Source organism: Malus sylvestris, chromosome 12 (genome assembly GCF_916048215.2).
Source record: "Malus sylvestris chromosome 12, drMalSylv7.2, whole genome shotgun sequence".
NCBI lineage: Eukaryota > Viridiplantae > Streptophyta > Magnoliopsida > Rosales > Rosaceae > Malus > Malus sylvestris.
The window spans coordinates 8723573-8867751 of NC_062271.1; the positions used below are offsets into that span (position 1 = coordinate 8723573).

General features: G+C 39.3%; 4 protein-coding genes and 7 pseudogenes across 4 annotated transcripts; 6 read left to right on the top strand and 5 right to left on the bottom strand.

Annotated features, from left to right (window-relative positions):
- Positions 1-10860: 10860 nt before the first annotated feature.
- Positions 10861-13449, bottom strand: LOC126592119 (uncharacterized; annotated as a pseudogene).
- Positions 13450-29917: 16468 nt separating this feature from the next.
- LOC126592534 (short integuments 2, mitochondrial-like) lies at positions 29918-34590 on the top strand (annotated as a pseudogene).
- Positions 34591-36231: 1641 nt separating this feature from the next.
- On the top strand, positions 36232-41935 carry LOC126592525 (ABC transporter G family member 12-like). Its single transcript, XM_050258232.1, has 9 exons — positions 36232-36642; positions 38405-38484; positions 38606-39067; positions 39673-39798; positions 39881-40012; positions 40177-40461; positions 40655-40927; positions 41057-41164; positions 41326-41935. The coding sequence occupies exons 1-9, from the start codon at positions 36411-36413 to the stop codon at positions 41683-41685; spliced, it is 2058 nt and encodes a 685-aa protein (XP_050114189.1). The 5' UTR covers positions 36232-36410; the 3' UTR covers positions 41686-41935.
- A 328-nt stretch (positions 41936-42263) lies between these two features.
- On the bottom strand, positions 42264-44353 carry LOC126592530 (NADPH-dependent thioredoxin reductase 3-like; annotated as a pseudogene).
- A 20438-nt stretch (positions 44354-64791) lies between these two features.
- On the top strand, positions 64792-83377 carry LOC126592532 (short integuments 2, mitochondrial-like; annotated as a pseudogene).
- LOC126592529 (uncharacterized) lies at positions 69850-73926 on the bottom strand. Its single transcript, XM_050258234.1, has 2 exons — positions 72498-73926; positions 69850-71583 (listed from the first exon to the last, which is right to left on the bottom strand). The coding sequence occupies exon 2, from the start codon at positions 70615-70617 to the stop codon at positions 69943-69945; it is 675 nt and encodes a 224-aa protein (XP_050114191.1). The 5' UTR covers positions 70618-71583; positions 72498-73926; the 3' UTR covers positions 69850-69942.
- Positions 83378-85032: 1655 nt separating the features above from the next.
- Positions 85033-100671, top strand: LOC126592527 (ABC transporter G family member 15-like; annotated as a pseudogene).
- Positions 100672-102740: 2069 nt separating this feature from the next.
- On the bottom strand, positions 102741-105127 carry LOC126592120 (thioredoxin reductase NTRC-like). Its single transcript, XM_050257875.1, has 7 exons — positions 105072-105127; positions 104761-104968; positions 104218-104325; positions 103694-103780; positions 103439-103543; positions 103157-103287; positions 102741-102777 (listed from the first exon to the last, which is right to left on the bottom strand). Exons 1-7 carry the CDS (start codon positions 105125-105127, stop codon positions 102741-102743), a joined length of 732 nt encoding a protein of 243 aa, XP_050113832.1.
- A 1453-nt stretch (positions 105128-106580) lies between these two features.
- On the top strand, positions 106581-108064 carry LOC126592121 (uncharacterized; annotated as a pseudogene).
- Positions 108065-125297: 17233 nt separating this feature from the next.
- On the top strand, positions 125298-130246 carry LOC126592531 (ABC transporter G family member 15-like; annotated as a pseudogene).
- Positions 130247-130350: 104 nt separating this feature from the next.
- On the bottom strand, positions 130351-136296 carry LOC126592528 (NADPH-dependent thioredoxin reductase 3). The gene is made up of 10 exons (XM_050258233.1): positions 136037-136296; positions 135698-135899; positions 135441-135546; positions 134185-134450; positions 132937-133216; positions 132130-132237; positions 131607-131693; positions 131374-131478; positions 131092-131222; positions 130351-130711 (listed from the first exon to the last, which is right to left on the bottom strand). Exons 1-10 carry the CDS (start codon positions 136248-136250, stop codon positions 130651-130653), a joined length of 1560 nt encoding a protein of 519 aa, XP_050114190.1. The 5' UTR covers positions 136251-136296; the 3' UTR covers positions 130351-130650.
- Positions 136297-144179: the final 7883 nt, after the last annotated feature.

The following is a 144179-nucleotide window of genomic DNA, read 5'->3' on the forward strand; positions in this document are numbered from 1 at the left end:
GGGAGTGTTGGAGAGTTGACTTTTTGCAATTCGTTTAGTTACCTATTTGAGTCCTTGTAATCAGATTGTAATTAGGTTATTTGATGTTTCTTTCCTTGTAAATCACTCTTGTACATTATATATTTTCCTCCTCGGTGAGAAGAATGATATCAGGAAATTAAACCCCAAAATAAGTCCTAATTAGCAGTCCATTGTAAGGCTAAGTCCACTCCTCATTATTAGTGTAGATAATATCGTTTTTTAAAAAAAAAAAGGTCTCCAAATCTTCATGACTCCCTTTAGATGAGAACAACTGCCAGTATTTGGACATGAATAAAAGATAAGACATCTTATATCAAGTTTCCCCTATTCTTTTCATTTGTTTCAAAATATATATTGATCGATTCTTTCCTTTTTGTGTGTGTCAATGGATACTCGATTCTTTTTTTTTTTTTTTTTAAATTTCATATAAAGCGATTAAAATTTTGAAGTTTCAACTTAAAATCAATTAACAATGGTGCAATAGAGAAAAATTTACCATTTTATAAGCATATACAAGATCTCAAACTTCTGACGTGGAACAACACTAAATATCCTAACAACAACCCAAATTTGATACTGGAATTGGAGAGCTGTTTACAATCTTTTCTTGGTCGAATTCGATGATTTCATGGTCATCATATATATTACATTTCATGGTTTTATGCTTATATGTTTACTGATTAGATTAAAATTATGAAGAATAAGTGGTTAAGATATGATTAGTTTCTTAAAATAAAGATAAAAAGTGGTTAAGTGATGGAACATTATCTAAACTTATCGAGTTAATTCCTTTATTTCTTTTAACGAAGTGGTAGTGGCCCAGGTTCATGGGACAGTCCTTAAACCACAAAAGTTTATTATGCATTTAAGTGTCATTTGGTATAGGTCACTTTTCATTTTGAGGGGATTAGACAAATGAAAGAAACTTTTTTCTTCTTATCTTTATAATTTTTGGCATATGGTTCAATATCTTAGTGGATAGAGTGTTGAGTTTCTACTCATGTATCCCAAGTTCGAAACTCTCCATTTTTTAAATTATTGTAATAATTTTGAACTCTTTTCCCTTAATAATAAAAAAATTAAACAGAAAATCTTACAGTTTTAGGAAGGACAAGAATAAATAAGTTTTCTTCAAGTTAGAAACAATATTTTCATTTCTTCCTTTAACAATGTCTTACTCATTCCAATATAATCTTCTACACACCAAACAAAACCTTATTCTTTGTAAAAATATAAGTAGGAATGGTAGAGTATATGTATTAATGATCCTCAACTTACAACTAAAAGAAGAGAAATTTTTAGTTATGACGGGAACACAAGTGCTACACCACGTGTTTTAATAGGAATGGTGGGAAATTTTATATTTTAAGTTATTAACTCTAGCACATATATTCTATTATTTGTATAGTGACACGTAATGTACCACTTCGTATATCGATCACACTGAAAAATCTCTGCTAAAAGAGGATTCGTGTAGTAAAAAGCATTGGGGATGAGTGAGTCAACCAAGCATTGTGAAGAACGTGGAGGTCTGGAGGTGATTCTACGCTATTGAGTTTTAGGTGGTTGCAGAGATGCCGGTGTGTTGAGTATAATTATGTTATTTTATTTTTACTTAGGTCCTTAGTTTAAATGAATAGTAATTTTTTTCATTAACATTTTTACTAACTGTTCTAATTAACTGAAGGCGATAATATTAGAAAAACTCTTCAACCAAAAAACAAAAAACCAACTCTTTAACCTAAAAGTATCTGGTTACCTAACGATTTCGCACTCTTAATTATCACTTCTATTTACTAAAAAAAAAAATGAGATTATATCATCTTCCATTTCACCTCCCATTTGAATATAAAAACAAAAATAAAGAAAAGACGAAAACTTTTACCAAATCAGAGTACTAAAATATGGACAAGGATTATTTGCTCTCCACTTCCGATGCCCTGCTCGTGCCCTTTTGTTTGTGTGGTCACGATTAAGCCAAGTCAACATTTTATATTACTATTTATTTTTATCTTATTATATCTATAAAAAATAATATAAAATATTAATGTAATTTAACCGTGATCACACAAAACAAAAAGGTACAAAAAAACACCGAAAGTGGAGGGCAGACAATCTTGTTCTTAAAATATAAACATGCATGGGCGTCGAACGACGTAAACACCCTAACCACCATTTCAGCATGCACTAGAATCAATAAAAGCAATCGGTTTCAGCAAAAGTTCGAAAAGAACAGAGAACCACCCTCTAAAAATAATGTAAACAACTAAAAAAAGAAAGTTATCTTCTATATGCCAAAAGAATAAAATGAATGTTAACGAAACTCTTTCAAAGTAGTATTCTCTCGACTTTTCATTATCTTATATTTTTTTGTAAAATATTTTCATATGTTGGTACAAAATTGTACAAAAAATATGAGGTGGTAGAAAGTTCATGAAGAGTTCAACTTTTTAGATATTCTCGTTAGCATTTCTCAAAGAATAATGTGCGTGTGTTTTTTTTCTTTTTTTTTTTGCTTTTTAAATAAACAATATTATCCACACTAAAAGTATAGGGGAGTAAGCTAAGTCTCACAATGAGCTACAATAATGTGGTTCAAATTCATTTTTAATGAAAATCGAACCTATGACTTTTCACTTACAAATAAAGAGAAATATCACTAAACCATAATAATGTTAAGTACACTAACTTTTTTAGACTATATTTTACAAATGAGGGATTATCTATAAGAAATAAACGAGTTAATCAAAATTTAAATAATAATTCAATCATAAAAAATCACGTCATATAATTAAATAGATGTTTTCTATAGTATTACCTATGCTGAAAACCTCCATTTCTTTTCCTCTTATGTAAACTCCAGTTTTCAGGACCATGATACATATGATAAGCATTACAAAAGGGTGTGGATGAGACGGTATTTTTTACTGCAAGAAAGTGACCGACCTGAGGGTGACGAGCATGATGAAAGTCGAATCCAAATTATATATGTTGTGTGAGAGGCCATAATGTCCCCATCAATTTGGAAGCCAAACAATACTTCATATCAAGTATTTCTCCCTCAATACATGCGTTTTTTTCAATTATCATCATTACTATAATTAATTATATTGACCAATTAAAATATGTATGACGGTTCCAAACTGGCAATGGTTGCCCCATGACTCATGACCTATTTATTGGTAGCCTAACAATTTTTTAGAGCTGGAAGTTCGTCACAAAGAGTTCAATGTCTACATAATCAGCGTCAGAAGAAGACATAACTTGTCCAATTCACTTTTATATGTATAATATGTCATTACATTCATAGCAGGCATAAAGTAAAGCATGTTCCGGGGCTAATTTAGTTTTATACTCAAATTCATGCGACACAGTGATACTGGCCCATCAACTTCAAAGCCAAACTTAGGCTAACTGAGGATGGAATGGCACTATGTCGGAACTGCTCAAGGGCTTGGACTCGATCTTTCCCGAAGCACATTTGTCACGTGGACAACCAGACCCGAAAATATCTTGTCTTCTTAAAAGACAATAAACTCGTTACCATATACGAGGACGTCATCGCATGAACATGCGAGCGCTGTGTATTTCAAAACAAGGCCACCAACCATGAATTGTAGTTATTGTCAACATCAAAAGACCGACCTACTCTTACTCCAACTCAGCAATATGATTGAGGATGCTCCTCCCCAGTTCCTTATAAATAGACCTTGAGGCCTTCAGGCTAGGGACCTTCTTCAAATCCAATCTCTACCACTATACAAACCTTGAGTGATTTTTCAAACCCAACTGCTCTTTAGTAGAAACCAATTGCTCTTCAACAAATCTCTTAGCTCTTCAACTACAAACACAAGCTTTCCTCAAAGCAAACTCAGCCTATGACCCAAGTTTTCCTCAAAGCAAACTCAACCTACGATCCCATATTGGACTGAATAGAAAGTGTTTGTACCATACTTGACTAATCCCGAAACTACTGAGCACCGGTCAACGTTATACCGTCAAGGACCCAGAAGAGTTTCCCTTCAACCAGAAGGCCAATCACAATGCGACACGTGTCGACATCAGAAGCCAATCACAGCGCGACACGTGTCAACATCAGAAGCCAATCACAACACGACACGTGTCAATATTAGAACAAAACTAGAAACTCTATTCTATAAATAGGGATCATTCTCCCACAATAATCTCTAATGTCATTTTGTACTAAACTATTCACTAGAACTCACTAAACCAGAGCTTGAACCTATGTATTTGTGTAAACCCTTCACAATTAATGAGAACTCCTCTACTCCGTGGACGTAGCCAATCTGGGTGAACCACGTACATCCTGTGTTTGCTTCTCTGTCTCTATTCATTTACGTACTTATCCTCACTAGTGACTGAAGCAACCAAGCGAAGGTCACAAAACCTGACACTTTCTGTTGTACCAAAGTCCTCGCTGATTTTGTGCATCAACATTTGGCGCCGTCTGTAGGAACGACACTTATTCCCACTCTCTTCAGCTTTGTCAAGCTGGTTTCCACCGCTCGTACACTCTCTTTTGGCCAAGCATCTCTCTCCGATATGGGGAGCGAAAGAAGCCACACACACAGAATGACACCCTCGCTGGACCTAGTATGAAGCAACGAAAGCAGGAAGGAAATAGAGTTACTCTTCAAGCTAAAGTCGATGAGCTAGAGGTTCAGAACAACAAGATAGCGATGAAGAATGAAGTCCTCCAGGAACAATATGAAAAACTTTTCGAGATGCTTCACGAGGCTAGGTAGGCTCAAACACATAAGCTCGTCGCCCCTGTTGAGGTCAACAATCAACTGAATGCCCCCCAACACGGAGGGTCGCCGATATCCGACACTGACATCCCTGATAGGGATCGAGCTACACATCAATGTGATAATCAACATGAGACTTCTCTCAACCCAGCTGCTTCAACCCGAAGCAGGAGAAGTAGAGGAAAACACCTCCTCACAGAGGGTGTGGAAGGATCAAAAGCTGTCTATCGCGATTGTCGAGACTTCCTAAAGCAACGTCAAGAGAATCCCATCCACATAAGCTCGAAGATCAATGACCCAAGGGTTTCTGAAAGACTCGATCCTCTTCCACGACCCAGGCCAGCCGCCAATCTAGAGAATGGGCAACAAGTCCCAGAAGAATATGAAGATACTAGGGACTCGGAAACATTCCGACATACTCACTTTAGAAGTCAGTATGGCGAGTCCAGAGAAAGATCACGCTATCTTGATCAAACTTTCCTACTTCCAAGAGGCGATGGGGACTTAAAGAAGAAAACTTCGGTGGTGCACGACTCCGCTCAGGACCCCCTTGTCCTGCAGCTCCTTGAGGAAGTAAACAAGCTGAAGGCTGAACGTCAAGCCGAGATACCTGACTGGAACCAACCCAGGCCTGGCCCTCTCACAAGAAGGATCCTCAACACTCCCCTCCAAGCGAAGACAAAGCAGAAGTTTGACTTACAGCTCTATACTGGAAGGGAAGACCCGATTGAACACCTTAACCTCTTTGAGTCCACCATGGTATACCGGGGACACACCGACGAAGAACGGTGCCTTCTCTTCCCCTTTACCCTCTCTGGCGGAGCTTTAAACTGGTATTGCCGTCTTCCACCTGAGACAGTAGACTCATTTGAAGAGTTGAGAAAGCTGTTTGTCTCTCAACACATCTTCCAGACCGATCGCTTGCATTCCGCAGATGACTTGTACACTATTCGCCAGAAGCCGGACGAGTCATTACGAAAGTACGCTGGCCGCTTCAACCATGAGTATTCTCGCTGCGCTAAGGCAGATGACAAGACCGCCCTCAAGGCTTTCACTGCAGGCTTACGTGACTGTTTCTTCAAGTACATGATCAATGCCAACACTTGGAAGACTTACTCTGAGGTGATGACACAAGCTTACAACCATGCCTCCGCCGAGGCAAGGACATATCAAGGGAAACCCCCTACAGTCACCCCTTATCAGCAAGTAGGGAGTGGAGGCCAGATCCAACCGAATGAAAAGACCTCAACCTTCCAAATGGTAGCAGCACACCCCCCTACCTCATTTAATGCTTCGCCAAGTCAGCAGACATATCAATCTCAGGGCAAAAGGAAAGACTTCCATCCTCACCAATCTCATTTTAATAAAAAGAATAAAGGGCACTATTGCGATAACTCAGGATATCGTCACAATAATGCCCGCCCCCAGGCAGTCAACGCAGTGGGCCAATCACGTGTCAAGACAGGCCCTACCCCGAGGTATGAGACATACACCTCTTTGAATGCTACATGTGCTGCCATCTACCCCAGTATAGCTCACCTGATACCAAAGCCAAAGCCAAGACAGCCAGATTACAAGTCCACGAAGAACACGGGCATGTTTTGCTGCTACCACGAGTATAATGGCCATGATAGTGAGAAGTGCATTATCCTCCGTGACCATATTGAAGCTTTGGCACGTGAAGGAAAAATTGATCAGTTCATCCTTCACCCTCCAAGGGATAACCGTAACCAACGCCAGGTGAATGTGATATATTCCATAAGCGGCGGCACACCCATGTCTGAATCTTCCAATAGGGCCATGAAAAGCAGTGAACGAACTTTGAGACCTGGCCATCAAGTGTTTCACGTGGAAGACATCAGAGGAGGCAAGTATCAAAAGCCTAACTGGGATCCAATATGTTTCTACCCTGAGGAAGAAAGAGGTATCATCTACCCTCACAATGACCCGCTGATCGTGGAAGCTCACATAGCAAATTTTGATGTGAAACGAATCCTGATAGACACATGTGCTTCAGTCAATATCATGTTTGCTGAAGCTTTCAAGGCACTTAATGTAGCTGAACACTTGCTCGATCGCTTGATTTCTCCTCTGATAAGCTTCTCTGGCGATATCGTGCAACCTTTAGGGAGTATACACTTACCCTTCACCATTGGTACAGGCCCCTACACAGCTACTATTACCACTAACTTCCTAGTGGTCAACTGCCCGACGGCATACAATGTCATCTTTGGGCGCACAGGCATCAATGATCTCAAGGCCATGGTATCCACACATATGTTGTTGATGAAGTTTCCAACCCCTTTCGGCAATGGGTACATCAGGGGAGATCAACTTAGTGCTCGATCATGTTATAACACTTCAGTCAAACAACAACACCTGCCTGTCCCCAAGGAGACTCTCTTTATACATAACCAAGTCGTAAAGACCAGTCCAGATGAATCCAACTCGGGTCTTCAGGATGGCAACAGTCAACCCGACGACCCTCGAGATGACTCCTTCACCCAGCAAGCACAACCCGCTGAAGAGTTAGAGAAGGTCTCTATCTCCAAAGACCATCCAGATCGCATGGTGAAGATTGGCACCACTTTGTCACCACCCCTTCGGTTGTCGCTGATCTCCTTTTTGCAAGAGAACGCCGAGGTCTTCGCTTGGTCATATAAAGATATGCCGGGCATCTCTCCCGATATCATCTGTCACCACTTGAGTATTGATCCCAAGACCAAACCAGTAAAACAGAAGCGAAGATCTTATGATGTTGAGCGATACGAGGCGATGAAAGCAGAAGTTGAAAAACTCAAGGACATAGGCTTCGTCCGTGAAGTCAATTACCCAACATGGGTAGCAAATGTTGTCCTTGTTAAGAAAAATCCGACCAAGGAAAGTCTCCTGCTTCAAAAGGTCTTGTGGAGAATGTGTGTCGACTACACCGACCTAAACAAAGGATGCCCGAAGGATAGTTTCCCTCTTCCTCTCATTGATAGACTTATAGACTCTACGGCAGGGTGTGAGCTCTTGAGCTTCATGGACGCTTATTCGGGATACAACCAAATCCTCATGAACCCCTCAGACCAAGAACACACAGCCTTCACTACTGACAGGGGACTATATTGCTACAAAGTCATGCCCTTCGGTCTAAAGAATGCAGGAGCAACTTATCAGAGACTGGTCAATTCAATGTTCGTCGAACAGATTGGGAAGAGCATGGAAGTTTACGTTGATGATATGTTAGTCAAGAGCAAACATGCTGACCAACACATCACCAACCTATCTGAAACTTTCACCATTCTAAAGAGGTATCGAATGAGGTTGAACCCCAACAAATGTGACTTCGGCGTGGGCTCTGGCAAATTCTTAGGCTTCATGATTAGCCAACGAGGCATTGAAGCTAACCCTGAAAAGATCAAAGCAATCCTCGACATGAAAGAGCCAATAACTTCAAAAGACATCCAAAGCCTTACTGGCAAGGTGGCAGCCTTAACCAGATTCATCTCTAAAGCCACAGACAGATGTGCTCCTTTCTTCAAAGCACTCAAGGGAAATAAGAAGTACATTACATGGACGGAGGAATGTGCCAAGGCATTCAGGAACCTCAAAGAGTACATGAGTAAAGCCCCTCTGCTCTCCAAACCAGAAGTTGGTGACACTCTCATTATCTATCTATCGGTTTCGGCTTCAGCAGTTAGTTCTGTTCTTATTCGAAATGACAGTGGGGTCGAAAGGCCCGTCTACTACGCTAGCAAGGCCCTACAAGATGCGGAGACACGATACTCCAACATTGAGAAATTAGCTTTAGCATTGGTCATGTCTGCTCGAAAACTTCGCCCTTATTTCCAAGCACACGCCATCATCGTGCTTACCAATCACCCTCTTCGACAGATACTCCAGAGTCCTGACACGTTTGGGCGAATGATCAAATGGGCGATAGCATTGGGTGAGTTTGACATCTCCTACCAACCAAAACCAGCCGAAAAAGGTCAGGCTGTAGCAGATTTCATAGCCGACTTCACATATCCTGTTGACATTGCTTCTACACCTGAAGCAGTAGCTTCATTACCATCGGAAGCTCAGAAGATAGAATCAACAACCCCAGCATGGAGTCTTTATGTTGATGGCTCATCCAACCAACAGGGCTGCGGAGCAGGATTAGTCCTCATTACCCCCGACAAAGTGGCGATGGAATACGCTCTTCGTTTCAAATTCAAGGCATCGAACAATGAGGCCGAATACGAAGCCCTTCCAGCAGGCTTACGTTTGGCCAAGCACCTCGGGGTTAAACGAATTGATATCTTCAGTGACTCCCAATTAGTGGTCAACCAAGTCACGAACAACTTTGATGCTAAGGATAGCTCCATGGCAGCATATCTTGCGCAAACGCGACTTTTGCTCAAGCACTTCCACTACCAGATCACCCAAGTTCCTCGAGCGGCAAACAGTCATGCAGACGCTTTGGCTCGCCTCGCCTCGGCAGTGGAAGACAAGATTGGGAGAAAATTTCATGTCGAATTGTTGGCAGCACCAAGCACCATGGTCATGGAAGTGTGCAATTTACAACAAGGAGATAGTTGGATCACCCCAATTTATAAATTCCTTGCTTATGGCACCCTCCCAATTGACAAAGTCCAAGCTAAGCAGATTCGATACAAGTCTGCCCGCTACCTGATCATTAATGACCAACTCTACAAGCGCGGTTGTACCCTGCCATACCTAAGATGCCTTACACCTGCGGAGGCGGAAATTGTCCTTCGGGAAATACATGAAAGAGTCTGCGGAGATCATGCTGGGTCTCGATCCCTAGCACACAAGACTTTTCGCCAAGGATACTATTGGCCAACACTCCACCAAGATGCCATCAGAATATCTCGCTCATGTGATAAGTGTCAACGCTACGCAACTATCCCTCACTCCCCTCCCGAGCCGCTCACTCCTATGATCAGCCCTTGGCCCTTCGCCCAATGGGGACTTGATTTGATCGGCCCAATGCCTGCAGGGAAAGGCAAGGTCCGCTATGCAATCGTTGCAGTTGACTACTTCACAAAGTGGGCTGAAGTAGAACCCTTGGCAACCATTACTGAGGGAAAAATAGAAGACTTCGTATGGAAGAACATCCTCTGCAGATTCGGCATTCCCAATGCGATAGTCACGGACAATGGACGGCAGTTCGACAACAAGAAGTTCAAGATGTTCTGCTCCAAGTTCAACATCAACTTATGTTTTGCCTCTCCAGCCCATCCCCAGTCTAACTGACAAGTCGAGGCCGTTAACAAAATAATCAAGCGCACTCTGAAAACTAGCTTGGACAAAGCTAAAGGTTGTTGGCCAGAATTCGTACCCCAAGTTCTTTGGTCATACCGCACTTCATATCGGACTTCCACAGGAGAAACTCCGTTCTCACTTGCTTTTGGTACAGAAGCAGTTGTCCCAGTTGAGCTTGAGCAAGCAACATACCGAATCCAGAATTACATACAGAGTGAGAACGACAAGCAACTCACCCTCAACCTGGATCTAGTCGAGGAACACAGAAATCAGGCTCACCTGAGGAATGTCGCCTACAAGCAGCGCATCTCCAACTACTACGACTCAAGGGTCAAACCTCGCTCTTTCAAAGTGGGAGACTGGGTACTGAAGAAAAGATTACTCTGTGATAGAGTCCCGAGTGAAGGAACACTCAGTCCTAATTGGGACGGACCGTTCGAGATCGTCGGCATCAGCCGCCCTGGCTCCTACAAGCTCAGAAGCTCCGACGACAAGACCCTTGGCCATCCATGGAATGCTGACCACTTGAAGTATATTACAAATAGACTCACATTGTACAAGTGTTAAGCTACAGCCGTTCGGCATCCTATGTAACAAAGACCATTTGGTATGAATTCAATAAAGAGGTGATTTAGCCAACTCGGCCCTAAACTCTTTTACATTCTGAGCAATGAAACACTCAAGTGTTGAAGCTTCAACGCACATGTTTCCAATACAAAATAAAATCTAAGTATATGTCAACAAGACTATACAAAGGATCTATGCAAACATAGCCAAACATTCATCAATGATAGGGCAAACACTTGAAACTTGATAATACGAACACTTGAAGCTTGATAATACAAACACTTGCTTGATAATGCAAACACTCATAAACATACAAAAAAAAAAAAAAAAAAAACCCTCAAGCTTATAACATGGCACATGCCATACAAACAACAAACTAGTGCAGGTAGAGTACATGCAGAAAATGAAAGCACGTCTAGTCATCCTCATCTGAGGTTGAACCCCTGATCATATCACTCTGAGTCCTACCACCATTTTCTGCATCTCCAAACTCGTCATCACCCTGATGACTCTGCTCATCAGCACTAGCCTCATCGCCAGACTCATCTGCACTGCTATAATAAACTGCAAGGTCGAAGGTTTCACCTTTTCGATGATGTTCATCTATTTCTTCACGGTATTTTCGAAGAACGCTTCCATCATCATAACGATCAAGGACAGCCATCCACTTTCTTTTTTCAAAATGAACTTCCCGGATACAGCGAGGTCTAAGGACATGGAGAAAGGCCTGGGAACCCAAGAACTCCTTCACATCAGCTTCATTCTCAGTCGGGATCCTATTCTTCAGCTCAGAAACTTCAACCAAGGCACTATCCAACTCCCCTTTAACCTTGGAAACCTCGAGCATAGTTGTCTCCAACTGTTTCTTAGTCTCCTCCAACTGTACCTTGAGTCTCAAGTTCTCACCATTCCGCCTCTTCAAACTCTCAAAATGTTGATCCTTGACTTGGATGGCCTCAGCTAAAGCTTTGCTCGTCTTCCTGGCATCACTCACAAGCTGCTTATTCTCTTTCAATTTCACCTTGCACCGTTCAGCCTCTCGCAGTCTGTCGTGATACTCAGCCATGACCTGCATGACAAGACGATCATCACTACTAAAATAATGCTAATAAAGAGGAGAAAACAAGGGAATGATAAAGTAACACTCACATATGAAGACAGCTTCAACATCCGGTCGCAATCCGATTCATCTTTAGCTAAGGGCTCTCCGAGCTCATTGAAAGTGAATCGACGCCCTGCCAGGTAATTGTTGATATACCCAAAGTCCTTTGGCCGCATGGCAACCTTCAAATCCTTCCAAGGGACACTGCCAACCTCTTCTTTATCTTTACCCTTGCTGCTAGAACTAGGATCACCTTCCTGCCCAATGTGTTCCCTAACTGGGGGAAAGATGGGATTAATAGTAGGAAGAGGAGGCAGCAATCGCCTATCTTCCCCGGCAACTATGGCAGCAGCACATCCAATGGCCTCAGTTTCAGCTTTCTTCGAGGCAGCAACCTTGAGGACTTCTTCTCGAGACTTAGTTTTAATGATTGGTCTCACCCGGTGCTTGCGAGCTTCCTTGTGAAACAGGATGTCTTCTGAAGGAACTAACATGGGCACTCTCCTTTTCTTGGTGCTAGTCTCCACTTTCTTGCCTACCTTCTCCACTGAACAAGGAAAATCAAAGTAAGGAATACCACATTATATATCTATATAAAAAAAAAAAAAAAAAAAAGGAAGAACAAGGATCAAGTGAGGATACAACTTACTCGCTCGTCTCTGGCACTCGGAAACTAAGGGTTGGAAACCGTACTTTCGAAACAAGGGTCGTAGCTTACCCAAGTGTCTATCTTCTTTAGGCACCCTCATCACTTTCTCTACATCAGCTAGCTCCTGTCCGGAGAGTTTGATGGTGCCTCGTGTCACTGCATGAAGAAAAATCTTAGAAGCAAGAGAAAATCACAACAATAGCAAATAATGAGAAAATTGATACATTACAACCTACAGTCTGGAAATGAGTAGGAACACGTCGCTCAGGCGTGACACCCTTAGCATGCTCCCAATCATTATAAAGAAAGCACCAACGTTTCTTCCATGTGCAGTACGACTTTCTCTTATCAAAGACAACACGCTATCTCTCACTCTGACATGCACATTCAGCATAACCCGTACATGCTTTCACCGGGGGCATCTTATAACAGTAGCGCCACTGATGGAAGGAAGGTTCACCTAATCCACACTCCATCCATATAATATAAAACCCGATCAAGGTATCCCAGAAACCAGGGTTGAGTTGCCCCGGTGCATAACCAATAAAAGACAGCATCCGTTGCAACCACGGATGCAAAGGTAAATTTACCCCCAATGTCACTAATGTCTGGGTATAGAACATAACATGACCCGTGGGCGGCTCAGAAGGCAATTCTTCACAACGCACCAAACGTATTCCTACACTACGGGGGATACTACATGATTGCCTTAGGGCCTCAAGCTGCTTTTCGCTATCTAACAAGTTATTTTCTAAATGGTCCGCTGTGAACTCAGAGCGAAATATGGGTATTGCATCACAAACAACCCCTTCACCCACTCGTATGGAGGAAGAACCAATCTCGGCTAAGGTTTGACAATTGTGAGGATCAGAACGACATATGGGTATGGCGTCACAAACAACCCCCTCACCCACTAACATGGAGGAAGAACCAATATTGGCTAAGGTTTGACAATTGTGAGGATCATCCAACGTTTCTTTTGTACAAGACTCTAACAAAGGCCATGAAGACCCCGACATTGCAGGCTTAAACCTAGAGCCCGAGCTAGGGGAGCCCTCATCACTTAGACTTCCAGACTCCGACATCTACAACAAACAGAAACAAACTCTATCACTACATGAAGGATCAAAACATAAGGAAGCTCACAGGGCATGAAGAACAGCTCATCCAGTTCATTATGTTCTTCACAAAATACATGAACATTCCAACAATTCAACAAAAAGGAAAACATCCAATGTAGTGGAGAAGACTACCAACCTGAAGATGGTGCAGCAAAGCAATGCTAGAATCCCTCTCAAGGAAAAAGCACTCTGTCTTCAAAAATCACTACAAGATGAGCAAATGAAGGTAAGGTAAAGAATGGAAACTTATCCTTTTTATATATAGTTCAACATGGCTATTAATATTCAAAATTCAAATTCAAACCATGAGAAAGCCCCACATGGAAAATCTTCAAACTTCTAACATTAGGGAGTTTCAAATTTCAAATGTTTCAGTTCCCCCCTCCAACCAAAAAACAAAAAAACAAAAAACAAAAAAACAAAAAAAACAAAAAAAACAAAAAAAACAAAAAAACAAAAAAACAAAAAAACAAAAAAACAAAAAAACAAAAAAAACAAAAAAAAACCAAAAACAAAAAACAAAAAAAAACAAAACAAAAAAACAAAAACAAAAAACAAAAACAAAAAAAACAAAAAAAAAAAAAAAAAAACAAAAAAAAAAAAAAGGGGAAGGGGAACACAGCAGCTTCATCAATGGGATTCAACTCCCAATCTCAAAAGCTTCGCACTATGTTCATCAAGATAGTGCGAAGCACAATCAATTTATGGTGCCCACAAAAGCTTCATCAATGGAGGACAAATATCAATCTCAAAAGCTTCGCACTATGTTCATCAAGATAGTGCGAAGCACAATCAATTTATGGTGCCAACAAAAGCTTCATCAATGGAGGACAAGTATCAATCTCAAAAGCTTCGCACTATGTTCATCAAGATAGTGCGAAGCACAATCAATTTATGGTGCCAACAAAAGCTTCACCTATAAAGCTTCAACACTAAAGCTTCACCTATAAAGCTTCAACCCCAAAGCTTCACCTATAAAGCTTCAACACAAAGCTTCACCTATAAAGCTTCAACACAAAGCTTCACCTATAAAGTTTCAACCACAAAGCTTCACCTATAAAGCTTCAACACAAAGCTTCACCTATAAAGCTTCAACACCAAAGCTTCACCTATAAAGCTTCAAACACAAAGCTTCACCTATAAAGCTTCAACACAAAGCTTCACCTATAAAGCTTCAACACCAAAGCTTCACCTATAAAGCTTCAAACACAAAGCTTCACCTATCAAGCTTCAACCCCAAAGCTTCACCTATAAAGCTTCAAACACAAAGCTTCACCTATAAAGCTTCAACACCAAAGCTTCACCTTTAAAGCTTCACCTATCAAGCTTCAACCCCAATGCTTCACCTACAATACAAAATTTCAACACCAAAACATATAAAAGCTTCGCACACTCTTCATCAAGATAGTGCGAAACTAATTCAAGTTTTGTATCCTAAAAATAGCTTCAACTAGTCACGCTATATACCCAAGCAAAAATCTATAGTCAATAAACCTTATGACAAATAAACAAAACCTTGTGACAAATAAACAAATTTTGTTCACAAAACCAAGATTCCCTTGAACCTGTACAAAAACATGGGTCAACACAAACATTTGTTTTGTTCTACACCCACAACATCCCTGTCATAACCAAGGAAGAAAAAATCGATAATATCGGCGAAATATCGCCGATATTATCGTTTTTTCGGAGAACCGATATTTTTTTAACTATTCAAATGATTTTCGTCAAAATATCACGATATTATTGATATTATCACAATATAATATTCAAAAATACTTTAAAATGTTGAGAAATCTCAACACATACTACACTTGATCAAAGCCCAAAGGCCAACCAAGACATGCTTTTCTCAGCATGTGAATGTGCCTTTTATAGGCGTTCTTGGCTTGCTCACTGCCCTCGCTGGGCGATGTGGGACTCGACCAAGGAAGAAAATTGGAATTTCGGCCGAAAATCCACACCCACTTTAAACGGCCATAACTTTGTCAAAACTCAACAACATCAAGCAAGACAAAAACGAAAGTTGTAGCCCTCGAAGAGAAGAAGAGAATGGTACCTCACACGATGTCTGAATCGTCGTGGTTTGGCCGGAAAATACCTCGAAAGTCACTGAGGTCGCCGGAAACTGGGTAAGATTCAAATGAGTATAACCTTTTCAATACTCAACGAAATTGAGTGAAACAAAAAGGAAAGTTGTACTACTCGACGAGACGAAGAGATTGATACCTTGAACGCCGGCCAACTCGCCGTGGTTTGGCCGGAAATTGGCTCGAAAGGCACTGAAGTTGCCGGAAACTGGGTAAGATTCAAATGAGTATAACTTTTTCAATACGCAACGAAATTGAGTGAAACAAAAAGGAAAGTTGTAGCCCTCGAAGAGACGAAGAGAATGGTACCTCACACGACGTCTGACTCATTGTGGTTTGGCCGGAAATTTCCTCGAAAGCCACTGAGGTCGCCGGAAACTGGGTAAGATTCAAATGAGTATAACTTTTTCAATACTCAACGAAATTGAGTGAAACAAAAAGGAAAGTTGTACTACTCGACGAGACGAAGAGATTGATACCTTGCACGCCGGCCAACTCGCCGTGGTTTGGCCGGAAAACCAAAACGTTTTGTCTCAAGGGCTGGTACATGTGAACTTGTGACTCCAACTAGGTAAGAGCCAGATCTAATTTGGGGCCTTCTATCCTATATTTGTGGACAACCATCAAATGCTAAAGATTAAACAAACATAATATGTTCTACTGCTTAGCAAAAAAAGCTACAAACCCTTTGCTTATCAACAAAAAAAGACAAGTCCTTGCACTAGATATACTTTCAAATTACGTTGAGTAGCAACCTGATATATGTATTCGGACGAATTATAAAACAATTGACACACTCCTGACTTCCAAAATTCAATTCTTTTACTTTATATAAACTTGAAAAAACATAATCGGCATCCAAATTAAAGTTTAGTCTTATTCAATATATTGATTTTCAATCGTTAATTGATATACTATAATTTGGAACTTCAACGCCTAGACGCATGCTTATCGGTAAGAAATTTAAAGTGTCAAATTCGGCACATTATTCTTCATCATTTTATTCACTTCCCTTTTTTTTTTTTTAATATCCTAAATAAAACCTCCTAATATTGTACCAATTCATTATATATAAATGATTATGGTGTGTTTAGACTTCTTTCATTAATTACTACATATTTTATACACTCACAATGTTTGTCAGCTCGCTATATAATCAACTTGATAATGTTAAATCCATCATGCAATGCATTTCTTTCCAATTTTTTGTAATAAACTAATAGATAATTGACTAAATAAACATCCTACAAAGTTTCAATAAAAATTTCCAAGTTTTTCTTACAATTTCCGTGGTTTCCATGTAATTTTTATCGATATCGATATTTTACCGATATTTCCATCGATATTTCCGTGTTTTCGGACTACCGATATTTCCGATATTACCGATATTTTCTTCCTTGGTCATAACCAAACAAGCAATTATGTATATGTTTCCAAACATATTATAATAAATCAAACAACAAGCCAAAATCCCAAGTTTAACTACAAAACCAACCCAAGCAACCTCCTTCCCTCTTTTCCTCTTCCGCCTCCTTTCATCTATCAAATTTCTGCAACCTTTTCTCTTCTCCAGTGGAGCTGAATTTTGGACACCCTATAGTTCTTGAGCATATGAACAACTTTCAAGAAGGAATCGTTTCTGTTTGAGCGACGGAAATTAAAGTGTTGAGGCTCCAAACACGACAGTCGGATTCCCGCAAATTTAAAGACTGCTGTGATGTTTCGAAGATCTGGAAATATTTAACCGTTAGTTCATTCTGAAATTTTGATATGTCATGAAAGAGATGATAAGGAACAACTTCGATGAAGAAAGTATGTTGATCTGAACACGAGAAAATGGAGTTTCGAAGCTCACAACAAGTCTGACAGGTTGACAGAAAAATGATGAACAGTCACTCATCATACCTGCATTTCTGGATTTGTACTGCTCCGATGGATCTAAAATTTGGATATGTTGTAGCTGCCAAGGTGAGGAACAACTTCGATGAAGAAAGTATGTTGATCTGAACAAGATACAATGGAGTTTCGAAGCTCACAACAAGTCTGACAGGTTGACAGAAAAATGATGAACAGTCACTCATCATACCTGAATTTCTGGATTTGTACTACTCCGATGGATCTCAAATTTGGATATGTTGTAGTTCACAAGATAAGGAACAACTTTCATGAAGACGACTTTGCGATCTGAGCTATAGAGAATGGTGTTATCTTGCTTCCACTCAGGCTGATTAGTGAAAACGAAAAGCAATTCCACCAAAGAAAAGATGAAAAAGAGAGAAAAGCTACTAATTGCACTTGATCTTGTCTAGTCAATAGCATGCAGCATCAAACACACAAAAGTTGGAAATATTTTTAGATAAGGCATATATGAAGGTGTGACATCAAAACACGGCTTCGTTACTTTGACAAATTAGTAGCAAGCAAGACACCTCATTCGACAACTCTCCTCGCCTGAAGACTTGGGGGACTCCCACCATATGCTACTGCACCTTGATACTCGGAAGTCTCACAACCACTCAGTGACTTGGATTTTTCAAGTCTCCAACCGAGAAGTTTTCCTCACTCAGGAAATTAAGGGAACACTACCTCAAACTACATGCTTCACTCATAAAGCTCCAACAATACAAGTTTCAACAAAAGAAAAAATTCAAAGAACTTTCTGAAGAAGGCTTTGGTGTATTTAACACAATATGTTGAAATGAAGCAAAGCTTATTTATTAATACTTCCGATAAGCTACAAATATGTACATGTACATGAGTCAAAATAAACAAACAAGAGGGAGCCTTCATAAAAATTGCTTAGGGGAAGTGTCAGCAGTCGGTAGAGCCCCAGAAAGAGAAAGCACCGGAGGGTGGTTATCCGGAGCCTCGGTACTTGACAAAACCCCAGAAGGAGGAGGCATTGGAGGCTCATCATTTGAAGCTTCATTACCAGGTACAGCCCCAGAAGACGAAGGCAATAAATGTCTTTGGAACAAACCCACAAACCGCTGATGATCAAGTAAAACCTTACCATCAGATTCCTTCATCTGGTCAAGCTTCCTCTTCATGTTTGTAGCATAGTCATGGGCGAGCCGGTGCAACTGTTTATTCTCATGCTTGAGCCCTCTAATCTCCTGTTTGAGACTCATCACTTCAGCAGCCAATGATTCAACTTGGCGGGTTCTAGCAAATAGGCGTTGGGCCATATTAGACACAGAACCTGCACACTGAACACTAAGAGCTAGAGAGTCCTTAACAGCCAACTCATCAGATCGTTTGGAAAGTAGTCTGTTATCTTTGGGAGTAAAAAGGTTCCTGGCCACCACCGCAGCGGTCATATCATTCTTCATCACAGAATCCCCAACGGTAAGAGGACCAGTAGGGGATATGAAGGATGGGCGCCATATGTTGTCTGGAGAAGGCGTGGCTGTCTCTTTTCCAAGGTTCAAGTCAAAACGATGGTCGGAGGGGCCAGACATTTTCAAGGGTGTTGAAGAAGGAAGAGGTCAGACAAATCAAGATTTTAGAAGTGCAAGAAGGGAGCTTCTACTGGTGGAGATTCAAGTGTGCTGTGGAACTTAATGCCAGCCTCTATAAATATCTGCAATCGACGGAGCTTCAGAAATCGAAGAGGCGTTTGCTTTTTCAAAAGCTGGGCTGCTCAGAGGGCACGAGGGCCGATCTCAGAAATCAAAGAAGCACCTGCTTTTTCAGCCTCGTCAGCACCTGTCACATGCACACTCAGCTTTGCGGAAATTACGGGCAATCTATCGAAGATTTCTGGTGAAGTAGAAAGCACGTGAATCTTACTGTTCAATCACCACTCTCCACATGCACTATCAACTCCTCGGGTACCACATATAACTTTGCCAAAGATCTCTGACAAAGTTTAGGCACGAGAATTTCGAAGTTCCAGCTACCCTACTATTACCCACAAGGGTAAAGGAACAGCACCACTGCTTGACAATTGGAAAGTCCCTATGTGTGTCGACCTCCGTGTTCTGTGGTAAGACAGACTGGCAAGAACGTCCAACCTTTACTCACGTTCGAGAAAAGACTCCCAACATAATTACTCTCTTAAAAGCCGAAGCGGCACTGCTTTCCGAATCTCGAGAGCCAGATCCCCGACGGGATTGCTTGTTCAGAACTTTGAGAGCCAGATTTCCTTAGATAAAGCTTGTCTGTAATCTTCACACGCAACATCAGCTTTCCAGATACCACATACATCTTTTTCAAAGTGCTCTGACAAAGTTAAAACACGTGAAGCTGACAGCTCCCACTACATTACTGTGACCGAGAATGGTAAAGGAATAGCATTACTACTTGCTATTGAGAAATTCTTATATATGTCGACCTCCCTCCTCCACGGACAGACAAACCTGCAAAAATGCTCAACCATTTCTCGCGTTCGAGAAGGCACCCTCAACATAACCTCTCGAAATACTCAGCTTTATTTCCCCCCGATAATACCTCAGCAAATAAGCCACACCAAGAACAAGAGTATTTCATATCATCAGGGTCGAAAGCAAGAGTATCCCATATCATGCTTTCTCCCTGTCTTTGTCTTTGTCCTTGTCCACACCTGCAGGACAAAGAGAAAGAGAGCAGTCAGTCGGAACCTGAAATCAAACCTCCAATCTGGAACTGACTGCCTGGAACCTTTGCCTGGTTGCTTACTTAGCATTGCTCTCGAGTACTCATCCTCAACTGCTATCAAAGTCACGAATTCCACCGGCAAATACCTCATGACAGTTGATCAGATATTGGCTCTTTACACTGAAGCTGCCAAGCGTGGATGAGTCACTATGAAGGAATGTTCTGAAGGACCATTTACATGCAAAGGTTGCACACCACTTCTGCCATGCAAAAGATTGAAGCAGAAGGGTCAACGATGAGCTGAAACAGATCACTACATCACGACACCTTTCCATACCACATTCACTATTCCGTCAACAGCAAAAGTATCCTATATCATCAAGGTCGAACGTACTCTAGATTTGATGGACTTGTTTTGACCCTCAAATTCTTGAGTCGGCCTTATACTCTGGAGGGAACCAGAAAACCCTCCAGCACAGTTCAAGAATAAGCCTGTGGAAAGTTACTTCTTCAAAAGCAAAAGTATCTCATATCATCTCTTATCCATTTGCTTCTCCTTATCCTGGCAGTTGAATGAGAGACAAGGAGAAGGAGAACAATCAACCGGAAGCCGAAGTCAAACCTCTGATCTTGGGTTGCTTGCTTGGAAGTTTGACTGCTTACCTTGTCTGTCACCTCTTTCGGCAGATCTCCTAGCTCGGCGACTTGGGGGACTCCTACTATAGGGTTTGTATCGCACTTGACCAAGCCCGAAACTACAAGTAAGCTTCAAGTGAAATTGATACATTACCTTGTGCATTTTCATCGGTTAAAGATACCACCCCTGGATGGAGGAAGCGTACTTCCAGAGAAGATGCCACATCTACCTATGAGAAAGATAAGGCAAGTGAAGACGGTACCACACCTCGGTACTTAGAAGTTTCGTGATTACTCAGCGGCTTGGATCTTGCAAGTCCCCAACCGAGGAGCTTCCCTCACTCGGGAACTTAGGGGAGCACTGTTTGTACCATACTTGACTAATCCCGAAACTACTGAGCACCGGTCAACGTTATACCGTCAAGGACCCAGAAGAGTTTCCCTTCAACCAGAAGGCCAATCACAATGCGACACGTGTCGACATCAGAAGCCAATCACAGCGCGACACGTGTCAACATCAGAAGCCAATCACAACACGACACGTGTCAATATTAGAACAAAACTAGAAACTCTATTCTATAAATAGGGATCATTCTCCCACAATAATCTCTAATGTCATTTTGTACTAAACTATTCACTAGAACTCACTAAACCAGAGCTTGAACCTATGTATTTGTGTAAACCCTTCACAATTAATGAGAACTTTTCTACTCCGTGGACGTAGCCAATCTGGGTGAACCACTTACATCCTGTGTTTGCTTCTCTGTCTCTATTCATTTACGTACTTATCCTCACTAGTGACTGAAGCAACCAAGCAAAGGTCACAAAACCTGACACTTTCTGTTGTACCAAAGTCCTCGCTGATTTTGTACATCAACAGAAAGCATTGGCTTAAAAAGGTTATCTGGGTTGGTTGGAATGTTCGTCAATCGAATCATAGTACATGGTAGCAGAGAATAAAAGTTTTAGGTCAAAAGATATCAATGATATTGATGGACTCTTCTTGCATTATTCTGCCTTTCACGGTTTCCTTGTTGGAGTAAACTGTTTTATTTACATTTTAAAGTCTATTTACTTTCCAGTTCTCTTTTGTAAAACATTTGTAATCGTGATTCCATCATGAAATGATTACATTCAGTTTCTTATGTTTAGTTCTATTTCATTTTCTTACAACTTAGGCAAACACTTATTTCGCACTGGATGTCAAGTCCTTGTTTGCTCGAGGCATAAAAAAGAACTTAATTAAACTAGCATCTCATTCAATGCATAATCATTTGGTTAAGAAGTTAGATTTACACGCAAACCTAAGACAAATCCGAATACACTCTACATGTTGGCAACCTCTAATATTGGTAGGCCTATTCTCTCTTTCTCTCAAGCCATTATGTGGCACCAGGATCGAAAGCAACACTCAAGGCAAATATGCGTTGAACCTAGTCGGGCTCTATCTAAGTTTTGACACCAACAACATTAGCACAAACTTAATTATGTATGTTTGAGAATCATTTTCTTGAAAGAGGTATATGCAAAAATTGGGGTACATTGCTTTGTTATATCAACATATCAGCACTAGAAAATGTCACACTTGCTATGCATATGTTCTTAAGAAGTTATTGCAATAGATTTAAGAAGAAAATGTAAGGAGTAGAAGGGAAAACTTGTGTGTAAATTTGAAATTGAATTAGTGAAATGCCCTTTGTTTTTAGGTTTAAAACCTTTTTCATGAATGTGTGTAAATATATAATTTATTTTGGTCACTCTGTTTCAAAAAGTTACCTAATTTTGATTTTAAGCATTGATACTCCCTATGAGAGACTTAAAGGACTTTTGAGACATGTTTTAGACGTTGGAAATAAATTCAAGTGATTAGATATGACTTCACGAAGTGATACCTCAATTGAATAAGTGAAGATATATGAATTTGAATGGTTGCTAAACCAATCTAGAAAAGGGATACCTAAAACACTTTGTATATTGACTTAACTTTCCTACAAATCCTATATAAGGCTATATAAAAAGCCTACATGTTGGCGAGCAAATGGCCTTGCGATAGTCGGTCTCTTAGATTTTCCAAAGTGCCACTTGAGGCGGCAAGGAGGCCTCAGGATCTTTTGATGAGTTGTTGATGTTGTAGGCTTGCTACAATTGGCCCTGGCAATAGAAGAGTTGTTCCTTAGCTAGATTTGATATTTAAAACTTGCACCACAAGTAAAATGACTTCTAATGAAGAGCCATGAATGAGATATTGGTGTTAAATATATGCCATAAAAGCAATCAAATGTTGATAAACTGATTGTTGGTTTGGTATTGTTGTACTTTGAAAAAAAAAACTGCTTTTGTTATGCTGTGAGAATAAGTAGATGTGAAATAAAGCAGCAGAGTGTTTGGTAAACTTTTTTGTAAAAGTGTTTTTGAAAAAAAAAAAGCAGTATGATAGTGCTTGGTAAACTTTTATGTAAAACAGCTGTGACTATGTGAAATGACCAAAAAATGTATAATACTATAATTTTCTTAACAAATAAAGATGAATTACTAAATATACTTTATTTTTTGAACATCGCTCACTGCTTGAGTCTTAATATTGTTAATTAACTTGACCGTTGGAGATTCTTTGGCCAATATCATGCTGATATATTGAGCTCGTAATAGATAACTACCAATACAATTTGCTATTTTCTTATGAGTGGTGGATCACACACCTTATTTTTGTTTGTGCTGAATACAAAAGTGTCGGAATGATAATTAGATTAATCAAAGGAGGAAATAATTAATTAAATAGTTTAATTAATTATAACGGAATTTTAAGGTCCAAATTGGGGCTCGAATTAGGTTCTGGTTCAACAGGACCCATTGGGCTCAAGCCCACTTGGTCTAGATTACATCACTTAATGACTTACGTGGAAAGGAAGCCTAAAAGGCCCAACCCTATAGCCGGTTTTTCCTTCGGTTAATGGAGTAGATTTTTTATTTTATCTTCCAAAATAAAATTAGAAAACTGTTATTAACGCTTCCAAAATCTCAATTTGCATTCTTTTTACATATTTTATTTATCTATTCTCATTTTCTTAGTGTAGTTTTCAATTTTAACCTTCCATTGCTTTTAATGTCCCTATAATCTTTAAAACCTCATTAAACATAATTTTTTGACATACATATAAATTGGTGGGATTGTTTGATTTAGAATCAGGATTTATTTTGCTAAACAAAGAAAAAAATGTCAGGATTTTAGTTAAATTTTATTTTTTTTCATATTTGCTATGAGACAATAGCAAAGCAAAGATCATCAATGAGCATTGTAAATCTGACATAGTATCAAAGAAATTCAATCATACAATAAATAATATGACATTTCTTCCATGTTAGCATTGTAAATTTCATCAAAATTCTTCAGCTAAAAAAATAAGATCATGAAGTTCGTGTCATCAAAATTATATTTAATTAGGTTTGTCAAGATTCTAGGGCAATAAAAGCAATACGGGCTAAAATTGGAAATCACATTAAGAAACTGAGATAAGATTGAGAAAATGAGAAAAGATAATCTAAGACTTAAAAGTGTAGAGGTTGAGATTTTGAGAGCGCTAATAACAGCTTCTTAAAAGTAAAAATCAAGTGCTCCAAGTGATGGTGTCAGTGAAGTGTATAAGAAAATATTAAAAGCACTACTTCTCTTGCCACTTAGTACTACGGTCTGGTGGATTTCATCTTCACTTGAAAGTGAGTGGTCTTAGGTTCGAATCTCGTGGATGACAAATTCGATACCAAATTAGGTTGCCTATTGTGTGGCTTAGCCGAACTCCCTCTCCCACTAGTATAAAAATATCGATGTACTAAAAAAAAAAGAAAAAAAAAAGGGCACTACTTCTCTTGGAAGGCTTGTGATACTTCTCATTCACTCATCTTTCACTCTAGGTTCTTTCTAACTCTTTCTCCCTCACACATTCATCCACACAAAATAAAGTTTTCCAAAAACACTTAGAGAGAAAGAAAGAAAAATGAGAGAACCATCACCACCATTAAACCGTCCACCACACTTCCTCCTCTCTAAACTAGAGCTAGTATGTACTAGCACATCCCGCTTGCTCTCTTCCACACTCACCACTACAAGGAGATGTCGAAATATTACAGGGCTTCAGTTTGGAGCCTAAGAGGAGAAACTACACAAGGTGGAGTGAGGAGGAAAAAGTTGGTGTAGTTGTTCACTTGGCTTCAAGGCTAGAGCCAAAGGTATTATCTCTAAACTCTTTAGTTTTAAAACAAATTGATATATCAACCATAGGACAAAAGATTTTGAAGAAGGATTTGTTGCACGTTGTTTACATTGCTTCTGCCTGTAATTTTATTTGCATGCATGTTAATCTACTTGTAATTGTTCTTATGCATGCTTGTTAATTTGTGAGAATTTTAAACAATAATCATAAGCTTATAAGAGTAAAACATATATGCAATAATTGATCATGAATCACAATTAAATAAGACACAAAACCATTATCCATAATTCATAACCAAAGATGAAAACTAACTTGTAGAAGCAGCAACACTCGAAGCCATGAAACCAAAACTTCAGTGAACCTTTTCCTCTCTTGCAGAAAACAAAATGCTCGACTCACAATAGGTTTAAGTTGAAGAATGAGCAGAATATATGTGAGTGCAGAAACCATATATAAAAATACAACCGTTGCCAAAACATATAAGTTCCCTATTAAAATCCATATAAGAAACTAGATGTGTTTCCTTGTTTAGTGAGAATTCAATTTCAATGCTATAACATAATCAATTTCAACGATGACTAGCTTTCCTCTTTCAATACGACTTTTGTATACAAATTGAATTAACACAACAGACCTAAAACTCTTTAATCTCGTACTCATATTCTTACAAAATTGAGTAAAAACTGGTGTTTATCAGTTTACAAGCTTTATACAAGCTTTGGACTTGAGACTGAAATATAAACTTGCAAGAAGGTGAACAAGTAGAAAGTAAATGGCTTTAAATACTTAGTAAAAATGGAAATAATAAGGCCTTACGAAGTTATAAAATTTCACTTCTCTCCCGTTTGGTGAGACTTTCTCTCTTCTTGAGAGTTTTCTGACTAGTGTGTAAGTGTACATCTGCTTCCATCCTCATTGTAGTCGTTGATCCTAGCTATGGCTAAGGTTGGCAGCAGTTTCTTGCTCCTCCTCTTTTTTTTTTTCATCCTCTTACAACTTGCTTACTGTTTTTTGTCGGATTGACCATATCCACCACCTTCTCTTGCCTTTAACTTCACAGCCCATCGGCCTCAATTCCGATCTACCTTTCCCTCCACCTCCTTGATTCCATATCCTTTCCAATTGGTGCGTAGAGCTTTTGGTTTTCTCATGGCTTAGGTGTTCACACCACTGCCTTCCCTCTGTTTTCCCTCGTTGGCACTATAGTTTGCAAGTTGTTTCCTACGAGCTTCTTTCAGTTTTATGGTGCTGATCTATGTGGTTCTTTTATGGAGGATGTCAAAGTCTTCTTTTCATCCACTTCGAGGCTCTATTTGGCTAGATTGAGGGGATTGTTGGTGCCATTGGTTCAGGTTGATTAGTAGGTGTCCTTCCAATGGTAGCAGCGATCGCAAGTTGTTAGGGTTTTTCCCTTTTTTCTTTTGTTTTGGGCTTATAACTTTCTTTTGGGTAAAAAATTCAACGGTAAAAATACCAAAAATAAAAAAATAAAAACTCAAATTTTATTACTATTTTTTATAAATACCCAACAATCTTCTTCACTCCTCACACCACAACTCAATATTTATTTTTGCTACAATCTCATATATTTTCAGTTTTTTATGAGATTCTACTTACAAAGTTCACTCTTAAACAAACTTACGAAATTCGCACTTATGGAAACTTACAAATCTAAGGCAATATTGGCATGTGGAGGACAATGCCAAGAAACATAAATAAAAATATATATTTGTGAATAGTAATCACCATTGCTCTTCCTATTGCCAAACGAGTGGACTTGCACTAAGACAATTACTATTTAGTGTGAATAGTGAAAGCAATTTCATTGCTTTGCCCTTGCCTTCCCAAAACGGGTGGACTTGCTCTTAAAAGCTAGTTGGGCAAGTCTTAGACAAGGTTTTTCCAAATTTAGAAAAGTTAAATAAACCCAATACTACTAACCTATTGTAGGGAACCAAAACCCCGACCCCTATCGCCATTCTCACAAAGCCATACATAGACATTACCTCTCATACAACCCCCATCTAGCAAGTAATTAGCCTTCCTATACAAATAATGGAAATGTGGATGAATCGACATCAACTAAAGGAATTTAGCTTTTCTTTTCAGTAAGAACATGATAAGAACATCCCTGAGACAAACATCGTTATAAGTAGCCCTCGTTCGAAGTCTTCATTCTCACGCTTTTTACTAGGTTAACACCTCTGCCTATAGTTCTTTGTGTTTAGTAAATACATTCCTTTCAAAGCGTGATAAAATCATTGATTTAAAAGTAGTTTACTTGCTTAGTGCTTGTGCTAAGGTCCTCTTTTCTGGAGCTTCTAAGGATCAACTTGATGTTATGAAGGATTGTCTTGATTCTTTTTGCCTGTCAGAAAGTTAACATAGCCCATATCCGCTTCATTACGATGATTCCAAATTTAAGATCAATGAATTGATGGAGCTCTTAGCATTGCTTTGTTTTTCTCTCATTTCATATCAACGAGTTCTAATCAAACCATGAAAGCCAGTTGCTAAGGAAAAGGCAGAACCATAAATACTGTCCGAAATAGTGAAAGGCGCTTGATAATATTCTCTCTATTGTATTGCCTATTATGCCTTTCAAATATCTGTATGGAAAGCTATTCTTGATTTTAGCATGTAATTCTTTGTGATTGTGCCAATTAGTTTTATATCTGCAATTCACATTTATACTATATTTTCTTCCTTTTTTAGTGGTTTTCTTCAATGCAGGCAGCAGAAGACCCTCTTCTTTCTCTTGCCTTCTATATATACTAAATGAATCATATGCATTCCTAACATCAAACAATGTTCATTAGCCCTCTGTATACACAAATTTCATGTGACAAATAACACAAGAACACATGTGCAAAATAATGTTTTGTATTAATGTAAATGTTGGGCTACAATCTATGTTTACAATTTTGAATCCTCTGATTCGATCTTCGGAATGCAAAGTGTGTGTGTAGGGTGGTTGTTGATCCAATGGTCATGATGACTTGATCTCAGATAAACGGATGTTGCAAGGATTTGGCTTGTGGCAATAAAAAATCGACACGTGTAGTATGCTTAATGATTCTTCACTGGTTTGATGATGAACGCAGAGAGTTTTCTAAGTCTCCTAAGTGTTTGAGAATTAGGGAGTTTGGGGGGCTTGAGAGCTTCAGCGTCTGGGTGTGATAATGATTTTCTGGACTATTTCTTTGCCTTAGAGCCTAGTATTTACAAACTCTCTAAGCCTTGACTATGGATGGATTTGGGCTTGATTGTGGGCTTGATTAATTGACAAAATAACCATGACTCGATTTGTGGCTTGTTCGTGATTTGACTCCACCAATTAATATTTAATTTAGTTAAAAATAATTCTTTCCGCCAAGTGTTGACACGTGTCCTTCTTGATAACTCATCTAATTTGATAAGTTACATCCATGTTTACGATTTGTGAGAAACATGGCGTATGCCACGTAAGTCCTGACATGTCGAAAGTTTAATGCGTTGGTGAACAAGTACTTCACCAAAATTTTGATGTTTACAAATGCTCCCATTTTAAGGTGTGACGTATACATGTGCTTGTCATGTTTAGAATGCGCATTTTGAAGTCCCTCCACATAATGGATGTACTTTGACCACTGTGCTTTGAAGTCCATCAACATAGATGTCGATTCAAGGGTCATTGAGGCTGAGTCTTAAACGAATTAGGACCACGAGGAGTTTCACGTGGTTGGTGATCTTCAGCTTTGGTGGTGGATGAATCGGCATGTGTTTATTGCACTTGTTGATCGTTCACGAGCTTGATGAAGAACATGAGTGTTTGCTTTAGCTAGAGAGTTTTCTGGTTTTCCTCCAAAGGTTTAGATTTACTTCATTTCTATGGAGTCGACTTTGATTCAAGGGTGGTGGACACTTGATCTTGAATCAGACTTGTCATTTCTTCGAGGGCCATCAAGGTTTTGATCTTGAATGAAATGGGACCACGAGTTTCACGTGGTGTGTGGTATTCGACTTTGTTAGGGATGATTCAACATTTGTTTCTTGTGCTTGTTGATCCTTAACTAGCTTGATGAAGAACACAAGTGTGAGTCTTGAAACATGGTTTATGGACTTGTGATTTGAAGTTACCCTTAAAGTGAGCGATTTCGTGCTTACTTAGGGTACACTGTTAACGTGACATGAATGTAAAGGCATGTGAGGACCCTCTGGAGACATACTTGTAATTTAATTTGAAGCCTTTCCTCTTTTTTCGAACTTGTGATTTGAAGCCTCATATTTTCCTTTGGCTGTTACTCATTTGGCACCACATGGCCTTACTTTAATACATTTAGCTTTTCCCTCGTGAATTTGGTGAATGACAAACTGTGTAATAACTCAAAACTACCCCGGGAACGTAGGGGAGCCTTAGGGAATGTAATGGGAGTGAATCAGACGAAAAACGAGAAGCCCAAAAAAATTTCAGAACTTTAAAACGCAATTTTAAGGGTCTAAAAGACTCGGACTTGAAATAGAAATATTCACTTCGGTTTGAAATTTTCATCCAACTTGTACTTCACTTGGGCAATAGGGGCTTTTCCTTTCAAGAATGAGTAGTTTCAATTATGTGTATTATCCATAGAATAATGCTAGAGTGACCAAATTTTGTAAACCAAATCATGTGCATATTGATAAGAACGAGACTTGGCTGCTGAAGATTCAGCAACACCTCCTGCTGCCAACCAATCACGGCTAGACACGTGTCCAAGTTGTGAATTTTTTAATACAACTTGGACATGTGTCCAGCCGTGATTGGTTGGCAGCAGGAGGTGTTGCTGAATCTTTCACCAGCCAAGTCTTTTCCTATTAATAATAGAATTATTAACCAAATTTAGTTTAAGAAATTGATCTCCCTAAAAAATATTTCAAAAATAGAATGAAGAAGAAACAAAACCTTTGGGTTTATAAACCTAGGCTTAAACCCCTCTCTGAAACTCCCACTAAACCCTCGGCAGAATCAGAGACCGTCAACATTTCAGCAAAAGGTTCCTCAATTCCGGGCTTTTAGAAACCACAAAGAGAGATTGAGAAATGGGGTCACAGTCAAAAGGGTTGGTGAAGAAGGGGATGATGGGGTTGGGAGACATGGGTTTCAACACCGGAGGCGAAGCCATCAATTGGTTCCCCGGCCACATAGCTGCCGCCACATGCGCCATCCGCGACCGCCTCAAGTTCTCCGACTTCGTCATCGAGGTCCGCGACGCTCGTATTCCACTATCCTCCGCCAACCAAGACCTCCAGCCCCAGCTCCGCGCCAAACGCTCCCTCATTGTCCTCAACAAGAAGGACCTCGCCAATCCTAACATCATGCAAGTAATGTTAATATAAAATTCTGGTTTTTGGGTTGTTATTGTTATAATTTGTTGATGAATTTTGTGTTTTTCTTGGTTTGATTGTTGTAGAAATGGACTTGATTTTTCGAATCCTCCAAGCAAGATTGCCTTCCCATCAATGCACATAGCAGGAGTTCGGTTACCAAGGTATATTCAATGTTAACATCACCAGCAAGTTTTGGCTTGCAATTTATTGATTTTTGGGTTCAAAATCCTGAAATAAGCACTGGGTTATTGAAGCTTCTTGAGCTGGTGGAGTATAAGCTGAAGGAAGCGATTTCTAGGGAACCTACTCTGCTTGTTATGGTTGTTGGTGTTCCTAATGTTGGGAAATCAGCTCTAATCAATAATATTCATCGGATTGCATCCTCTTGCCTTCCCGGTAAGAGGTAGTTGTTTTGAATACTATATTGGCGGTGGAACCTTGGAATGTCTTTAAGTTTTTAATAACCCTGGAGTTCAGGCAATCCACATTGAAGAATGACAGTGGTCGTGTTTCTTTCGTAGTTCAGGGGAAGATGAAGCACGCCACGGTGGGTCCATTGCCTGGTGTTGCTCAGGACATTGCTGGATTCAAGGTGAAGTCCTTTTTGCTCTTGATTTAGTTTTTCCTTTTCATTTTACGCCGAATTGAAAATGCAGCCTAGCCGATGGGTAAATTCTCTTTTTCAGTGTTTCAGAAACGCAAAACTCGTTTGACCAAGAACAAAACAGACTAACAATGAATAATACCCATTCCTTTCTTATACTAAGTCTCCTTGCTGATTATACACTTTTCGATCCATCTCATTTGTTAAGCAAAATAATAAACTATCTATCTTGTTCTAATTTTTTGTTTCTTTTGTCTACTAATGCTTTCCTTCTGATTCTTTCTTTCTATATTTCCTTTATCTTGTTGATTTGAAAATGGAAAATTCTCATCTGTTTCCCCTTTGTTTAATTGCTCCTATACAGATTGCTCATTAGCCTAGCATATATGTTCTCAATACTCCAGGGTGTGTTGGTTCCAAGTATCCCAGACATAGAGACGGGGTTAGAGCTAGCTCTTGCAGGTTTGACCTTTCTCAACTTTGTTGGCAATCACCTTAACATTCTCTCTTTTGAAGTTTCATCTTGTATCTTCGGTTCAGAGTCCTTCATGTATAGCCTTAGGTGTACCCTGCTCATTGAAAATATAAAATGAACTTGTACTTCGATAACTTAGTTGGTTTTTTGATTGTTGGCAGATGGAGAGAGGATCAAATGTTTGAATATTCTATGCCTATTTATGTAGTTGAAGATCCATATTGAATGAAATTCTGATTAGGTAAATATAAGATTTTGATGGGGTTCCAACTTCCATGTGTTGAAAGAAGAATGATGATGTCATGTTAATCTTGAATTGGGTTGAATAAATTTGTTGATAATTTTTTTAGGAACCCAGGGCAGGGAGTAGTTTGCTACTTCTGTCCACCTCAGTGAACCTCATAATTCAAGTGTACATGCAGGATCTATTAAGGACTTAGTGGTAGGGGAGGATCGAATTGCTCAATATTTACTTGCAGTTCTAAATTCACGAGGGACACCTTTTTCACTGGAAGAACTCTAACAATAGGAGAATGGAAGGGATTCAATATGAAGCCAAAGACAAAATTGATTACAGTCTTAAGAACCTTCGACCTAATAGAAGGAAGGTGCCAAATAAGTCTGATGTGATGTACATTAAGGTAACGGAGATTACTGTAGTCTTGTCTATCCTTCCATAAAGCAAGTTTTAATGGGGATAATGTCAATCTTCCTATGCTTAGTCACTTTGTTTGAACACTAACAGAAGAACATACTTTCTGGAAACAAACAGAGATTTTTTTTATTATTTATATTTCATAAACCTGGTACTAGTTTTCTGACTTGGAGAAACCACATTGTAAATTAAGTACTAAAGCAAAGGCGTCTCACATCACATCATGAATGTCATTGCTGTAATTTGTTTAAAAGTAGGCATTATAGGAGCACGACAATACTCTATTTGGTAGTTTTACCTGGATTAAAGTGCTGAGGTAAAGGATTCTCACATCCATGTATGATACCATCTTTACTTGTTGGAGTCGTCACCAATGCTAGCACAATAGAGATTTTTTTTTTCTTTTTGGTTTCTGGTTATGTCTTTTGTAAAGGTACGATCAATTTCGGATGCTGGTATTACAAGTCGAAGCTACATGGTGGTTGATGTCATGCCATTTGGGATTTGCAGCTTACGTTCAGATTGCTTAGTAGAAGGTAGACATTTATTAGAGAATCAAGGGCAAGTTTACTTCCAACATGCTTAACGCAATGGTGATATTTGGGTGGTGGATTTTTTGTTTGCCTTTTATCTGCATGGTATTTCTTATAATAGATTGGGTAATCATGAATGTGGAAAAGAGATGACTGACTTAATAAGGATAACATAGTACACGATATAACTATGGTTGATATGATGTCATGGTAAGTAAGGGGCAAGAAAGGTGTCCATTCAAGAAGCTTGGTGGTGAATCCACATTCTCCATAGGTTTGTCTGTACTGTGTTCCTTAACTTGTTACTTAGATGAGTAACTCATTCATGACCTTTCAAGCCGGAAGTGACAGACTAAATTTTTCGTATTAAAGACGTCTGACTGTCATTCGTTTTGTAAGTAATTAACAAGGTGCAGTATTTCTGTTTTTCTTTATTATAATTAGCATTCTTTTTTCCCGCTTAAAACTCAAATTTGTAATTTGTAGGTACTGTCAGGAGTGTATATGAGTGTTAAGCTATCTTTTAGTTTCTTTGGTCGCTAACCTGCTGATACTCTTACGGTAGCCATTTTATATTTCTTCGCGCTGTGTGACTCATCACTTTGCACTTTATTTTTGACACTTTTCAGTGTAGCTTAGATAAGAATCGTCGGTGTGATCGGCTAATATATTGTTATGTTTTTATGTCTTTTAAAATTCTAGTATTGTTCATGTTGATTTTTAGGATATGGTAACGGAAGTGCAAATTGCACTGTATTCGACACTGTCAGAATTCAATGGCAACCCAGAAGATGAGGGTGACTTGGAGATGCTTAGGCCATCTCCAACCGAAGGGTCAAGAGGGCCAAAGGGCCGAAAATAGCTCGAAAACCGTCCCTAACCGAGGGCTAGGCCATAGGGCTGTAGAATCTGATAGGGCACTACGGAATCGAAAAGGGTTGGAGGGCTGGAGGGCTGGCTACATCCAGCTAGCCAGCTGGGGGCTGGCTAGAAAAAATGGAGGAATGCATTGAATTTTTTTTTTAACAGTTTTATTATTATTTTTTATTTACAAAATTTTTCCTATAACTTCTATTTTTCATTTTTTTTAAATTCTATTTTCTTCCTATAACTTTTATTTTACAAAATTTGTTTCATATTTTTTTTTAAAATTCCATTTTTTTCCTATAACTTCTATTTCACAAAATTTGTTTCATTTTATTTTAAATTCTATTTTTTCCTATAACTTCTATTTCACAAAATTTTTTTCATATATTTTTTTAATTCTATTTTTTTCCTATAACTTCCTAAGCCATTATACAACATCAAATTAAATTATGTAACATGAAACAACATTAAACAATATGAAACAACATTAAATAACATTAACCAACATAAAGATTATACAACATAAAAAAATATTTAACAACATGAAACTTAAACAACATTTAAGTTATAGTTTTTAAATAATAAATTATGTTTGGCCCTATAGCCCTTTGACCCTCAGTTAGAGACGGTTTTTTATGATAGGGTTAAAATGAACTCTCTGGCCCTTTGGCCCTCGGTTGGAGACGGAGGCAAATATGGTCATGTAATGTTCATTAAAATATTAATATCTTGGAGGACCAAAGGGCTAAAATGAGCCCTCTAACCTGCCCTTGGTTGGAGATGGTCTTATAGAGTAGCAGTTTGAAGCACTGCAGACGGCCTTAAAGATACCTAATAAGGGGTCTGAAGCTCGTTTGATGGTATCAAAGAAATTTCTTACCTTATTTAGGTTAGGTAAGTTGTGTACTTTTATCCTTGATGATGTCCCCGATGATAATCCGCCCTCATGAAACATTTTATTTTTAGGAAAACTAATGAAAAATATTTGAAAACTTTGAGTTTTAATGATAAGGACAAAATAAAGGGTAAAGTGAATAGTACCATGATTGATTTTTTAGTGTAAAAATATGGTTTTTCGTTAAAGTGAACAGTACCGGGAGCTTTTCGTTAAAATTCCCAATTATTCTCTTCTTTAACTTGACATAGATAGACTTGTACATGTGGTCCATTTTTGTCTTCTTAAACTTTAACATTTTATGTTTCTCTTCTTTCAATCGCAATCGCAATCGCAATCGACGTCCCTATGACAGCTGGTGAGACGTTGTCATAAATATCATCACCAGCACCGATGCTTGTATTTACACACCGATGCGTTGAAATAAAAATTGAGAAGTCAGCATACACATTTGAATTCATGAATGACACAGACAGTTTGCCAAACAAGAGTATTACTGGGACTTCAAATCTCATATTTCATATATCATCACCAGCACCGATATTTTAAATTACTAATTTGAAGTCCCAGTAAAACTTATATTTCATATTTCATATGAGTTTTACTGGAACTCTACTTCAAATTACATAATTATTTATCTTGTGTGCACTTGTTGAGAGTATGAATCTAATGTTGAGGAAGTAAATCATTGCATGAGAGAATGCTCGAATGATTTTACTTAGTAACTCCTCTCGATATTTTTTCAATTGGTTTTCTGTTGAATGTTGACGTTGTAAGTTGATTAGTATGGGACTTGAGAGCAGCTTGCAGTTGGATTTTATTTATGAGAGAGACTAATGAAATAGACATGGGCCCTCCATTTTGTATGAAAAGTACCCGCGACTACCCAACGTAAGCCCTATAACGCCATGAAGGGAACGTTTCATGATCATTTTATTTTTAGTTTTTTTTTCTTTTATTTTTATTTATAAATCTGTTTTGAAAACTGAATGATAAATTTTGAAAACACAAGAAAATAGTCTTTATTTTTTGGTTTTCAATTTAAATTGTTTCTGAAAACTAAAAGTAGTTACAAACAGGTGTTTTTTTTTTCAATTTTATAATAATAATAATAATAAAAAGTAAAAATGAAATGATTGTCAAACAACCGACATTTACTTGAAGAGAATAGAAAATTGAAATTAATTTGATTCCTAACTTTCATGTGTTTACTAAAATATGCAGTATTGAAATCATTCTATTTTATAACTTTCTCAGTGTTCCTTACCACATGGAAAAATCGAGAGTGGTGTGGGTCCCACCTTAAAATATGTAACCTAATATCCCATTTCCTTATTTCTCTTCCTCAATTCATGACTATTTTAGCAATTTTATTTAGTACAACGATATATGTTACATTAAGAGAATAGGGAGTTCGGCTAAGCCACACAATAGGCAACCTAATTTGGTATCGAATTCGCCATCTACGAAATTCGACCCAAATACCTCTCAAATACAAGTGAAGAGGAATACCACCGGACCGTAGTACTGAGTAGCCTAGTCATTTCATGTAAATGAAAGATGTATCATAAGTTTACCAAATTTTGTAAGGGCTACTACAAATTTTGTAAGGGCCACTACAAATTTCTAGACCAAAAATGCTACCATTACCACATATTTGCATCATCATTTGTACCACCCCTCTAATAGATATGAGACTCACGTATTTTGCTGGGCCCTAACTCTATTAGAGAAAAGATACAAATAATGGTACAAATATGTGATAAGTGTACCATTATTCTTTATGGACTGATCTCCATATATATTGCCTATTAATAAACTTATGATGAAACCTTAACTATTTGAGTAAATTAAAGATATGATCAAGATAAAAGAAAACATAAGCTAAAATACCGTATACCATCCATACCCATGTTCTGAAGCATCCTACTTTATGAGAGAACGTGTTTAGGTTGTTGCTAGGGCTAGGGTAGCGCTTATAAATGTGAGAAGAGTATTTCTAGAGTTTGCAGTGAGCATTGAGCACAACTGTGTAAAAATGGCAGAGAGGTCGACAGAGAATGATAATAATAGATCAGCTGGAGGTGCAGGTGCAGGGAAGTATTTGGTGTGGGAGGAAATAACGGTGGCGGTGGTGGCGAACTTGAAAAATGGTGCAACGTCGAGAAAGTTGCTAAATGGGATTAGTGGCTACGCTGAACCTGACCGGATGATGGCACTCATGGGTCCTTCTGGCTCTGGAAAATCAACCGTACTTGATGCCTTGGCTGGTATATATATTCATACGTCTCCTCTCTCTCTCTCTCTCTCGATGACAGAATCCGAAGATATTGTTTTTTTCGTAAAAAAAAAAAGAAATGTTATTATTTGGCTACACATGCACATACGTTATGGTGTTTCGCTTGTCTAGTCGTTCCCTTCAAAACACCCTCGTCTTATAGGTTAAAATGCTTGTTTGAGCTTCTTCTTCAGGGAAAAAAAAAGAAAAAAAAAAAGGGAACTAAGAAATTATTATTAATTCCACATCAATCAGTTGGGTTAAACAAAGATAATACTAAACCATGGTCATTTATGATCTTCATGAGTAATCTAAATATCGTGAGTAATCGATGTTTTTGCATGGAATCCAAACTAATGATGTTTATATTGATATGGTTTTCATTTATACATAGTGAAATATAACATAAACAAACCTTTGTATCAAAATCATTACTAGTTTTTTTAACATGTGCTACATTAGTTGACTAATGCAATGTGTCCGGCTATCTCTGCATCCAATTCTGAATTTTCTTCCTTGTATCATAAATTAAACTAAAAAATCACTTGAATAAAAAAAAAAATTATTACAAGTTTTCCTGACATGTGCTACACAAGTTAACTAAGGCAATGTGCCCCTCTTAGCAGTCAAGTTTGAATTTTCTTCTTTATAACTCAAATTAGATTAAAATCATGTAAATAAGATCATCATTGGAGAGACTTTTTCATATGATCGAAATATGAATCAATACACCATTTACATTATATCACATAGTGTACCACTTTGTGTTATGACGTACACATAAAAAATTTCACTTTGTGTTATGTGCGATATTTTGTGGATCCTCTTAAAGCATGCATCGACATGTGCAAACTGCGTGAACAAATATTAATTACAGTAATTGGACTGTAAATGTCTGCCGACATCAGAAATCATTAGAGGATGGTTTGGGATAGACAGTTGAGGAACCGGATAAATTTAATCTTAGACAAATATTCTGCCCTTTCTTAATATTGCTATATTAATGGTCCAATAGATCATCCCTCATTCCTACTATGATGCATCATCTTTTACGTTGAGACCAGATCATCTTCTTTTGTGCAATTCCCGAAGAATCATGGGAAATTATATTTTTACATTTTTCTCTTTTTTGTGCATCTTTATTTTTAATTTATTCTATTTCAAATTCTAAAAATCATTAATAAACAAAAAGTGTTAATGGAGGGGTGCGAAATCAATTTTGAACAATTTCCATTTGATATTTACTATAAGCACACAACTAAACCAAATAAACATTAACTAATTAATCAACTAGAAAATGTAATACATATAATATTTAAATTATGGGGATTTTAAAAAACATAATTTGAGACGTATTATATTTTATACTTCACTAATTTACTCTAAAATATATTCTGCTAAAATAATTGGTTTGTTCGTGTCATGTTAGCAATAATTAAAATTGAGCAACGTTAATTAAGAGACATTTTAATGAATAAGCTAAAACAAAACTTGGTGGATCATCATTGGTGACCCAGTCTAACCCAATTTGTTAGTTCACTAGGCTGACTCAACTCTATTAACTGGGCGTCAAGCACAATTTTTAAGCCCAATCATGTCTGCTCTTAATCCTTACAGATAATTAATTATGCCCAGAAGTTTGAATTGATTGTAATCTTCTGTATAAATTTCCTCATATGCCAAGTTTGAATTGATTGTAATATTCTGTATAAATTTCCTCATATGCCAGTAATGTTTTTCTTGGATATTATCAGGGAGGCTTCCTGCAAATGTCAAAATGTCTGGAGATGTTGTACTGAATGGGAACAAAAGAAGCAGAAACTGCACAGATATTGTAAGTGTAACTTAGGACATCCTTCAAATGAACATATGACCCGCAAGTTTTGTTCTCATAATTATATGAATTAAAGACCCAAATAATGTGTGTTAATTTTTGTATGCCTGCAATATTTCAGTCATATGTAACTCAAGAGGACTTTTTCTTGGGATCACTCACAGTCAGAGAAACTCTAACATATTCAGCTCATATAAGGCTCCCTTGTAAAATGACCAAAGAGGAGAAGAATGAGGTGGTAGAAAACACTATCACAAAAATGGGGCTTCAAGATATCGCTGGAAGTAACATCGGAAACTGGCACTTGAGAGGCATAAGTAAGGGAGAAAAGAGGAGACTCAGCATATGTATTGAAGTACTTACACAACCTCATGTGTTGCTGCTTGATGAACCCACCAGCGGCCTCGACAGTGCTTCCTCTTTCTTTGTGATATGGACACTTAGAAACATTGCTCGTGATGGAAGAATAGTCATTTGCTCCATTCACCAACCTAGTATCGATGTCTTCAATCTCTTCGACGACCTGCTCCTCTTAGCAGGAGGTGAAACTGTTTATTTTGGAGAAGCAAAGATTGCTGTAAAGGTAAATTTCATTGTTCTAAAAATTCCCGCCTAAGCGCTACGCAGATGATCACTGCCCCGATTAATGCTTAGACGTTTGAAAATTAAGAAAGAGCGCCTAAACCAACTGAGGCACCCACCTAGACCGCCTAGGCACCCGCCTAGCCTGCCCAGACCCGCCTAGCCACCCGCCTAGGTTGCGACTCACTTAGACAGAAAATAGATAACTTTTATTTTGCATTTTTTTTCTCAATAAATTGTAAGAGACTTGTTGAATACTTAAATGAATACATATTACATGCATGTTCTTCCAATATCTCATAATATATATGTCATTCTATTTTGTAGTTTATAATGAAATTATATATATTTTAAGTATAAAAAAATACTTGTTTACACGAAATATAATAGATCTACTTAAATCCGCCTAGTCTGCCTAGGCACCCGACTAGCGCCTAACATCTTTTAGAATCTTGGTAAATTTATTGATTACATTGGAGAAGCAAAATATATGGCCGTATTCTGAACCCTGTATTTCCTTTGTAAGATATTGATCGACATGTACACTAATACATTCGCGGCCTTAGAATGATTGCTAGCTAATGGTTTTACATTCTTATACTTCAGTTCTTCGCTGATGCCGGATTTCCTTGCCCAACACGAAAAAATCCTCCAGACCACTTCCTTCGATGCATTAGTTCAGACTTTGACAAAGTTCTAGCAGCACTTTTGCTATCTCAAAGGATTAATTATGTATGTGCACCCTTTTCTTTCTTTTTCTATAAAAAGGTTTAATTTTTCGTAAGTTAAAATGCTTTTGTTATTTTCTTGGCAGGCATCTACAGATTCTTTCATTTCCCAAAACAACTTGACAACAGATGAGATCAAAGGAAAGCTAATCAATGCGTACCAGTCGTCCGCATTATCAACAGATGCAAGAAAAAAGATCCGAGAAATCTTGCTCACTGTATGCAGTACTTAATTGAAACTAAATAGAAGAACGGCATACCTGTTAAGCAGAATATGTGGAAGTTAATTACTGAAAGACTGTAGGAACGTGCATTTCGTCTTTTATATTACTACTCATATATACTAGTTCCTGACCATGTCTAACCACTCCTAACATCGCAGGAAAAACCGGCAGGAAAATCAAACAAGGGAAGTAGTGCCATCTGGGGGAAGCTGCTATGTACATTGATCAGTCGATCTTCAATAAACATGTCTAGAGATATTGGGTACTATTGGTTAAGAAGTGTGTTCTACATACTAATTGCAGTGAGTGCTGGCTCTTTCTTTTTCCACATTGGAACGAACAATCAAGCAATGATTGCAAGAGGAAAGTGTGATGGTTTCATTTATGGCTTAATGATCTGCTTGTCTATTGGAGGCATACCCTTCGTTATTGAAGAACTTAAGGTAGACTGATGAATTCTTATAGAAATAATGTTAATTATGCAATATTCTTTTACAGGACGAGATATATCTTATGTTGTTAAACTATGAATCTGGAACAGTAATAACGTGATCAGTTCTACTCTGTGACAACATAAGTCTAATAGAGAACTTTAGCCAATAAAATTTAATCCCGTCTTTTTAAAATCCCATGCAGGTATTTAGGCGGGAAAGACTTGGCGGGCATTATGGGGAAGCTTTGTTTGTGCTCTCCAACTTCCTCTCCTCACTCCCTTTCGTGGTTGGCATGGCTTTCTCTTCTGGAACAATACTATACCACATGGTCAAATTTCACTCAGGATTCTCTCATTACTTGTATTTTTGCATCAATCTCTTCTGCTGCATTGCTGTCACAGAAGGAGCCGCTTTAATTGCGGCAGCACTGGTTCCCAACCTCTTGATGGCCGTAGGAGCTGCAGCCGGCATAACAGTAAGCCATACCTCGATTCATTTCTCCCAATCAAAATCATAACAATTTGGATAATGCTAGAGAAATTAATTTTTCCGTCAAGTAATGCTAGAGACATCAATTATTTTCTAATATTTTTTGTACACATAGGTATTCATGATGATGCCATCTCTTCTTTTCCGGAGGATGGTTGACCTACCAAAAATCTTTTGGCGATATCCCATGTCATACCTCAGCTATGCAGCATGGTCAATACAGGTACGAAGTAATAAATATTTCTGAGATGCTATGGTCAGTAGTGCACATGAATGATTCCTGATTGTTCATGCGTGTAATTAACAATCAGAAATTGCTCACGCATGCATAAGTGACTTACCTTAGTAAAATCTAAATCCTTTCCAAACGCATCTCAACTACAGGGTCAGTACAAGAATGACATGATTGGGCTGGAATTTGACCCTCTAGTGGTTGGAGATCCAAAGCTGAAGGGTGAGGATGTACTCCTTCACTTGTATGGGATAAACCCTGAGGTTTCCAAATGGTGGGATTTGGCTGCTTTGGCATGCTTGTTACTTTGTGTCAAAGTCATCTTTTACTTGTTGCTCAAGTACAAGGAGAGAGCCTCATTGTCTATACACAAACTCTTTGCAAAAGCAACCTTCCAACACCATCCCAAGAGAGGCTCATTGAAGAAGGAGCAATTTGTCTCCTATTCCAAGAGACACACAACTCTTCATCCATTATCTTCTCAAGAGGGTCTTGGATCACCACTTCCATAGTGTGATTGACATCTTTTTCTTTCGGCTAGTGGTTTTCACATTGCCGTTTTCTCATTCACTCATTCTCTTGTTCTAGTCTCTTGATTCTTAATCGATTTATCCAGCTTGAGGTTCCAAACAATAAAGAAAGGTGAGGTGAGTATGAGGAGACAACAGTGAGAATCACTTCACTTTTTTTTTGTTCGCTTTTTGTTAACTCTCTTTGTATAAGAATAAGGGTGAACAAATTAAATGAAGGTTTATTAATTTCTCCTTGTGAACTATAAGAAAAGAAATATTAGCCAAAAGAGCAATTTCGCATTGAAAAATTGAAAGATGGGACTTGTCAGTTCATACTTCGTAATGTAAAAGATGCTAAACCCCACTTAAGATTACAATGGATGGAAATACAAGATCGGAAAATAAAATTCCGTAACGATGCATTGACAACTCTGCATGTATGGTAATCTACAATATAGTTGATCAATACAAGCTACAATATTGTGTAAAATGAAGGCCTTACTCAACTAGCCTGTTTGGGAAGAACAAAATTGAACCACAAAATGAGGACATCAGGCAAACTAGAATCTTTAACCTTCTCATCTATTTGCTTGAATAAATTGTCAATACTCGCTCTTCATTTTGGCCCCCGATACAGTCCTACAAACAAGCATCGAACAATTAGGGTCACGAACAACCAGAAACCATGTAGATGCAAGTTATATGTGGCAACATGAATATTGAGAAAGGACTGAACACAAGCTGTCACCTAGCACAGGTCACGGTCATGCCTTTCCTCTAAACAGAAATTCTCAATTTCAAATGTTCCAAATCTCGGGATTAAAGCGAAATCAAAGAAGATAGGCATATAAAACACTTCATACCTCAGACAACCGAAAAAGCACCAAAGGAAATAAGAAATCAGTTTATGCAAGCTATAAGAAAATTAAAGCAATGGTAGGTAGCAAGAACTCCATGGCCTAAACAAGAAGACCATACAACAATATGCATGCATGAACAAAATTTTTGACCAACCTGATCATTTTCTTATTTTTGAAGAACTGAACACATGGTGTACCCATAATTCCAGCTGCTTCTGCTACTTCCGGATCTTCCTCAATCTCAATTTCAACAAAATGTACATTATGGTCGAATTCATCTATCACCTGACATAAGACAAAGTAAAGCACATCCTCGATTAGTGAAATATTTGGTGAATCAATGATAGACATGCTGTCACTGAAAATGTTAAAAGGCAGACAAACTTCTCTTTCCCAAGTGAACGTGCACCACCAAGAACTGAACCACAGAACTTACCGTACCAAGAATTGGCTTCAAAGTCCTACATGGGCCACATGTTGGTGCTGTATATAATACACATATAAGCCTTGGACTTTCATGATACAATTTTCGTAGGGCATACTGAAATGCAAAGACAAGAAAAGTTATTATAACACGAACTCGGAATATAACTACTAAAAGTTCTATCATAAATAAATAAATAAAACTCTTCCATTAGATAATATGTGAACTCATCAGATCGTGCTAGTAAATAGGCAAAAGATCACATGCCTGGCCACGGTGCTTTGTAAGAGTAATGTCAAACGCTTCTTGAACATCCCTGCTTGAGTGTTCCTTCTTAGCCTCTTCAGTAACGGGCTGTCAAATGTAAATAGATGAGAAGGATGGTTTTCATGAACAGTGATATCAAAGACTATTACAATTGAATTTCCCAAGAAAACAAAGAGTTATTGGATTAATTCCTCAGCAGGAAAAAATAAAAGCAACAGAGTTATTGTACAAGCATTTGAAAGTTACAGATGCCTAAGAACAGAACTTGTGAAAAACAATATATCACCTTACGTTCTCTGCTCTCTACAGTAAAAGGTCTAGTTTTGACATCAATAGACTCAACATCTTCTTGGTACAGCTCTGCTCCCCACCGCTCCGCTTGTTTCCGCATCCTACACATTCCAGTTGACATTGCAGCTTCCTTAATTAGTCCCACACAGACAATTGGACAATTGGGAATTCAAATCAAGTCAAACGCAGTCATACTTCACACTAGCTCGATTTACCTCTCCATTAAATCCGGACCCATAATCCCTTCTGGGAATCCCGGGAAGTTCTCAACTTCAGTAGTGGTCATCAACTGTCGTCCCGGACCGGATTGGTACCCCTCGAACACTAGCAGCTTCAGATTCGCTCGAGCTGCGTATATTGCCGCCGTGAATCCACCCGGGCCTGACCCAATTATCACTACATTCTCGATTGCATTTTCTGTGCACGAAACCAATAAACTTCCATCTTTACTCAACCATCAATTTGTACACAACTACAACTAACAAATTGAAAAATCAACCACAAACAAACACAGCAAACTGAACTTCCACAGAGAGAGAGAGAGTGAGAGTTGAGGGGACCTGGGGAGGCAGGGGGGACTCAGAGGAAGCTTGGAGGGGGCTGCGTAGCTGGCTTGTCCAAGTCTCTGTTGACCTTGCCTTCTTTCATAGGTAGTTCTTTCAAGTGTAGCAGTCGTTGGTTGTGTGACCAGGACCTCGGTGGAATGTGCAATACATGGTGTGGTTCAACTTGGAAGTATCTCATTTTGATTGTTTCGGCAGCTTGAACCATGGCTCGTTCTTGATGTTGCAAAGGATTTGATGGATCGAAATTGAGAACTTAGAATAGTTCTTGGTCATCGGGCCTTCTTTGGTCGTGGGTCGGTCCCTACGCTTGGCCTCCTGCCTGCCTTTGCTGGACTACTTCCCGTCCTCCTTCCTTTAAGCCACTGCTGACTCTTTTCAAGGCTGCTTAGGCTCATTTTCTGCTTGTCGAGCCTCGTCCCAAAGTGAATGCTTCTCTGCCAGGGCAAAGGAATCTGTTAGAGTCAAGTCTTCTTTCATGATCATTTCTCCAAACAGTGGGTGGTTTGCTGGGAGTCCTTTTTGGAAGGCTATACTTGCTATTGAGTCGTCGCATTCGACGATCTTTGCCTTCTCTGCTTTGAACCTCTTTATGTAGTCTCGGAGCGACTCCTTTGGGTTTTTCTTCATGTTGAACAAGTGGTCGGACTTTTTCTTGATTAAGCGGTAAGATGAGTATTCTTTTGTGAAAACCAGGGAAAGATCATCAAAACTTCGGATGGATCGTGGCGGCAAGGTGTGAAACCAATATTACACCTCACCTTGTAAAGTGGTGGCGGATATTTTGGACATAAGGGCATCGTTGTTCCGATAAGGGACCATCGCGCTTCGGTAGTGCTTCAAATGCCTCTCTGGATCTCTATCTCATTTGAAAGATGTGAAGTGTGGCATGCTAAACTTGCATGGAGGCTCTGCCTACTCAATCTCGTCCGTGAAGGGTGACCTGCTCATGTTGGTCATATCTTGCCAAAGTGCTTCATCAGCCACTTCGTTGCGTTAGAAATCACGCAATCGTTCATTGAGGAGTCTCTCTACCTTTTCTTTGATTTGCCTTTGTTGGGGTAGCGGAGCTCTCGGCTGCCCCCGGTCTTGACCTGTTGGTCTAGTCTGCCCTTTTATATTCTCAGATTGTCCATGCCGTGGCGGCAGTGCATGTGGTCTATTCCTAGTAGGCAAGGGAATTCTTTGTAGGCTACCGGTTAAACTTGAGCCAGATTCAGTGACTGCTTCTTTCCTTCCGTCGTGCTGCCTACTCCGATAAGATTTGGAAGTTGCTCCTTGTGGGCCTAGCCGCGAATGAACGCTTTGCTTAGAAGGTTGCTCATGTTGATCATCGGTGTGTGGTCCCAATCGTGAGTGTATACTTGCCCGTGGGCCTAGTCAAGAGTGCATGCTGCTCCATGCGTTAAGATGAGAGTATACGCTAGAGTGTATGCTGCCCGATTGCTCAGTTAATGACTGGTTGAGTGGCTGCTTGCCGTGATGCTGCTGGAGAGGTTCCTCGTCTGCCTTTGTCCTACTCCGAGACACCTCATTTGGGGCATGTTAGATCTCAGTGTGTTGCAAGAGCTGATTCACCAAGGTCGTATGTTGTGCAAGGGTGCTTGTCAACTATATGACTTGTCAGGACAAATGTTGTTTGCCATTCGAATTGGAAGAGCTTGGAAGAAATGTGCCTCCTTGAGCAGTGGAAGGGTGGTAGACTTTGGGCGCAAGATTTGAGTTGGGAAATGTCAAATCCATGGAGAAATGTGGTGAAAATGCCCCCGGCTCGATGTTTGGTCCGGATGGTTGAGATATTCTCGAGGTGACTTGGGCTGCTTGGTAAACCATAGGAGCAGGCTAGGCCGTGAGAGTAGGCTAGGCCACAAGAGGGGGCTGCTCGGCATGTGATGCAAGCTGGTGCAAGGCTTGGGTTTGGCATAGCAACGTTTTGGGCTCGCGTAGGGCGTGGAGTGACATGGCTTGGGCCGTGGCCTTGGTTCCATAAGCCTTGGGTGGCATGGCTTGGGCTTGCTTAGATGGCACAGCTCGGGCCATGGTGGTTCTTGTGGTGGAAACTCGTGGTGGTGGTGCCGCTCCACTTATTGTCACATTTAGTCTCGTAGATCGCCGTGGTCATATCTCTTGAATATTGGAATTTTCACTTGTTGAATTTTCTAAATTTCTAGCCATTGTAATTCTCTTTTACGTTTTATCAAAGAATTTTCGCAAATAAAAAATTCTAATAATAAAAACGTACGGAAAATCTACAAATGGACAAGAAAATAGAAAAACCTTGGATGCGAGAGTCTTCAACGAGTATGAGACTCAACTCTCAATGAAAGCACCAATTTGTGGATGCAAATTTCTTCCTCCTTGTTCTTGGACAAAATTGCACCTACGAAACAAATAACACCTTTGGTCAAGGCCGAAAGCCTTATGCACCCACGATGAATTGGGGGGGGGGGGTGAGCTTTGGCTGAAAAACCTCCGATGCCAAAGTTAGAATTTTGAGGGAAAAGTGTTTGGAGAATTTTTTGAGTGTTTAACAAGAGTGAAAAACTTAGCTTCTTAGAGAAAATGAGGTAGAATATATAAGGCATGGCCGGCCCCCTTGGGAGAGAAGGTGACCGGCCTCTTGTGTGTTTTTTGGGTGTAATTGGTAGTTTAATTGGCCATTAATAGATTAATTAGGTAATAAATCTATTAATTAGCCAATTAACATAATTTAAAAGGAATGTTTTGGGGGTTACCTTGTGGAGAAGATATGATGAGGAATGATGAAATAGGTTGTAAATAAATACCTATTTGGGCACTTTTGACTTGTTTGAGGGATAATTGTCCACTGCTCGAGTGTAGGAATTCTGGTGTGCCTCGATGGTAGTTTTGTCCTTTTTATCCAAAAATCCAAGTGTCGCCTCTTGATTATTTTTGGCTCCACATTTTAGATTTTCCAAAATGCCATGTGAGGCGACATGGAGGCCTCATGATATTTTGATGAGTTGTTGATGTTGTAGGCTTGCTACAATTGGCCCTGGCAATAGAAGAGTTGTTGCTTAGTTAGAGACTTACACCACAAGTAAAATGACTTATAATGAAGAGCAATGAATGAGATACTGGTGTTAAATATATGCCATAAAAGCAATCAAATGTTGATAAACTGATTAAGGGCATATATTGATTAGTTGAAGTTTAATCGTGAAGCAAGATCGTTGTGTATATATTACAAATAGTGAGTTTGTGGATAACATTTAAATGCATATGTAAGAGGTAACTAAAGTTATAGAGACCCTCTTCATAAGTGATTATCCCACACACTAATTCTGGTTGTTGAATTATAAAGAGGATATTTCTAATCTACAAAGACCAGTACATTATGTTTGCCAATTGTATGATACGGGATACATGGCTAAGTCTCAAGCTATCAGCAGTGATCTGTTGAGACAACTAGAGATTAAGTTTACTGAACACGAGCAACTTAGGTACTTGTATAGAGTTAGTATACATGTCAAGCACGTGACTCTTAATTGCAAGAGTGTAAATTGATCCTCATACATAAGACATTATAGTAGTCGTGTGGATAGCAATTTAACTTTGTGACATACATTATATTATAACAGGTTATCGAGTGTATGCATCGGGTCATTAAACTATTCATGAGGACATGTAATGTACAACAAAGGATCTCTAGATTACTTTATAAAGGAATCAAAATACACTACAACATGATAAAAATAAATGGATACTTTGGATGCGGTCCTTAGTTATGAATGTTCTTTGATTAAAACCTTTTTGGTTTTTAATTTTTGATCGAGGTCCCTGAAATTAATGTGATAATTTATTTCTATTTACGTTACTATATTTTTTAAATTAAAAATTAAAAATTTTAGTTGTTTATATAAATGAGATTTTAAATAAAAAAAACCATAATTTGTGGATTAAAATATAAATATACTATTGTTTGTGTGTATATATATAAACATGGGTACATTCATCAAAATTAACCAAAAAAATTATTGCATCAAAACATGGGTACATTCTTCAAAATCACAAAAAAAGAAAGATATTAGGCTTAATAACATTAGTAAATTTCTTCGATTAAACTTGACATGGATACAATTTAAAACCAAAGAAAAAAGAATGTGCCCGTATAAGTTTAAAAATGGATTAGAAAAAAATTGAATAGATTTTATATAAAAAAAATGGTACATTTTACATATAACAAATTGATATATTTAAGAATGAGTACATTTTAAGATTAAAAAGTTTTACATTAATGGGTACATATAATTAGCATGGGTACATTTAGCAAAATAAAAAGTACAAATAAAAAAAATATATGGGTACAAATACAAATAAACTTTAAAAAATATGGGTACAAAAAGAAATTAATATATAGGTACAAATTAAAACTGAAAAGAAAATAGGTACAAATAAAAAAAAATTACAAATTAAAAATGGGTACAAACTAAAACTAAAAACATATGATAAAAAATTTAGTCATAAATATAAATATACTAATTGTAACATTTTTAACATTAAATGAATATAATTAGAAATAAAAAAATATTTTATTATTGAAATAATTAATGATGTTATTAATGCCCAAGGACCTTGATAAAAAATTGAAAAAAAAATAGGATTTTAATTAATGGAGTAGTAAAAGGAATGATGAGAACCTAATTTTTCCTAAAAAATATCCTCAACCGGGGTACTGAGCATGATCGAGTATAACTTTCAATCGCTTTAACAGATTCATGGAAACAAGTAAGATCACATTAGGGTTTGACATTATTAACCATGCTCTAGTAATGCGATTGAGAATATTGTGTTGCAAGATGATTGCAGTTGTATAGGTTTTCCAAATACGTTCGATATCAATTTTGGGACTATGGCATATGGTTAGGTGTCATTCATACTTTGTGAGATCCCTCACTGTATTTATCGTCAATAAGAGGGTGAATCAAAAGTATTTTTAGTTCATTAAACAATTAGAGAAGTCAAAATTATCCATGACCTCGTTAATTGGTACCTAACGGATCACACACCCTATTTTTGTTTGTGCTGAATACAAAAGTGTCGGAATGATAATTAGATTAATCAAAGGGGGAAATAATTAATTAAATAGTTTAATTAATTATAACTGAGTTTTAAGGTCCAAATTGGGCCTTGAATTAGTTTTTGGTTCAACTGGACCCATTGGGTTCAAGCCCACTTGGTGTAGATTACATCACTTAATGACCTACGCGGAAAGGCAGCACAAAAGGCTCAACCCTATAGCCGGTTTTTCCTTCGGTTAATGGAGTAGATTTTTTATTTCATCATCCAATATAAAATTAGGAAGCTGTTATTAGCACTTCCAAAATTTCAATTTGTATTCCTTTTACATATTTTATTTATCTATTCTCATTTTCTTAGTGTAGTTATCAATTTTACCCCTTCCATTGCTTTTAATGTCCCTATAATCTTTAAAACCTCATTAAATATAATTTTTTTGACATGCATATAAATTGGTGGGATTGTTTGATTTAGAATCGGGATTGATTTTACTGAACAAAGAAAAAAATGTCGGGATTTTAGTTATTTATTTATTTATTTTTCATATTTGCTATGAGACAATAGCAAAGCAAAGATCATCAACGAGCATTGTAAATCTGACATAGTAACAAAGAAATTCAATCATACAATGAATAATATGACATTTCTTCCATGTTAGCATTGTAAATTTCATCAAAATTCTCCAGCAAAAAAAATAAGAATGAAGTTCGTGTCATCAAAATTATATTTAATTAGGTTTGTCAAGATTCTAGGCAATAAAAGCAATACAGGCTAAAATCGGAAATCACATTAAGAAACTGAGATAAGATTGAGAAAATGAGAAAAGATAATCTAAAACTTAAAAGAGTAGAGGTTGAAATTTTCAGAATGCTAATAACAACTTCCTAAAAGTAAAAGCTAAGTGCTCCAAGTGACGGTGTAGGTGAAGTGTAAGAGAAAATATTAAAATCACTAATTCTCTTGCCACTCAGTACTACGGTCTGGTAGATTTCCTCTTCACTTGAAAGTGAGAGGTCTTAGGTTCGAATCTTGTGGATGAAAAATTTGATACCAAATTAGGTTGCCAATTGTTTGGCTTAGCCGAACTCGCTCTTCCACTAGTGTAAAAATATCGATGTATTTAAAAAAAAACAAAAAAAGGCACTACTTCTCTTGGAAGGCTTGTGATACATCTCATTCACTCATCTTTCACTCTAGGTTCTTTCAAACTCTTTCTCCCTCACACATTCATCCGCACAAAATAAAGTTTTCCAAAAACACTTAGAGAGAAAGAAGGAAAAATGAGAGAATCATCACCACCATTAAGCCGTCCACCACACTTCCTCCTCTCTAAACTAGAGCTAGTATGTACTAGCACATCCCGCTTGCTCTCTTCCACACTCACCACTACAAGGAGATGTCGAAATATTATAGGGCTTCAGTTTGGAGCCTAAGAGGAGAAACTACACAAGGTGGAGTGAGGAGGAAAAGGTTGGTGTAGTTGTTCACTTGGCTCCAAGGCTAGAGCCAAAGGTCTTACCTCTAAACTCTTTAGTTAGTCTTAAAACAAATTGATATATCAACCATAGGGCAAAATATTTTGAAGAAGGATTTGTTGCACGTTGTTTACATTGCTTCCGCCTGTAATTTTATTTACATGCATGTTAATCTACTTGTAATTGTTCTTATGCATGCTTGTTAATTTGTGAGAATTTTAAACAACAATCATAAGCTTGTAAGAGAAACATATATGCAATATTTGATCATGAATCACAATTAAATAAGACACAAAACCATTATCCATAATTCATAACCAAAGATGAAAACTAACTTGCAGAAGCACTAACACTCGAAGCCATGAAACCAAAACTTCAGTGAACCTTTTCCTCTCTTGCAGAAAACAAAATGATCGTCTCACAATAGGTTTAAGTTGAAGAATAAGCAGAATCTATGTGAGTGCAAAGACTGTTAGAGTATGAAGAATGAATGATGAGGATTAGGCCACGTGTCAGTAATTGGAGGGATAGATTACACTAGGCAGTTATAAAGGTTGTTAGGCTTAGTTGTAATGAATAATATTGTAATAGAAGGATAAGGTTGTTGTTGTAACAAAACGAAAGAAGGATATAAGTGTAAGATTGAACACTGAAGAAAAATAATCAATGATTTTTTGTGTATCTTCTTTCTATCTTCTCTCTCAAGCTTTAACTCTTCTCTCTCTAATTTCTTCTCTCTCTATTTTCTATAATCTTGAGTTCTTCACTATGCTTAACATGGTATCACTCGCCTGTATAGCTTAGATTTAAGCTTCTTCGTTCCTAAGATTTGTCTGCTTCTGCTTCTCATCAAGATTTAAAGTTTCTTTGGTTGGTTTCTTTCTGATTTTTCTGGGCATTTCTTACCAGCTTCTTGGTATTATTCATCTTTTATTTTTCTTGCACACCAGGTGTTTGACGTTTGTTCTCAGAGAGAAATTTCTTACAATGGTTACTGCTTAGCAATTGCAAATTCTGCAATCACCGATTACTGGGTTGATTTCGTCGGTTTCGACGTTGGTGACAGTCAAGTTAGACGATACAAATTATCTTCAATGGCATTTTCAGAGGAAGCTTATGCTCGAAGGCTATGGTATTAGGGACTTTGTTGATGGTACCAACCCCTGTCATTCTCAATTCATGTTCCCTTCTTTTTGTGATTCTGGAGTTGCTTCTAGTGGGTTTGAATCAAGAATTGAATCTGATGCATACAAGGTCTGGAAGATGCATGATCGGGCATTGATGCAACTCATTACTGCTACTTTGTCTTCAATGGCAATCTCGTGTGCTATTAGTAGTTCCAGTGCGAGAGAATTATGGGTTCGTCTTCAGGAGCAATTTTCTACAGTCAGTAAGACCTCTATCTTTCAGTTGAAGTCTGATCTGCAAACAATCAAGAAAGGGGCAGACTTAGTTACTCAATATCTTCAACGCATCAAAGAAGCACGAGACTATCTTGCAGCTGCTGGAGTCATGTTTGCTGACGAAGATATCGTAATCTTGGCCTTAAATGGGTTACCTGCAGAATACAACATATTCCAATGTGTGATTCGGGGTCGAGAAAATGTCATTTCCCTAAAGGAATTTCATGCTCAATTACTCGCTGAGGAAACGCTTATTGAAAATACATCAACCACTCAATTTCTCTCTGCAATGGTAGTCAAGAATTCAGATATGGACCATAATGTTGTTGCATCTTCTGGTTTTCATAGAAATTCTAAAGTTCATGGGTCTTCTGGTTATAATGGTTTTTCTGGACAGACAAATTTTTATAATGGTGGCAATCGATCCAAGTATAAAGACAAAGGCAAGACTTTCAACAATCAAGGTCAAAGGCACTATAACAATCAAGGTCAGAGATATTATAACCTTAAACCAGTTATACATGATTTTTCACTTGGAATTCTTGGTAGTCCTTCACAATTTCATGATGGTGGATCTTCTTCTACCATTATATGTCAGTTGTGTTCACACCAAGGCCATATTGCTGCTAATTGTGCTTATCGAAGTAATGATGTCTCTGAAAATTGTTAGATATGTGATAGGTGTAATCACACTGCTAAGACATGCTTCTATAGAAACAAGGTTAAGAATAATCTTTCCCCCATGGCTACAATGCAAACTACATTTTCTGGAGTACAACATCCTGCTATGATGACTTCTCAGCCTACATATAATGTTCCTGCAATGATGTCTCACCCTGTGATGCCTTCTTCACTAGTGAATATGGTCCCTAGTCATATGCCTAATCAAATGTCAGCCTCTACTTCATATGCCATGCCTTCCGTTTCTGCCTCTAAATCCACTAGAGTTTCTCAGCAAATTTGGTTAACAGATTCTGGTGCCACCAATCATATGACACATGATCTGAACAATTTATCTCTTGCTTCACCATATCCTCAACATGATACTGTGCAAACTGCTAATGGGGAAGGTTTGCAAGTTACACATATAGGCGATTCTCTCTTAAGAACTCTAGTTCAATCCATCAAATTAAACTCAGTTCTTTATGTGCCTAAACTGTCTCATAATTTGTTGTCAGTTCATAAAATTTGTTTGGACAACAATTGCTGGCTAATTTTTTATGCTCACTGTTTTTGGATTCAGTACAAGGCCAACGGAAGAATCTTGTTTAAGGGGCTCTGCAATAATGGACTTTATCCCATTCCTTCTTTAGCTGCACTTCCTTCTGCTCCAGTGTTCTCAGCAAATCAAGCCATTACTTGTCTTGCGAAACTTGTCACTTTTACCTTGTGGCATACCAATTAGGTCATCCCTCAAACCCTATTGTTTCTCTTATGCTTCATAAGTCCAAAATGTCAGTTGTAAAGGATACATCTCCTATGGTTTGTCAAAGTTGTATGGAAGAAAAGTTTGCTAAACTTCCCCTTCAATCTGTGTCAACTAGATCTGTAATTCCTTTTGAAGTCATCCATAGTGATTTGTGGGGACCTACACCATGTATATCCATTGATGGGTTTAGGTATTATGCCATTTTTGTTGATGAATGTACCAGATTTTGCTGGATGTTTACCTTACTCAATAAATTAGATCTTCATTCTGTCTTTGCTACATTTTATCAGTTTGTGTATACTCAATGTTCTGCAAAGATCAAAATATTACAGAATGATGGGGGAGGAGAGTACATAGGACACACATTTCAATCTTTTCTCACCACAAATGGTATTGTTCACCAAAAATCTTGTCCTTATACCCCAGAACAAAATGGCTTAGCTGAGAGAAAACACAAACATATTGTTGAAACTGCCATTACACTTCTGCAAAATGCCAAATTACCATCAAAGTTCTGGTCTTATGCTTGTCAAACAGCTACTTACCTTATCAATCGAATGCCATCTTCTGTTATTGATCATAATTCACCTTTTGAAAGTCTTCATTCTGCCATACCTGATATCCAGCTCCTTAGAGTATTCGGATGTGCATGCTATCCTCTTTTAAAACTGTATAACACCACCAAATTGCAACCTAAGACTTTGAAATGTGTCTTCTTAGGTTATGCATCTTGTTATAAGGGTTACATATGTTATGAGCTAAGTCATAAGAAAATCTATATCTCAAGACATGTAATATTTGATGAGTTAGATTTTCCTTATGCTTCCTTTACTGCAACATCACAACCTTCACAAACATCACATGTTCCAGTCACTCCCCCTTCTTTGGTCCCTAACCTTTAGAATATTTTGGTATTTCCTATTGAACCATCTTCGTCACCAACTATAAATGTTCCTCCATTTCCATCGTCACCTATACCTGCCTCTCAGTCCATTATTGCCCAAGATTCTCCTGCAGCAATGGTCCCTGAATTTAGTACTGACAGTTTGCAAGTGGTTATAAGTATACCACCTATGAATCTTCATCATATGCAAACTTGGTCTAAAAGTGGCATCTTTAAGAAGAAAGCTCTTATTGCCCCCTTTCACAGTGACTCTACTGTTGATTTTACACAGACAGAACCTACAACTTATAAAACTGCTTTGAAGGTTCCTGTGTGGTTTGATGTTATGAAAGAGGAAATTGAGGCATTGCATTCTCAAAATACTTGGGCCTTGGTTAATCTTCCTTCTCAGAAACATTTGGTGGGTTGTAAATGGGTGTTCAAGATTAAAAGAAATGCTGATGGGACAATAGCAAGGCACAAGGCTCGTTTAGTAGCAAAGGGCTTTAGTCAAGAACAAGGTCTTGATTATGGAAAAACGTTCAGTCCTGTTGTCAAACCAACAACTGTAAGGTTGATTCTTGCACTGGCTTCTCAGTTTGATTGGGAATTAAGGTAGTTAGATGTCAAGAACGCTTTTCTGCATGACATATTACAAGAAGAGCTATATATGTCACAACCACCTGGTTTTGAAGATGTTAGGTACCCTTCATTGGTCTGCAAGTTACACAAATCTCTTTATGGATTAAAACAAGCTCCCCGAGCTTGGAATGATATATTTACTCAGTTTGTACCCCACTTGGGGTTCAGTAATACCTATTCAGACAATTCTCTGTTTGTGAAGCATGTTGGCAGCTCAATTGTGATATTGCTTTTGTATGTCGATGATATTATAATAACTAGTAGTGCCACTGATGCTATACAACAGGTTATTTCTGCTTTGAGAAAAAAGTTTGATATTAAAGATCTTGGATCTTTGCACTTTTTCTTGGGAATTCAGATTACTAAAACCAAGGCTGGTTTATTCTTATCTCAAGAGAAGTGTATACAAGACTTGTTGAAGAAAACAAAAATGTTCGACTCCAAATCTGCTGCAATTCCTTGTCTTCCTTATAGTAGACTGCTTAAAGATGATGGCCAGCCATACAATAATCCTTCTTTGTATAGAAGTATCGTTGGGGCACTGCAGCATCTTGTGTTTACAAGGCCGGATATTGCATTTTCCATTCATCAAGTTTCTCAATTTATGCAGGCTCCTATGGAGTCTCATTTCACAGCAGTTAAGCGTATTTTACGATATCTTAAGGGGTCATTATCTACTGGGATTACTTATACCAAAGGAGAGATGGTCTTAAAGTCTTTCAGTGATGCTGACTGGGCAGGAGACCCAAATGACAGGCGTTCTACCACAGGTTTGGTTGTGTTTCTGGGTAATAATCCAATAGCCAGGTCATCCAAGAAACAGCAGACTGTATCCAGGTCCTCTACTGAGGCTGAATATAGGGCACTTTCTTCTACAACTGCTGAGTTGGATTGGATTCAGCAAATACTTCACTTCCTGAGGATCAAACTTCAATATACTCCAGTCTTGTTCTGCGATAATATGTCTGCCATTTCTCTATCATTCAATCTGGTTCAACATCAGCGCACTAAGCATATAGAAGTAGATGTCCATTTTGTCTGAGAGAAAGAGTTGCAACAAAGAAGCTTTTGGTTCAATTTGTATCTTCTTCTGAACAATTCGCTGATATCCTTACCAAGGGACTTAGCTCTCCTTTATTCAATACTCACTACTCCAATCTCATGCTTGGTTCATCCCACCATGAGCTTGAGGGGGGATGTTAGAGTATGAAGAATGAATGATGATGATTAGGCCACGTGTCAGTAATTGGAGGGATAGATTACACTAGGCAGTTATAAAGTTTGTTAGGCTTAGTTGTAATGAATAATATTGTAATAGAAAGATAAGGTTGTTGTAACAAAACGAAAGAAGGATATAAGTGTAAGATTGAACATTGAAGAAAAATAATCAATGATTTTCTGTGTATCTTCTTTCTATCTTCTATCTTAAGCTTTAACTCTTCTCTCTCTGTTTTCTATATTCTTGAGTTCTTCACTATGCTTAACAAAGACCATATATAAAAATACAACCCTTGCCAAAACATATAAGTTCCCTATTAAAATCCATATAGGAAACTGGATGTGTTTCCTTGTTTAGTGAGAATTCAATTTCAATGCTATAACATAATCAATTTCAACAATGACTAGCTTTCCCTTTTCAATACAACTTTTGTATACAAATTGAATTAACACAACAGACCTAAAACTCTTTAATCTCGTACTCATATTCTTACAAAATTGAGTAAAAACTGGTGTTTATCAGTTTACAAGCTTTATACAAGCTTTGGACTTGAGATTGAAGTATAAACTTGCAAGAAAGTGAACAAGTAGAAAGTAAATGGCTTTAAATACTTAGTAAAATGGAAATAATAAAGCCTTACAAATTTATAAAATTTCACTTCTCTCTCGTTTAGTGAGACTTTCTCTCTTTTTGAAAGTTTTCTATCCAATGTGTGAGTGTACGTCCGCTTCCATCCTCATTGCAGTCGCCGATCCTAGCTATGGCTAAGGTCGGCAGCAGTTTCTTGCTCCTCATCTCTCTTTTTTCCTTCTCTTACAACTAGCTTACTGCTTTTTTGTCGGATTGACCATATACACCACCTTCTCTTGCCCTTCAAATATTTGTATGGAAAGCTACTCTTGATTTTAGCGTGTAATTCATTGTGATTGTGCCAATTAGATTTATATTTGCAATTCACATTTATACTATATTTTCTTCCCTTTTTAAGTGGTTTTCTTCAATGCAGGCAGCAGAAGACCTTCTTCATTCTCCTGCATTATATATCTACTAAATGAATCATATGCTTACCCAACATCAAACAATGTTCATTAGCCTCTGTAAACACGAATTTCATGTGACAAATAACACAAGAACACGTGTACAAAATAATGTTTTGTATTAATGTAAATGTTGGGCTACAATCTATGTTTACAATTTTGAATCCTCTGATTTGATCTTCGGAATGCAAAGTGTGTGTAGGGTGGTTGTTGATCCAATGGTCACGATTACTTGATCTGTTGCAAGGATTTGGCTTATGGCGATAAAAGAATCGATACATGTGGTGTGCTTAATGATTCTTCACAGGTTTGATGATGAACGCAGAGAGTTTTCTGAGTCTTCTAAGTGTTTGAGAATTAGGGAGTATGAGGGGCTTGGGAGCTTCAACGTTTGGGTGTGAGAATGATTTTCTAGACTCTTTCTTTGCCTTGGAGCCTCGTATTTATAAACTCTCCAAGCCTTGACTACGGATGGATTTGGCCTTGATTGTGGGCTTGATTAATTGACGAAAGAACCAGAACTCGATTTATGGCTTGTTCGTGATTTGCTTCACCAATTAATATTTAATTTAATTTAATTAAAACCAAATAATTCTTTCCGCCAAGTGTTGACATGTGTCCTTCTTGATGACTCATCCGATTTTGATAAGTTACATCCATGTGTACGATTTGTGAAACACATGGTGCATGCCACGTAATCCCTAGCATGTCAAACTTTAATGTGCTGGTGAACATTTACTTCACCAAATTTTGATGTCTACAAATGCTCCCACTTTAAGGTGTGACGTATACATGTGCTTGTCACATGTAGAATGCACCTCCACATAGTGAATGTACTTTGACCACTATGCTTTGAAGTCCATCAACATAGATGTTAATTCATGGGCCATCAAGGCTTGGTCTTAAACGAATCGGGACCATGAGGAATTTCACGTGGTGGGTGATCTTCAGCTTTGGTGGTGGATGAATCGGCATGCGGTTATTGCACTTGTTGATTTTTCACGAGCTTGATGAAGAACACGAGTGTTTGCTTTAGCTAGAGAGTTTTCTGGGTTTCCTCCGAAGGTTTAGATTTACTTCATTTCTCTGGAGTCGACTTTGATTCAAGGGTGGTGGACACTTAATCTTGGATCGGACTTGTCATTTCTTCGAAGGCCATCGAGGTTTTGATCTTGAATGAAATGGGACCACGAGTTTCACGTGGTGTGTGGTATTCGGCTTTGTTAGGGATGATTCAACATCTGTTTGTTGTGCTTGTTGATCCTCAACTAACTTGATGAAGAACACAAGTGTGAGTCTTGAAACATGGTTCATGGACTTGTGATTTGAAGTTACCCTTAAAGTGAGCGATTTCGTGCTTACTTAGGGTACACTGTTAATGTGACATGAATGTAGAGGCATGTGAGGACCCTCTTGAGGCATAAATGTAATTTAATTCGAAGCCTCTCCTCTTCTTTTGAACTTGTGATTTGAAGCCTCATATTTTCCTTTGGTTGAGATGCACACTTATTACTCATTTGGCACCACATGGCTTAATTTAATACACTTAGGGTGCGTTTGTTGCGCCGGACTGTCTCGGACTGGACTAGCTGCCGGGACTAAGCTGGACTGGCTTAGACTGGACTAAGCTGGACTAACTTAATGAAGCGTTTGGTGTAATGTCGGACTAAGAAGCAGGATAAGAAAAACAGTACTGTTCACCAGATTTGTGTTTGCTTAGACTAGGACTACAAATTTTTGCCATTGTGTAATAGAGTAATGCTACAAATCTCATGATATGGGTTAATTGGAGCATATTTTTGCCATGTATATTATGAATCTTAAAAAAAAATTGACAATTGTTTTGTTTCTATTACCTGCTAATAGAATTGGGTTTAATTTGCAAATGTAGCTTGGTTTAAACTCTATCACCCAACAGAAGAAAAATAATAGTGCCCAATACATGCAACTTCAACAAATACAAGTACATAAGAAGATCTCCATAATTTAGAAAATCCTAGTTAACATTAGTTAACATTAGCCAAAATAGATCTCCATAATTTACAAAATGGCTAGTTAACATAAGCCAAAATACTAGTACAAAGCTAAGTTATAAGCCATAACATAAGATTGTATGATTAATAAAATACATCCATGTTAACATTAATAAAATACATCCATGTTAACATTAGCCAAAATCCTCATCCGCTTGCGTTGTCGCTTAAAAGCCTTTGGACGAACACTTTCTTGAGTTCCGGTTTGATTGCCCTGAACACTCCCACATTTTTTGGTTTATCCAAAATAAGAGACAATGCATCAATTTGATCCATAGGAGAGAGACCCATTGCTTCAAGTTCATTAGCTATGTCAGTATGATCTGCAGTACCTTGAACTAAAGCTTCAGTTACCATTTGCATCCTCTTCCCACTTTCAACATAAAAATCTTTCAGTCAACTGATAATTGCCTCGGTTCCATCACTTGAACTTCCCACAGCTCTTTTCCTCTTTCTTTGGCTATTTTCAGATGGGGTGCTTTGTTGGCTTTGTTGGTTCATTGAAGAAACAAAATTTTCACCTCCAATATCACTTTCACCAACATGATCATGACTTTGTTCCTCCACCATTTGAGCAGGGGTTTCGGCTACATTACCCGTAGCCCGATCTTTTCCAAATATATATGCAAATCTATCAAACAGTGGAAAAGGTTTGCTTCTCCATCCATCGGCTTCTTTATTTCTCTAAGATTATATCAACATAGCAAAACTAAAATTTAGCATGCGTAACAAATATAGCAGCAATAATATAACTAATGTATAAATAAAATAGGATATGAACCTGCACATAAGTTTGCCATGAGTCATCACTGTCAACTTTAACGCACTTTTTGACATCATTCCATGCAAATCCACTTGTGTTTATCATGTCAACGACCATACTATATGTTTTTTTCCATTTCTTCAACTTGGACTCAATATGTGGATTTGCCTTTATATTTGAATGAGGACATAAAACATTGACAACTTTTGCTATTTCAACCAAAGTACCTTGTTTGAAAGCACCGGTGTCACACCGTTGCTTCCGAGCAACAAAATCCTCAAGAACTCCTAGTAATACTTCTTCCTCAAATGCTTCCCATTTACGTCTTCTTCCTTTTGGCTCTTGAGTAGCATTCAAAATATTTTCGTTATCCATACCTAAACAAAAAATATTTTAATGAAGGAAAATACCATACAAATAATCAATTTGCATAATATCCAATCAACTTGCATAATATCCAATCAACTTGCATAATATCCAATTAATTTGCATACCATCCAATCATTGTGCTAATATCTAACAAATGCATGATAAAAAGGAATACTAAAATAAAATGTTATCATTAACACATATAGCTAGTTCGATTGCTGGTTCCTAATTGCTCTCCACTCGTTATACATTTCCTGAGCCATATCATTCCTCTTTGCAGTCCACTGGTCAGATGTTTGAACACTACCAACATATTCACCTTCTTCTGTATTTTGTCCATCTTCTATTATTGGCAAATTCTCCATTGGATTTACAGACATCTCTTGCCTAATAAGATTGTGTAGTAGGCAACAAGTGGTAATTATTCGACCTTGTGTCCTTATCAGATAGAAAGATGGACTCCTTAGTATCGACCACCTTCCTTTTAGCAAGCCAAAACAGCATTTAATTACATTCCTTGCCTTAGAATGCTTCATGTTAAAATATTCTTCCTTATTAGAAGGTGTTCATCCCTCCATTCAATTACATTCCTTGCCTTAGAATGCTTCATGTTAAAATATTCTTCCTTATTAGAAGGTGTTCGTCCCTCCCATTCAGATAAATGATAAGGTATTCCTCTATAGGGTGCAAGGAATCCTTCATCATTTGTATAACCACCATCTACAAGGTAATAATGACCTAATGAAAAAAAAAAAACAGACCTTATTAGTGTTTTGTAGTTGACAAACAGAACTAGACCTAACTTACAAAGTTGAGACTAAGTAATAGTCTTACCCGCTGGTACCTTAAAACCATTAGGCCTAGTAATTGCATCATGTAACACTCTAGAGTCTGATGCGGAACCCTCCCACCCCGGAAACACATATATGAACTGCATATCTCCTGAACACACATCTAACACATTAGTTGCGACTCGACCCTTTCTTGTTCGGTATCTTGGTTTGTCAATTTCAGGTACATGCACATCAATGTGTGTTCCATCCAATGCTCCCAAGCAATTTAAAAAAAAAAAAAAAGTTTTTGTTAATTTATACAAAGGGAATGAAGAGTTAAAGCTTAGGGAAAATGAAAGAAAATTCTCATCATACCTTAAAACATTGCCACCTAGGATCTGTAGAATCAATAGGCACAGGCTGAGGGACTTTTAGTAGGATACCTTGTAATCGCAAAATTCCTTGCAATACGCTATTGAAATACCTACTTATAGTCTCTCCCGACCTATAAAATCTACCGCCAACACTACGATTCTTAGTATGATGTGCTAATATTTGTAAAGTCATACACACCTGCTCCTCTACAGACACCAAACCATCAGTTTTTACCCTCCCATCTTGACGAACTAAGTCACATAATATGCCAAAAGTCCTTCTATCCATTCTCAATTCGTTGACACATTCAGTATCAGTATTCCCTATTATACCATTCAGATAACACAAACTAATCTCTCGTCTAATAAGTGAACGGTTAGTCAATGTGGGTCGTTCAACATGTCTCTGTTTGCCACGTAGCATCATCAACACAAAAATCGTACAAATGCAAATTGTCTCCAAATAAGACATCTCTAACAATAAGATCAATAAAAGCTTCCTTCGATCCATATCTATCCAAACAAAAAAAAAACAAAAAAAAAATTTAAGGACATTATATATGTAATATTTACTGTTATTAAGGGTGATGGAAATGAAGTGATTATGATACGAAATGAACTAGATCAAAGTAACTAGCGAAGTCACAATCCGAGGCATCAAATATACGGGTGGTGTTGGAAAAAAAAAGTTATCATTAACCCGAGGCAACAAATATACAGGTGGCGTTGAAAAAAAAAAGTTGAAAAAAAAAAGTTATCATTAACCCGAGGCAACAAATATACAGGTGGCGTTGAAAAAAAAAAGTTATCATTAACCCGAGACATCATATTCAAAATGTTCTACTCTTATACATCTATAAACATGTGTCTAAGAACACTAGTATGACGATTGCTATCATTGCTAGGCATTGCATGTGAAGAGGGAAATTAAAGGACACCTGTAATGCAGTAGCCTTAGCCTTAGCCTTCCGTTTATGCTCCTCTTCTCTGCAACCAACAACCACAAAAAATTGCAATTCAGCATCAACCCCACACAATACAAAACATTCACATTGTAATATCATGGTTATAAACCAAGTACACACACACACTCATGGACAAATGTGCAAAATACACATACATACTCACACTCACACTCACACTAACACACACACATGGACATACACACTCTCACACACGGACATACACTCACACACACCCTGCATACACACACACACACACACACACACACACACTGCATACATACATACACACACACACACTGCATACATACACACACACACACACACACACACACACTGCATACATACACACACACACACACACTGCATACATACACACACACACACACTGCATACATACACACACACACACACACGGCATACATACACACACACACACACTGCATACATACACACACACACACACACACACTGCATACATACACACACACACACACTGCATACATACACACACACACACACACACTGCATACATACACACACACACACTGCATACACACACACACACTGCATACATACTCACACGGACATACACACTCTCACACACGGACATACACTCACACACACCCTGCATACATACATACATACACACACACACACTGCATACATACATACATACATACACACACACACACTGCATACATACACACACACACACACACTGCATACATACACACACACACACTGCATACATACACACACACACACACTGCATACATACACACACACACACACGCACTGCATACATACACACACACTGCATACATACACACACACACACACTACATACATACACACACACACACTGCATACATACACACACACACACACACACACACTGCATACACACACACACACACACGGCATACATACACACACACACACACTGGTCAGCTGCACACACTGCACTCACACGGACATACACACTCTCACACACAGACATACACTCACACACACCCTGCATACATACATACATACACACACACACACACTGCATACATACATACATACACACACACACACACACTGCATACATACACACACACACACACTGCATACATACACACACACACACACAGAGATTACACACACACACACACACAGATTACATACACACACATATTACACTTACACACACACAGATTACACACACACACACACACAGAGTACACACAAACAGAGATTACACGCACACAGAGAGTATACACACACACACAGACAAACCAGAGTACACACACACATAGTATACACACACACGCACACACACACAGACACACACAGAGATTACACACACAGATTCTAATCTCAATTTGACCTAAAAATTGATTTTGAAGTTTACCAGAAAAGTTGAAATACGAAAACCCCAAATTCTAATCTCAATTTGAACTAAAAATATGAAAACCCCAAATTCTAATCTCAATTCGATGAAATCAATCGAAGATTTGAAGCTTACCAGACTGTCTCCGACCAGATGAGGGCGAGAAGACGCAGAGATGAGGGTGAGGAGGACGACGACGAGGAAGCAGGGCAAGGTCGACAACGAGCGACGAGCAGGACGAGGGACGTTGGGGATCCTCGCAGAGATGAGGACGAGCAGGACGTTGGGGATCCTCACGGTTTTCTCTCCGAGCTTACGAGTCCGCCCAAAATTGGGGTTCTTCGTTAAGAACTCGTAAGGAGACGTGTAATCCGAGCGAGTCCCACCTAAGCCCATTAAAGCTAATCCGGTTGCACACCAAACACATGATTATAGTCTAGTCCAGTCCAAGCCTTGCTAATCCTGTCAAACAAACGTGCCCTTAGCTTTTACCTCAGGAATTTGGTGAATTACAAAGTGTGTAATAACTCAAAACTACCCCGGGAACGTAGGGGAGCCTTATGGAGTGTAATGGAAGTGAATCAGATGAAAAACGAAAAGCCCAAAACAATTTCGAAACTTTAAAATGCAATTTTAAGGGTCTAAAAGACTCGGACTCGAAATGGAAAATTTCACTTCGGTTTGAAATTTCCATCCAACTTGTACTTCACCTGGGCAACATGGGCTTTTCCTTTCAAGAATGAGTAGTTTCAATTATGTGTATTATCCATAGAATAATGCTAGAGTGACCAAATTTTGTAAATCAAATCATGTGCATGTTTATAATAGAATTATTAATAGTAACATATCATTTAATTTACAAATTTAGTTTAAGAAATTGATCTCCCTACAAAATATTTCATCAATAGAATGAAGAAGAAACAAAACCTTTGGGTTTATAAACCTAGGCTTAAGCCCCTCCCTGAAACTCCCACTAAACCCTCGGCAAAATCAGAGACCGTCAACATTTCAGCATAAGCTTCCTCAATTCCGGGCTTTTGGAAACCACAGAGAGAGATTGAGAAATGGGGTTACGGTCAAAAGGGTTGGTGAAGAAGGGGATAATGGGGTTGGGAGACATGGGTTTCAACACTAGAGTCGGAGCCATTAATTGGTTCCCCGGCCACATGGCTGCCGCCACACGCACCATCCACGACCGCCTCAAGTTCGCCGACTTCGTCATCGAGGTCCGGGACGCTCGTATTCCACTGTCCTCTGCCAACCAAGACCTCCAGCCCCAGCTCCGTGCCAAACGCTCCCTCATTGTCCTCAACAAGAAGGACCTCACCAATCCCAACATCATGCAAGTAATGTTAATGTAAAATTGTGGTTTTTGGGTTGTTATTGTTATAATTTGTTGATGAATTTCGTGTTTTTCTTGGTTTGATTGTTGTAGAAATGTACTCGATTTTTTGAATCCTCCAAGCAAGATTGCCTTCCCATCAATGCACATAGCAGGAGTTCGGTTTCTAAGGTATATTCAATGTTAACATCACCAGAATTTTTGGTTTGCAATTTATTGATTTTTGGGTTCAAAATCCTGAAATGAGCACTGGGTTATTGAAGCTTCTTGAGCTGGTGGAGTATAAGCTGAAGGAAGCGATTTCGAGGGAACCTACTATGCTTGTTATGGTTGTTGGTGTTCCTTATGTTGGGAAATCAGCTCTAATCAATAATATTCATCGGATTGCATCCTCTCGCTTTCCCGGTCAGAGGTAGGTGTTTTGAATACTATATTGGCGGTGAAACCTTGGAATGTCTTTAAGTTATTAATAATCATGGAGTTCAGGCAATCCACATTGAAGAATGACAGTGGTTGTGTTTCTTTCCTAGTTCAGGGGAAGATGAAGCACGCTACGGTAGGTCCATTGCCTGGTGTTACTCAGGACATTGCTGGATTCAAGGTGAAGTCCTTTTTGCTCTTGATTTAGTTTTTCCTTTTCATTTTACGCCGAATTTAAAATGCAACCTAGCCAATGGGTAAATTCTCTTTTTCAGTGTTTCAGAAACGCAAAACTCTCTTGACCAAGAACAAAACAGACTAACAATGAATAATACCCATTCCTTTCTTATATTAAGTCTCCTTGCTGACTATACACTGTTCGATCCATTTCATTTGTTAAGCAAAATAATAAAGTATCTATCTTGTTCTAATTTTTTGTTTCTTTTGTCTTCTAATGCTTTCCTTCTGATTCTTTCTTTCTATATTTCCTTTATCTTGTTGATTTGAAAATGGAAAATTCTCATATGTTTCCCCTTTGTTTAATTGCTCCTATACAGATTGCTCATCAGCCTAGCATATATGTTCTCGATACTCCAGGTGTGTTGGTTCCAAGTATCCCAAACATAGAGACGGGGTTAAAGCAAGCTCTTGCAGGTTTGACCTTTATCAACTTTGTTGGCAATCACCTTAACATTCTCTCTTTTGAAGTTTCATCTTGTATCTTCGGTTCAGAGTCCTTCATGTATAGGCTTAGGTGTACCCTACTCATTGAAAATATAAAATGAACTTGTACTTTGATAGCTTAGTTGTTTTTTGACTGTTGGCAGATGGAGGTTGACACACAGGGACTTTCCAATTATCCAGCAATAGTACTGTTCCTTTACCCTTGTGGGTAATAATATGGTAGCTAGACCTTCAAAATTAGCTAGGGCGTCACCCGTAAGTGGCGCGCTGTGTGGCCTGAGCACAGTGATAAGTGAGCAAGGGTCGCTGCATCTCCATCGGCACCCGGATGCAGTGTTAAATGAGCAAGGGGGCCATAGAAACTTCTTTTCGAACGACTCCACTCAAAGTTGTTTGGGAGCATATGCTCCTATCAATTTTACCCGGGACACACAAAAGAAGTACTTTGATCCTATTAGACGGGGGAGGGTGAAGAAGCTAGGACAGAAGGGTAGAGTTCAAGAGAGCAAAATGCGTTTAGGAACGTGGAATATAGGAACCTTAACGGGAAAATCTATGGAAATAGTGGAAGTTATGGTGAGGAGAAGGATAAATATTATGTGCCTACAAGAAACTAAGTGGGTTGGTAGTAAGGCAAAGGATCTAGAAAACTCAGGGTTTAAACTTTGGTATTCGGGCACAAATAGAACGAGAAACGGTGTTGGCATCATCGTGGACAAGACCTTGGTACAAGATGTTGTAGATGTCAAGAGGGTAGGAGATAGAATCATGGCAATCAAGATTGTAATAGGACAAGAACTTATCAATGTGATTAGTGCGTACGCACCTCAAGTAGGGTTGGATACGAGTTCGAAGGAGAAATTTTGGGAAGATCTTGGAGACTTGGTGCAAGGAATTGCTCAGACGGAGAAGTTATTTATAGGAGGAGATTTAAATGGACACGTGGGCAGGGAGACAGGCAACTATGGAGGTTTTCATGGTGGCCATGGTTTTGGGGAGAGAAACGAGGATGGGGAAGCTATCTTGGATTTTGCAATGGCATATGATCTCTTCTTAGCCAACACCTTCTTTAAGAAGAGAGAAGAACATGTGATCACCTACAAGAGTGGGTCGTCAAAAACACAAATAGATTTTCTTCTAATGAGGAAAGGGGATCGTATAACTTGTAAGGATTGCAAAGTTATACCAGGAGAGAGCGTGGCTAATCAACATCGCTTGTTGGTGATGGATGTACATATCAAAAGAGTAAGACAAAAGAACAAGACTTGGAAGTGCCCAAGGACTAGATGGTGGAATCTAAAAGAAGAAAAACAAGTCATTTTCAAAGAGAAGGTAATCACCCAATGTGTGTGGGATAGAGAGGGGGAAGCTAGCCAAATGTGGGATTCCATGGCTAGTTGTATCCGAAAAGTAGCAAAAGAGGTATTAGGAGAGTCCAAGGGCTTTGCCCCACACCAAAAGGAATCTTGGTGGTGGAATGAGGAGGTACAAACAAAGGTGAAGGCTAAGAAGGAATGTTGTAAAGCCTTATACAAGGAGAGGACCGATGAAAATGGTGAAAAGTATAGAAAAGCGAAGCAAGAGGCGAAAAAAGCTGTCAGAGAAGCTAAGTTAGCGGCTTACGACGATATGTATAAACGACTAGATACCAAAGAAGGAGAGTTGGATATCTATAAACTATCTAGAGCAAGGGAAAAGAAGACAAGGGATCTAAACCAAGTGAGGTGCATCAAGGATGAGGATGGAAAGGTTCTTGCTACAGAGAACGCGGTTAAAGACAGATGGAGAGGTTATTTTCATAATCTTTTCAATGAAGGACATGAAATGAGCGATTCTTTAGGGGAGTTGAGTAACTCAGAAGAGTGTAGAAACTACTCTTTTTATCGTCGAATCCGGAAGGAAGAAGTGGTTGTAGCTTTGAAGAAGATGAAGCATAAAAAAGCAATAGGCCCAGACAATATACCAATCGAAGTGTGGAAACTTTTGGGAGAGACAGGTATAACATGGCTCACTGACCTTTTCAATAGGATTTTGAAAACGAAGAAGATGCCAAATGAGTGGCGAACGAGCACTTTGGTGCCTATCTACAAGAACAAGGGCGACGTACAAAATTGCATGAACTATAGGGGTATTAAGCTAATGAGTCATACAATGAAGCTCTGGGAGAGAGTCATTGAGCATAGATTGAGGCAAGAGACACGGGTTTCGGACAACCAATTCGGGTTCATGCCAGGGCGCTCAACCATGGAGGCAATCTATCTCTTACGAAGATTGATGGAAAGATATAGAGATGGGAAAAAGGATTTACACATGGTCTTTATAGATTTGGAAAAAGCGTATGATAGGGTCCCAAGAGACATTCTTTGGAGGATTTTAGAGAAGAAAGGAGTACGAGTAGCATATATCCAAGCTATAAAGGATATGTATGAAGGAGCAAAGACTGCCGTAAGAACTCATGAAGGACAAACCGAAAGCTTCCCCATAACTGTAGGATTACATCAAGGCTCATCCTTAAGTCCTTACCTTTTTGCGTTGGTAATGGATGAGTTAACAGGACATATTCAAGATGATATTCCTTGGTGTATGCTTTTCGCAGACGATATAGTGTTGATAGATGAAACTCAGGAAGGGGTAAATGCAAAGCTTAACCTTTGGAGAGAAGTGTTGGAATCTAAAGGTCTTCGCCTAAGCCGATCAAAGACAGAATATATGGAGTGCAAGTTCAGTGCAAATGGAGGCCAAAACGAGTTAGGGGTGAGGATCGGAGATCAAGAAATACCAAAAAGCGACCGTTTTCGTTACCTAGGATCTATCTTGCAAAAGAACGGAGAATTAGATGGAGATCTCAACCATAGAATACAAGCTGGATGGATGAAGTGGAAGAGTGCATCCGGTGTGTTGTGTGACCGCCGTATGCCATTGAAGCTCAAGGGAAAATTTTATAGGACGGCAATAAGGCCGGCGATGCTGTATGGCACAGAATGTTGGGCGGTGAAACATCAACACGTACACAAAATGGGTGTAGCGGAGATGAGGATGCTTCGTTGGATGTGTGGGCACACGAGAAAGGATAAGATTAGGAATGAGGATATCCGGGGTAAAGTAGGAGTAGCCGAAATTGAAGGAAAGATGAGAGAAAATCGGTTACGGTGGTTTGGACATGTGCAAAGAAGGCCTACTGACGCTCCGATTAGAAGATGCGACTATGGGACAGAGGTTCAGGGCCGAAGGGGTAGAGGAAGACCTAGGAAAACTTTGGAAGAGACTCTAAGAAAAGACTTAGAGTACTTGGATCTAACGGAGGACATGACACAGGATCGAGCACAATGGCGTTCTAAGATTCATATAGCCGATCCCACTCAGTGACTTGGATTTTCCAAGTCTCCAATCGAGAAGTTTTCCTCACTCGGGAAATTAAGGGAACACTACCCCAACCTACATGCTCCACTCAGAAAGCTTCAACATACAAGCTTCAACAAAAGAAAATTCAAAGAACTTAGCGAAGAAGGCTTTGGTGTATTTAACACAATACGTTGAAATGAAGGAAAGCTTATTTATTGATATCCCCGATCAGCTACAAATATGTACATATACATGAGTCAAAATAAACACACAAGACGGAGCCTTCACAAAGGTTGCTTAGGAGAAGTCTCAGCAGTCGGTAGAGCCCCAGAAAGAGAAGGCACCGGAGGGGGATCATTTGGAGCCTCAGTACTGGACAGAACCCTAGAAGGAGGAGGCATCAGAGGTTGATCATTCGGAGCCTCATTACGCGGTACAGCCCCAGAAGACGAAGGCAATAAATGCCTTTGGAACAAACCCACAAATCTCTGATGATCAAGTAAAACCTGACCATCAGTTTCCTTCATCTGGTCAAGCTTCCTCTTCATGTTTGTAGCATAGTCATGTGCGAGCCGGTGCAACTGTTTATTCTCATGCTTGAGCCCTCTAATCTCCTGTTTGAGACTCATCACTTCAGCCGCCAAGGATTCAACTTGGCGGGTTCGAGCAAATAGGCGTTGGGCCATATTAGACACAGAACCTGCACACTGAACACTGAGAGCCAACGAATCCTTAACAGCTAACTCATCAGACCGTTTGGAAAGTAGTCTGTTATCTTTGGGAGTGAGAAGGTTCCTGGCCACCACCGCAGCGGTCATATCATTCTTCATCACGGAATCCCCAACGGTAAGAGGACCAGTAGGGGAGACGAAGGATGGGCGCCATATGTTGTCTGGAGAAGGCGGGGCTGCCTCTTCAACAAGGTTCAAGTCAAAACGACGGTCGGAGGGGCCAGACATTTTCAAAGGTGTTGAAGAGAGAAGAGGTCGGACAAATCAAGATCTTAGAAGTGCAAGAATGAAGCTTCTACTGGTGGAGATTCAAGTGTGCTTTGGAACTTAATGTCAGCCTCTATAAAAATCTGCACTCGACGGAGCTTCGGAAATCGAAGAGGCGCCTGCTCAGAAATCGAAGAGGCGTTTGCTTTCTCAAAAGCTGGGCTGCTTAGAGATCACGAGGGTTGATCTCAGAAATCGAAGAGGCGTTTGCTTTCTCAAAAGTTGAGCTTCTCAAAGACCACGAAGGCCGATCTCAGAAATCGAAGAGGCGCTCGCTTTCTCAAAAGCTGGGCTCCCCAGAGACCACGAGGGCCGATCTCAGAAATCGAAGAGGCACCTACTTTTCCAGCCTTGTCAGCACCCGTCACACGCACACTCAGCTTTGCAGAAATTATGGGCATTCTGTCGAAGACTTCTGGGGAAGTAGAAAACACATGAATCTTACTGTTCAATCACCCACTTCCCACACGCAACAATAGCTCATGGGTACCACAGATAACTTTGCCAAAGTTCTCTGCCAAAGTTGAGCACGTGAAGCTTGCAGCTCCCACTACATCGCTCTGACCAAGAAGGGTAAAAGAATAGCAAAGAAACAGCACTAACAAAGTTTAGACCCATAAATTTTGAAGGTCTAGCTACCATATTATTACCCACAAGGGTAAAGGAACAGTACTATTGCTGGATAATTGGAAAGTCCCTGTGTGTCAACCTCTGTGCTTCGTGGCAAGGTAGACTAGCAAACATGCCCAACCTTTACTCACATTCGAGAAAACACTCCCAATAAGATTGCTTGCTCCAAAATCGAAGAGGCACCGTCCTCCGAATCTCGAGAGCCAGACTCCCAACATGACTACTTTCTTAAAAATCGAAGAGAGGGTAAAGGAACAGTACCATTGCTGGATAATTGGAAAGTCCCTGTGTGTCAACCTCTGTGCTTCGTGGCAAGGTAGACTAGCAAACATGCCCAACCTTTACTCACATTCGAGAAAACACTCCCAACAAGATTGCTTGCTCCAAAATCGAAGAGGCACCGCCCTCCGAATCTCGAGAGCCAGACTCCCAACGTGATTACTTTCTCAAAAATCGAAGAGACACTGCTCCCCGAATCTTCGAGAGCCAGACCCCCAGCATGATTGCTTTCTCAAAAATCGATGAGGCATCGTTCTCCGAATCAATCGAAGAGGCGCTCGCTTTCTCAAAAGCTGGGCTGCTCAGAGACCACGAGGGCCGATCTCAGAAATCGAAGAGGCACCTACTTTTCTAGCCTTGTCAGCACCTGTCACACGCACACTCAGCTTTGCAGAAATTATGGGCATTCTGTCGAAGACTTCTGGTGAAGTAGAAAGCACATGAATCTTACTGTTCAATCACCCACTTCCCACACGCAACAATAGCTCATGGGTACCACAGATAACTTTGCCAAAGTTCTCTGCCAAAGTTGAGCACGTGAAGCTTGCAGCTCCCACTACATCGCTCTGACCAAGAAAGGTAAAAGAATAGCAAAGAAACAGCACTAACAAAGTTTAGACACATAAATTTTGAAGGTCTAGCTACCATATTATTACCCACAAGGGTAAAGGAACAGTACCACTGCTGGATAATTGGAAAGTCCCTGTGTGTCAACCTCTGTGCTTCGTGGCAAGGTAGACTAGCAAACATGCCCAACCTTTACTCACTTTCGAGAAAACACTCCCAACAAGATTGCTTGCTCCAAAATCGAAGAGGCACCGTCCTCCGAATCTCGAGAGCCAGACTCCCAACATGACTACTTTCTCAAAAGCGAAGAGAGGGTAAAGGAACAGTACCATTGCTGGATAATTGGAAAGTCTCTGTGTGTCAACCTTTGTGCTTCGTGGCAAGGTAGACTAGCAAACATGCCCAACCTTTACTCACATTCGAGACAACACTCCCGACAGGATTGCTTGCTCCAAAATCGAAGAGGCACCGCCCTCCGAATCTCGAGAGCCAGACTCCCAACATGATTACTTCCTCAAAAATCGAAGAGACACTGCTCTACGAATCTCGAGAGCCAGACCCCCAGCATGATTGCTTTCTCAAAAATCGAAAAGGCATCGTTCTCCGAATCTCGAGAGCCAGATACCACAGACCACTTTTTCAAAGTGCTCTGACAGAGTTAAAACATGTGAAACTGGCAGCTCCCACTACCGTGCTATGACCAAGCAGGGTAAAGGAATAGCATTACTACTTGTTGTTAGGGAGACTCCTATATATGTCGACCTCCATCCCCAACGGACAGGCAGACCTGCAAAAATGCTCAACCCTTCATCATATCTGAGAGGGCACTCCCAACGAAGCCTTTCGAAATATTCAGCTTTCTTTCCCCCCGATAATACCTCTGCAAACAAGCTATACTAGAGCAAGAATATCTCATATCATCAGGGTTAAAAGCAAGAGTATCCCATATCATGCTTTTTCCCTGTCTTTTCCTTTGGCCTTGTTTTTACCTGCAAGACAAGGAGAAAGAGAGCAATCAGTCAGCACTTGGATCAAGCTTCCAGCCAGGAACTGACTGCCTGGAACCCCTTACCTGATTACTTACCTGGCATTGCTCTCGAGTACTCATCTTCAACATCTTATGTTTCCAGGGAAGATTCCGCATCTGCTTGAGGAACAGATAGGGCAAGTGCGAAGGATACAAGGAAGCATGTGGAGACAAGCGTAACAGCACACGTGCCGATACACCCATTACTCTGTCAAAAGCAAAAGTATCCCATATCAGCAGGGTGGAACGTACTCTAGATTTGATGGACTTGTTTTGACCCTCAAATTCTTCAGTCGGCCTTATACTCTGGAGGAAACCAGAAAACCCTCCAGCTCAGTTCAAGAATAAGCCTGTGGAAAGTTACTTCTTCAAAAGCAAAAGTATCTCATATCATCTCTTCTCATTTTTCTTCTCTTTATCCTTCATGCTGCTGCAAGATGGGGAGAAGGTGAACAATCAGTCGGAGCTCTGATTGCTTACCTTGTCTGTCACCTCTTTCAGCAGACCCCCTAGCTCGGCGAATTGGGGGACTCCTACTACATGGTTTGTATCGCGCTTGACCAAGCCTGAGACTACAAGTAAGCTTCAAGTGAAATTGATACATTACCTTGTGCATCTCCACCAGTTAAAGATACCACCCCTGGATGGAGGAAGAGTACTTCCAGAGAAGATGCCACATCTACCTATGAGACAGATAAGGCAAGTCAAGACGACACCACACTCCGATACTTAGAAGTTTCGTGATTACGAGATCATTCTCCCACAATATTTCCTAATGTCATTTGTACTAAATCATTCACTTGTACTCACTAAAGGAGAGCTTGAACCTATGTACTTGTGTAAACCCTTCACAATTAATGAGAACTCTTCTATTCCGTGGACGTAGCCAATCTGGGTGAACCACGTACATCTTGTGTTTGCTTTCCTATCTCTATCCATTTATATACTTATCCACACTAATGACCGGAGCAATCTAGCGAAGATCACAAAAAGCGACCGTTTTCGCTACCTAGGATCTATCTTGCAAGAGAACGGAGAATTAGATGGAGATCTCAACCATAGAATACGAGCTGGATGGATGAAGTGTAAGAGTGCATCCGGCGTGTTGTGTGACCATCGTAGGCCACTGAAGCTCAAGGGAAAATTTTATAGGACGGCAATAAGGCCAGCGATGTTGTATGGCACAGAATGTTGGGCGGTGAAGCATCAACACGTACACAAAATGGGTGTAGCGGAGATGAGGATGCTTCGTGGGATGTGTGGGCACACGAGAAAGGGGGAATGAGGATATCCGAGGTAAAGTAGGAGTAGCCGAAATTGTAGGAAAGATGAGAGAAAATCGGCTCCGATGATTTGGACATGTGCAAAGAAGGCCGACTGACGCTCCGGTTCGAAGATGTGACTACGGGACAGAGGTTCAAGGCCAAAGGGGTAGAGGAAGACCTAGGAAAACTTTGGAAGAGACTCTAAGAAAAGACTTAGAGTACTTGGATCTAACGGAGGACATGACACAAAACCGAGCGCAATGGCGTTCTAGGATTCATATAGCCGACCCCACTTAGTGGGAAAAGGCTTTGTTGTTGTTGTTGTTGTTGTTGGCAGATGGAGAGAGGATCAAATGTTTGAATATTCTACGCCTATTTATGTAGTTGAAGATCCATATTGAATGAAATTCTGATTAGGTAAATATAAGATTTTGATGGGTTCCAACTTCCATGTGTTCTGTTGAAAGAAGAATGATGATGTCATGTTAATCTTGAATTGGGTTGAATAAATTTGTTGATAATTTTTTTAGGAACCCAGGGCGGGGAGTAGTTTGCTACTTCTATCCATCTCAGTGAACCTTATAATTCAAGTGTACATGCAGGATCTATTAAGGACTCCGTGGTAAGGGAGGATCGAATTGCGAATTGCTCAATATTTACTTGCAGTTCTAAATTCAAGAGGGACACCTTTTCACTGGAAGAACTCTAAAAATATGAGAATGGAAGGGATTCAATATGAAGCCGAAGACAAAATTGATTACAGTCCTAAGAACCTTCTACCTAATAGAAGGAAGGTGCCAAATAAGTCTGATGTGCTGTACATTGAGGTAACGGATATTACTGTAGTTTTGTCTGTCTTTCCATAGAGCAAATTTTAATGGTGATAATGTCAAACTTCCTATGCTTAGTCACTTTGTTTGAACAACAACAGAAGAACATACTTTCTGGAAACATACAGAGATTTTTTTATATTTTTTATTTATATTTCATAAACCTGGTACTAGTTTTCTGACTTGGAGAAACCACATTGTAGATTAAGTACTAAAGCAAAGGCGTCTCACATCACATCATGAATGTTATTGTTGTAACTTGTTTAAAAGTAGGCAGTGTAGGAGCACGACAATACTCTATTTGGTAGTTTTACCTAGATTAAAGTGCTGAGGTAAAGGATTCTCACATCCATGTATCATACCATCTTTACTTGTTGGAGTCGTCATCAATGTTAGCACAATAGAGATTTTTTTTTTCTTTTGGTTTCTGGTTATGTCATTTGTAAAGGTACGGTCAATTTCGGATGCTGGTATTACAAGTCGAAGCTACATGGTGGTTGATGTCATGCCATTTGGGATTTGCAGCTTATGTTCAGATTGCTTAGTAGAAGGTAGACATTTATTAGAGAATCAAGGGCAAGTTTACTTCCAACATGCTTAACGCAATGGTGATATTTGGGTGGTGGATTTTTTGTTTCCCTTTTATCTGCATGGTATTTCTTATAATAGATTGGGTAATCATGAATGTGGAAAAGAGATGACTGACTTAATAAGGATGACATAGTACACGATATAACTATGGTTGATATGATGTCATTGTAAGTAAGGGGCAAGAAAGGTGTCCATTCAAGAAGCTTGGTGGTGAATCCACATTCTCCATAGGTTTGTCTATACTGTGTTCCTTAACTTGTTACTTAGATGAGTAACTCATTGATGACCATTCAAGCCGGAAGTGATAGACTAAATTTTTCATATTAAAGATGTCTGACTGTCATTCGTTTTGTACGTAATTAACAAGGTGCAGTATTTCTGTTTTTCTTTATTATAATTAGCATTCTTTTTTCCCGCTTAAAACTCAAATTTGTAACTACTGACAGGAGTGTATATGAGTGTTAAGCTATCTTTTAGTTTCTTTAATCGCTAACCTGCTGATACTCTTACGGTACAACAACAACAACAACAACAACAACAAAGCCTTTTCCCACAAAGTGGGGTCGGCTATATGAATCCTAGAACGCTATTGCGCTCGGTTTTGTGTCATGTCCTCCGTTAGATCCAAGTACTCAAGTCTTTTCTTAGGGTCTCTTCCAAAGTTTTCCTGGGTCTTCCTCTACCCCTTCGGCCCTGAACCTCTGTCCCGTAGTCACATTTTCGAACCGGAGCGTCAGTAGGCCTTCTTTGCACATGTCCAAACCACCGGAACCGATTTTCTCTCATATTTCCTTCAATTTTGGCTACTCCTACTTTACCTCGGATATCCTCATTCCTAATCTTATCCTTTATCGTGTTCCCATACATCCCACGAAGCATCCTCATCTCCGCTACACCCATTTTGTGTACGTGTTGATGCTTCACCGCCCAACATTCTGTGCCATACAACATCGCTGGCCTTATTGCCGTCCTATAAAATTTTCCCTTGAGCTTCAGTGGCCTACGACGGTCACACAACACGCCGGATGCACTCTTCCACTTCATCCATCCAGCTTGTATTCTATGGTTGAGATCTCCATCTAATTCTCCGTTCTCTTGCAAGATAGATCATAGGTAGCGAAAATGGTCACTTTTTGTGATCTTCGCTAGATTGCTCCGGTCATTAGTGTGGATAAGTATATAAATGGATAGAGATAGGAAAGCAAACACAAGATGTACGTGGTTCACCCAGATTGGCTACGTCCACGGAATAGAGGAGTTCTCATTAATTGTGAAGGGTTTAAACAAGTACATAGGTTCAAGCTCTCCTTTAGTGAGTACAAGTGAATGATTTAGTACAAATGACATTAGGAAATATTGTGGGAGAATGATCTCGTAACCACGAAACTTCTAAGTACCGGAGTGTGGTATCGTCTTGACTTGCCTTATCTGTCTCATAGGTAGATGTGGCATCTTTTCTGGAAGTACTCTTCCTCCATCCAGGGGTGGTATCTGTAACTGGTGGAGATGCACAAGGTAATGTATCAATTTCACTTGAAGCTTACTTGTAGTTTCAGGCTTGGTCAAGCGCGATACAAACCATGTAGTAGGAGTCCCCCAAGTCGCCGGGCTAGGGGATCTGCTGAAAGAGGTGACAGACAAGGTAAGCAATCAGAGCTCCGGCTGATTGTTCACATTCTCCCTATCTTGCAGGCAGCATGAAGGATAAAGAGAAGAAAAATGAGAAGAGATGATATGGGATACTTTTGCTTTTGAAGAAGTAACTTTCCACAGGCTTATTCTTGAACCGGGCTGGAGGGTTTTCTGGTTTCCTTCAGAGTATAAGGCCGACTGAAGAATTTGAGGGTCAAAACAAGTCCATCAAATCTAGAGTACGTTCGACCCTGCTGATATGGGATACTTTTGCTTTTGACAGAGTAGTGGATGTATCGGCACGTGTGTTGTTACGCTTGTCTCCACATGCTTCCTTGTATCCTTCTCACTTGCCCTATCTGTTCCTCAGGCAGATGCGGTATCTTCCCTGGAAGCATAAGATGTTGAAGATGAGTACTCGAGAGTAATGCCAGGTAAGTAATCAGGTAAGGGGTTCCAGGCAGTCAGTTCCTGGCTGGAAGCTTGATTCCAAGTGCTGACTGATTGCTCTCTTTCTCCTTGTCTTGCAGGTAAGAACAAGGCCAAAGGAAAAGACAGGGAAAAAGCATGATATGGGATACTCTTGCTTTTAACCCTGATGATATGAGATATTCTTGCTCTAGTATAGCTTGTTTACAGAGGTATTATCGGGGGGAAAGAAAGCTGAATATTTCGAAAGGCTTCGTTGGGAGTGCCCTCTCAGATAAGAGAAATGGTTAAGCATTTTTGCAGGTCTGCCTGTCCGTTAGGGATGGAGGTCGACATATATAGGAGTCTCCCTAACATCAAGTAATAATGCTATTCCTTTACCCTGGTTGGTCATAGCACGGTAGTGAGAGCTGCCAACTTCACATGTTTTAACTCTGTCAGAGCACTTTGAAAAAGTGGTCTGTGGTATCTATAAAGCTGATGTTGCGTGTGAAGATTACAGACAAACTTTATCCAATGAGATCCAGCCCTTGAAGTTGGGAAAGTGGTGCCTCTTCGGTTTTCGAACAAGCAATCCTGTCAGGGATCTGGCTCTCGAGATTCGGAGAATGATGCCTCTTCGATTTTTGAGAAAGCAATCCTGCTGGGGGTCTGGCTCTCGAGATTCGGAGAGTGGTGTCTCTTCGATTTTTGAGCAAGCAATCCTGTTGGGAGTGTTTTCTCGAATGTGAGTAAAGGTTGGCATGTTTGCTAGTCTACCTTGCCACGAAGCACAGAGGTTGACACACCGGGACTTTCCAATTATCCAGCAGTGGTACTGTTCCTTTACCCTTGTGGGTAATAATATGGTAGCTAGACCTTCAAAATTTATGTGTCTAAACTTTGTTAGTGTTGTTTCTTTGCAACTCTTTTACCCTTCTTGGTCAGAGCGATGTAGCGGGAGCTGCAAGCTTCACGTGTCTCAACTTTGTCAGAGAACTTTGGCAAAGTTATCTGTAGTACCCATGAGTTACTGTTGCGTATGGGAAGTGGGTGATTGAACAGTACGATTCATGTGCTTTCTACTTCGCCAGAAATCTTCGACAGAATGCCCATAATTTCCGCAAAGCTGAGTGTGCGTGTGACAGATGCTGACAAGGCTGGAAAAGTAGGTGCCTCTTCGATTTCTGAGATCGGCCCTCGTGGTCTCTTAGCAGCCTAGCTTTTGAGAAAGCAAGCCTCTTCGATTTCTGAGATCGGCCTTCGTGGTCTTTGAGCAGCCCAGCTTTTGAGAAAGCAAATGCCTCTTCGATTTCTGAGATCGACCCTCGTGGTCTCTGAGCAGCCCAGCTTTTGAGAAAGCAAACGCCTCTTCGATTTCTGAGCAGGCGCTTCTTTGATTTCTGAAGCTTCGTCGAGTGCAGATTTTTATAGGGGCTGACATTAAGTTCCAAAGCACACTTGAATATCCACCAGTAGAAGCTCCATTCTTGCACTTCTAAGATCTTGATTTGTCCGACCTCTTCTCTCTTCAACACCTTTGAAAATGTCTGGCCCCTCCGACCGTCGTTTTGACTTGAACCTTGTTGAAGAGGCAGCCCCGCCTTCTCCAGACAACATATGGCGCCCATCCTTCGTCTCCCCTACTGGTCCTCTTACCGTTGAGGATTCCGTGATGAAGAATGATATGACCGCTGCGGTAGTGGCCAGGAACCTTCTCACTCCCAAAGATAACAGACTACTTTCCAAACGGTCTGATGAGTTGGCTGTTAAGGATTCTCTGGCTCTCAGTGTTCAGTGTGCAGGTTCTGTGTCTAATATGGCCCAACGCCTATTTGCTCGAACCTGCCAAGTTGAATCATTGGCGGCTGAAGTGATGAGTCTCAAACAGGAGATTAGAGGGCTCAAGCATGAGAATAAACAGTTGCACCGGCTCGCACATGACTATGCTACAAACATGAAGAGGAAGCTTGACCAGATGAAGGAATCTGATGGTCAGGTTTTACTTGATCATCAGAGATTTGTGGGTTTGTTCCAAAGGCATTTATTGCCTTCGTCTTCTGGGGCTGTACCGCGTAATGAAGCTCCAAATGATCAACCTCTGATGCCTCCTCCTTCTAGGGTTTTGTCCAGTACTGAGGCTCCGAATGATCCCCCTCCGGTGCCTTCTCTTTCTGGGGCTCTACCGACTGCTGAGACTTCTCCTAAGCAACCTTTGTGAAGGCTCCCTCTTGTTTGTTTATTTTGACTCAAGTATATGTACATATTTGTAACTTATCGGGGATATCAATAAATAAGCTTTCCTTCATTTCAACGTATTGTGTTAAATACACCAAAACCTTCTTCGCTAAGTTCTTTGAATTTTCTTTTGTTGAAGCTTGTATGTTGAAGCTTTGTGAGTGGAGCATGTAGGTTGAGGTAGTGTTCCCTTAATTTCCTGAGTGAGGAAAACTTCTCAGTTGGAGACTTGGAAAATCCAAGTCACTGAGTGGGATCGGCTATATGAATCTTAGAACGCCATTGTGTTCTGTCCTATGTCATGTCCTCCGTTAGATCCAAGTACTTTTAAGTCTTTTCTTAGGGTCTCTTCCAAAGTTTTCCTAGGTCTTCTTCTACCCCTTCGGCCCTGAACCTCTGTCCTATAGTCGCATCTTCTAATCGGAGCGTCAGTAGGCCTTCTTTGCACATGTCCAAACCACCGTAACCGATTTTCTCTCATCTTTCCTTCAATTTCGGCTACTCCTACTTTACCCGGATATCCTCATTCCTAATCTTATCCTTTCTCGTGTGCCCACACATCCAACGAAGCATCCTCATCTCCGCTACACCCATTTTGTGTACGTGTTGATGCTTTACCGCCCAACATTCTGTGCCATACAACATCGCCGGCCTTATTGCCGTCCTATAAAATTTTCCCTTGAGCTTCAGTGGCATACGGCGGTCACACAACACGTCGGATGCACTCTTCCACTTCATCCATCCAGCTTGTATTCTATGGTTGAGATCTCCATCTAATTCTCCGTTCTTTTGCAAGATAGATCCTAGGTAACGAAAACGGTCGCTCTTTGGTATTTCTTGATCTCCGATCCTCACCCCTAACTCGTTTTGGCCTCCATTTGCACTGAACTTGCACTCCATATATTCTGTCTTTGATCGGCTTAGGCGAAGACCTTTAGATTCCAACACTTCTCTCCAAAGGTTAAGCTTTGCATTTACCCCTTCCTGAGTTTCATCTATCAACACTATATCGTCTGCGAAAAGCATACACCAAGGAATATCATCTTGAATATGTCCTGTTAACTCATCCATTACCAACGCAAAAAGGTAAGGACTTAAGGATGAGCCTTGATGTAATCCTACAGTTATGGAAAAGCTTTCGGTTTGTCCTTCATGAGTTCTTACGGCAGTCTTTGCTCCTTCATACATATCCTGTATAGCTTGGATATATGCTACTCGTACTCCTTTCTTCTCTAAAATCCTCCAAAGAATGTCTCTTGGGATCATATCATACGCTTTTTCCAAATCTATAAAGACCATGTGTAAATCCTTTTTCCCATCTCTATATCTTTCCATCAATCTTCGTAAGAGATAGATTGCCTCCATGGTTAAACGCCCTGGCATGAACCCGAATTGGTTGTCCGAAACCCGTGTCTCTTGCCTCAATCTATGCTCAATGACTCTCTCCCAAAGCTTCATTGTATGACTCATTAGCTTAATACCCTTATAGTTCATGCAATTTTGTACATCGCCCTTATTCTTGTAGATAGGCACCAAAGTGCTCATTCGCCACTCATTTGGCATCTTCTTCGTTTTCAAAATCCTATTGAAAAGGTCAGTGAGCCATGTTATACCTGTCTCTCCCAAAACTTTCCACACTTCGATTGGTATATCGTCTGGGCCTACTGCTTTTCTATGCTTCATCTTCTTCAAAGCTACAACCACTTCTTCCTTCCGGATTCTACGATAAAAAGAGTAGTTTCTACACTCTTTTGAGTTACTCAACTCCCCTAAAGAAGTGTGACTCATCACTTTGCACTTTATTTTTGACACTTTTCAGTGTAGCTTAGATAAGAATAGCCGGTGTGATTCGCTAATATATTGTTATGTTTTTATGTCTCTTAAAATTCTAGTATTGTTCATGTTGATTTTCAGGATATGGTAACGGAAGTGCAAATTGCACTGTATTCGACATTGTTAGAATTCAATGGCAACCCAGAAGATGAGGGTGACTTGGAGATGCTTAGGCCATCTCCAACCAAAGGGTCCAGAGGGTCATAGAGCTGAAAATAGCTCGAAAACCGTCTCCAACCGAGGGCTCGGCCAGAGGGTTGTAGAATCTGAGAGGGCCTTACGGAATAAAAAAGGGTTGGAGGGCTGGCTGCCAGCCAGCCCGGGGCTAGCCAGAAAAAATGGAGGAATGCATTGAATTTTTTTTAACAGTTTTATTATTAGTTTTTATTTACAAAATTTTTCCTATAACTTCTATTTTTCATTTTTTTAAAATTCTATTTTCTTCCTATAACTTTTATTTTACCAAATTTGTTTCATATTTTTTTTAAAATTCCATTTTTTTCCTATAACTTCTATTTCACAAAAAAAAAATTTCATTTTATTTTAAATTCTATTTTTTTTCCTATAACTTCTATTTCACAAAATTTGTTTCATATATATTTTTTTAATTCTATTTTTTTCCTATAACTTCCTAAGCGATTATACAACATCAAATTAAATTAAGTAACATGAAACAACATTAAACAATATGAAACAACATTAAATAACATTAACCAACATAAAAATTATACAACATAAAAAAACATTTAATAACATGAAACTTAAAACAACATTTAAGTTGTAGTTTTTAAATAATAAATTATGTTTGGCTCTCGGTTGGAGACGATTTTCTGTGATAGGGTTAAAACGAGCTCTTTGGCCATTTGGCCCTTGGTTGGAGACGGAGACAAATATGGTTATGTACTGTTCATTAAAATATTAATATTTTGGAGGGCCAGAGGGCTAAAACGAGCTTTCTGACCAGTCATCGGTTGGAAATAGCCTTATAGAGTAGCAGTTTGAAGCACTGCAGACAGCCTTAAAGATACCTAATAAGGGGTCTGAAGCTCGTTTGATGGTACCAAAGAAATTTCTTACCTTATTTAGTTTAGGTAAGTTGTGTACTTTTATCCTCGATGATGTCCCCGATGATAATCCGCCCTCATGAAACATTTTATTTTTCTCTTCTTTAACTTGACATAGATAGACTTGTACATGTGGTCCATTTTTGTCTTCTTTAACTTTAACAATTTATTTTTCTCTTCTTTCAATCGCAATCGCAATCGACGTCCCCATGACAGCTGGTGAGCCGTTGTCATAAATATCATCACCATCACCGATCTTGATTCAACCACCACCACCACCACCGATGCTTGTATTCACAAACTGATGCGTTGAAAGAAAAATTGAGAAGTCAGCATACACATTTGAATTCATGAATGAGAGAGACTAATGAAATAGACATGGGCACTCCATTTTGTATGAAAAGTACCCACGACTACCCAACCCCAACCTAAGTCCTATAACGCCATGAAGGGAACGTTTCATGATCATTTTTTTTTTAGTTTTTTTTTTCTTTTATTTTTATTTATAAATCTGTTTTGAAAACTGAAAGATAAATTTTGAAAACACAAGAAAATAGTCTTTAGTTTTTGGTTTTCAATTTAAATTGTTTCTGAAAACTAAAAGTAGATACAAACAGGTGTATTTTTTTTTTAAATTTTAAAATAATAATAATAAAAAAAAAGTAAAAACGAAATGATTGTCAAACAACCGACATTTACTTGAAGAGAATAGAAAATTGAAATTAATTTGATTCCTAACTTTCATGTGTTTACTAAAATATGCAGTATCGAAATCATTCTATTTTATAACTTTCTCAGTGTTCCTTACCGCATGGAAAAATCGAGAGTGGTGTGGGTCCCACCTTAAAATATGTAACCTAATATCCCATTTCCTTATTTCTCTTCCTCAATTCATGACTATTTTAGCAATTTAATTTAGTACAATGATATATGTTTTCATTTATACAGAGTGAAATATAACATAAACAAACCTTTGTATCAAAATCATTACTAGTTTTTTTTAACATGTGCTACATTAGTTGACTAAGGCAATGTGTCCGGCTATCTCTGCATCAAATTTTGAATTTTCTTCCTTGTATCGTAAATTAAACTAAAAAATCACTTGAATAAAAAAAAAAATTATTACAAGTTTTCCTGACATGTGCTACACAAGTTAACTAAGGCAATGTGCCCCTCTTAACAGTCAAGTTTGAATTTTCTTCTTTATAACTCAAATTAGATTAAAATCATGTAAATAAGATCATCATTGGAGAGATTTTTTCATATGATCGAAATATGAATCAATACACCATTTACATTATATCATATAGTGTACCACTTTATGTTATGACGTACACATAAAAAATTTCACCTTGTGTTATGTGCGATATTTTGTGGATCCTCTTAAAGCATGCATCGACATGTGCAAACTGCGTGAACAAATATTAGTTACAGTAATTGGACTGTAAATGTCTGCCGACATTAGAAATCATTAGAGGATGGTTTGGGATAGACAGTTGAGGAACCGGATAAATTTAATCTTAGACAAATATTCTGCCCTTTCTTAATATTGCTATATTAATGGTCCAATAGATCATCCCTCATGCCTACTATGATGCATCATCTTTTACGTTGAGACCAGATCATCTTCTTTTGTGAAATTCCCGAAGAATCATGGGAAATGATATTTTTACATTTTTCTCTTTTTTGTGCATCTTAATTTTTAATTTATTCTATTTCAAATTCTAAAAATCATTAATAAACAAAAAGTGTTAATGGAGGGGTGTGAAATCAATTTTGAACAATTTCCATTTGATATTTACTATAAGCACACAAACCAAATAAACATTAACTAATTAATCAACTAGAAAATGTAATACATATAATATTTAAATTATGGGGATTTTAAAAAACATAATTTGAGACATATTATATTTTATACTTCACTAATTTACTCTAAAATATATTCTCCTAAAATAATTGGTTTGTTCGTGTCATGTTAGCAATAATTAAAATTGACCAACGTTAATTAAGAGACATTTTAATGAATAAGCTAAAACAAAACTTCGTGGATCATCATTGGTGACCCAGTCTAACCGAATTTGTTAGTTCACTAGGATGACCCAACTCTATTAACTGGGCGTCAAGCACAATTTTTAAGCCCGGTCATGTCTGCTCTTAATCCTTACAGATAATTAATTATGCCCAGAAGTTTGAATTGGTTTTAATCTTCTGTATAAATTTCCTCACATGCCAAGTTTGAATTGATTGTTATATTCTGTATAAATTTCCTCATATGCCAGTAATGTTTTTCTTGGATATTATCAGGGAGGCTTCCTGCAAATGTCAAAATGTCTGGGGACGTTGTACTGAATGGGAACAAAAGAAGCAGAAACTGCACAGATATTGTAAGTGTAACTTAGGACATCCTTCAAATGAACATATGACCCGCAAGTTTTGTTCTCATAATTATATGAATTAAAGACCCAAATAATGTGTGTTAATTTTTGTATGCCTGCAATATTTCAGTCATATGTAACTCAAGAGGACTTTTTCCAGGGATCACTCACAGTCAGAAACTCTAACATATTCAGCTCATATAAGGCTCCCTTGTAAAATGACCAAAGAGGAGAAGAATGAGGTGGTAGAAAACACTATCACAAAAATGGGGCTTCAAGATATCGCTGGAAGTAACATCGGAAACTGGCATTTGAGAGGCATAAGTAATGGAGAAAAGAGGAGACTCAGCATATGTATTGAAGTACTTACACAACCTCATGTGTTCCTGCTTGATGAACCCACCAGCGGCCTCGACAGTGCTTCCTCTTTCTTTGTGATATGGACACTGAGAAACATTGCTGGTGATGAAAGAATAGTCATTTGCTCCATTCACTAACCTAGTATCGATGTCTTCAATCTCTTCGACGACCTGCTCCTCTTAGCAGGAGGTGAAACTGTTTATTTTGGAGAAGCAAAGATTGCTGTAAAGGTAAATTTCATTGTTCTAAAAATCCCCGCCTAAGTGCTAGGCAGATGATCACTGCCCCGATTAATGCCTAGACGTTTGAATATTAAGAAAGAGCGCCTAAACCTCCTAAGGCACCGCCTAGGCACCCGCCTAGCCGCCCAGACTCGCCTAGTCACCCGCCTAGGTTGCGACTCACTTAGACAGAAAGTAGATAACTTTTATTTTGCATTTTTTTCCCAATAAATTGTAAGAAACTTGTTGAATACTTAAATGAATACATATTACATGCATGTTCTTCCAATACCTCATAATATATATGTCATTCTATTTTGTAGTTTATAATGAAATTATATATATTTTAAGTATAAACAAATACTTGTTTATACGAAATATAATAGATCTACTTAAATCCGCCTAGTCTGCCTAGGCACCCGACTAGCGCCTAACATCTTTTAGAATCTTGGTAATTTTATTGATTACATTGGAGAAGCAAAATATATGGCCGTATTCTGAACCCTGTATTTCCTTTGTAAGATATTGATCAACTTGTACACTAATACGTTCGCGGCTTTAGAATGATTGCTTGCTAATGGTTTTACATTCTTATACTTCAGTTCTTCGCTGATGCCGGATTTCCTTGCCCAACACGAAAAAATCCTCCAGACCACTTCCTTCGATGCATTAGTTCAGACTTTGACAAAGTTCTAGCAGCTCTTTTGCTATCTCAAAGGATTAATTATGTATGTGCACCCTTTTCTTTCTTTTTCTATAAAAAGGTTTAATTTTTCGTAAGTTAAAATGCTTTTGTTATTTTCTTGGCAGGCATCTACATATTCTTTCATTTCCCAAAACAACCTGACAACAGATGAGATCAAAGGAAAGCTAATCAATGCGTACCAGTTGTCCGCATTATCAACAGATGCAAGAAAAAGGATCCGAGAAATCTTGCTCACTGTATGCAGTACTTAATTGAAACTAAATAGAAGAACGGCATACCTGTTAAGCAGAATACGTGGAAGTTAATTACTGAAAGACTGTAGGAACGTGCATTTCGTTTTTTATATTACTACTCATATATACTAGTTCTTGACCATGTCTAATCACTCTTAACATCGCAGGAAAAACCGGCGGGAAAATCAAACAAGGGAAGTAGTGCCATGTGGGGGAAGCTGCTATGTACATTGATCAGTCGATCTTCAATAAACATGTCTAGAGATATTGGGTACTATTGGTTAAGAAGTGTGTTCTACATACTAATTGCAGTGAGTGCTGGCTCTTTCTTTTTCCACATTGGAACGAACAATCAAGCAATGATTGCAAGAGAAAAGTGTGATGGTTTCATTTATGGCTTAATGATCTGCTTGTCTATTGGAGGCATACCCTTCGTTATTGAAGAACTAAAGGTAGACTGATGAATTCTTATAGAAATAATGTTAATTATGCAATATTCTTTTACAGGACAATATATATCTTATGTTGTTAAACTATGAATCTGGAACAATAATAACGTGATCAGTTCTACTCTGTGACAACATAAGTCTAATAGAGAACATTAGCCAATAAAATTTAATCCCGTCTTTTTAAAATCCCATGCAGGTATTTAGGCGGGAAAGACTTGGCGGGCATTATGGGGAAGCATTGTTTGTGCTCTCCAACTTCCTCTGCTCACTCCCTTTCGTGGTTGGCATGGCTTTCTCTTCTGGAACAATACTATACCACATGGTCAAATTTCACTCAAGATTCTCTCATTACTTGTATTTTTGCATCAATATCTTCTGCTACATTGCTGTCACAGAAGGAGCCGCTTTAATTGCGGCAGCACTGGTTCCCAACCTCTTGATGGCCGTAGGAGCTGCAGCCGGCATAACAGTAAGCCATACCTCAATTCATTTCTCCCAGTCAAAATCATAACAAGTTTTGGATAATGCTAGAGAAATTAATTTTTCCGTCAAGTAATGCTAGAGATATCAATTATTTTCTAATATTTTTTGTACACATAGGTATTCATGATGATGCCATCTCTTCCTTTCCAAAGGATGGTTGACCTACCAAAAATCTTTTGGCGATATCCCATGTCATACCTCAGCTATGCAGCATGGTCAATACAGGTACGAAGTAATAAACATTTCCGAGATGCTATGGTCAGTAGTGCACATGAATGATTCCTGACTGTTCATGCGTGTAATTAACAATCAGAAATTGCTCACGTGTGCCTAAGTGACTAACCTTAGTAAAATCTAAGTCCTTTCCAAACGCATCTCAACTACAGGGTCAAATGAAAATATGTTAGAAGTACTTTATGATTTTCTATAATACTAATTTATAATTGGTGAGTGATTTTCTAAAATTCCCATTGGGACAAAAGTATTCACCATATAAATTAGAATTATGATTTTTCAAAATAATCATTTAGAACAGTATTTGGATATTCAATGATTCTCAAAAGATTCAATCAGACACAAAAATATGTCGTTATTGACATTGAACAATAGAGTTCTGGAAAGAGAAAACATGGTTACTCAGTTATTCGATATGGACCAAAATGATCAATTAGTAAACTGATGCCACTTTCCAATTTTCTCTCAAAAGATAATTATCATCGTAATCAGAATTGATGACCAAACAAAACATTGGTTTAAGCAAAATAAACCAATACATCTTTAAATAAAAATTTAATCAGTGTTGTCTATAAAAGTCATTAGTATTTAGAATTTGCATAAAATAACCAATAGATATGCACAAATCAGTGAAACAATATCACATAACAAAACTAGTTTTGAAGTACCAAAATTCAACATTACTACTTTAGTTTGCAAATTCACTAAAAACTCAATTCTCTTTAGATTGTCTTGAAAATTTTCAAGTATGAACTAGACATATATGACTACTATTTTGAAAAGTTTTATGATTTTTAAAATTTTATAAGCGAGCCAAAAATGAATTCAAAAAGAGAGGTGCTGCAGAAATAGCAGAAAATGTTCAGTACATACCTGAGATTACAAATTCACCAAATATTCATTGTTCATCTGATATACATCAAAATTTTCAGACATAAAGTAAACATAACAATATGTTATTTCCCAAAATTTCGACATTTTTGAGATTTTACAAGTGTACTAAAAACAAATTCGAAATAAGTTGTGCTGCTGAAACAACAGAAATTCTGCAAAACATACCCGAGACTAAATAATTCACCAAAACTTCAATCTTCCTCCAATGTGCATGAAAATTTTCAGAAATGAAGTAGACATATAAATTTACTGTCCCCTAAAATTCCATAATTTGTTCGATTTTACAAGTGGGCTAAAAATAAAATCGAATGGAATGTGCGGCAGAAACCCCATAAATTCTGCAGTACAGCCTCGAGATTAAAAAATTTACCAATAATTCATTTTCAAACCAATGCTCATGAAAATTTTCATATTTAAAAAAAACATCTCAATGCATATCATACTAAAATTTCATGAATTTAGGAGTTGCGTAGGTATATCAAAATAATATCACAAACATATTATGCTGCAAAATTCCAGTAACATAGTATCACAGTTAAAAACAATTTACCATAAATGCATTTCTTGTACAAAAAGGATGAAAATTTTTCTGTGTATACAATCCATTATATAATATAACATGACAAATTTTCACAAAGTTCGGAGTTAGGAAAATCTATCAAAATCGTAATCAAATAGGACACGTTGTAAGGTATGCAAAACTCCATCAGTATTTCCTAAGCTCTACCAAAATTTCAGATTTATTCATAATTTAAATAAAACCAATTTACAATCTTTAATATGCTCAAAACATTAAAATTTCTTAAATAAATTAAAGGTTCATTTCATTAGATAAATAACCTATAATATGCCCAAAACATTAAAATTTCTCAAACAAATTTGTTGACTCACAAAATAGTTGGTTTGGACAAAATAAACCAATCTATATGTATCAAAATTAGGCTTATATAAGGAACAATATCTCAACATTATTAATCGATCTCAACCATTAGTCATAAAATCCAAAAGAAATCACAAGCCTGGTGAGTGCATGATACATATCCAAATTTAAAATATGGAAACATGAAATCCAAAATACGTAACTCCTTAATTCTAAAAGATTCCTTATAATAGATTTTATTAGTAAATGAAATGAGTTAATTCAAATCAAATACAAAACGGGTAAATTAATTGCAATATTAATCTAGCTTAAATTCCCATAATAGTTGTATTGTGATGCTGTAGACATCAAAATTTCGGTAAATAAATGTTGACCGATAAATCAAAGTTTCAACGCTCATGTATTACATAAATTTTACACGTAGCGTGTGTCGAAACAAAAAATCGAAATAAGTTGGAAAAGTCATCAAACAGGACACGTGTCAACACCTGGCAGAAATGACTTATTTCATCTAGAATATTATATTCAAAATTAGGCCTTGGAAAATTCTATAAATAGAAGTCAATTTCATTCATTAGAGGAAACGAATTCATATTACACCTTGAAGCTCTGAAGCTCTGAAACTCCGAAGCTCTCAAGCATCCAGGTTCCCGAAGAATCAAGAAAGCGTTCTTCGTTCTTCGTTCATCGTTCTTCCAAGATCAAGCCCCAACGGCCCTTGGATCAACAATCATCCACCTTCAAGATCAAGCCCCAAAGGCCCTTGAAGAACTTCCACCAATTCAAGATCAAGCCCTGACGGCCCTTGAAGAAAGTGTTCATCGTTCATCATCCGTTCATCCTAAGATCAAGCCCTAACAGCCATTTGGATCAACAACGTCGACAAATCCACACATCCAACCGTCATTCAAGATGAAAGCCCAAAAGCCCTTGAAGGTTCGTTCATCACCGTTATTCAAGATCAAGCCCAAAAGCCCCTTGAAGATCCGTTCATCACCGTTATTCAAGATCAAGCCTCAACGGCCCTTGAAGAAATGCTCATCCTCAAGACCAAGCCCCAACGGCTCCTTGAAGATCCGCTCAAATCCACCTTCAAGATCAAGCTCAACGGCCCTTGAAGAACGTTCATCCTTAGATCAAGCCCAAAGGCCCTTTGGATCAATCGCACATCCACAAATCAACACCTTACGGAGATCGAATCAGAGGATCAAATTTGAAAGATATTGTAACTCAAAATCATCAAATACAAATATTATTTTGTGTGCGTTGTTCTTGTCTTTTTCGTTTTAGGAAATTTTCGTGTTCATAAATTTGGCACGCCCGGTGGGACAATCTCTACCTCTCATCTCTTTCTCTGCTCAAGAAATTCAAGCACACTTCCAAAATCAATGGTATCAAGCAAAAGACAAGCTGTTCTTGCAAAGGGAAGAAGCCTGAGCACTTTCGCCATGAACGGAGCATCCATTGGCGCCACAACTACTCTTCAACAAACCACCTCAAAGTTGATGCCGCTAAGGGAGCAAATGGAGCATCAAAGACGCAAGCCCGTCATCAACCTAACCTCGTTAGGAGCATCGAAGCATGCCGTTGAGGCACATCAGATGGCATCCCAAAGCGGCCAACGGGGTCCTTCATCAACACCCTGGATGCCTGTAGAGTTGCGTATGATGGTTGCACAAGTCATGACCATCGGCATTACCTCCATTGAAGAACAATTGGCTCAAATGAATGAAGCGATTGCAAGGCTAACACGGATTGTTGAAGAAAAAGACTTGCAAATCGCTGCACTCGTCAGCCGACTGGAGCCACAGGACGGCGAGAACCCCGACCTAGAGGATGATCCACTAAAGAGAGCAGCTGGCGAAGAAGAGGAGCTTCCGGTGGAGAAAATCGATATGAAGCAGAAGGCAGACTAAGCAGCGGCACTCATGGGATCTCTTTCTATCCAGCAGCTGCAGGAGATGATCACCAACACCATCAAGGCATAGTACGAAGGGAGCTCACATACCTCTTTGTTCTACTCGAAGCCATACTCTAAGAAGATTGATGCCCTGAAGATGCCAAGGGGTTATCAACCACCAAAATTCATACAGTTTGATGGAAAAGGAAACCCAAAGCAGCACGTTGCACATTTCGTCGAAACTTGCAACAACGCGGGGACAGAGGAAGACTACCTCGCCAAGCAGTTTGTGCGCTCACTGAAAGGAAACGCCTTTGAGTGGTACACGGATCTAGAGCCTGAGTCCATCAACAACTGGGAGCAATTGGAAAGATAATTCCTTAACCTTTTCTACAGCACCCGCCGCACTGTAAGCATGCTGGAGCTCACAAGTACGAAGCAATGGAAAGATGAGCCGGTCATTGACTACATCAACAGATGGTGCACTCTAAGCCTAGACTGCAAAGACAGGCTCTCGGAGACCTTTTCAATCGAGATGTGCGTCCAAGGCATGCAATGGGGTTTGCAATACATCCTTCAAGGCATCAAACCACGAACCTTCGAAGAGCTAGCCACCTGCGCCCATGACATGGAGTTAAGCATCACCCATCATGGGAAGAAGGAACCGATCGTCAACTACAAGAACGACAAAGTTCTTGAGACAAAGGTAGAGAAGGCTGCGTGGAAATCCACCAAGGAAGTAATGACGGTCAACACAGCTCCCGTCAAAATCTCTACACAAGGCAAGGCGATTCAAGTCGAAGCTTTTAGTAATCAAGAGATGTGTAGACGTACTTTGAAGGAGCTCGAGGAGAAGACTTATCCATTCCCCGACTTTGATGTGGTTGCCATGTTAGAATACTTGCTGGAAAAGAAGGTGATCGGCTTGCCTGAGTGCAGACGGCCAGAAGAGATGAATCACACCGGCAGTCCAAGGTACTGTAAATTCCACCGCTTCATCAGTCATCCGACAGAAAAGTGCTTTGTGCTGAAAGATCTCATCATGAAGCTGGCTCAGAAAGGAATCATCGAGCTAGATCTTGACGATGTGGTGAAGTCAAACTATACCACCATCACTTCTAGCTCTTCCGACTCAAAGTTTTTACCTCAACCTCCGGGGGCATCCTCCAAGACAAGCAAAGTTGAAGGATGGACTCAAGTCACTCCTAAGAAATTGCACAAGAAGCATACGTCTCATCCACAAGTCCGCCAATCGGAAAGGGGGCAAAACAGCTCTTGTCAACCTTCAAAGTAACGTGAACGTGTTGAAGATGATGAAATTGCGACACAAAGATCGTCCGTTGCCATCACGATGCACGACTTCTTACCCGAAGACTTCTTCAATCACACGGTCAAAGCTCCTTGCTATGAAGATTGTGAGGAACGACTCTCCCGGATCGTTTGACGAACCACCGAGGCTCCTCGCCTGCATGAGCCTAAACTGCATGGCACAAAGCTCCTGGTCTGCATGAGCATAAAAGGTAACACCAATGCTCTTTGTTCGCATGAGCCTAAACTGCACGAACCAATGCTCATTGTTCGCACGAGCCTAAACTACACAAACCAAAGCTCCTTGTCCACACGAGCCTAAACTGTAGGACACGAAGCTCCTTGTTCGCACGAGCCTAAACTGCACGAACCAATGCTCCTCGTTCGCACGAGCCTACAAGGCGACAACCAAAGCTCCTTGTCCACACGAGCCTAAACTGTAGGACACGAAGCTCCTTGTTCGCACGAGCCTAAACTGCACGAACCAATGCTCCTCGTTCGCACGAGCCTAAAAGGCGATAACCAAAGCTCATTGTCCGCACAAGCATAAACTGTAGGACACGAAGCTCCTTGTTCGCACGAGCCTAAACTGCACGAACCAATGCTCCTCGTTCGCACGAGCCTAAAAGACGACAACCAAAGCTCATTGTCCGTATAAGCATAAAAGGCGACACCAAAACGCTCCTTGCCTGCACGAGCCTAAAACTGCACACGGCAACAAACGCTCATTGCCTGCACGAGCCTAAACTGCACACGGCAACAAACGCTCATTGCCTGCACGAGTTGAAACTGCAAACGGCACAAAAAAGAAAATACCAAAAAAATATGTATGTATTTGAACTACGGGACGACTTGATCTCTTCTTTGGAGGGGTACGTATGCAGCTTGAATATTCAAAATTTCGAGTCCAATCACATCAAAATATAAATAAATGTTTAAAAAAAATGCAGTGGTTATGCAATAGCAGGCGATGCAAGGTAACAAGAATGCAGTGGCGGTGCAATGGTTGTGTAATGGCAGTGGCAAACAGCAACGGTGAAGAACTTCAATAACCGCCGTCAAACGACTAGCCGGTCATGAAACCTCGACTGTAGCTCTCCGTCTGTGGCAAACAACAATGGCGAAGAACTTCAATAACCGTTGTCAAACGACTAGCCGGTTATGAAGCTCAACGCATTACATTCTGCCTCAAGCTCCAAACGGCAAGGGCAAGTAGCAAGACCGTCGACACCAGCTTCGTCACTTTAGCCACCATGCTTCAAACGATGAAGAAACTTCAATGACCGCCGTCAAACGACTAGCCGGTCATGCAACTTGACGCTTTACATTCTGCCTCAAGCTCCAAGCAGCAACGGCAAGCAGCAAAGTTGTCAGCATCAGCTTCGTCATTCTGGCCACCATGCTTTAAAAGATGAAGAAACTTCAATGACCGCCGTCAAACGACTAGCCGGTCATACAACTCGATGCTTTACATTCTGCCTCAAGCTCCAAGTAGCAACGACAAGCAGCAAGGATGTCAGCATTAGCTTCGTCACTCTGGCCACCATGCTTCAAACGATGAAGAAACTTCAATGACCGCCGTCAAACGACTAGCCGGTCATGCAACTCGACACTTTACATTCTGCCTTAAGCTTCAAGCAGCAATGGGAAGCAGCAAGGCTATCAGCACCAGCTTCGTCACTCTGGCCACCATGCTCCAATCAACGAAGAGACTTCAATGACTGCCATCAAACGACTAGCTGGTCATGAAGCTTGCCACCTTACATTCTGCCTCAAGCGCCACATAGCAAATCCCCGTTGCAGTCTCATGCACAAACCCTAGGCAGCAGAAAGCACAGATATGCCCACGTCCTTCTCACTCCAAATACCACGTCTCTGAAAGCTTCGTTAGGGTCCCAGCATCATGCTCTGCCTTCTCCAAAATTAAAGATTCCTAGCATCACATCAAAATAAAAAATATATATATATATATATATGTTTTATTAAATAGGTCAATTCTATTTAAAAAAAATATGTGTATATGTATGTCTCGGCCCAGCAGCAAAAGGACACACAGATGAACAACAGGTTCGTCATCGAGCACAGGCCCAAAAGCCCAGAACCAGTTGATGCCATTAGATACAGCCCAGGCCCTTCAGAACCATAGACCAAATCCAGGCCCATCTCATTCCTTGTCCACCAATTACAAATCCGGGCCCAGCTCTCAAAGCCTATCTTCATAAGTGTCACTCTCTCTGCTGAAATAGCTGCGGGGAATGTGAAACCGAGCGAATCGATGGTCTCGACGATCGTCCTTCCTTCTCCACCATTATGCCGCATACTCTCGTCTTCTCTCGGTCAGAGATCCACAAAGCCTTTAGATGAAATGGTTCAGGATTAGGGTTCAAAGGTGCTGGGATCAGATAGATTTGCAAAGCTTCAGAGGAAATGGTAGATCTGCTCTCGTCTTCTCTCGTCAGCTCTCATCTTCCCCCGCGACGCAACTGCAGCTCAGCAGCAACCTCTGCCATACGCTCCACAGACCTGTCGCTGCAACGCCCGTGCCCACCAGGCTAGCTTCCTCGTCGCCCAACTCGACCAGCCACCAAACTCTCTTGCTTTCGCGTAACCATCGAAATGAAGACAACGAACAGTGAAGAAACAGTGACTGAGTATGTCTCGGACTAGGCCGATTTGACCTAGGAGCGCCTGATCAATATCTTGGGACGGCTCATCCCGGAGTAACGATAGATAGGGCCGATGCTGGTCTGCAAGCCGTGGCTGCCGATGTGCAAAGAGCTCTGCCTCAACTCCAACACCCCCAAGGCCGTCACTCTACGACGCCGTCTTCTCCACCATCCCCAACAACCACAGTTCTCCCGCACCTCCACTGTGACTCCTCCATCTCAACAGCTCTTCCACCAAGCGTCATCTCCTCCTTCAAATCACCGCCAGATCTTCAATAGTCTCCTGGTTGAGGTCCTCAGCTCCGAAAGTGTTCGAGGGTTGATGTCATGGGCTTGGGTTCTATCCCTCGTCACTCCCACCAACTCCAAGCGAAGCAGCAACAGCTTGCGATCCTCGTCAACAAGGTAGCACGAAGAGGACAACCTCAAATGGTTGTACTTACCTTGCTCTGCCCATCGCCCACAACTTCCCCGAGCTGGTTACTACCAGCCAAATACAACACATCGCGATGTTGATCAAGGACGACGACGTTTTGGTTCTTATTCATTACAGGGACCTCACACGCTTCACGGAGAGATCCTCGAATGACCAGGCAGTGCTTGAAGACGGCGTTCATGGCTTTGGCACCGAACCTGCATGAGTCGTCGTGGACAATGCGGAGCCGCTTCAAGGAGAACTCCTCGAGCGCAGAAATTGCATCGTCGTCACTAGCTCCTCATGCTCGTCAGTACATGCAGAGAAAGAACCTTTTCATGCCCTCCGCTGCCCTTCGTCCTTCCCTGCAAATTCCTCAACCCGTCATCCAAATTTATACAAAAAAAAATATAATAAAAAAAAAAGATGGTGATCAAAGTAGTGATGCACCACGTGAAAAGAAAGAAGAAAAAAATATAAAAAAAATGAAAAGCTGTGCAATGGTGCACGACATGAGGAAAGAAGAAAATAATAAAATAAAAAAAAATGATGAAAAGGGAATGGAATGGTGGTCAGCACCGAAAAAAAAATATAATAAAAAAAATGAAAAGCTGAGATTGCACCATGTGCGGGAAAAGAAAAGATAATAAAAAAAAATGATGATGGAACTTGGTGCATCCAACACCAAGAGAAAAAAAAATTGCATTGAGAGAAATAAAGTCCATTTCATTGATTTCTCTGGAAAATTATAGAGGGAACATTTACATGCCAAAAAAAAAAAAAAAAAAAAAAAAAAGCAAAAGCCTTCATTGATCAGGTGGCGCCTCAGTACTCGGCGGAGCCCCAGATCGGAGAGCCCCAAAGGGTGATTATTCAGAGCCTTAGTACTAGGCAGAACCCCAGGAGGAGGAGGCACCGAAGGTTGATCATTTGGAGCTTCATTACATGGTACAACCCCAGAAGACGAAGGCAAATGCTGTTGGAACAAACCCATAAACCTCTGATGATCAAGTAAAATCTGACCATCAGATTCCTGCATCTGGTCAATCTTCCTCTTCATGTTTGTAACATAGTTATGTGCGAGCCTGTGCAACTGTTTATTCTCATGCTTGAGCCCTCTAATCTCCTGTTTGAGACTCATCACTTCAGCCGCCAATGATTCAACTTGACGGGTTCGAGCAAATAGACGTTGGGCCATATTAGACACAGAACCTGCACACTGCACACTGAGAGCCAGAGAATCCTTAACAGCCAATTCATCAGACCGTTTGGAAAACAGTCTGTTATCTTTGGGAGTGACAAGGTTCCGGGCCACCACTGCAGCGGTCATATCATTCTTCATCACCGAGTCCCCGACGGTAAGAGGACCAGTAGGGGATATGAAGGTTGGGCGCCATATGTTGTCTGGAGAAGGCGGGATTGCCTCTTCACCAAGGTTCAAGTTAAAATGACGGTCGGAGGGTCCAGACATTTTCAAAGGTGTTAAAAAAGGAGGAGGTCGGACGAATCAAGATCTTAGAAGTGCAAGAAGGGAGTTTCTACAAGCGAAAATTCAAGTGTGCTTTGAAACGAACTGCATGCCTCTATAAAAAATCAGCACTCGACGAGATTTCAGAGATCGAAAAGGCGAGCTCAGAATTCAAAGAGGCCAATTCAAAAATCGAAGAGGCAAGCTCAGAAATCGGAGAGGCATCTTGCTTTTCCAAACGTGTCAGCATTCGTCACACGCAAACTCAGCTTTGCGGAAATCACGGGCAATTTGTCGAAGCGCCGATCCCAGATATCGAATAGGCGCCAGTCTTTTTCAGCTTCGTCAACACCTGTCACATGCACACTCAGCTTGGCGGAAATTACGAACAATTTGTCAAAGATTTCTGATAAAGAACAAAGCACGTGAAGCCATACTGATCAATCACAGAATGGTTGCCGACACGAGTGAAAGAATAGTACCTCTACAGGTATTAAAGAACTTCCTATAACTGTCCACCTTCACCCTCCATAGCAAGGCAGACATACAGAACATTTCTTCATCTCCGAGAATACCTTCCCAACGAAGCCTCTCGAGTCACTCAGTGTTCCTTATTCCTTGGGGTACCTCTGCAAACAAATGACATCAAAGCAAAAGTATCTCATATCACCAGGGTAGAAAGCAAGAGTATCTCATATCATGCGTTCTCCCTGTCATTTCCTTTGTCCTTGTTCTTACCTGTAAAGACAAGGATAAAGAAAGCAATATGCCGGAACCTCCACTCAAACTCGGGTAAGGAACCGACTGCTTGGAACCCTTCCTTGATTGCCTACCTAGCACTGCTCTCGAAGTACCCATTATCTCAACATCTTATGCTTTCAAAGAAGCTGCCACATCTGCCTGGAGAACAAATAAGGCAAGTGAAAATAATACCTTGCAGCATGTGGAGACAACGTGCAGAAGGAACAAACAGAGAAGAACCTGCACAGTCAATTCAGCAGAAGGAGTCCAAGTTGAGGAACTCAAAAAGCTGCCACATCTGCCTGAAGAAATAAGCAGAGAAGAATGCAGCCTGCATAGTCAACTCAGCAGAAGGAGTCTGAACTGAGGAACTCGAGAAGATGCCACATTCTGCCAGAAGAATAGATAAGGCAAGGGAAAATGATACATTGAAGCATGTGGAGACAAGCATAACAAAGCACGTGCCGATTCATCCGCTACTTCTTTAAAATCAAAAGTATCTCATATCATCAGGGTTGCAATCATTATGGGTGGAGGACTCGTTTTGACCCTCAAATTCTTGGGTTGACTCACTAGGCGTTGTGGGCTGCACGTGCCGATTCACCAACCTTGAATCAAATCCTTAAAGATCAAGTCACCAACTGGAAGAAGAGCCCATCAATCATGAAAATCATACCGTTGACCAAACTGCTCAGGTGTGAATTAGAAAGATTGAACAAAGCAACAAGTCATCACCTTCCCCTCGTGCCTACTTGCCATGTGTTCGAGTCAACCTTCAAGAATCAAGCCTCAACAGCCCTTGAAGAAGCTTCTAGCCAAATTCAAAATCAAGCCTCGACGGCCCTGGAAGAAATCACAAGTCCGATTCAAGATCAAGTATCCACCACCCTTGAATCAAATCCAGTTCAAGAATAAGCTGTGGAAAGTCAACAAGCGCAAAAACAAATACGTGCCAATTCATCCACTACCAAAAGCCAAGGATCATCTACCATATGAAGCTCCTTGTGGTCCAATTTCAACCTTCAAGATCAAGCCTCGACAGCCCTTTAAGAAATCTCAAGCCCAATTCAAGATCAAGCCTCAACGGCCCCTAAAGAAATCTCTAGCCCAATTCAAGATCAAGCCTCGATGGCCCTTGGATCGACACCTACAGTAAGGGACTTCAAAAACGCATCTCCTACACGTGACAAGCACATGTATACAACGCGCCTTGAAGTGGGGGCATTTGTAGACATCAAAATTTCGGTAAATAAATGTTGACCGATAAATCAAAGTTTCAACGCTCATGTATTACATAAATTTTACACGTAGCGTGTGTCTAAACAAAAAATCGAAATAAGTTGGAAAAGTCATCAAACAGGACACGTGTCAACACCTGGCAGAAATGACTTATTTCATCTGGAATATTATATTCAAAATTAGGCCTTGGAAAATTCTATAAATAGAAGCCAATTTCATTCATTAGAGGAAACGAATTCATATTACACCTTGAAGCTCTGAAGCTCTGAAACTCCGAAGCTCTCAAGCATCCAGGTTCCCAAAGAATCAAGAAAGCCTTCTTCGTTCTTCGTTCATCGTTCTTCCAAGATCAAGCCCCAACGGCCCTTGGATCAACAATCATCCACCTTCAAGATCAAGCCCCAAAGGCTCTTGAAGAACTTCCACCAATTCAAGTTCAAGCCCCGACGGCCCTTGAAGAAAGTGTTCATCGTTCATCATCGTTCATCATCCGTTCATCCTAAGATCAAGCCCCAACGGCCCTTTGGATCAACAATGTCGACAAATCCACACATCCAACCGTCCTTCAAGATCAAAGCCCAAAAGCCCTTGAAGGTCCGTTCATCACCGTTATTCAAGATCAAGCCCAAAAGCCCCTTGAAGATCCGTTCATCACTGTTCTTCAAGATCAAGCCCAAAAGCCCCTTGAAGATCCGTTCATCACCGTTATTCAAGATCAAGCCTCAACGACCCTTGAAGAAACGCTCATCCTCAAGATCAAGCCCCAACAGCTCCTTGAAGATCCGCTCAAATCCACCTTCAAGATCAAACTCAACGGCCCTTGAAGAACGTTCATCCTTAGATCAAGCCCAAAGGCCCTTTGGATCAATCGCACATCCACAAATCAACACCTTACAGAGATCGAATCAGATGATCAAATTTGAAAGAGATTGTAACCCAAAATCATCAAATACAAATATTATTTTGTGCACGTTGTTCTTGTCTCTTTCGTTTCAGGAAATTTTCGTGTTCACAGATGCACAACCCAAATTCAAGAAGACTACTAATTTCCCTTTTAAGAAAACGTATTAAAATAATTTCTCCTTATATGGGCAATATCAATAATTATGAAAATACTTTTAATCTCACAATAAAACAATTAATGGAATATATTTTAAATTTAGAATCTCCTCCAATTTAGATGATAACTACCAATTGATTTTAAAATCAATTCCATAAGGAAATCTACATACAACAACAAAATAAATTAGTCAACATTAAATTAAATTGATTAGGAGATTGCTAACATAATTAGAAAATTGCAACATGTTTAATGCAATTCTTCCCTTCAATAGAACATCATTAGGATTATTGATATTAATTAAGAATAAGAGTATGTAAGCAGAAGCATGAAATCCCAGAAACTAATACCAAAATCCATATTAATTCGTAGGAAAATTTGTATTCGAAAACAATTATAATTCATGTAATTTATACAAAAGAAAAATTGATATAAATTGTAATTCAAATTAAATCTTACCCAAGTTGTCTCCTAACAAGAAGTTATTCTCGTCGGAAAGTGCCAAGAGAGCCAAAACCATAAGGAAATATTCAAGCTTCAAATATTAGGTTGTAAAGTAGTGCATGAAAATTATATAACCAAAAACCCAAATTAAAAAATTATTTTTACCAAAATATAAGTAAAAAATAATTTATCTCATATAATTAACATCAATTTTATATATATTATTAACCATGAAAAATCATTGCACACCAACACAAAATTGCGGAAGCATCAAAACCAATTTTCATGAGATGGAACAGTAGAAGGCATCCAACCAAAACGATAAGCAAATTTTCTTTAGTATGTGAATCATCTTCAATAAACAAATTTGCTTATACCTTTATATCGGACCCTAAGCTTGTTGTGCGGCTCTGATACCACATGTAAGACATATTCTGAAATCACAACAACAAGACAATAGGATCACGAATAAATCAAATCAATATGAAATAGAGATCGACTAATTATATTGAACTTATCTGTAGAATTCGGAAGACATGGTTATGAAGGTGAAGCCATTGATCCTTGCGAACAAAGTAGAAGAAGTCTTCTACTTCCAGTACCTCTCAATGAACTCTACTATGGAAATAGGCTTATAGTTTTCGTGAGTTTCTATCAGTATGGAAGCAGGGACGGCTCCTAGGTTATATAGCTAGGGTTTCAATCAATTCCTCCCTATTATCGGAAAGGATATCAACCCAAATTATATCTCATCAATTATAGTCCCATCATGACTCTTATTCCTTGTATTTACTTAATAAAGGCCCTTAATTGATTGCATGTAATTAGGACTCCAATATGTTTATTTCCTTAAGGCACCGAGAGTCCTAAAGATTTCATTAACTTGATTGCCAAGTCAACTATTCACTCAATTATTCTCGGCATAATTTATTGTCATTCACAAAATGGTTTTACAGGAGCAATTTGTCTCCTATTCCAAGAGACACACAACTCTTCATCCATTATCTTCTCAAGAGGGTCTTGGATCACCACTTCCATAGTGTGATTGACATCTTTTTCTTTTGGCTAGTGATTTTCACATTGCCGTTTTCTCATTCACTCATTCTCTTATTCTAGTCTCTTGATTTTTAATCGATTTATCCAGCTTGAGATTCCAAACAATGAAGAAAGGTGAGGTGAGTATGAGGAGACAACAGTGAGAATCACTTCACTTTTTTTTTCTTCGCTTTTTGTTAACTCTCTTTGTATAAGAATAAGGGTGAACAAATTAAATGAAGGTTTATTAATTTCTCATTGTGAACTATAAGAAAAGAAATATTAGCCAAAAGAGCAATTTCGCATTGAAAAATTGAAAGATGGGACTTGTCAGTTCATACTTCGTAATGTAAAAGATGCTAAACCCCACTAAGATTACAATGGATGGAAATACAAGATCGGAAAATAAAATTCCGTAACGATGCATTGACAACTCTGCATGTATGGTAATCTACAATATAGTTGATCAATACAAGCTACAATATTGTGTAAAATGAAGGCCTTACTCAACTAGCCTGTTTGGGAAGAACAAAATTGAACCACAAAATGAGGACATCAGGCAAACTAGAATCTTTAACCTTCTCATCTATTTGCTTGAATAAATTGTCAATACTCGCTCTTCATTTTGACCCCCGATACAGTCCTACAAACAAGCATCGAACAATTAGGGTCACGAACAACCAGAAACCATGTAGATGCAAGTTATATGTGGCAACATGAATATTGAGAAAGGACTGAACACAAGCTGTCACCTAGCACAGGTCACGGTCATGCCTTTCCTCTAAACAGAAATTCTCAATTTCAAATGTTCCAAATCTCGGGATTAAAGCGAAATCAAAGAAGATAGGCATTTATAACACTTCATACCTCAGACAACCGAAAAATCACTAAAGGAAATAAGAAATCAGTTTATGCATGCAAGCTATAAGAAAATTAAAGCAACGGTAGGTAGCAAGAACTCCATGGCCTAAACAAGAAGACCATACAACAATATGCATGCATGAACAAAATTTTTGACCAACCTGATCATTTCCTTATTTTTGAAGAACTGAACACATGGTGTACCCATAATTCCAGTTGCTTCTACTACTTCCTGATCTTCCTCAATCTCAATTTCAACAAAATGTACATTATGGTCGAATTCATCTATCACCTGACTTTAGACAAAGTAAAGCACATCCTCGATTAGTGAAATATTTGGTGAATCAATGATAGACATGCTGTCACTGGAAATGTTAAAAGGCAGACAAACTTCTCTTTCCCAAGTGAACGTACACCACGAAGAACTGAACCACAGAACTTACCGTACCAAGAATTGGCTTCAAAGTCCTACATGGGCCACATGTTGGTGCTGTATATAATACACATATAAGCCTTGGACTTTCATGATACAATTTTCGTAGGGCATACTGAAATGCAAAGACAAGAAAAGTTATTATAACACGAACTCGGAATATAACTACTAAAAGTTCTATCATAAATAAATAAATAAAACTCTTCCATTAGATAATATGTGAACTCATCAGATCGTGCTAGCAAATAGGCAAAAGATCACATGCCTGGCCACGGTGCTTTGTAAGAGTAATGTCAAACCCTTCTTGAACATCCATGCTTGAGGGTTCCTTCTTAGCCTCTTCAGTAACGGGCTGTCAAATGTAAATAGATGAGAAGGATGGTTTTCATGAACAGTGATATCAAAGACTATTACAATTGAATTTCCCTAGAAACAAAGAGTTATTGGATTAATTCCTCCGCAGGAAAAAATAAAAGTAACACAGTTTTAGTCAATCTTTATTTTGGGCGATAATGTCACAATTAATTTCAGTAATATATGTATAATTTCTAAAAACAATGGTGGAAGAAATTAAGTAGACATGGAATTGTGAACTGGACTTTTTAATCATACAATAATTTAAATGAAAATGATGATGTTTAATCAGAAATTTATATTACAACCAGACGACATTAAGCAATGGCAGGTCTAATAGTATAACTGTCATATATATACCTCTGAACACAGCAGCATCATCCAGCAGATAAAACATAGAAAAGATAAAGTTAAACTTCAATACAAGTTATATACCTGGTGAAACTCAATAATGAGATCTTTGCCCACAAGATATCTCTCAACTGATAAAGCGGCAATGCATCCGGATCCTGCTGCTGTTACGGCTTGCCTCCATTCATGGTCCTATTGAGGTACATGACAAGGGATTACAAATAGTATAATTGATGAGTTTTGCAAATATATAATAAATTTGGGTGATAAAAATAGGTTTGATCTTTCTTTGTTTTTTTTTTCTTTTCTTGGACTGCAGAACACGGGTTTCAATTTGAAAAAACTAGAATTTTATTAAAATGGTTACTACGATATATATTCAACCATCAGACACAAGACACAGAGGAAAATAAATGTAATTAGATGAGAAAGTAAGCACAACAAACAAACAACTCACCTTAATATATTAGTGGTGTGCACACATGCCTAAGTAATTCGCAGTGACCAACCATACAAGTGGAATTTAGATGATTTCCCATAACATCAGAATATCAATGTTAAGAAAAGTTTAATTAACACTAACCTGTCTTGCATTGCTCTAGAAGCCCTTAGTTGATCTCTACGCACAAGGAGATGAATATGACGAGCATATTTCTTGAGGTATAAAGCTTCCTCTGTAGCTGTATCACCCCCTCCAACCACAGCAAGAACTTGGCCCTTAAACAATGGTGATGCTCCATCGCAAATTGCACAAGCACTAATTCCCCTACTCCAAAATTCATCTTCACGGGGAATCCTGAGCCGTTTTGCAGTAGCTCCTGTGGCAAAAATTAGACTGTTGCACTTTGTTGATGCACAAAATCAGCGAGGACTTTGGTACAACAGAAAGTGTTAAGTTTGTGACCTTCACTAAATTTCTCAACTTTGTTGGCAATCACCTTAACATTCTCTCTTTTGAAGTTTCATCTTGTATCTTCGGTTCAGAGTCCTTCATGTATAGGCGTAGGTGTACCTTGCTCATTGAAAATATAAAATGAACTTGTACTTTGATAGCTTAGTTATTTTTTGACTGTTGGCGGATGGAGAGAGGATCAAATGTTTGAATATTCTATGCCTATTTATGTAGTTGAAGATCCATATTGAATGAAATTCTGATTAGGTAAATATAAGATTTTGATGGGGTTCCAACTTCCATGTGTTGAAAGAAAAATGATGATGTCAAGTTAATCTTGAATTGGGTTGAATAAATTTGTTGATAATTTTTTTAGGAACCCAGGGCCGGGAGTAGTTTGCTACTTCTGTCCACCTCAGTGAACCTCATAATTCAAGTGTACATGCATGATCTATTAAGGACTCAGTGGTAGGGGAGGATCGAATTGCTCAATATTTACTTGTAGTTCTAAATTCATGAGGGACACCTTTTCACTGGAAGAACTCTAACAATAGGAGAATGGAAGTGATTCAATATGGAGCCGAAGACAAAGTTGATTACAGTCTTAAGAACCTTCGACCTAATAGAAGGAAGGTGCCAAATAAGTCTGATATGTTATACATTGAGGTAACGGAGATTACTGTAGTCTTGTCTGTCCTTCCATATAGCAAGTTTTAATAGGGATAATGTCAAACTTCCTATGCTTAGTCACTTTGTTTGAACACTAACAGAAGAACATTCTTTCTGGAAACAAACAGAGATTTTTTTATTTTATTTATATTTCATAAACCTGGTACTAGTTTTCTGACTTGGAGAAACCACATTGTAGATTAAATACTAAAGCAAAGGCGTCTCACATCGCATCATGAATGTTGTTTGTATCATACTTTGGGCCTCCGTATTTAGATCTCGTATAAATACTCGGGGGACTTAAATGTAATTATGTAATAAAAGGAGGGGCAAATATGTAAAAAGGGGAGGAGCCCTTATTCTATAAAAGGGCCTCCTCACCCTCACAAACCTCAAGCCTCCTCACATCCCCTAAGCTCTAAGCTCTCTCAAAGCTCTCACTCTCATATTCAGAGCTCTCTCTCCCTCAGAAATACAATATCAATGTGGACGTAGCCCAAACCTTGGGGTGAACCACGATACATTTTGTGTTATTTACATTTTTTGCAGATTCAAGGTCGGATTTACGTTGTTCCAAGACCTCTGGTTTTGTGCATCAACATTTGGCGCCGTTTGTGGGAATCGATACGAAAGGTTGTGTCGGTTCTCTTTCATTTTTTCACCTCCGCCGTGAATCTGCAGAAACCGAAGAACCAAACACCTGCACAGTCACTGCAAGACCCAGGTCTCCCGCTCCAGCTCCCAGTCACGGTGGCAGCGATGGAAACACAATCACAACCTCTCTCTCTCTATCACACAAATTCTCTTTCTATCTCCACAAGTTCTTGATGTTGTGAACGGATCCTAAAGGGCAAAAGAAGGAGACGGTTTTTGTCCAAAACCAAAAATGTATCAAAACACAGTAGGCTGCAACTTTGACCCAAACTCCATCCCTAAATCTGCGGCAGAGAGCTTGCTCGACCTCAACCCGCTTTCCCCACCACCACCGCCGCCTCCATAACAACGGCAAGTTCTCATGCCTTGTTCAGACACCCACCACCATAATAACACCACCACCAACAACGGGTTTGGGGTCGAAGAAAACATCACTCTCTCCATAGAAGAGCTTTCTTATCATCATCACCATCAGCAAAATCATCATTCCTCCATGGAAACCCACACAACAACACCACTAACCATAACAACGAAATCAACAATTCCCATTTGGTGCCAACAAATTGGGACAACAATATTCATGGAGTCCATGATCAGATGCAGCAATAAGTCCCGGATAGTACTACTACTGCGACTTCTACCCCTTACCCACAACCACCTGACCTTCTCAACTTTTTCAGCTTACCCAGATGCTCCCCTTCCTCTCGTCTCCAAAATTCATCCATCACCTTCACAAACCCCATCCCAAAAACCTTAAATTTTTTGAGCTCTTTGGAGTCCCTCGGAGACCTCCCCAGCGCGATTGACACCCCACAAGGGACGGTTTCTTCCGTTCTCTATGACCCGATTTTCCATTTGAACCTCCCTCCACAGCCGCCATTATTCAGGGAGTTGCTTCAGTCTCTGCCGCATGGGTACATCTTGCCTGGCTCAGGAAACGGGTCGCTGTTCAGTAGCGGCGGCGATAAGAGAAAGAGGAGCGGATGAGGGGTTCTGTATAACCCAGATGTAGATGAAAGTCTTGGGAGGTAGTTTGATAGTGGAATTTTGGAGTTCTCAAGAAGAAAATGTGTGGGAGAGAAAGGAGCAAGATGCACAAACAAGATGGACGAGGGGTGGAGGATTAGGTTCCAAGCGGACAGCGACTCGGAGATCTCGAAGGGGTTCTGCTCGTGCCTGATTTGGATGCTCGACGGCGCAGAGGCGGGTGAGGTTATGGCAGTGGAGACGCAGGATTTGCAGGACGTAAATGTGGGGGTGTACGGGAAGGTGAATTCGAGAGTGAACACGTGGCACAATGTGCTGCTGGCGATGCAGAGGAAGACTCAGGCTTTGGTGACGAAGCGAAAGCAGGGGATACGGGGAATAAGGAGTAATGAGATTCTCGTGGTGGTCTCCTTCTACAAGTTCACTGATTTTCCTAACCATAATCACCTGCAGCAACCATTGAAGCAGCTCTATGAAGAACTGCCTTGTGGACTTCCTCATTGCCGGAGACTAGAAACAAAGCTCACTGTTCTGCACTTGCATGGGAACACAGCTGATCTGGGTCAGATGTACGAGTTGTCTAGTGAGCTGAGTCTCCACCTCCGAGTCAACTTGGTAGAGTATGATTATTTAGGTTACGGACAGTCTCTCCTACCAGCCTTCGTGGCCTATCATCTCAAGATGGGGGAAAGCAAAAGTAACGCAGAAAACAAAAGGTCCCAGCAATAACTAGGCAGTGGGAAAAGAAATAAAAGCAGAAAAGAGAAAGTAAAAGCAGAAAAGGAAAAGCCGAAAAGAAGATGCTCTACTATTCCACTACTCCACTATCCCACGGGATAACATGATTAAAAATAAGAAGATGCCCACCAAGGTTTCCCGTCTCCACTTTCTGTTGGACCAAAAGATGACCATCAACATGCTGAAAACATGTAATTTATTTTTCTTATCTTTCGGAGACATCTATATAAACCCCATCAAAGGGTAATAATAATAAAAAATAAAAGGGCAAGCCCAAAATAATGGGCTGGCGAAGGCCCATATACCCAAAAGAGCCAGGCCCTCTATTATCACCAACCAGGTGATCAAAAGTACGTCCAGTACTATAAAAAATTATTCGGCACCCTGCCACTATTACCACCAACCAGGTGATCAAAAGTACGCCCAGTACTACAAAAAATTATTCGGCAGCCCGCCGCTATTACCACCAACCAGGTGATCAAAAGTACGCCCAGTACTCTAAAATTATTCGGCAACCTGCCGCTATTATCACCAACCAGGTGATCAAAAGTATGCCCAGTACTCCAAATTTATTCGGCACCCTGCCGCTATTATCACCAACCAGGTGATCAAAAGTACGCCCAGTACTCCAAAATTATTCAACACCCTGCCGCTATTATCACCAACCAGGTGATCAAAAGTACGTCCAGTACTTCAAAATTATACATGAGCATTACTCATGTCAATCATACATAAACATTCATGACCATCACTCATGTCAATCATACATAAACATTCATGACCATCATTCATGTCAACATTCATGAGCATCACTCATGTTAACATTCATAAGCATCACTCATGTCAACATCCGTGAGCATCACTCATGTCAATTAACATAAACATTCATGAGCATCACTCATGTCAATCTAGCTTCAAAAGCTTCATTTACAGAGTTCTAGCTTCGAAAGCTTCATTTACAAAGCTCTAGCTTCAAAAGCTTCATTTACAAAAGCTCCAGCTTCGAAAGCTTCAGTTACAGAGCTCTAGCTTCAAAGCTTCACTTGCAAAGCTTCACCTACAAAGCTTCAATGCAGGTTATACAAATACTGCCTCCGAACAGCCGCCACTTCGCCCCATACATGGATTCAATTTGAAGTCTCCAGCCAACAGACTCTATTGATCGAAGACTTGGGGGACTACATTATCTACCATATATTGGGCCTCATGAAAAATACTTAGGGGACTTAGCCCATTATTTATATACTGAGGAGCGAGCCCTTATTCTATAAAAGGGACTTCCTCACTTTCATTAGAAAGCACCCATCACTTATGTATTGAGGAGCGAGCCCTTATTCTATAAAAGGGACTCCCTCACCATCATTAGAGAGCATCAACTCTACCCCATCGTTTATGTATTGAGGAGCGAGCCCTTATTTTATAAAAGGGACTCCCTCACTTTCATTAGAGAGCATCGCCGCCAGCTGAGTAACCACCTCGCCGCGAGCATCACTCCTAACCCATTACTTATGTATTGAGGAACGAGCCCTTATTCTATAAAAATGACTCCCTTACCTTCAACGCCACAAGCCGAACCAACCAAGGCAACATAAGCCACAAGCAGAGCAGTCTCGCAACATGTGCTATTTCTAGTTGAGCATCATTTCAAATTAAGCATCGCCTCACATCAAGTATCAGTCCTAGACGACATCTAGTTACTTCAGCCCACACATGGACTGAATTTCAAGTCTCCAGCCAAAAGACTCTCTTGACTGAAGACTTAGGGGACTATTATTTGTACCATACTTAAGGCCTCCGTATTTAGATTTCGTATAAATACTTGGAGGACTTAAATGTAATTATGTAATAAAAGAGGGGCAAATATGTAAAAAGGGAAAGAGCCCTTATTCTATAAAAGGGTCTTCTCACCCTCACAAACCTCAAGCCTCCTCATATCCCCTAAGCTCTAAGCTCTCTCAAAGCTCTCACTCTCATATTCAGAGCTCTCTCTCCCTCAGAAATACAATATCAGTGTGGAAGTAGCCCAAACCTTGGGGTGAACCACGATACATCTTGTGTTATTTACATTTCTTACAGATTCACGGTCCGATTTACGTTGTTCTAAGACCTCCGGTTTTGTGCATCAACAAATGACATTGCTGTAATTTGTTTAAAAGTAGGCATTATAGGAGCACGACAATACTCTATTTGGTAGTTTTACCTGGATTAAAGTGCTGAGGTAAAGGATTCTCACATTCATGTATGATACCATCTTTGCTTGTTGGAGTCGTCACCAATGCCATTTGTAAAGGTACGGTCAATTTCGGATGCTGGTATTACAAGTCGAAACTACTTGGTGGTTGATGCCATGCCATTTGGGATTTGCAGCTTACGTTCAGATTGCTTAGTAGAAGGTAGACAAGTATTAGACAATCAAGGGCAAGTTTACTTCCAACATGCTTAATGCAATGGTGATATTTGGGTGGTGGATTTTTTTGTTTCCCTTTTATCTGCATGGTATTTCTCATAATAGATTGGGTAATCATGAATATGGAAAAGAGATGACTGACTTAATAAGGATAACATAGTACACGATATAACTATGGTTGATATGATGTCATGGTAAGTTAGGGGCAAGAAAGGTGTCCATTCAAGAAGCTTGGTGGTGAATCCACGTTCTTCATAGGCTTGTCGATACTGTGTTCCTTAACTTGTTACTTAGATGAGTAATTCATTGATGACCTTTCAAGCCGGAAGTGACAGACTAAATTTTTCATATGAAAGACGTCTTACTGTCATTCGTATTGTAAGTAATTAACAAGGTGTAGTATTTCTGTTTTTCTTTATTATAATTAGCATTCTTTTTTCCCGCTTAAAACTCAAATTTGTAATTTGTAAGTACTGTCAGGAGTGTATATGAGTGTTAAGCTTATCTTTTAGTTTCTTTGGTCGCTAACCCGCTGATACTCTTACAGTAGCCATTTTATATTTCTTCACGCATGTGTGACTCATCACTTTGCTCTTTATTTTTGACACTTTTCAGTGTAGCTTAGACAAGAGTCGCCGGTGTGATCAGCTAATATTTTGTCATGTTTTTATGTCTTTTAAAATTCTAGTATTGTTCATGTTGCTTTTCAGGATGTGGTAACGGAAGTGCAACGTACACTGTATTCGACACTGTCAGAATTCAATGGCAACCGAGAAGATGAGGGCGACTTGTAGATGCTTATAGAACAGCAGTTTGAGGCACTACAGACGGCCTTAAAGATACCTAATAAGGGGTCTGAAGCTCGTTTGATGGTATCAAAGAAATTTCTTACCTTATTTAGGTCAGGTAAGTTGGGTACCTTCATCCTCGATGATGTCCCTGATGATAATCCGCCCTCATGAAACATTTTATTTTAGAATGACGGCCCTCGTGCTTTTATTTCTCTTCTTTAACTTTACATAGATAGACTTGTACATGTTACACGTATTATACTGATTTACTTGTATCAGTGATCTCTCGATTTTATTCTGTTGTATTGTGAAGACTTGTTCATATTTGGTAATCCATATTTGGTTGGATGGTTTTTGTGTATGCTCTGAATCGCAATCGCAATCACAATCGCAATCGACATCCCCATGACCGTACCGACGTTGATGCCGCTGTTTAGCCGTTGTCATAAATACCATCACCAGCACATATACTTGATTCAACCACCACCAGCACCACTCGCATTCACAAACTGATGCAGTGAAAGAAAAATTGGGAAGTCAGAATTCTCATTTGAATTCATGAATGACACAGACGGTTTGCCAAACAAGAGTTTTACTGGGACTTCAAATCTCATATTTCATATTTCACTAATTTGAAATTTCTTGGTTCAGGCTTTTATAGATAGATATGAACTGCCTTACTGCCAGTAATATAACACTCTAGATAAATTAACTCACACACCCAACACAGCTTCTTTTTAAACCACCACGGGGTGGTCCAGTGATTGGAGACGAATTTCAAGCCCGTATTTCACACGGTACGTCCTAGGTTCGATTTCTAACATGGGTGAATCACACAATGATGGCTAGGGGAGGCTGAAATGCCTCTGTAAGTCTTTCCGGTTCCTCGAAGGGTGGGTTGCAGTGGTGAAGCCAGTAGCTGGTCCCTTTCTTAGGAAAAAAAAAAACACACAGCTTTTTATTGTCTAGGAAGTATTTTCACTCCGTTTCTATCCTTATGTGCTGTTTTTTTTTTTTTTCCTTTCTAGCCTCAAATTGAGTCCATAAAAGCAGAATCTCAACTGAAAGAATCAAATTGAGTGCACGAGGACGAAGGGAGAGTGAAAATCACTTCCCTTTTCCTTTTCCCCTCGGAAATATAGCTCTCTTGCAACCCAAGATTGAACATGGGTTCTGGAACTTCAAATTACATAATTATTTATCTCGTGTGCACCTGTTGAGAGTACGAATCTAATGTCGAGGAAGTAAATCATTGCATGAAAGAATGCTTGAATGATTTTACTCAGCAACTCCTCTCGATATTTTTTAATTGGTTTATAGTTGAATGTTGACGTTGTAAGTTGATTAGTATGGGACTTGAGAGCAGCGTGCAGTTGGATTTTATTTATGAGAGACAGACTGATGAAAGATCCAGCATCTGAAACAAGTAACAAAGCAATTAAGTCAGGATACAGTGTACAGTGCAGCACGCATGGAGGTATGGATAGACATGGGCCCTCTATGCTTCAGTGATTCATCCAATGCGTGGCGATGCCAAGTTTTATAGGGCTTTACCCATTTTGTACTAAAAGTATCCACGACTACCCAACCCCAACCTAAGTCCTATAACGCCATGAAGGGAACGTTTCATGATCATTTTATTTTTATTTTTTTTCTTTTACTTTTATTTATAAATCTGTTTTGAAAACTGAAAGATAAATTTTGAAAACACAAGAAAATAGTCTTGCCTTTATTTTTTGGTTTTCAGTTTAAATTGTTTCTAAAAATTGAAAGTAGTTACAAACAGGTGTATTTTTTTTAATTTTAAAATAATTGTAGACATTGAAATTTCGGTGAAATAAGTATTGACAATTGTATTAAAATTACAACCCCCATTCATTTCACCTACATCATACACTCACTTCACATACATCATACACTCATCCCACCTACAACATCCACTTACTTCACCAAACAAATGGATGGTGGTGATTCATTCTCAAAGCCTATAAATAGGCTTCTCCATCAAGCAAATGAGGGAGGATTTTACATACATTCTCTCTACTCTCAAATTGGAAGAGAATTCACATCACACCAAAGCCTTGAAGCCTCGAAACTCTAAAGCTCTCAAGAAAATCCCAAAGAATCAAGAAAGCCCTCTTCGTTCTTCGTCAAAATCCTCCTTCAGGATCAAGCCCCAACGACCCTTGAAGAAACTTCCACTAATTCAAGATCGAGCCCTAACGGCCCTTGAAGAAAGTGTTCATCATTCATCATCCGTTTATCCTAAAGATCAAGCCCCGACGGCCCTTTGGATCAACAACATCAAATCTACCCATTACAAAGATAGAACCAGAGGCTAAATTTATAGAAGAGATTGTAACCCCTAAATCATTAATACAAAATATTATTTTGTACACGTGTTCTTGTCTCGTTCATCGCAGGAATTCCCGTGTTTACAAATTTGGCACGCCCAATGGGACCTTCTCTACCTCTCATCTCTATCTTGGAATCAACAAAAAGCACAAATGGCATCAAAAAATGCTCAAGTTGTTCTCGCAGCCAATGCAAAGAACAAGAGCGTCATCACCGCAGGCGGTGTCACTTCGGGCGTCACAACTCGAAGCAAGGCAAGAGCTATTTCTGCCGCCTCTTCCACCCCTGCATCAACTCTGCCAAAGGAACAAGAGCACCCAAGGCACGAACCTATGATCACCCTGGCCTCACTAAGGGCGCCAAGGGAGGAAAGCCTAAGGAAGTACTATGGTACCGTGCTTTCCGATGCCGACTTAAGCGGCAGCTCAGCCATGCAAGTCATGACTACTGGAGCGACTTCAATCGATGAGCAGCTGGCTCATATAAATGAAGCGATCGCAAGGCTAACATAGATTGTGGAAGAAAAAACCAGCAAATCATCGCACTCGTCAACCAACTAGATGCGAAGCCCGACATGAAAGTCGAGCAAGGGGATAATGCGGTAAAGAAGGAAAACGACGAGGATGAGGAGCCTCTTGCGGAGAAAATCGAAGAGAAACTAAAGCTAGACCAATCAGCGGCACTCATGGAATCTCTCTCTATCCAACAACTGCAGGAGATGATCCTGGGCACCATCAAGGCACAGTACGAAGGAAGTTCACATGATTCCGTACTATACTAAAAACCCAACTCCAAGAAAATTGACGCTTTGAAGATGCCGATGGGCTATCAACCACCAAAGTTCATGCAGTTCGATAGAAAGGGAAACCTGAAGCAACATGTCGCTCATTTCATTAAGACCTACAACAACGCGATGACAGAAGGAGATTAACTCGCTAAGCAGTTTGTACACTCGCTGAAAGGAAATGCCTTTGAGTGGTACACGGACCTAGAGCCTGAGTCCATCAACAGTTGGGAGCAATTGGAAAAAGAATTCCTCAACCTCTTCTACAGCACCCGCCGTACTGTGAGCATGCTAGAGCTGACGAGCATGAAGTAATGGAGGGATGAGCCAGTCGTGGACTACATCAACCGATGGCGCAATCTAAGCCTCGACTACAAGGACAAGCTTTCGGAGATCTCTTCAATCGAGATATGCGTCCAAGGCATGCAATGGGGGTTACACTATATCCTTCAAGGCATCAAACCACGGATCTTTGAAGAGTTAGCCACCCGTGCCCACGACATGAAGCTGAGCATTGCTCACCATGAAAAGAAAGACCAATCCCCAACTTCAAGAAGGACAAGGTGTTTACCCCAAATGTAGATAAAACTAGGAAGAAGCCTACCAATGAAGCTTTTACTGTCAACATTGCGCCCATCAAGACCTCCTACACACCTATCAAGATCTCCTCCAAAACCAAAGCAAAGGAGATAAAGAAATGTGAGCCTCCTCGCACCCAAGACAGGTACAAAAGTACCTTAAGGGAATTAGAGCATAAGGCGTACCCTTTTCCTGACTCAGACATGGATGCAATGTTAAACGACCTGCTAGAAAAGAAGGTGATTGAGTTACCAGAATGCAAGCGCCCTAAAGAAATCAATCGCGTGAACGATCCTAGGTACTGCAAGTACCATCGTATCGTGAGCCATCATGTTGGCAAGTGCTTCGTCCTCAAAGAACTCATTATAAAGCTAGCGCAACAAGGGAAAATCGAGTTCGACCTTGAAGACACGGCCACAACACATACTACTACAATTGCGTTTGGATCCTTCGATCCCGTATCTCTCCAAGCGACATTTGACCATTCCCGCCAATGCTCAAGCTGAATGGCACCTTCAGCACAACCATCATCGAGGGCAAGAGACCAAGATGCACATACCGATGATAAAGAAGGATGGACATTGGTGACCTATAAAAACACAAGGAAACCAAAACCACAAGCCACAAGACCAAAGGTGGAACAAGTGAGAAAGCACCGTCGCCGCAACAGTAGGAAGCCCAAAAGAAACGTAAAAGCTGCTAAGCCAACATATGCTAGGGAACCTATGGAGCAAGAGCCACGCATTCCTGTCTCCTTGCACGAATACTTCCCGAATGACTTCTTCCAACAATGCAATATCGCTGCATGTCATATGGTCGAAGTAGAAATGGAAGAACCTTTAAAAGGCAAAGACATAGCCATCGAGGGAGAAATTGCCCTCAAACCCAAAGAAGGCCTACCGATACACTTTAGCATCAAGGAAGTACCACGATTGCCAAAGAAGATGCAAAGAGCACTAGCAGCGGCTTTGGCGAGTCCTAATGACCACGAAACCCAAGAAAGCAAGGACGAAGGCTTGAAACTTCGACCACATAAGTATGCCACTTGTTATACTACCCAGGACGCAATCACCCTCACTAACGAAGACTTACTGCTAGGATCAAAGCTTCACAACCGTCCTCTCTTTGTCTCTAGTACGTAAGGGAGCACAAAGTCAACCGCATGCTTGTGGATGGTGGATTGGCCATAAACATCATGCCAAAGTCAACAATGACCACAATTGGCATCAAGGTCGATGAATTTTCCCTAAGCCGTCTGCGAATCCAAGGTTTTAACCAAGGAGGACAAAGGGCGATGGGCATGATCCGAGTGAAAATGACCATTGGTGAACTCAAATCAAGCACAATATTCCACGTAATTGATGCAAGAACCTCTTACAACTTGCTCCTAGGAAGGCCTTAGATCCACAAGAATGTAGTAGTGCCATCCACCATCCACCAATGCTTAAAATTCTACCGATAAGGAGTGAAGGTGATCTATGGCGACACCAAACCATTCACCAAAGCCGAATCACATTTCGTAGACGCCAAGTTCTACATGGATGAAGACATGGTGCCCGAAGCTCTTCTAAAAGAGATCAAATCCACGGGCAAAGCAACACCTAAAAAGCAGGAGTGGCAAGCCATGCCCAAGAAGCAAGAATGAGAAGCTATACCGTCTTCAAACAAGAACGATGATGAACTTGCTAAACTTGCAACAACCAAAGGGAGCAAGACGCCCTCAAACACACTCGTCTTCCGATACATCCCGATGTCAAGAAGAAAGAATGGTCAATCCCCGTTTGAAACTGAAGCAAGCAAAGTCAATGCACAGCGGCACAGGGATAATGTAAAGTTGCTCAAGACGAATGCAGTTTTGCCTTTGACACAGCTAAGCTAAGGTTGCAAGATTACCACAAGGCTTCATAAAAGCTCTACTAAAGAGGGTGGAACCAAGCTTTCTCCCAATCAAAAGGACCGAAGAAGGTTTTAATCTAAACGCTTACAAACTCATGTCGAAAGCTGGGTACGACTTCGCTTCTTCTTCGAATCCTGGAAAGAAGGTTTCAAACACCATCAACGATAAAGAACGTGACCTCACCGAAACTCAAAAGAAGTTGAAGAAGCATGGTTACAAAGTTAACAACAACAAAGCTAGACTTGGCTTCACACCAAATGCACCCGTGAAGATTTTAAGCAAAGCGAAAAATGCTAGCACTCAACACATCAGTGTGAGCATTGAACAAGATCAAGTGGAGCCTATATCCGGCCCTCGGATGTCAGTCTTCGATAGGATGAATTGTTCAAGACCTAGAACGTCAGCACTTAATCGCATTGGTGGTCAAAATCGAACCTCCGTCTTCAAGAGGCTTAACATGCCAACATCCCAAAGCTCTGTTTTTGAAAGGTTATCAAAACCTAAGAAGCAAAGCAACGCGGCCAGCTCTCCTCCTTGTCAGTCAGCTTTGGACAGACTTGAAGAAACCAAGAAGCCTTCTAAAAAGAGGAAGACAACGCCAAATGAAGAAAAGCTCGACAGTCTAGCAGGAAAAGACGATGTTCAAAGCTTGATTCCTTCAAGGATAAAGCGCCAAGCAACTTTGGAGGTTGACACAAAAAGATCACTGAAGGTAAAAATGCGCACCATCATCTACACCGACCAATCTTCATGCCAACAAACCCAAGAGGACGGCACTGAAGAAGAGGCCCAAGAAGACAAAGAAGACGAAATCCCGAAAGAATACGTCACTTCTAGCTTTATCAACTCAAAATCTTCACCTCAATCGCTGGGGGCATGCTCCAAAACCATGCCAGTCAAGCCGAGTGAAGTTGAAGGATGGACTCATGTCACTCCAAAGAAACTGCACAAGAAGCATATGTCTATTCCACAAGTACACCAATAAAAAATGGGGCAAAACAGCTTTCGCCAACCTCCAAAGCAATGTGAAAGTGTTGAAGATGAGGAAATTTTGACACAAAGATCGACCATGCACGATCTCTTCTTTCTCAGAAAATTATTCAGCTACTCAGTCAAGGCTCCTTGTTATAAAGATTGCGAGGAACGCCTCTCCAGGCAGCAACCATCTCTTCCACAAGTTCACCAATGGGAAAGGGAGCAAAGCAGGTCCTATCAACCTCCAGAACAATGTGAAAGTGTTGGAGATAATGAAACTTTGACACGAAGGTCATCCATCCCCATCGCGATGCGTGACCTCTTCCTAGAAGACTTCTTCAACTACTCAGTCAACGCTTCTTGCTATGAAGATTGCGAGGAACAACTCTCCCAGATCACTTGACAAACCAACACCACAACTCTTCGCCTGCATGAGCCTAAACTGTACATGGCACCAATGCTCCTTGTTCGCACGACCCTAAACTGCACGAACCAAAGCTCCTGGCCCGTAAGAGCATAAACTGTGTACAGCAAAATCATCATCAAAATCACTATTAAAACCATCACTCATTTGAACCACATTTTGACTTGATCTCTTTCTTTGGAAGGGTACGTAGGCAACTCAAGCATTCAGTTTCGAGTTCAGTGGCATTAAAAAAAAAGAAAAAAAAAGGGCTTTATTAAAGTCTCATTGATGAAGGTCAATTTTATTACAAATTTATTTGCAATTTTCTTTGTACAAAACTAAATTACAGTTTCTTTGAAAAAAAAAAGAAAAAATGAATACATATGTTATTATGTATTTAAAAAAAAGAAATATATATATATATATACAGGCCCAGGCCCGGCTCTCAGAACCCAATCCACTCAACTTGCAGCTTGCCTCAGGCCTGCCCTTCAAAACATGGGTCACCGCCCATTCTTCTAGCCCAAGTTCCTCGTCAAACATCTTCACCAAAAGGAAGACCTCCAGCTCACGGCGAAGACTCTCATCTCATCCACGCCCTTTGTCGGCACATCTTTGTCATCCGTCTCCCGCCATGGGTCCTACGCCCTCAAAACCCTCGTGGATCTCTCATCCCTTTCCCTTCGTCTTTGTAGAAATTTGGGGCACCCAGAGGGCACCCAAATTCAGTCTCGCACTTTTCACTCTGCTTACTCCGTGCTCTTCAGCACAAGCGGACCTTCACCGAGTTCAAGTCACCCAACCCTGTCAAGAACGAGGCTCTTGATTTCATTATCTCTGACCTTGACCACATGGAATACGAAGAGCTTGAGATTGAGATGCTCAATGACAAACGTTTAGGGCTTCCAGTGGCACCATCCCAACTTGCTCTCCTCTCTGCCTCCGCTGCCAAGCCTATCGCCATCCATGCCCAACTCCAGAGCCTTTCCATCTGTCTCCAGACCTTATGCGTGTACCATGACCTCCACCCCTGCAACTCCAGCGATCGAGTTTGGACCAGATCTATCAAGTTCCTTCTTTTCTCCTCCATCGCCAGCAACTCGATACTCGAGTCATTCGTAGCCCACAACAAGCACAGCAAAGAGTCGTCGCCGTCATTTCGAGTCTAAGATCAAATCTTGTTTCCCAATCACATGCTTCTCATTGTGCCCAATCGGTTCGGCCACTCATACTGAGGATGAAACCTCACCACTAAACCCAAACCACAAATTCAAGCTTCATGCTCTCCGTCTTGAACCGACGCACTTGGTGTTTTAAAATGTGCTTGATAGCAACCAGATGCCAGATCTCGAACCCATCATTTACGCCGTCTCCAAGCCTTAAAACCTTTGCTGCGCACGGTGGATTGGCGCACATGTAGAAACAGAGACCTTGTTTTCTTCTGGATTTGGATTTTGGTGAAGGTATAGTAACTTTGAAGGGTTGGAGTCCGTGTGGGTCACCGCTACGAGGTGCCGAAGGAAAATGAAGGTGGACCTGGACCCGCTTGTCGTGCTACTTCTGGTTGATGTGAAAATGTGCCGTCGTGAATTCAAATTGGGCAGCATTTTATAATCCAAATAGTGAGTTCAAGTGAAACTGTGGGTTGCTGGGTTCTTCTTCTTGCAGCCTTCTGTGGCACATCCTCATCACCAACCCCAAAGGTCTTGATGAGTAATCTTGCCCCACTGAATTGAGTGAACAGAAGAGGACGACGGCGCTGGTTTTGACCTTCGAGAAAGATAACTCACGGCAGGATCCTCTTCTGCATTGCGGTGCAGTCATAGCAAGTTCTTTGTTTTGGAAATTAGAAAGTAGGCTTAGAGTGTCTCAGTGAAAAAGCACTGTAAGCAACTCTGTGCTATCGTGGAGCATAAGTGGTGACAGTGGAACTTCTTCCTCTATCTCCTCGCCTTCTCCTTTAGCCTTTAATGCATTTCCGTTTGTGCCCTCCATGCTCCTGCATCCAAGCATACGAGTCCCTTATCTTCACTTTGGCCACCATGATCAAAATCGACAAAGAAACTTCATGACCGGCGTCAAACGACTAGCCGATCATGAAGCTCGATGCCTTACATTCTGCCTTAAGCTCCAACTGCTTCTGCACCTCCGCCATGGTTGCTGCTGCATGAGAATGTGATTAACAAAACCAAAGTTTGTCAACTCATACCCACTTGCCTCCTTGCTCCTTGCCTAGCCTCATACTGCTCCAAGCTCCTCTGCATTTCTCCCTACGCCCTGTGAGGATATATAGAACAGAAAGGGAAGGTGTTGACTGACAAAAACTAATAATAATAATAATAATAATAATACGAAGATTTCAGGAATAGTGCACGGCACCATGTGAAGGGTTGTAGGTGGGATTAAGCTGCAGGACAAAGGCACATGCTTAAAAGTGACTCATCAACACATTTGACGTGAGTTCACGCATGCTGATTCAAAGGTGGAGCTCACATTTTTCTAAAGAGGAATGATATCCTATGCAAATTCAAGCACCCATTAAGGGATCCAGCAGTGTCAATCTACCATACTCATCATCAAAACATGTACACACACAAAAAAGAAGGTGCAAGCTACTGTTAGCAAGTCAAGGAAAGAAAAAGGAAAAGGGTGGTGGCGACAGAATGATGCTTCCAGTCACCATCTAAAAGGAAATTGGGGCATCAGGCACCATCTAAAAAAAAAAGGAAGTAACACATCTTAGTGAGTTATATGTTTTATTTGTACTTAGCACAATGCACTAAATAAAATAAAGCATGTCCATTGATATCTCTAAGAAATTACAAGTGCGTAAAAAAAAAGGAAAACAAAAGCAAAAGAAAAAAAAGAGGGAGCCTTCACAAATGTCACTTATGTGAAGCCTCAGTACTTGAAGCCTTAGTACTCGGCGGAACCCTAGAAGAGGGAGGCACTGAAGATGGATTATTCGGAGCTTCAATACTTGGTTGAACTCCAGATGAAGAAGGCAAAATGTGCCTTTAGAATACATCCACAAATCTCCGATAGTCATTTTGAATCCGACCTTCGGAGTCCAGCAGCTAATCAAGCTTCATCTTCATGCTCATCGAATAACTATTTGCAAGCACATGCAACTCTCTATTCTCGTGCTTAAGCTGTTTGATCTCTTGACAAGAGCTACCATGTCGGCTGTCAATGATTCAACTTGGCGAGTTCGAACAAGTAAGCGTTGGCCCATGTTGGAAATAGAGTTCGCACAGTGGACACTGAGAGCCTGGGAATCTTGAACAGCTAACTCATTTGACCGTCATGAAAGTATCCTATTATCTCTAGGAGTGATAAGGTTCCTAGCTACAATCGTAGTCGTTGTTGCATCCCTCATCACAGAGTCTTCAACTATAAGAGGGCCATTAGAAGAAAAGAAGGACGGGCGCCATATATTACCCTTACGTGGTGCACCTGTGTCACTACTGAAACTCAAATCTAAGCAAATGTTAGACGGGTTAGCCATTTTCAAAAATGGTAAAAGAAAAGGGTTGGAGGGAGTAAAATCTCAGAAATACAACAAAGACAATTTTCAAGGGCGGGCAATCTTCAAAGTGTGCATGTTGAATGCAATTGACACCTCTTTAAAAAGAAAAGGAAACACAACCACTTGTTAAAAAAAAAATCGAAGAGACACCACTCTTCGAATTTCAAAACCCGGATTTTTCTACGTAAAGTCTTTCAACACTTTTCAAACGCAGTCTCAGCTTTCGGCTATCACGTGCAACTTTGTCAGAGATCACTGACAAAATTGAAAACGTGTGAAGTCCATTATTCCAACTACCACACTTTTGGCCAACAAGCGTGGGTGACAAGGCCACATCCACACTGTCACTTGCTATCGGGAAATCACCATATAATTCAACCTCCATCCTCTATAGCAAGGCACACATCCAAAACGCCTTACTCTTCTTCCTTGCCGAATGCACCTGCAACCAAACCCTTCAACATACTCAGTTTTCTTCCTTCCTAAAAATATAAACGCCTGACTCTTCTTCCTTGCCAAGAATAAATCTGCAACTAAAACCTCTCAATATACTCAGTTATCTTCCTCCCTGGAAATACCTCTTCAACCAAGTCACAGCAGAACAAAGGTATCTCATATCACTAGGGTTGAGAGCAAGAGTATCTCATAGCATGCTTTCTCTCTATCCTTTTCTTTGTCCTTCCACTTCACTACAAGACAAGGAGAAAGAAAGCAATCAGCCGGCACTTGGACTCAACCTTCCAATTTGGAATCGACTGCCTGGAAACCCCTTCTCTAATTGCTTACCTAGCATCACCTTCAACTTATCTTCAACCGTTGATGTACTTCCAATGAAGACACCACATCTACCTGGAAAACTAATGATGTAAGTAAAGATGATACATCGAAGCATGTGGAGACAAGTGCAACAAAATACGTGTTGGTTCATCCGCTACTTCTTCAAAAGCAAACGTATCTCATATCATCATGGTAGAAAGCAAGAGTATCGCATATCATGCAATCTCTATGTCCTTTCCTTTGTCCTTGTTCTTACCTGCAAAGACAAGGATAAAGAAAGCAATATGTTAGAACCTCCACTCAAGCTCCTGGTAAGGAACCGACTGCCTGGAACCTTCTTGATTGCTCACCTAACACTGCTATCAAAGTACCCATTGTTTCAACATCTGATGCTTCTAGAGAAGATACCACATCTGCCTGGAGAACAGATACATGTGGAGACAAGCGCAACAAATACATGTACTGATAATCCGCTACTTCTTCAAAAGCAAAAGTATCTCATATCATCAGGGTCGAAAGCAAAGGTATCTCATATCATGATTTTCCCCTATTCTTTCCTTTGCCCTTGTTCTTGCCTGCAGAACAAGGAGAAAGGAAGCAATCAGTCGGAACCTGAAATTAAACATCCGATCAGGAACTGATTGCCCGGAACCTTTGCCTGGTTGCTTATCTAGCATTGCTCTCGAGTGGTCATCTTCAACTGTTGACAGGTCTCGAATTTCCTTAGCAAATACTTCAAGATAGTTGATATGGTGCTGGCTCTTTACACTGAAGCTGCCAAGCCTGGATGAGTGGCTGAAAAGTGATGCTCTGAATGACCATTTAAAGGCAATGGGTTGCGCACCACTTCGGCTAGGCAAAAGAAACAAGCAAAGAAGAATGTAGCACGATGAGCTGGAACAAATCATTATGGCAGGACACCTTTCTCGGCAAAACTGCATAATCTAGACGGAGGAGTCTAAGTCAAATCCAAGCTCGCCGTCGTTGCTATGATCAAAGAGCTCGATAAGCTTCAACAGCCTTTCGTTGGTACTGTCGCCGAAGAGCAAAGTCTTGACAACCCTTGAAGATCATACCATTAACCAAATTGCTCAGGGTTCATATGAAAATGCTGCGAACTTCCTTGATCTTTCAAAGAAAATTCTTTGCAGCATCTGACATTATCCCCTGACCTTCTTCAATTTGTAGACATTGAACTTTTGGTGAAATAAGTATTGACAATTGTATTAAAATTACAACCCCCCATTCATTTCACCTACATCATACACTCACTTCACATACATCATACACTCATCCCACCTACAACATCCACTTACTTCACCAAACAAATGGATGGTGGTGATTCATTCTCAAAGTCTATAAATAGGCTTTTCCATCAAGCAAAGGAGGGAGGATTTTACATACTTTCTCTCTACCCTCAAATTGGAAGAGAATTCACATCACACCAAAGCCTTGAAGCCTCGAAACTCTAAAGCTCTCAAGCAAATCCCGAAGAATCAAGAAAGTCATCTTCGTTATCCTTCAGGATCAAGCCCCAACAGCCCTTGAAGAAACTTCCACAAATTCAAGATCGAGCCCCGACGGCCCTTGAAGAAAGTGTTCATCATTCATCATCCGTTTATCCTAAAGATCAAGCCCCGACGGCCCTTTGGATTAACAACATCAAATCTACCCATTACAAAGATAGAATCAGAGGCTAAATTTGTAGAAGAGATTGTAACCCCTAAATCATTAATACAAAATATTATTTTGTACACGTGTTCTTATCTCATTCATCGCAGGAATTCCCGTGTTTACAATAATATAAAAAAAATAAAAAATAAAAAGTGAAAAGAAAATGATTGTCAAACAACCGACATATTTACTTGAAAAGAATAGAAAATTGAAATTAATTTGATTCCTAACTTTCATGTGTTTACTAAAATATGCGGTATCAGAATCATTCTATTTTATAACTTTCTAATGTTCATTACCGCATGGAAAAATTGAGAGTAGTGTGGGTCCCACCTTAAAATATGTAACCCTAATATCCCCTTTCCTTATTTCTCTTCCTCAATTCATGACTATTCTAGTCATTTTACTTAGTACAACGATATATGTTACATTAAGAGTAGGGGGAGTTCGGCTAAGCCACACGATGTGCAATCTAATTTGGTATCGAATTCGTCATCTACGAAATTTGACCCAAATGCCTCTCAAATACAAGTAAAGAGGAATATCATTGGACTGTAGTACTAAGTGACCTAGTCATTTCGTGTAAATGAAAGATGTATCATAAGTTTACCAAATTTTGTAAGGGCTACTACAAATTTCTGAACCAAAAATGCTACCCTTACTACATATTTGTATCATCATTTGTACCACCTTTCTAATAGAAATGAGACTCACATATTTTGCTGGGCCCTAACTCTATTAGAGAAAAGATACAAATGATGGTACAAATATGTGATAAGTATACCATTACTCTTTACGGACTACTCTCCGTATATATTGCCTATGAATAATCTTATGATGAAACCTTAACTATTTGAGTAAATTAAAAATATGATCAAGATAAAAGAAAACGTAAGCTAAACTACCGTATACCATCCATACCCATGTTCTTAAGCATCCTACTTTATGAGAGAACGTGTTTCGGTTGTCGCTAAGGCTAGGGTAGTGCTTATAAATGTGAGAAGAGTATTTCTAGAGTTTGCAGTGAGCATTGAGCACAACTGTGTAAAAATGGCAGAGAGGTCGACAGAGAATAATAATAATAGATCAGCTGGAGGTGCAGGTGCAGGTGCAGGGAAGTATTTGGTGTGGGAGGACATAACGGTGGCGGTGGTGGCGAACTTGAAAAATGGTGCAACGTCGAGAAAGTTGCTAAATGGGATTAGTGGCTACGCTGAACCTGACCGGATGATGGCACTCATGGGTCCTTCAGGCTCTGGAAAATCAACCGTACTTGATGCCTTGGCTGGTATATATATTCATACATCTCCTCTCTCTATCTCGATGACAGAACCCGAAGATATTGTTTTATCGTAAAATGAATGTTATTATTCGGCTACACATGCACATACGTTATGGTGTTTGACTTGTCTAGTCGTTCCCTTCAAAACACCCTCGTCTTATAGGTTAAAATGCTTGTTTGAGCTTCTGCTTCAGGAAGAAAAATAAATAAATAAAAGAGAACTAAGAAATTATTATTAATTCAACATCAATCAGTTGGGTTAAACAGAAATAATACTAAACCATGGCCATTTATGATCTTCATGAGTAATCTAAAAATCTTGAGTAATCGATGTTTTTGCATGGAATCCAAACTAATAATGTTTATATTGATATTGTTTTCATTTATCCAAAGTCAAATTTAACATAAACAAACCTTTGTATCAAAATCATTACCAGTTTTTTTGACATGTGCTACACTAGTTGACTAAGGCAATGTGCCCGGTCTCTACATCCAAGTTTGAATTTTCTTCCTTGTATCATAAATTAAACTAAAAAATCACTTGAATAAAAAAAATATATTACAAGTTTTCCTGACATGTACTACACAAGTTAACTAAGGCAATGTGCCCCTCTTAGCAATCAAGTTTGAATTTTCTTCTTTATAACTCAAATTAGATTAAAATCATGTAAATAAGTTCATTATTGGAGAGGCTTTTTCATTTGACCGAAATACGAATCAATACACCATTTTTTACATCATACCAGATAGTGTACCACTTTGTGTGGCATTGTGTTATGTGCGATATTTTGTGGATCCCCTTAAAGCATGCATCAACATGTGCAAACTGCGTGAACAATTATTAGTTACAGTAATTGGACTGTAAATGTCTGCCAACATCAGAATTCATTAGAGCATGGTTTGGGATAGACAGTTGAGGAACCGGATAAATGTGCAAACTTTGTTAATATTGCTATATTAATGGTCCAATAGATCATCCCTCATGCCTACTATGATGCATCATCTCTTACGTTGAGACCAGATCATCTTCTTTTGTGCAATTCCCGTAGAATCATGGGAAATGATATTTTTACATTTTTCTCTTTTTTGTGCATCATTTTTAATTTATTCTATTTCAAATTCTAAAAATCATTAATAAACAAAAAGTGTGAATGGAGGGGTGCGAAATCAATTTTGAACAATTTCCATTTGATATTTACTATAAGCACACAACTAAACCAAATAAACATTAACTAATTAATCAACTGGAAAATGTAATACATATAATATTTAAATTATGGGGATTTAAAAAAAATTATTTGAAACATATTATATTTTATACTTTTTTTTTTGTCAAAATAGTATATTTTATACTTCAATAATTTACTCTAAAATAGATTTTTTTTTTCTTTTTGTTATATTTTTCGCAAACATGACACTTAGGTGACATATATTCTGCTAAAATAATTGGTTTGTTCGTGTCATGTTAGCAATAATTAAAATTGACCAACGTTAATTAAGAGACATTTTAATGAATAAGCTAAAACAAAACTTCGTGGATCATCATTGGTGATCCGGTCTAACCGAATTTGTCAGTACACTAGGCTGACCCAACTCTATTAACTGGGCATCAAGCACAATTTTTAAGCCCGGTCAGGTCTGCTCTTAATCCTTACTGATAATTAATTATGCCCAGAAGTTTGAACTGATTGTAATATTCTGGTAAAAATTTCCTCATATGCATGTAATGTTTCCCTTGGATATTATCAGGGAGGCTTCCTGCAAATGTCAAAATGTCTAGGGATGTTGTACTGAATGGGAACAAAAGAAGCAGACACTGCACAGATATTGTAAGTGTAACTTTAGGACATCCTTCAAATGAACATATGACCTGCGAGTTTTGTTCTTATAATTATATGAATTAAAGACCCAAATAATGTGTGTTAATTTTTGTATGCCTGCAATATTTCAATCATATGTAACTCAAGAGGACTTTTTCCTGGGATCACTCACAGTCAGAGAAACCCTAACATATTCAGCTCATATAAGGCTTCCTTGTAAAATGACCAAAGAGGAGAAGAATGAGGTGGTAGAAAACACTATCACAAAAATGGGGCTTCAAGATTGCGCTGGAAGTAACATCGGAAACTGGCATTTGAGAGGCATAAGTAACGGAGAAAAGAGGAGACTCAGCATATGTATTGAAGTACTTACACAACCTCACGTGTTGCTGCTTGATGAACCCACCAGCGGCCTCGACAGTGCTTCCTCTTTCTTTGTGATATGAGCACTGAGAAACATTTCTCGTGATGGAAGAATAGTCATTTGCTCAATTCACCAACCTAGTATCGATGTCTTCAATCTCTTCGACGACCTGCTCCTCTTAGAAGGAGGTGAAACTGTTTATTTTGGAGAAGCAAAGATGGCTGTAAAGGTAAATATATTGATTACATAGGAGAAGCAAAACATATGGCCGTATTCTTAACCCTGTATTTCCTTTGTAAGATATTGATCGACATGTACACTAATACATTCTCAGCCTTAGAATGATTGCTTGCTAATGGTTTTACATTCTTATACTTCAGTTCTTCGCTGATGCCGGATTTCCTTGCCCAACACGAAAAAATCCTCCAGAACACTTCCTTCGATGCATTAGTTCAGACTTTGACAAAGTTCTAGCAGCTCTTATGCTATCTCAAAGGATTAATTATGTATGTGCACCCTTTTCTTTCTTTTTCTATAAAAAGGTTTAATTTTTCGTGAGTTAAAATGCTTTTGTTATTTTCTTGGCAGGCATCTACAGATTCTTTAATTTCGCAAAACAACCTGACAATAGATGAGATCAAGGGAAAGCTAATCAATGCGTACAAGTCGTCCGCATTATCAACAGATGCAAGAAAAAGGATCTGAGAAATCTTGCTCACTGTATGCAGTACTTAATTCAAACTAAATAGAAGAACGGCATACCTGTTAAGCAGAATATGTGGAAGTTAATTACTGAAAGACTGTAGGAACGTGCATTTCGTCTTTTATATTATTACTCATATATACTAGTTCCTGACCATGTCTAACCACTCTTAACATCGCAGGAAAAACCGGCAGAAAAATCAAACAAAGGAAGTAGTGCCATCTGGTGGAAGCAGCTATGCACATTGATCAGTCGATCTTCAATAAACATGTCTAGAGATATTGGGTACTATTGGTTAAGGAGTGTGTTCTACATACTAATTGCAGTGAGTGCTGGCTCTTTCTTTTTCCACATTGGAACGAACAATCAAGCAATTATTGCAAGAGGAAAGTGTGATGGTTTAATGATCTGCTTGTCTATTGGAGGCATACCCTTCGTTATTGAAGAACTAAAGGTAAAGACCGATGAATTCTTATCGAAACTAGTAATGTTAATTGTGAAATGTTGTTAGACTGTGAATCAGAAACAGTAATAATGCGATCAGTTCTACTCTGTGACAACATAAGTCTGGTTAGAAAACATTACCCAATAAAATTTAATCCCGTCTTTTTAAAATCCCATGCAAGTATTTAGGCAGGAAAGACTTGGCGGGCATTATGGGGAAGCTTTGTTTGTGCTCTCCAACTTCCTCTCCTCACTCCCTTTCGTGGTTGGCATGGCTTTCTCTTCTGGAACAATACTATACCACATGGTCAAATTTCACACAGGATTCTCTCATTACTTGTATTTTTGCATCAATCTCTTATGCTGCATTGCTGTCACAGAAGGAACCGCTTTAATTACGGCAGCACTGGTTCCCAACCTCTTGATGGCCATAGGAGTTGCAGCCGGCATAACTGTAAGCCATACCTCGATTCATTTATCCCAGTTAAAATCATAACAAGTTTTGGATAATGCTAGAGAAATTAATTTTTCCGTCAAGTAATGCTAGAGATATCAATTATTTTCTAATATTTTTTTTGTACACATAGGTATTCATGATGATGCCATCTCTTCTTTCCCGGATGATGGTTGACCTACCAAAAATCTTTTGGCGATATCCTATGTCATACCTCAGCTATGCAGCATGGTCAATACAGTTACGAAGTACTAAATATTTCCGAGATGCTATGGTCAGTAGTGCACATGAATGGTTCCTGACTGTTCATGCGTGTAATTAACAATCAGAAATTGCTCACGCGTGCATGAGTTAACCTTAGCAAAATCTAAATCCTTTCCAAATGCATCTCAACTACAGGGTCAGTACAAGAATGACATGATTGGGCTGGAATTTGACCCTCTAGTGGTTGGAGATCCAAAGCTGAAAGGTGAGGATGTACTCCTTCACTTGTATGGGATAAACCCTGAGGTTTCCAAATGGTGGGATTTGGCTGCTTTGGCATGCTTGTTACTTTGTGTCAAAGTCATCTTTTACTTGTTGCTCAAGTACAAGGAGAGAGCCTCATTGTCTATACACAAACTCTTTGCAAAAGCAACCTTCCAACACCATTCCAAGAGAGGCTCATTGAAGAAGGAGCAATTTGTCTCCTATTCCAAGAGACACACAACTCTTCATCCATTATCTTCTCAAGAGGGTCTTGGATCACCACTTCCATAGTGTGATTGACATCTTTTTCTTTCGGCTAGTGATTTTCACATTGCCACTTTCTCGTTCACTCATTCTCTTGTTCCAGTCTCTTGATTCTTATTCGATTTATCCAGTTCAAGATTCCAAACAATAAAGAAAGATGAGGAGAGTATGAGGAGACAACGGTGAGAATCACTTTGCTTTTTTTTCTTCGCTTTTTGTTAACTCTCTTTGTATAAGAATAAGGGTGAACAAATTAAAATGAAGGTTTATTAATTTCTCATTGTGAACTATAAGAAAAGAAATATTAGCCAAAAGAGCAATTTCGCATTGAGAAATTGAAAGATGGGACTTGTGAGTTCATACTTCGTAATGTAAAAGATGCTAAACCCTACTAAGATTCCAATGGATGGAAATACAAGATCGGAAAATCAAATTCCGTAACGATGCATTGGCAACTCTGCATGTATGGTAATCTACAATGTAGTTGATCAATACAAGCTACAATATTGTGTAAAATGAAGGCCTTGCTCAACTAGCCTGTTTGGGAAGAACAAAATTGAACCACAAAATGAGGACATCAGGCAAACTAGAATCTTGAACCTTCTCATTTATTTGCTAGAATAAATTGTCTATACTCGCTCTTCATTTTGACCCCCGATACAGTCCTACAAACAAGCATCAAACAATTAGGGTCACGAACATCCAGAAACCATGTAGATGCAAGTTATATGTGGCAACATGAATATTGAGAAAGGACTGAACATAAGCTGTCACCTCACCTAGCACAGGTAACAGTCATTCCTTTCCTCTAAACAGAAATTCTCAATTTCAAATGTTCCAAATCTCGGGATTAAAGCAAAATAAAAGAAGATAGGCATATAAAACACTTCATACCTCATACAACCGAAAAATCACTAAAGGAAATAAGAAATCAGTTTATGCAAGCTATAAGAAAATTAAAGCAATGGTAGGTAGCAAGAACTCCATGGCCTAAACAAGAAGAGCATACAACAATATGCATGCATGAACAAAACTTTTGACCAACCTGATCATTTCCTTATTTTTGAAGAACTGAACACATGGTGTACCCATGATTCCAGCTGCTTCTGCTACTTCCGGATCTTCCTCAATATCAATTTCAACAAAATGTACATTATGGTCGAATTCATCTATCACCTGACATTAGACAAAGTAAAGCACATCCTCGATTAGTGAAATATTTGGTGAATCAATGATAGACATGCTGTCACTGAAAATGTTAAAAGGCAGACAAACTTCTCTTTCCCAAGTAAACGTGCACCACCAAGAACTGAACCACAGAACTTACCTTACTAAGAATTGGCTTCAAAGTCCTACATGGGCCACATGTTGGTGCTGTATATAATACACATATAAGCCTTGGACTTTCATGATACAATTTTCGTAGGGCATACTGAAATGCAAAGACAAGAAAAGTTATTACAACTTGAACTCGGAATATAACTACTAAAAGTTCTATCATAAATAAATAATATGTGAACTCGTCAGATCATGCTAGCAAATAGGCAAAAGATCACATGCCTGGCCACGGTGCTTTGTAAGAGTAATGTCAAACCCTTCTTGAACATCCCTGCTTGAGGGTTCCTTCTTAGCCTCTTCAGTAACGGGCTGTCAAATGTAAATAGATGAGAATGATGGTTTTCATGAACAGTGATATCAAAGACTGTTACAATTGAATTTGCCAAGAAAACAAAGAGTTATTGGATTAATTCCTCAGCAGGAAAAAATAAAAGCAACACAGTTTTAGTCAATCTTTATTTTGGGAGATAATGTCACAATTACTTTCAGTAATATATGTATAATTGCTAAAAACAATGGTGGAAGAAATTAAGTAGACATGGAATTGTGCAGTGGACTTTTTAACCATACAATAATTTAAATGAAAATGATGATGTTTAATCAGAAATTTATATTACAACCAGACGACATTAAGCAATGACAGGTCTAATAGTATGAGTGTCATATATATACCTCTGAACACAGTAACATCATCCAGCAGATAAAACATAGAAAAGATAAAGTTAAACTTCAATACAAGTTATACCTGGTGAAACTCAATAATGAGATCTTTGCCCACAAGATATCTCTCAACTGATAAAGCGGCAATGCATCCAGATCCTGCCGCTGTTACGGCTTGCCTCCATTCATGGTCCTATTGAGGTACATGACAAGGGATTACAAATTGTATAATTGATGAGTTTTGCAAATGTATAACAAATTTGGGTGATAAAAACAGGTTTCATCTTTCTTTTTATTTCTTTTCTTGGACTGCAGAACGCGGGTTTCAATTTGAATAGCTATATAATTGCTTCATGCCAAGCATGTACAGTAGATGTAATGCAGCACAAAAGAACCCAATGGAGAAAAAACACCCTTTCAAACACGCCTATCTGATGCACTTAATAATTCATAACTTTTTTGTTGTTAAAGAACATAATAGGTAGGCATCACCTTTCATGATGCTGGTCATAATTCTAAAATGAATATAATAGCCTACATATAGAGTTTCTGGTGAAACTCAATCACTATGTTTCTTCATGAATTTCATGCTATCAAAATTATAGCATACACACTAAAAGTTAAAGCACATTGTAGCCGCACCAGTTTCAGTCAAGTTATAGCATATTTCCCGATTGATCCTACAAGTTCTACTAAATTCTTCAGTATATCCAACAACCAAGTTATATATACTGATTTCAGTTTGTCATCATTGACCTTAAAAGTACAATATCTGTATGTACAATGAGGCTGCAGCCTAAAGTGAGGCATACAGAAAACATAGGTCCTGAAAGGTCCAGAGCGATTTTATAAACCGTATCAAAATAAAAAGGTTAAGTTTTGGTCGGATTACCTGTACATCTCCAGCAGCGAATACACCTTCAACTGAAGTTTTTGCAGTGCCCTCCTCTACTAAGACATAGCCAGAGCTGTCAAGTTCAACTTGGCCTTCCAACAACTGGCTATTTGGCGAATGACCGATACCATAAAATAACCCTTTTGCTTCAATCACGGATTTCTCCCCACTATCAAGTTTTCGAATTAAAATTCCAGACATCTGCCCCTTCGTATTGCTAATGATGTCCACAGCCTCTGTGTTGAAGTGCAAGGTGATATTTGGGTTGTTGTACACTCTGAAACATTCGCGATAAGCAACCTGTTAAACAAACATTTAGGGAGTTGAAAACTCACACATACATTAGTGTTAATTCCAGCACCATCAAGCCAGCCAATCAGAATCTACAAAACAAAAATAAGTATCCTGAGATGAACTTTTGTCCACGGCTAAGCAATTAAGGAATGACTTAAAAGAACAATGAACATGCTACTGCTAATAACTGTGCATCCCATTGCGGCTGAGCTATAAAATATTGGCATTGTGTAGATAATACACAGCTACAATGGAAAATTTTCGACATGAATCATTGAAAATTATCTTAAGGTATAAAGCATTTCTTTTCCAGTCCTGAACAAAAAAGCAGCTCTGTTCTAACATGAATTATTTTCTAAATCAAAAAGAAAATAGATGTAAACAAGCTTGACGGAAACAGAAGAAAGAAGCTTATAACAAGAATAAATGACTTTCATAAACCAATCTTCAGGCCTTTTCCAAAACTACTAGAAACTACCTCAACTGATTAGATCTATCACAGGCATTTTATCATCAGACAGATAGCACTTGAGATGGTAAACTACAGTACACTCACTAATTAGTCAACACATTTCTTTTCTTGCGAAAAGTACCAATGTGCATATGGAAGTAGAGGGACAATCAAAATTTTGATGAGTATGTAATTTAAGAAAAATTCCACCATGCTTAAATTTAAATGAACAAATATAATGTTCCTGGATGAAAAAACTAGAATTTTATTCAAATGGTTGCTACAATATATATTCAACCATCGGACACGAGACACAGAGGAAAAGAAATGTAATTAGATGAGAAAGTAAGCACAACAAACAAACAACTCACTTAAATATATTAGTGGTGTGCACACATGTCTAAGTAATTCGCAGTGACCAACCATACAAGTGGAATATAGATGATTTCCCATAACAACATCAGAATATAAATGTTAAGAAAAGTTTAATTAATACTAACCTGTCTTGCATTGCTCTAGAAGCCCTTAGTTGATCTCTGCGCACAAGTAGATGAATATGACGAGCATATTTCGTGAGGTATAAAGCTTCCTCTGTAGCTGTATCACCCCCTCCAACGACAGCAAGAACTTGGCCCTTAAACAATGGTGATGCTCCATCACAAATTGCACAAGCACTAATTCCCCTACTCCAAAATTCATCTTCACGGGGAATCCTGAGCCGTTTTGCAGTAGCTCCTGTGGCAAAAATTAGACTGTTGCACTTAACCTGAAATGAAAATGCAAAATTAAGAACCAGATAATAAGTAGAACATATGATTATCATTCAGCACACAGTCAAATGTGCAGGTTACCATCGTGGAAAGAGACACATCGTAAATTAGAAACAAAGAAAAAAAGAAGCTAAGCACTAAAGTTATGAAATCAATAAAGTCACAAAAAGTTGTATCCAATAATACTGATAAAACTTTGGAACTTATAAATCCTCTCTATCAACCAATCAATCTAGCGCACTGGCTGAAAATATGGAAGCTGATCCATCAGCCATTGATCAATAAATCTGTGCATTGTCCAGCCAATCCCCGTCACAGATGTGCACATTTGAAGCTGTCCTTAAATGTATGTTATATATAAAATGCTATCATAAAATTTTGACACATTGTAAATTAGAGACAAAGAAAAAAAGAATCTAGGCGCTCAAGTTATGAAATCAATGAAGTCATGAAAATCTGTATCCAATAATACTGATAAAACTTTGGAACTTATAAATCCTATCTATCTATCAACCAATCTAGCGGACTGGCTGAAAATATGCAAGCTGATTTATCAGCTTGATCACTAAACCTGTGCATTGTTCAGCCAATCCCTATCACAGCTGTCCATATTTGAAGCTGTCCTTAAATGCATGTTATATATAACATGCTATCAAAAAATTTATACACTTTTCTTTTTTTCAGAAGAATAAGAACATACTTCTTTAGGCATGCATAAATTATTTTAGGCTCATTGTCCCTTCTTGAAAATGAATGGCATTCATAGCTCGAATTGTAAGTGAGATGAAACGAATTCAATTTAAATCTAGTTTTTTTTTAGGAAAATCACATTCATCTAGCAATTAGTATCACTTTTGACACCGCAGAAAGACCATCTCAAGAAGTTCAAAAGAAGCCAATTAAAATCAGCGAAAAGTGTAGTATTGTACAAGCATTTAAAAGTTACAGATGCCTAAGAACAGAACTTGTGCAAAACAATATATCACCTTACGTTCACTGCTCTCGACAGTAAAAGGTCTAGTTTTGACATCAATAGACTCAACATCTTCTTGGTACAACTCTGCTCCCCACCGCTCCGCTTGTTTCCGCATCCTACACAACACACAAACAAACAATGCTGAGCTTCTTAATCCCCATTCCAGTTGACATTGCAGCTTCCTTAATTAGTCCCACACAGACAATTGGACAATTGGGAATTCAAATCAAGTCAAACGCAGTCATACTTCTCACTAGCTCGATTTACCTCTCCATTAAATCCGGACCAGTAATCCCCTCTGGGAATCCCGGGAAGTTCTCAACTTCAGTAGTGGTCATCAACTGTCCTCCCGGACCGGATTGGTACCCCTCGAACACCAGCGGCTTCAAATTCGCTCGAGCTGCGTATATTGCCGCCGTGAATCCAGCCGGACCTGATCCAATTATCACTACATTCTCGATTGCATTTTCTGTGCACGAAACCAATAAACTTCCATCTTTACTCAACCATCAATTTGTACACAACTACAACTAACAAATTGAAAAATCAACCACAAACAAACACAGAAAACTGCACTTCTAGAGAGAGAGAGAGAGTTGAGGGGACCTGGGGAGGCAGGGGGGGACTCGGAGGAAGCTCGGAGGGGGCGGGAGCGGGAGCGGAGACAGAGGGAGGGTGGGCGGCGGCGGGAGGGCAGGGAGGCGCGGAGGTAGAAGAGAGTGTGGTGAGGAGGAGGAGGGAGGAGGGAGGACATGATGGTGGTGACTCGGTGAGTCGGAACGGGTGGGAAGCCGGTTCCTATCTTTACACCTGCAGCCATTTGTTTGAGACCATACAAATTACAATGGACTTGCTGTTATATGCTTTCGATTGCTTCCTCCTGATTCTGTTTTTGTTTTTTGGGAGCTGTGGCGGGGCAGCTCAGGGTTATCCTTACTCGCTCGCCTGCAAAAACCATCCACGCGCTTCTTTTTTTTCAATTAGGTTAATTTCAATTTACTACCCTGAAGTTTTTTGGTTTTCAACATTTAATACATGAAGTTTTTTTTATCCCAGAGTGGTACATAAAGTCATAATTTTGGGACACTTTCATACATCCCTTAAATTTGTTGTTAAATCAGCCGTTAACTGGTGACGTGGCGCTCACGTGGACAATGACTAGGCATCAAGTGTCAAAACAGGCCCACGTGGAAATTTAAAAAAAAAAAAACAAAACAAAACCATCATCTCCTACCTCTTTCCCCCACCCTCCACCCCAATCCCAGCCAACCAACCTTTATTCTATCCTACCTTACGCCCTTCCCTTGTAAGAATCATAGCCACACATCCCTTAATCAACAAACCAAACCTCCAATTTCTTTGATACATAACCTAGCCATGCGGTTGACAGAGCTCCGATTGAACCTTAAACCTTCACACTTTGGTTTTAAGAAGACAAAAAGCCCTAGATTTATTAAAATCGTCGTTGCTCTGGCGACTCAGGAACTCGGCGTTGTCTAACAGCCTAGCAACGACCGTCATGGAAATGCAACGGTGTAGTTTCGGGCACCACCCAGATCGTCGACCACCAATCTCACCGCAATCATGTTCATATTCGCAAGTCTAGGAGGTTTCTAGATCCTGCACGTTTTACGGAGGAAGGGTTAGGGGGAATATGGGGTAGTGAAGACGATGGGTTTTGGGAGAGGGAATTGAAGGTGGGTGTGCGGAAAAGGTGTGCAAAGTAAGGGTGGGCAAACAATCCTGGACTCGCGGGTCGGGGGCTGGTACATGCGGTTTAGGGCGGGTATGAGGCGGATCCAAAAATTTGAAACACAAAACGAGGCAGGGCAAGGCAAGTCTATGAAATTAAAGGGGCGAGACAGGTCCAAAAATAAGAAAGAATGGGCCCCTGGCCCGGCCCGTTTGTAGCATAGGATAATGTATTGTGCATTAAAGTGACGCCATGGCCCTCGATTTACAAGGTAACCCACCAAATTGGACCAAATTTAGGAGGCCCTCAAGAAGGTCTCTGGAACCATCAGTTATTTAATTAAATCAACTCTCCAGCATTTTCCCATTTTCCATTCATAAACTTCACAGTTCCAACGATAAAATCGTATATGGATCTCCAAGTTCAACAAACACGAGCTCATACTTTCCACTTTCCCTCTCCCCTTAAAAATGGCAACCAAATTGGGTTCCTTCAAGTACAATTTCTAGGAAAAGAGAAAGCTCTTGCTCTCCGTCCAGAAGGGCTACTCCAAGCTCGGCTTTGTCCACATCGAGGAGCAAGAGCTGTCGAGGTCTCCCCGCTACTGCACTTTCTGATCAGTCTTTGACCGAATCGTCGGCTGGTGCTGAACTGTGCAACATGTCTTAAGCTGGGCGGTTCAGATGGGTCAGTCTGATCCGCAAAAGATGGTCTTCACGGGGAAGATGGGTCTGGCGTTGATGATCGTCTCGCTGCTCATCTTCCTTAAAGAGTCGTTCAAGTAGCTCAGCCATTACTCCGTCTAGGCAATTCTTACCGTTGTGGTGGTGTTCGAGTTCAACATAGGTAAATTGCTGTTAGTATTTGGGTCCATTCTCTTCATTTTTTGCGCTTATTTAGCAATTTTCTCATCTGGGTCTTCGTCAAATTCAATTACACATGTGAGTTCACACTTGAGAGCTTGTGTCGAGTTCTCGACAGCAATCACCCAAACCATCATCTCACAACCACCACGACTACACCACTCTTAAGCTCTTGCTGAAGTCGCTGGATCATCAGATCTCGGTCGTTGACCACCCAATATGGTCCAACTCGGGCTATTCCGCGGCATTCTTGACTCAATCATCTACCTCATCGCCACGATCTAAGACTCGGATATACTCTCATGGTCGTCGACTTATCCGTCGTTGTTGCGCATGTGGGTTTCTTTTGGAGCATGTCACTCTTCCTCTCCCTGACTCGCCTTCTCCTATCTCCTTGACTTGTCTTTTCTGGGCTTTTTTTATGGTTCTGATTTTGTGTTGGTTGGGTTTTTTTATGGTTCTTATTTGTCGTCTTTTCTTCTTTCCCAAATGACTAAGGAAGACGGCTTGAATGGTCTGAGCTGCATCTGGGTTGTCGTGGAGGAAACGAGCTCGATGATTAAGGAAGACGACTTGAACAACGTCATCCTTTTTTGTGATGACGAAAAAAAATGTAATAGGAACCGGGTTAGGTCTGGTTCTAAAACTCTAAAGCTTTCTACCCAGCCCAACCCACCCTGTTACATTTTAAAACGGGTAGGTTCGGTTCCTTCAAATTTGGGCCCGGCCCAGCCCGTGCCCAGCCTTAGTTCAGAGGAAAGAAGGAAGGGAGGGGGTCGGGGTTGAGGTAGGGGACACCCCATAATTTTTTTTTTTAATATTTATATGGGCCCCTATGACATGTGGTGCCTAATCATTGTCCACGTGAGCACCACGTCACCAGTTAATGGCTAATTTAATAGCACACTTAACGGATGTATGAAAGTGTCCCAAAATTATGACTTTATGTACTACTCTGGGATAAAAAAACTTCAAATATTAAATGTTGCAAAACCAAGAAACTTCAAGGTAGTAAATTGAGATTAACCCTTTTCAATTTTAGTAATAGAAGTGTTTAAAATTCAATACGGCCAATTTTTAATGGAAATGTATAATAAGTCACAAAAATACATGGAAATAGGGTAAAGTCTTAGAGAAACTTTTAAGTTTAGACTAAAATTGACAAATACCGTCGATATTTCTAACACAACTGTTAAATACGGGGAAAACTTTTATATTTCGTCTGAACCAATGTTTGACAGTGCCTAAAGTTTCGTTTTAAATTTCCATAATTTCCATCAAAAGCAATCAATATTCGATATATCCGTCGATATTTTCACAAATTTACATATTGATATTTTCACTAATATTTTAAACACTGGTAATAACTCTTTTTTTTCCTTTTTATTTTTATTTTGGATAGAAAATGCATGGTTAGAAAAGACTAAGAAATCAGTACATCTTTCAGTTGGATGTATTTTTGGGTAACCACCCCCCCCCCCCCCCCCCGGCGACGGCTAAGTCCATATCTCAGCAACCTCCTCCAAATCATCTTAGATCAGTCGTGTGCACCCATCCTCCACCTCCTCCTATGCACCCATCTCCACCTCATCCGCACACCCATCTTCCCATCTTCCGCTCCCCCAACCCGAGCCCAACCTGCAACCTAGAAAGAAGGAAAAAAAAAAACCAGCGCACCCACCCTCCGCCTTAAATCCACACTCATCGGGGAAGAAGGGATCTAGGTTGCAGGGAAAAAGAGATGGGTTTTTTCTTTTCTTTTCTTTTCTGGGTTACAAGAAGTGGGTGCGAAGGAGGAGGTGGAGGATGGGTGCATGGTGGGTTTGGGGAAGACATGAGGGGGAAGAAAAGGGTAGGTTGCAAGGAAATGGGGGTCAGGGAAGATGAAGATGGGTGTTTTTTTTTTCCTCTCCTCTTCTTCTTTTAGGTTGTAGGTTGGGTGGGTGGGGGGGGGGGTTGTGGGTTCAGCTTTTGTTTTTTATTTTTTTTAATTTTAATTTAGAAGATTCAAGTTTTTAAAAAACAAATTTAAAAATTATTTTTTTTGCCATGTGGCATACATTTGGCAACCACGTAGTACAAATGTGGCAGTCACGTCAGCACTTAATGAATCAATGGATGGAAAATGTAATGAATGTATTATTTTGAAATAAAATAATACGTGAGGTATGAAAATAAAATGTTTTAAAGATGTTGTATGAGGTTGTAATAGACCTCAAACATGAGGGGCTACTATGTAATTTACCCTAAAAAAATCATCTACTAACTTTATTTAATGATAAGGACAAAAAAATAATTAAAAAAAACCCAACTTGTGCTGGGGTGCATGCCCACCCTTTCCTTTCCACACTCCACTTTTTTCTCCCACCTTTTCTCCCATTGTCAACTACCCATTGTCAGCTACATTAATACATTTTTTTTTTATTTGTGCTTAGAATAAGAAAAATACTTCAAATTGAATTACATTATCCAGTTTTATTTTTGTGGTGTTGTTTCCCAATAGTAGTTATGATGACAAGAAACTTTCAAAGTTCTTGGAACACAAGGTGGTACACTTTATACAAGTTGTGAGATTCTTGTGTTAAAAAATTAATAACATAAAAAATAAAATTTTCTACCACTTACATAATAACACGTGGTATACCATTTGTGTTACAGACACAAGGACAAATTCTCCAAGATGACACCCAACCTCAAGAAATTGGATGGAGAGCTACATTTATTAATGTAGGTATGTAAAAGTAATTGAAAACAACTTTTTAGATATAATTATTGAGAACATAATCTTCTCAAGGTTTTGATCTACATAGTCACTTCTGGGTTCATCGTTTTCGGCAGAATGGGTGCTTTTGCAAGACCAAAAAGGGTCCAAGTTTCAAACCTTATGAAACTGAACCAAGAATTAAACACTATTTATAAAACTTCGCCAATAAGTAGACACTATTCATGAAACTAAACCGATAAGTAGACACTATTTATGAAACTTGATCAATAAGTAGACACTATTTATGAAACGAAAAATAAGAACTAGGCATTATTTCTAAAACTAAACCAATAGGTGCAAACTATTTATGAAACTGGACTATACACTATTTATGAAATTGGAGTAAGAACCAGACAATATTTATGAAACATGACCAAGCATGGGCGGATCCATATAGGGACCCGGGAGGTCCCGGGACCCTCTGGAAGCCCGAAGAAACACTTGTTATCGACCTTCAAGACCCTCCAACAATTTGGGCAGGTGCAGTTGAGAGGTTTGTTGCCTCCATGGATGTGCATGCAACATTGCTTATAACAAAAAATAAGAGGTTTCTAATTTTTGTTTTAAAAGATCTAGCCGAAACGACAGAGATTTTTAGCCAGGTAATTATAAAAGATTTAAAAACTAAAATATCTCTGTTTTTTTTTATATAGAGCCCGAGAACCCCGGTCCTTTCTAGTATCCCCAAATTATATTTAAGAACTCCCAACCCCAAATCGTCGCAACCTCCCAACTATAAACTCAAGTTACCCCATCCCCCAGCACAATTTGCCGTTCCACCACCTCTAGCTACCTAATTTTATTTCTTCCAAATTCATTTAAGTTTTTTAATCCCAGACTCTAGTCTCAACTCCCAATTGTAATATATATGTTACATTAACAAATTTCATCTTTGTAGAGTCATTAATTAATGCATTATGTTGCTGAGGAGAATTTGTTGGTTTTATTACCTTTGAGATTAATCTTGATTATTATTATTATTATTATTATTATTATTATTATTATTATTATTTTAAAGCGAGACAACTAGTGACAAGTCATGGTTATCCACCCCTTTTAGGGGCCTGGAAGACTCACAGAGGCATTTCAGCTTTCTCCTGACCATGGTCAAGTAGACTCACCAGCTTGTAGCCTTGAACCCCGGACCTCCCTGTTTTTAGTATTTTGAGAGTCGAAATTTGTGTCCTTACTACTGGGCCACTTGATGTGGTTGATTAATTTGATTATTCAATGAACCAAATTCAATAAAAAATAATGATATGGAACCAAACTAGTCTAATATTTTTTTTTTTGAACTTTTATCTTGGGACCCCCAATCTTGAAATCCTGGATCCACCACTGTGACCAAGAAGCACTATTTATGAAAGTGGACCAATAACTAGACACTATTTATGAAAACGGACAAGAAAGAGACATTATTTATAAAACTGTACCAATTACTATACATTATTTATAAAACTGAATCCAATAACTAGGCATTATTTACGAAACATGACCAAGAACTAGACACTATTTATGAAAGTGGACAAAAAACTAGGTACTATTTATGAAATTGTACCAATAAATAGTATAGTACCGTTTAGTTTCATAAATAGTGCAGTTTCATAAATAATGTTCAGTTTCATGAACAGTGTACAGGTCCCGCGCGTCAAGTTTATTTTTTTTTATTGTATCCTTTTCATTAAAATTTAAGGTTTTTTTGTCCTTTTTATTAAAATTTAAGGTTTTTCATTAAAATTTAATTCTTTTTCATTAAATAAAGTTATAGCATGGTTTTTTGTTAAAACAAACTTAGCTAAAGCCATTTTCATAAAAGTTTCCTATTATTAATACTCAAATATAAATCAATAAATAATCATCAACAACTAAAATACAATGAGAATGAAGAAAATGAAGGTAATAGTCAACTGCTCCTATGATCGTATACGTGGGGGCACTAGTGTTTTTCCACGCTGAGTTGTAAAATCTCAGCATCAAAATAAAAAGGTTTTGTAGTTGAATATTTTACATTGTTTTAGAATAACAAAAATGTTTATTGTTAAAGAAAAGGGTAAGATTTGAAGCTGTTACATTTGTTTACGTGCAATGAGAGTTGCAAACCAAAGATACATTTGTAAAAACTCGACACTCTATCTATGAAGATTGATGTTAGGCTATATGCATAATATAACATTTCATACTTGACATTCATATGTCGAAAAATGAGAAAAGTTTTCCATCAAATATTTAAATTAAAGAGGTGAATCCATGCAAAGATCATGAGCATTTATACAAAATTATTACATAAATTGTTTGAACATTCATTCATCATATATATGCGCAGGACATATTATGATGAGCATAGGGAATTTGGAGACATATAAGGAGGTGCGTTTTTTGAAGGACTATGAGATACATGTGGAAAAATGGAGCGAGTAGAGTTGAAGCTCCAACAAGGAAGTAGTGTTGGCACATCTGTAAAACCAAGTTGAGTTGTATCCCATGTTCCAAACGACACTCGTTAACCTCGATAATTGCGCAGTCCATGACGATGGCATCTTTGGTGAGTCATTTTGCTCATCAAATAAATCATACACAACCCACGGATTTAGGCGTCTATTGTATAATATTGTCCATTTTACATCCCCTAAATTCAAGGGTTGTGTATAGGGGTGGACACTCTCTTGGGTTGGGTTATAAATTTTAATAATTTACATTCTAATAAAATTCCGATTACTCGTTTAATAGGTGGGTTGAGTTCGATTGAAGTATTAATAATCCGATTGAAATCATTTCATCTAAATATTAACAATTCTCAAACATACATGTGTATTATAGAGAATCTAATAGTTATAAAACACACGTGTTTAGTTATATTTTATTAATTCAATGATGAAATTTAAATATTAGTTACTAAGGAGTGATCTACAATGTGGTACACATGATTTAAGTCCAATATGACATACATTTTAGATTATTTGTCATTCATGTTCTCTTTAGGAATAAGAAATTAAGTAAATAAACACTACCTGTGAAACCGCCTAACCCAACCCACTTTAGAATGGTTTGGGTAGGGTGGTTTACCCAATTTCTTGAGTGAAAATGGATAGTGTCAACCTAAACCTATTGGGTTGACCCACGGATTGAAATGCAACCTGACCAATCCACCCAAAGCTCACCTCTAGTTGTGTATGAATTCATTTTGGATCTATTTTTCACTCACTATAGCTTGAAATTACCCATTTTACCTCTTATTAAACTTTTGGGCTCGATGTACATGGAATAACATTTGGACTGATAGTTTTTCATCATGAGTTGGTTATTCTTTTTCAGCTACGTACTAATAGACAAATATCAAATTCGAATTTTTTTGAAAGTTCTATGCTTGATATTGCCGTTGCAAGTGGAGAAGGTATTTTCCCAAAAAATCCCTATCAGTTAACACCTCAT

What these genes read in the sequence shown, in the direction of transcription:
- LOC126592528 (XM_050258233.1), bottom strand. Translation starts at nt 136,250, where the DNA reads ATGGCTGCAGGTGTAAAGATAGGAACCGGCTTCCCACCCGTTCCGACT. An exon ending in TCGAGAGCAGTGAACGTAAG is followed by an intron (nt 134,451 to 135,440) that starts GTGATATATTGT and finishes TTTTCATTTCAG; the next exon opens with GTTAAGTGCAACAGTCTAAT. An exon ending in TCGCTGCTGGAGATGTACAG is followed by an intron (nt 132,238 to 132,936) that starts GTAATCCGACCA and finishes GTACCTCAATAG; the next exon opens with GACCATGAATGGAGGCAAGC.
- LOC126592529 (XM_050258234.1), bottom strand. Translation starts at nt 70,617, where the DNA reads ATGTCTGGCCCCTCCGACCGTCGTTTTGACTTGAACCTTGTTGAAGAG.
- LOC126592120 (XM_050257875.1), bottom strand. Translation starts at nt 105,127, where the DNA reads ATGAAGGACTCTGAACCGAAGATACAAGATGAAACTTCAAAAGAGAGA. An exon ending in CTCGTCATATTCATCTCCTT is followed by an intron (nt 104,326 to 104,760) that starts GTGCGTAGAGAT and finishes GTACCTCAATAG; the next exon opens with GACCATGAATGGAGGCAAGC. An exon ending in TCATTATTGAGTTTCACCAG is followed by an intron (nt 103,781 to 104,217) that starts GTATATAACTTG and finishes TACATTTGACAG; the next exon opens with CCCGTTACTGAAGAGGCTAA.
- LOC126592525 (XM_050258232.1), top strand. Translation starts at nt 36,411, where the DNA reads ATGGCAGAGAGGTCGACAGAGAATGATAATAATAGATCAGCTGGAGGT. An exon ending in AAGCAAAGATTGCTGTAAAG is followed by an intron (nt 39,068 to 39,672) that starts GTAAATTTCATT and finishes CTTATACTTCAG; the next exon opens with TTCTTCGCTGATGCCGGATT. An exon ending in ATGCAGCATGGTCAATACAG is followed by an intron (nt 41,165 to 41,325) that starts GTACGAAGTAAT and finishes TCTCAACTACAG; the next exon opens with GGTCAGTACAAGAATGACAT.